Genomic DNA, 118,854 nt, shown 5'->3' with positions numbered 1-118,854 from the left:
GAAGGAGATGTAGAGTATTCAGCTCCTTCTATTGTCCCCTCTGTATGAAAAAGATTACATTTAGTTGCCGTCAGGATTCCTGATTTCAAGCTTTGATAACTTTGGCTGTGTGTGGGAGATTTCTCTCTCCTGACAAACGCTGTGTGTTCACTAAAGTCTGATCGTTATCTGGAATAAATTAAAATACAACTAATTAAGGCTTCAACGAGAGAGGGCGAAATGTATTCCTGGAAATCAAGTTAGGGTTATTAGGATGCGAGCGAGGAGCACAGAGAGGAGTATAGCGGATAGTTCCATTATGGTTCCCTGGCCCAGCAGCTTAGCCCCCAGTTAACAGCTCTCTCATCAAGATGAATAGCCACTGGCTGGCTGAACACTAGACAAAATACTGTATATATCTAATTTAGTGAAAACTGATTCTGTACTGACAATATGGGCTGTTTGGAAATAGACTCATAGCTCCTATATAAAGATTATGTATTAATTTCCTGACTATGTATTTTCTAACGTTAGGTGTCATACTTTGAACACTGAATGCATAATATATGGTATTACTAATGTATTTGTAAAAAGGAAAAACCTCAACGTAACAGAAGTGATTGAACCCCATGGCCTTTGGCACTGTTGTGCTCTGATTGGTCTGGAGAGAGCTTAGTGAGGTTTCTGTAGCACTGAAGCCTGGGACGCCAGTGTGTGACCTAGACCAAGTCTGTCCTGAGCAAACCATCAGGAACCACTCACTATAAAGTCCTCCTCCTGTGGGGGGTACGGGAGCATCACGCCAGGCAGAGATGGAGCGATTTGACTGGAGGTAGAATAGAATAGAGAGACAGAATAAAAGAGAGAAAACAGACTCACTCACAAGGCTATATATGGGAAGTAAGTGAGAGAGAGAGAGAGAGAGAGAGAGAGAGTGGCCCGTAGATCTGAACATCAAAGTGTCTGGGTGTTTAATTTACTGTTAAAGAGGGGGGTAGCTCCTGTCTTTATGAGGCCATAACCACAACATCTCTGTCAGGTTGCTGCTTCTCTCAGACTGCCTCTCTCTCTCTCTGCTGTTGCTGCCTCTCTCAGACTGCCGCTCTCTCTGCTGTTGCTGCCTCTCTCAGACTGCCTCTCTCTCTCTCTGCTGTTGCTGCCTCTCTCAGACTGCCTCTCTCTCTCTCTGCTGCTGCTGCCTCTCTCAGACTGCCTCTCTCTCTCTGCTGCTGCTGCCTCTCTCAGACTGCCTCTCTCTCTCTCTGCTGCTGCTGCCTCTCTCAGACTGCCTCTCTCTCTCTCTGCTGCTGCTGCCTCTCTCAGACTGCCTCTCTCTCTCTCTGCTGCTGCTGCCTCTCTCAGACTGCCTCTCTCTCTCTGCTGCTGCTGCCTCTCTCAGACTGCCTCTCTCTCTCTCTGCTGCTGCTGCCTCTCTCAGACTGCCTCTCTCTCTCTCTGCTGCTGCTGCCTCTCTCAGACTGCCTCTCTCTCTCTCTGCTGCTGCTGCTAGAAGAGCCCTGCAGGGGCCGGCAGGGAACATTAACCACTAACATCACAAAGACTAAATTATCTTTTAAGATATTACTGTTTATCCAGATGCATAAACCCCAATCTACTCTTCAGACCTCTGATGCTTACTGATGTTTTTTTTTTTTCTCTGAGCAAATGTTTTACTTGAAAAGAAAATATGCAGTGGTTTGGCTGTGGTGGTTCTCCCTTGTTGAGATGATGTTTATAAAATAGATCTGTCTGGTTCATGACTAGTGTCACAGTCAATCCTTATAGTCACACCTGCTGTGTTTAAAATAACACTAATTACATTTGTCTGAATAAACACCCGTATTGGACAAGAAGAGTCCAGTAATCCCAATGAGCTAATTTCAAGTGAAACGAGTGTACAGTACTCCTTTCCTAAACAATGTGTTTGATAATTATTAAGTTAGTATTTGGCATGTAAACATTACATTCAAATTACTGTTGTTTGCATGTCAGCTTTCTGTTGAATATTTGCAATTGTTAAGAGGCAGTTTTGGACCTAAATTATACATTTAAGAAAGCGATTGAAAACAGAAAATGATGTAATGCTCTGCATTTGTTGTTAGTGCTTCCTACATTTTGGGAATGCATGCCTCATGCAACCATCAATGGAATAATCAATAGTAGTAAGCATGCAAACAGCCTAGACAGTATTCAGAACATATTAGAGTCCAAATGCAGTTTATTTGTTTGTTGATTGGGATCCCCATTAGCTTTTGAAGAAGCTGCAGCTACTCTTCCTGGGGTCCACAGGAATAGTTCATCTGAATACCCAACAGAATTGTGCATGTAAGCATAGTATGTCCCTGTCTCACAGTAAACTGATGCAACTAGTGCCTGGCAAGACCCTGTCCGTCTCCATCTCAGAGTTGGCATGCAGGGAAGTATTATTAGTAGTTATTAGTATATAGGCCTCATGTCTCAGTTTGTAATGTTGGGGTTTACCAACTAGTGCCATTGGCCCAAACTCATCCCACTCCTCTTCCTACTCCTCTCTGCCCATCTGGGCTCTCTTTCCCCTACCCACAACATGCCCTCCTATCCTCTCTGTGTCTCTCCTCTCACTGTGACCTGGCCAGCTACCCTACCCTCCATGTCCCCATGTCCTTGTGTCCTGGCTACCTCCCCGCTGAACTCCACTGTGGGCAGGTCCTCATCCATCCCTCTATCCCCGCCCGCCAGAGTCCAGCTCGGAGCTCATCTGGCTAATCTCTCTCGGCTTAACAGTGGGGCCAACTGAGCACTCACAGTGAGAACACACTCACACACAGACACATGCAGACGCACAGGTTGGTATGTGTGCTCCTTCTCCTACCCCCCCCCCCTGTTCAAAGTATCTTACTTCAGCCTCCTTCCAATCTGTCAGATTAAAGACATGGAGACTTCCTGGAAAGCAAGCTTAGGCCTAGAGGTGTGCCAACCTGCCTGACCTACTGACGCCCCACTGACCTCTATACCTCCACCCCTCCACCCTGCCCTGCAGTAGGACATCTGGATAAGACATCTGGACACACCTTCCAGAGGAGATAAGGAGTAAAACGCATTGAGTTGGAGCCCCACCCCCCTCCTGCCAACTAGGAAACGAACAGAGACACTGCCTGGACTGTTATGATTGCTGGGTCATATGTACACCCTCCCTCCCTTCCTCAGTCCCTCGCTCCAATCCTCACCCCATCCTCGCAAATTAACAGCAATATATCACTGAGACTCCACCGTGCCCCTCTATGGCTGCTCAAACAGAGGGTGCTGCTGGTTGGAAGAAGAGATAATGTTGCTGTAGGATGGGGCAGTGTTGTTATGGTGACAGTCTTATCGTTGTCCAATGGAGTGCCAACAGACTTGTGGACAGTTGGCCTTCCACAGGCCACAGGACAATGCTTGTCCGCTCAGCACAGAATAGAAACAGAACTGACCATCAGATATCTATATAAATATACAAACTACAAGTCCTCCGACCTAAATAAAGTTGTATTTAATGTGGGTCATGCCGTGGAGTTGTCTGTTTTATCTTTTCTTTTCACATTCTTTTGTTTCAGTGTCATGTTGATGATATGATGGCATTAATTGTGGTTTCCGACATTCTAAAAATAAATAAAGTACACAAAATAACTTATCACTTCAATTGTAGAGAAACAGGCTCCAGTCTTATATCTTGTTTCGCTTGACAAATTCACTGGGAGCCAAAGTGTCAATGTCGATGAAATCTTTATTTTGTCTAATTTGCTCATACTCATATTGTGTGCCAACGGCAAAGAAAGAATGTGACAATGTGTGCTAATGGCCCTTAATGGCCCTTACAGAGACACCAAGAGAGAGGAAAAGAGAAAAGAGAAATACTAAACTAGAGAAAAGGGGGTGAGGGAGAAAGGGGGGTAATGTTTCAACTAGGATGATGCATGCACACAACTCCTTCTTTAATGAGCCTTGTTCTTTCTTTCTTTATTTGTGACTTTTCGCTCTCCTTCATTTTGGGAATGTAATTGACATTAAATCCGTTTGGCTTCTTAATTAAATCCCAGACAACTGTTAACGAGGAGATGAGTTCAAACATTCAGCTCACTACATCCCTTTAAACAAGATCGATTACGGCATGGCTGGCGGCAAAGCCCCTCTCCTCCATCCCCCTCTCCTCTCCTCCATCTCCCTATCCCGCTGCCAACGCCCCCTTGTTTCCATAAAAGCGCCGCCTGCCTCAGGATAACCTTGATGGAGATGATGAAAGGAAAGGGAAGAAGTCAACAAGATAGAAGAACAGAACATCTCCTTTGGAAGCCAGGGTTCTTGTGAATGTGAAATCTATATAACAGCAATGTAGTGGCTGACACACAGGGAGAGAGGAAGCTGCTGGTGGTGAAGGGGAATATAGTGAGGAGGGTTTACATGGAACAATCTAAAGAGAGAGAAACAACGGCCACCAGTGTTGTTGTACTGGCACAGACTGAGGCGTTTGGCTCTCTGGGAAGAGAAAACAATTAGCGAGTGCGAGCATCTGGTTGGGGAAGTGGTGTTTCAGCAGGAGTAATTGGGAACAGGACCATAGTCAACTGAGAAAATAACTAGTGATGGCATGAGGAGGCGGGAGGAGGCGTGCAAAGCTAAAAGTGATAAATAGACATTCACACAAGTAACCTTGAGCTTTGTAAAAGTGTGTCCGAAGAGCCAGACAAGACATGAAGAGCAAATGAGAGAGAGAAATTATTTGCAGGGCATGTGTACTATAAGCCGCCCACCTCCTAATTATACCCAACATGCCCTCTATACGCATAATATTACCAGCTAATCACTGATTGCCCATTATTGTCTGAGTCAACAACAGAATACTGTACCTCACCTGCCTAGGAACATGGCCTCAACTGTAGTACCCCAAATGTAGTATCTCAATTTGCAACATCATCCTTCCATAGAGGTATATGTTACCCAACAATACTAAATCTATCACAGGTTCATTTATTTACAGGTTCTATATCCCATTCACTTTACTAACACCAATATCAAGACTATCCTTTCTATAATCAGCGGATGTATCTGTGAGCTGTGACATTATTTGGCCCTAGGATCTATTTCCACACACCATGCATGGTAGCTTGGCTTCGAAGACCACCAGTCTTATGGAAGTTCATTAGGCTACAGGTACCTGGATAGCAACCCTGTTCAGAAGCCGGTTATTAACATAACCGTGGTCATTGAATTCAAATATATTTTATGTTTGTGTGCGCACTTACACAAGCGCATGCACGCACACACACACAGGGCCGGCCCTGGGCATAAGCGATATAAGCAGTCACTTAGGGCCCCCGGGCTGCTAGGGGCCCCCAATCCGTCGGGGTCTCAACTTGCAATTTGGAAATGTGGTTGTGCATCAGCAGTTTTTCTCTTGTAATGTCAATCACTGACAGTCACTCAATTAGCAAATTGGGTAAATTAGTCTAGCGAGCTATTTATTTAACCTTTATTTTATTTTGAAAAGGAGTCATGATGAGACCACAGTCTCTTTTACAGATGAGCCCTGTAATTACAAAAATATACACATCTATCACGGCTCAGGAAAAGACTCAGAGGCAGACAGTTCAAATAACAGACGTTTATTATATAAACAGGGGGCAGGTAAATAACAGGTCAAGGGCAGAGTCCGTAAGGGACAGAGCGGCAGGCAGACTCAGGGTCGGGGCAGGCAGAGGTCAGTAATCCAGGGCAGTGTCAAACGGTACAGAACGGCAGGCAGGCTCAGGGTCAGGGCAGAAAGATCAAAACCGGGAAAACTAGAAAACAGGGCTCAAGAAAACAAGTGTACAAAAAACACGCTTGTAGGCTTGACAAGACGAACTGGCAACAGACAAACAGAGAACACAGGTATAAATACACAGGGGATAATGGGGAAGATGGGCGACACCTGGAGGGGGGTGGAGACAAGCACAAAGACAGGTGAAACAGATCAGGGTGTGACACACATCAGTGCACTACGAAAAGAAAAACAGAGATACAATCATAGAAAACAAACACATTCTTCTGCTATCTACAAATTGTAGTAATCATGGCTGAATTAATGACCAGGCACGCAGGGCATGTGCCCAGGTGCCTTGACCTCCAGGGCGCCATTGATTTTGTTTGTCACTCTCACTCAGATATCAAATGAACATGACATAAGTCATGGCAAAATGTGTAGAATTCCAGGAAATTGCCTTTAAAACTGTGAAATGTTCTGTCCGCCCCATGGCACAATGAGTAGTATTGCTTGAAATTTGTTTTAAAACTGCAACATTTTCTCTCCACCGCATGGCAAAACACGTAGAATTGCAGGAAATTAACTTTAGGAAATTAACTTTAAAATGTCAATTTTTTCCTCCCCAGTCAAGAGGGGGATCACCATTTTTTAAAACCCAGTAAGTGGGGGGGCCCCCAAACCAAATCTCGCTTAGGGCTCCCAAAAAGCTAGGACCGGCCCTGCACACAAATGCTGTAAGTGGTTTCATGTTCCAGCATTCTAATGGTCTCTCTGGGCTGCCATGCCAATCATGCAGAGCAGTGGGTGTGTGGGGCCTGGAGGTTATTAGCCCAGTGTGTTAGATTAGAGGCCCTCGTAGCTGGTTCATATGAGGGAGGGGAAGGACAAACAGAGGCTAAGATAGCCAGCCTGATTCTGTGCCTGAGTCTGCATGAGCCCCCAGCTCTGTATCCATGCCCCCCTAATGGAACACTAACTGGGCCTTATGCACTATTCATCACTTACACAGGCAGTGACAGAGGCTGTGAGAGAGCACAGGCCAGAAGGACACTGAGGGAGAGAGAGGGATGGAAATACATTGTGTTGAAAAGACGGGTGGAGAAAGGGATACTGAACAATAAGGGCAGGGGGGTTGGTATACACTAAGTGTACAAAACATTAAGAACACCTACTCTTTCCATGACAGACTGACCAGTTGAATCCAGGTGAAAGCTATGATCCCTTTTGACGTCACTTGTTAAATCCACTTCAATCAGTGTAGATGAAGGGGAGGAGACAGGTTAAAGAAGGATTTTTAAGCCTTGAGATAATTGAGACATGGATTGTGTATGTTTGCCATTCAGAGGGTAAATGAGAAAGATAAAATATTTAAGTGCCTTTGAACGGGGTATGGTAGTAGGTGTCAGGTGCACCGGTTTGTGTCAAGAACTGCAACGCTGCTGGATTGTTCACACTCAACAGTTTACCGTGTGTATCAAGAATGGTCCACCACCCAAAGGAAACTGTGGAAAGCATTGGAGTCAACATGGGCCAGCATCCCGGTGGTCTGCTTTCGACATTTTGTAGAGTCCATGTCCCGACGAATCGAGGAAGGTGCTCTTAATGTTTTGTAGACTCAGTGTATTTTATTTATTAACTTCTATTTAATCAGGGGAGCACAATTTAGACCATGGTCTCATTTTCAATGTTGCCCTAAGACCACAAAGCAAATGGAAAGATGCAGATATGGAAAGATACAGAAACACTCAAACTGTGTGTGTGTGTGCATGCGCGTGTGTGTGAGTATGTGACGCAGTGAGAGATTGCTGGAAAGGAACAGGAACATCCTGGGGGATACAGTGGAGTCAAACTGAATCAACTAATTAGATTAGAATCATTTCACAATGGCTTCAGACAATTAAGTGACACCACTGTAAATCATTATTTTATCCTATTATTCTTGTGAAGAGAAAAATAAAGCCATTAGTATAGAAACATGAACTACCATCAACAATATAGTGAAGCTACAATCAGGGGTCACATACTAGGCTAGTCACTAGTTTCATAATCCTGCTACATTTCAACTGACCTTGTAGATGCAGTTTCAAATAATTGTTGTCCATGCTTAACGTTTCCATTGGACATTTCATGTCACTCAGTCATCTGGGATGCAGTTGGCTTTCTGTTCTGGTCATGGACGTGTCACAGCAAACCTAAAGGTCCTCGAACTTATTATCACCATGACCACCATGATTAATAAATACATAATGTTACTGTGCCAACAATATGAGCCCACTCCAGTGTGTCTCAATGGGGTCAACTGTTCATCTGTGCACAACAAAGAGAGATATGTGTCCATCACAGTGGTGACATTAAGGATAATATCTGTCTGCGTTAGCCAATAAGACAGTGTTACCTGTAGGCTATGATGAAGGCATCAGGTCTCTGATCTCTGGATCAGCCAACAATGAGGACATTTCCACTTAACTAAGGGAAGCTGAGGAAATGTGTGATTAAAATTCAGTGACAGGCCTTTAAATACCAGCCAGGGATGACAGTGGTGCCCTTTGGCAAGGTAATTATTCACTCCGCTAAAAGACCGTCAGGTGTGTGTGTGTGTGTGTGTGTGTGTGTGTGTGTGTGTGTGCACCTGTCTGTATGAGTGTGTGAGGGGGGGTCTGAGTTTGAGACTTTAGTTTTTAGGCGGTGTGTTTATGAAATGTGAAATACAAGTAACAGTATCTGTTCTTTCAGTCTAGATGTGAGAAGTGTTTGTGTCAAACTCAGTAATGCCGCGACAGACAGCTTTGCTAAGGGCCTTTAATAGGGTGATAAATGTGAGATAAGGACATTAGAGAGAGAGAGAGAGAAAGAGAGAGAGAAAGAGAAAGTGAGAGAGAGAGAGAAAGAGAGAGAGAAAGAGAAAGTGAGAGAGAGAGAAAGCGAGCGAGGGAGAGAGATTAAGAAAGAAAGAGCTCAAGCGAGAGACAGAGAGGGAGGAGGGAGAGAGGAAGAGAGAGACATGAACTGGTAAAGGTTAGCTTTCTACCGCTCCATCACTGTCTCAGCCTCTCCAGCCCTCCATCTCTCTTTCCATCTTTTTTCCTCTTTTACCTCCAAGCGAACCAGGTTTGATATGATCTACTGAGGAGGTGCTGTCCGAGTTGAGACCTAGACTACAGCCCAAGGCCTGATGGGATGAGACTCTTATTGGGAAGCTGTCCTTCAAAAACTGCAGCTTGACAAAAAAAAATCGAAATGTTTCCTTTCTTTCCCACTTTCCCTCCTTCTTGTCTTTCTGTAACTCCCTCTCCCACCTCTCTGGGTGTGTTTCTGCTGACAATCTGTCCCGCCTACTGTGGGGTTCTTGATAGGAGTCATGTGGGGAGTCAGGTGGTTGGTGGTTGTATCTTTGGGGCTGATCGCCCCCCTCGTACCTCCCCCTCCCTTCCCTCACCGTGTGAGGGTTGGGCTCGGATCACTATCGGCACCCCTGAATGGGTTTCATCAGGCAATGTGCAGAGTCAGCTGCAGTCAACGTGCAACACCCTTCGCCACTCCTCAATCCATCTTCATTTGCCTCTTTTCCTCCTTTTTTGGTAGGGGACACAGATTTCTCAAGTGAGAAACGTTAGTTCCTTTCGTTTTACACTCTTAGTAAACAGAATAGAAAGTGTTACATTTTCGCCCTGGACAGTTTCTAAAATAGAAGATAGGTTTCAAAAGTAGTTTGAGTCATGTGTCCTGCTGGGCTGACTGTTAGTAAAACAGAAAGTAAGCCTTGAGCACTGGAGGAATACTGATATCATCCATAGATATCCCCCTACAGGCACCATTTCAATCATGAATATTACACACTAATGAAACGCCACATCCACAGAACCAGCTACAATTTAGGAAAGAGGAGTTTTTCTTTTTGCAGTGCTAGGACATTATTGGAATTCCATTAGATGTAAAGATGAGAAGTTTGGCCATGTTCCCTGTATAAAATGGCTGAATAGAAAGCTTGCTGACAGACTTGTCTCTTTTATTGCTGTGAATGGATTGCATTTTGTGCCTGGGTCATCTCGTTTACAGCATAGTAAAAGAAGAAAGCCAGAGAGAGGGAGATTGTTGCGGGGAAATCATTGGGAGGCCTATTTTACTGTGACAGGCAATGACTTTTTGAGTCCTTCATAGTTTACTTTTTGACATGAAGTTACTCTATATGTATGATTTGTGAAAGGAAACCTGCAGGTCCCAAGGAGGTTGAAGCCAGACCTGGTAGAACTGAGGCCATAACACTAACACTGGGCCTATGGGTTCATCCGCTAACCCTGTGGTAATTAAACTTTTTCAGAGGGGACCCCATTTTATTGGCCAGGATTTCTGGGGACCCCATTCTTTCCCCAATAATTTATTGCGACCCCACTCCACCCCAAATCTAATGACACAACCTTAAAATCTGTAAATGTTGATGTTTACATCAACAAATAACCTTCAATTCATTGCATTTTCATCTCTTATCAAAATGAAAAGAAAGCAATAAATGCATTTACTCAACCTTTAATTTGTCAAATTATCTTTCTCAAAAACTGTTGTATATTGTCCCATACAATAATCTGTACTCTTAATTAAAGTAAGTACATACTTTTTATTTTTATTTTAACAAAAGTCTATTTGGGCGGGGGCACCCCACTACAGTGGGGTCGTGACCCCGAATTTGAATACCACTGCTCTAACCCTATTGTTGTGTCCTATAACCCTTGTGAGCTACTGTCTGTCATCATAGCTAGTCCTAGAAAAGCTCAGGCCTACCTTTAACCACAGCAGCTAATACCATGCCTCTAGCCATCACCATGTAGCTCTTTGTTTCCCAATAAAAAAACACTCAAACAAAGACCAATGCTTCCATCCTTGTTAGATCTCGGTCCTGGCAGAAAGATGACTTTTGTCAGTGTCTATTTTCAGAGCGTTACAGTGTGCTGACAGCCCGCTCATTTTCATGATAGATATCTCTGTTCAGCAAATGTTTTACTGCTCATTACCCTGAGCATACTTGTCTCCAGTCTCACAGACCTTATCTCTAACAATAACCATGGCGTTAGTCATGATTGCCACTCTCATCCAAACCTTCATACATCATCAGGTCTCTGCAGCTCATATGAATTGCTTATGTCTTCATACAATCTTTGGACACCGGCACACCATGACGGCCTCCTATCCTATAGCCCTAATACCATCTACATACTATCCTATAGCCCCAATACTGTCTATATATTATCCTATAGCCCCAATACTGTCTATATATTATCCTATAGCCCCAATACTGTCTATATATTATCATATAGCCCTCAACTCTCTCCATGACCTTGACTGTACCTTGGTGTCAAAGTCTTGATGCTGGCTATAAAGTGCTATAAAGTGCTTCCATTGTGGATACTGAGAGACTGGGGTCCTGGTGGTATTTGTCCAGATACAGTGTGTGCGTCTGCTCATTACCTTTAGCATTTTAGAATACTAGCATTTTTTATTGGGTTGTAGAGGTCGCATGGACCACAGGATTCCAATTCATCGTTGAACTTCTACAGAATTATTATGATTAATGGCTGAATGTGCAGGGCGGCCCGTTGAGTTGACTTGATTCCTTTTTAGACCTAAAAACCATTGGCTTAAATGTACCCCTCTGATACGCAATGTTAAATTGGGAGATGGTTTGAAGAGAGAGAGATACAGTAAAGAGCAACTAAGGAGAGAAAGTTGCACGATAAAACACACATACAGTATGACTGCTCATATGCGCGCACACACACACACGCACACACATGCACACGCACACACACACACACACACAGACACACACACAGCCAGTTCCAGCCGCTCAAGCAAAGCTAATCCCTTCTCACACTGAGGGGATTTGGGACTGCATCAAACAAGCTAGCCAATTGGAATTATGAGCAGGGTCAATGCTTCACATAAGACACAGAGACTCCTCTGCCACTAAAATCACTCTCCCTGCCTGGCCTTTGTCCTTGACCGCTTTTGACCTCTCCTCCGTGGGGATTAAGTTATTCGGCCCTGTGGACATCACCCAGCAGCCATCACTTTACCACCTTACCTTCCTGCCATGGAGACAATCCTGCAGCTGGAACAGTGCTTATTGATGGACCCTCTTTAATATTGTTAGTTTGTTTCTACAGCCCAGCTAGGGAAATAAATCACCCTGGCCTGCACCCCCCATTCCTCCAGCCCTCTAACATTAGGACCTGATGGTTATAGGGGGTCATCAGAGGTGCTGCCATGGGGTCATGTGTGCAGTGACAGAAAACATATCATCCTTGATACCTCATTTAGGATGTGATGTATGGGACCTACACACCTAATTGGGTTGGTACGTGCTCTTCTGTCCCCTGACTCCATCCACCTCTTGTCGTCACAGCAACAGTTAAGGATTGTGCAAGGAGAGACACAGTCACATTTCATACACAGAAACACAGTGATTCAATCACACGCACACACACAAGCACAGCGTGTACAAACACACTGCCAGTACCAGGGCAACTGATAACGCAGTGTGTGGAAGAGGGTTGGGTAGGGGGTGGTGGTGGGGGTGGAGGGGTTGGTATGGGGGGGCAAGAAGGTGAGGGTGGGGAAGTGGATGTTTTATGAGGCCCTTAACATTTACTTCCCCAGCATTTCAATCCGCATGTCTATTAAAGACATCTGCTCCTCCTACGTGTTCCCCATCCATCACACCGCCAGAGAGCCAACCCACACTGACGGACAGCTCAATATGACAGAGAGAGAGGGGGGGGAGGGAGGGAGTGTACAGCAGTAATGAAGAAACCGAGACAGAGTGAGTAAGACAGATAGAGGTAGCCAACAGAGTGTACAATTACCGATGAAAACAAGCAAAGGGTTTGGCAGAAGAACCAACAATACGGACAAAGAGAAAGATCATCACAAAGAGCTGCATCATCACTTTACTCCCCATATGGCTCCTTTATAGCCAATAGTAGTGGTAAGTTAGGAGCAGTGAAACACACTCCATAGTCGGAGCAGAAACAAGGCTTCTGATGGGAAAATGAAGTCAAACAAGCGGTAAATAAAAACAGACCCTGAGAAATAGATGAGGTCTCAGTTCCCCCAGGCAGTGCGTGTGTGAGGTGTGTGTGGGCCAGACAGGGCTCCCGCTCTGTTCAGGCTCTGGTAATATGCTGGCCCCCTCAGGTCACTGCTATTAATTACAAAACGTACCCAGCTCTCCCTCCATTAATCTAAATTTAGAGGCAGAGTCCTGCGCCCGCCTGCTCCTGCTGATGCCACGATCGCTGGGTACAGAGAGAAGAGCCCTGCTGCCTCCGGACCAATCACAGACAGGATACACTGCCCTTCTGGCTAATTAGAGCCAAGCCCTGGTAACTTCTGATAGGGGCAAGGCAGTCTTTCTCCAAACCAATCACAGTCAGAGGCTTCAACCTTCCAGCCACTGAGAGCCAAGGTCGGCTTACTGCTGACCCACCACAGCCAAGATCCTGCCCCATTCTGACCACTCAGAACAGAACACACACAGACAAACACATCTACTGCAGACCCCCGTGTAATTATCATTACAGTGATGAACAGCTGTTGTGGGTCTGCTCACCTTCCTGAGGCCTTTCATCTTAATTAACAGCAGCACACATATGTGCAGGAACACAATCCCGAACACCACGGGCCCCGCCCCAGCCCAGCTCTCGCTGGCTACAGTACATGTGTAGGTCAGACAGCAGACAGGGGAGTCTGCTCCACAACACGTCAACAACAAGGAGAAGAGAGGGAGTGGAGAGAGAACCAGAGAGGGTAAACGAGACAGAGACAAAGAGAGATAGAGAGCAAGTCACTGAGGGAGACAGAAAGAGGGAGAGAGAGAAAGAGGAGGGTATACCGTGCTGCAACCTTGTGTCCCCGCGCCAGACTGTCCCTGGGCCGCCATGCCCACCTCCAGCAATTAATCATCTGATACTGAGCTTACTCAACCGACAACCAGCTCCCCCACATCCTCATTAACACTGGCATATGAGAGGAGAGGAGAGGAGAGGAGAGGAGAGGAGAGGAGAGGAGAGGAGAGGAGAGGAGAGGAGAGGAGAGGAGAGGAGAGGAGAGGAGAGGAGAGGAGAGGAGAGGAGAGGAGAGGAGAGGAGTAACACAGTGTGAAAAAAGAATGAGGCAAAAAGAGAGGGAAATAGAGGTGATACGAGAACAGAGGAGAGGACAGAAGAGAAGGAGAAAATTGCAAAGGGGAGAAGTGAAAGGAGGAGAGCAGAGAATACACAGACATAAGGAGGAGCTGTGCCAGCTTTTGCAGAGGACCATCTATCTCTCAGACTGGTGAGGCAGGCACCATGCTGGCACCAATGTTATTCTACCCACCATACTGAGAGAGAGAGAGAGAGAGAGAGGCTGTGACTATGTGTGTGTGTGTGTGTGTGTGTGTGTGTGTGTGTGTGTGTGTGTGTGTGCACATCCATGTGTGTGTATGTGTGTGTTTGTTTGCACATGTGCAGTGCCTGCATTCTTGAGCAACACTTACATCTCTGGTCCAGAACACCAGGAAACTTGATGTCCTCCTATTTTTTGTCTCCCAGAGCCACACTAGTGTTGCCACGGCCACCTGCCAGCCAATTAGTAGAGCGGGCAGCAGCAGCAGCTGCCCAGGACAGGAGCAGGTGGACGACCATGCCCAACATACCCACCGCCTGCTAATGCTAATCACTGTGCTCACTACTGGGACCCCGGGACTGGACTGAAGGGCGCAAGGGGCTGGGGGGGCTGGAGGGAGAGGGTGCTGGAGGGGCTAATAGTAGGACACTGCCTGGGCAAACCAGACCCTGGCCAACTTACAGTATTCCACTTCTCCTATACTGCAAACCTCTGCTATGGTGCTGAACCACTGGAACAAGCCCACCTTACTTATCCTGTACCTGCATACCATGACCATCTCTCAACCATCTCTGCTTCTATCTTTCTCCCTCTCTCCCTCCTTCATCTCTCTATCTATCTCTCCACCCTCTCTGCTCTGAATAATTAGCTCTGTCTACAGGGGTTGGGTGATGGCGAGGGGGGGTTGGCAATCAGAGTCGAAATAGGCCCGCTCCTCTCCCACTCGTTAAACCCCTAGACCTTTTTTCACTTATATGGATGGAGTAATATGTTACTTTATTTACGAGGACAGGGCCTGACAGATTTAATATTTTAACTCAGTTTTATGGCCTGAACATGGGGCGCACCATGCTCTTTATGGGTCCTGCTCCGCAGACACAGCCACCGGATCGGTCGGGTCCGCTAGGCCGGGACAGGAGGGCAGGGCCTCACAGACATAACCATCCCTCATGTCACTCTGCCAAAAACACAGAGCATCTGTACCTCCATGTTCCAGAGCCCTCCCCTCCTCCCCTCCTCTCCTCCTCTCCACCTCCTCCTCTCCTCCTCCCTCTCTCCCTATAACTCCTGGGAGGAGACATGGCCATGGAGCAGACAGACATGCAGGTCTAATAGAAGAGAGATTCATGGTTGAAATGTTTCAGGGCTGATATTGAGGGGAGATTCATATTTCAGACAGCTCAGGGATATTGGTATAGAGATTGATAATTCACACCATACAGGTCGCAACTTTGGTCGGTTTCATTGTTTCAACGATTCTCTGCCAATATTTTAGCAATTCATGGTTTAGACCATTAGCAACCAATATTGGAAGGAGATTCATGGATCACAGGACTCAGATCTATTATAGCAGAGGATGATCACTCAAATGCTTCAGGACTAAATATCTTGGAGTAGAGTCGTGGTGTAGGCCACTCCAAAAATACAAATCAAAGAGTTTTTCACAATGAAGAAATAGCCACTCGCATCTAACATCATGAAAAGTTTGATTACACTTTAATGGAAATCAATAGGCTTTCAGCGCACTCTCTCCAAAATAATTTTTCAATCAGGAGAAATGGATTACTTTGGCAACCTACCATTTAAGAGTTTTCTTGCAGAAAGGCAGAAAACAGAGGCCAGACAGCCCGGATAGTCACAAAGCAAAGTTTTCTGTCCAATACTGCCAACTAAGACAGTTCCAGAAGTTCTATTCCCTGACTCGTCTTTACTAGTGGCTTTTAGTGGGGAGTTAAACGCTCCAGAACCAAGGTGTTAAACCAACTCAGAAGAGGGCTCCAGTACCAAGGTGTTAAACCAACACAGAGGAGGGCTCCAGTACCAAGGTGTTAAACCAACACAGAGGAGGGCTCCAGTACCAAGGTGTTAAACCAACACAGAGGAGGGCTCCAGTACCAAGGTGTTAAACCAACACAGAGGAGGGCTCCAGTACCAAGGTGTTAAACCAACACAGAGGAGGGCTCCAGTACCAAGGTGTTAAACCAACACAGAGGAGGGCTCCAGTACCAAGGTGTTAAACCAACACAGAGGAGGGCTCCAGTACCAAGGTGTTAAACCAACACAGAGGAGGGCTCCAGTACCAAGGTGTTAAACCAACACAGAGGAGGGCTCCAGTACCAAGGTGTTAAACCAACACAGAGGAGGGCTCCAGTACCAAGGTGTTAAACCAACACAGAGGAGGGCTCCAGTATCTTTCCCTATGAGGAGTCTGTATCAGGCACCCACATGTTCACAGAGCAGTTCCCATGGGAACGGGCTAATCACTCTCCGTGCTCCCCGAGATCTCCCCTGACTTCCCCCTCCACCCCCACCCTGCTCCCCCTCCCACAGCACTGGGAGAGAGCAAGGCGGTTATCGATCAGTCTGGGGGGTGGGCAGCTCAACCAATCAATGAGTCTCTGAGCCCCCTGGGGTTTGTGGGATAGAAGCGGGGGACTGTTCAAGTGGCGGTGCCCGAGTGATTTCTGTCCAACACAAATCACCAGTCTAATTGATGGGCCTGGAATTGATTTAAGCGCCCTGGTCATCCCAGCCGGTGACATGGCGGTGGGCCGTTTATAGGTATTAGTTTCATTTCCCCCTCAGGGGGGAGCAGAGAGGAGAGAGGCCGGTCAGTGGGTTAGCAGGCCAGGCCTGCAATACTAGAGGCTACAGTTCTTTGCTAACACATTGCTACCCTGCTATCTCTTAGTCATGTAGGCCTATCACTGTTATTCTCTTCTATGTCTCTGAGAAGATACTGTGATGCACCACAGTCACATTGCATACTGACTTCACTAAATGAGATAACTGTGGAAAAGACCAGGTATAAAAGCTATATCCATCAGAGGTTTAACTTTACCAAGGAGACAGACCGACAGACTACACATAACTCTGATAATGTAGGAACAAAAATAAGTAGACAAAGATGACCGCAAAGATGGATCAGATAAAACAAACACCAAAACCATAGAAGAAGTACAACCAAACCAGAACAGAGGAAAGAGCTGAGTAGACAGAGATAATGTTAGTGTGGTCCATGGAGAGAGAGAGAGAGCGAGAGAGAGAGAGAGAGAGAGAGAGAGAGAGAGAGAGAGAGAGAGAGAGAGAGAGAGACAGACAGACAGACAGAGATACAGAGAGAGAGACAGAGAGAGAGATAATTGAATTGAGAGAGAGAGAGAGAGAGAGAGAGAGAGAGAGGGAGAGAGTGAGAGAGAGAGAGAGAGAGAGAGAGAGAGAGAGAGAGAGAGAGAGAGAGAGAGACTCAATTTGGCACGAGGGTCTGCTATACAAATTGATGGAAAGTGGTGTTGGGGGAAAAACCTGTGACATTATAAAATCCATATACACAAACAACAAGTGTGCGGTTAAAATTGGAAAAAAAACGCAGCTTAAGCCCCACACTCTTCAACATATATATCAACGAATTGGCGACGGCACTAGAACCGTCTGCAGCATCAGGCCTCACCCTACTAGAATCTTAAGTCAAATGTCTACTGTTTGCTGATGATCTGGTGCTTCTGCCCCAACCAAGGAGGGCCTACAGCAGATCCTTTTTTTTTTTAGGGGGTAGATCAGCTTTAATATTGCAGATAGATTGCAACTTCCATCAATGTAATTGTCTGCATCACTTCCAATCCCCCATGTTTTTTTCTCGCATATATATATATATATGTACATATACATACACATACACCTACATATGCACATACATACATAAAAATACATATACATACATACACTGCTCAAAAAAATAAAGGGAACACTTAAACAACACAATGTAACTACAAGTCAATCACACTTCTGTGAAATCAAACTGTCCACTTAGGAAGCAACACTGATTGACAATAAATGTCACATGCTGTTGTGCAAATGGAATAGACAACAGGTGGAAATTATAGGCAATTAGCAAGACACCCCCAATAAAGGACTGGTTTTGCAGGTGGTGACCACAGACCACTTCTCAGTTCCTATGCTTCCTGGCTGATGTTTTGGTCACTTTTGAATGGTGGTGGTGCTTTCACTCTAGTGGTAGCATGAGACGGAGTCTACAACCCACACAAGTGGCTCAGGTAGTGCAGCTCATCCAGAATGGCACATCAATGCGAGCTGTGGCAAGAAGGTTTGCTGTGTCTGTCAGCGTAGTGTCCAGAGCATGGAGGCGCTACCAGGAGACAGGCCAGTACATCAGGAGACGTGGAGGAGGCTGTAGGAGGGCAACAACCCAGCAGCAGGACTGCTACCTCCGCCTTTGTGCAAGGAGGAGCAGGAGGAGCACTGCCAGAGCCCTGCAAAATGACCTCCAGCAGGCTACAAATGTGCATGTGTCTGCTCAAACGGTCAGAAACAGACTCCATGAGGGTGGTATGAGGGCCCGACGTCCACAGGTGGGGGGTGTGCTTACAGCCCAACACCGTGCAGGACGTTTGGCATTTGCCAGAGAACACCAAGATTGGCAAATTCGCCACTGGCGCCCTGTGCTCTTCACAGATGAAAGCAGGTTCACACTGAGCACGTGACAGATGTGACAGAGTCTGGAGATGCCGTGGAGAACGTTCTGCTGCCTGCAACATCCTCCAGCATGACCGGTTTGGCGGTGGGTCAGTCATGGTGTGGGGTGGCATTTCTTTGGGGGGCCGCACAGCCCTCCATGTACTCGCCAGAGGTAGCCTGACTGCCATTAGGTACCGAGATGAGATCCTCAGACCCCTTGTGAGACCATATGCTGGTGCGGTTGGCCCTGGGTTCCTCCTAATGCAAGACAATACTAGACCTCATGTGGCTGGAGTGTGTCAGCAGTTCCTGCAAGAGGAAGGCATTGATGCTATGGACTGGCCCGCCTGTTACCCAGACCTGAATCCAATTGAGCACATCTGGGACATCATGTCTCGCTCCATCCATCAACGCCACGTTGCACCACAGACAGTCCAGGAGTTGGCGGATGCTTTAGTCCAGGTCTGGGAGGAGATCCCTCAGGAGACCATCCGCCACCTCATCAGGAGCATGCCCAGGCATTGTAGGGAGGTCATACAGGCACATGGAGGCCACACACACTACTGAGCCTCATTTTGACTTGTTTTAAGGACATTACATCAAAGTTGGATCAGCCTATAGTGTGGTTTACCACTTTCATTTTGAGGGTGACTCCAAATCCAGACCTCCATGGGTTGATAAATTTGATTTCCATTGATAATTTTTGTGTGATTTTGATGTCAGCACATTCAACTATGTAAAGAAAAAAGTATTTAATAAGATTATTTCATTCATTCAGATCTAGGATGTGTTATTTTAGTGTTCCCTTAATTTTTTTGAGCAGTGTATATATACATATCCTTTTTTTACAAATATATTTCCCTTTATTACTTTCCAACCCCACCACCCCTTCCTTAATTGGAGCAAACTAGTGAACAACAATGCTTAGGCCTCTACTTCCAGCTTATACATACTATACACATTTTATGGACACAGTCAATTTGACAATAATTCTATTTTGTTTGTTTTTACTCATGAACTTCCTCTACCCTCAACCTCTCCGATCATTTTCATGATGTCCATCCGGTTTGCTTCTATATGCCATATCTTTCTAACTGTGCTCTTTCACAAAAGCTCTCAGCCAATAACCTATATACTTATTATGGACACAGTATGCTTTACATTAATTATATTGTTGTTATTAGTTGTTATTAGTCCCATCCTTCAACTCCATTCAACACCACCCATCTATCTCTTAACACCATCCATATTGGATTTCTATTTGCCATATATTTTTCAACTGTACTGTGATGTTTTACAAAAGTTCTGAACCCTTCTATTCTCATTGTTTCTACAGATTGTAAATTGAAAATAAACATTCTTGCTAAAAGTAATATTATATTATTGATCGATTGACTATGACTTTTCAGATCACCCAGTAGTGCTAGCTGCAGGGTTAGTTCAAGGTAAATATTGCAATCCTTTAGCCATTCCTGGACCTGTGTCCAAAAACAAGCTACAAATGGACAGTACCAAAACAAATGATTTTACATTTTACATTTAAGTCATTTAGCAGATGCTGTTATCCAGAGCGACTTACAGTTAGTGAGTGCATACATTTTCATACTGGCCCCCCGTGGGAAACTAACCCACAACCCTGGCGTTGCAAGCTCCATGCTCTACCAACTGAGCTACAGGGGACTACAATGATCAATGATCTAATGATTCTGTCTCTTCGCAGCAAAATCTGCAGAGCTGGGAAGATTGTATCCCCCATATAAACAACATTCTATTGGTAGCAATAATTTTATATAATCATTTAAATTGAACAATTCTAAGTTTTGAATCCGGCGTCGTTTTGCGCATCAGTTCATAAACACTATGCCATGGAATCGGTATGTCAAAAATCTCTTCCCAACTATTTTGCAATCTATATGGGACGGCTGTCAATCCTTTGGTCCCTAAATGAAACTGGTATACTTTTTTACTTATCACAATTTTCTTTAACCAATTATGTTCTTTAATGCAGTGCCAACGGACAAGTTCCTTACTTTTTCCCCCTTCCACTTTCCTCTTCCATTTTTGCGGTAATGCTGCAATTATTTGATTGTAATTTTGGGTAGAGCAGACATTTCCATATGTTTTTGTTAGCTGCATGTGCGACATAACTCCACCAGTCCTACCTATGATATCATTTACGAAGATTATACCTTTTTAAAACATTTTTTCAAAAAATCGTTTTTTTATCAATTATTATATTTAAGTTTAACCACAATAGTTGTTGCATTATTTGTTCAGTCGTTTCTGGAGGATTAAATTGAAATTGCAACCAACTTTCTATGGCTTGTTTTAGAAATAGTGATATTTGGGAGATGATTTCCTTTTCAAATAACTGAAATTGAGAGGTTGTAATCTGAATAAAGGGAAAAAGGCCATTCTTGAACATTGGGTGAGTGTCACGATCGTCTAACAGAGTGGACCAAGGCGCAGCGTTGAAAGTGAACATATCCTTTTATTTTACTGATCACACGATCAAAAACAATAAACGATAACGTGACGTCTACGGTTTAACACGAACCGAAATGAACAAGAAACCACAACACAAAGTGAAAAGACCGATAGTTAAATATGGCTCCCAATCAGAGACAACCAGCTGACACTCGTTGCCTCTGATTGGGAGTCACTCAGGCCAACATAGATTTACCAACATAGACTTACACACCCTGGCTCAACATAACATAGTCCCCAGAGCCAGGGCGTTACAGTACCCCCCCCCAAAGGCGCGGACTCCGGCCGCGCCAAACAACCACAACAGGGGAGGGACCGGGTGGGCACTCCGCCTCGGCGGCGGATCCGGCTCCGGACATGACCCAGGCACGGGTTGTGCTGGACTGACGACGCACACCCCTGGCTTGATGCGTGGAGGAGGAACGGGCCGGACCGAGCTGACGAAGCGCACCCCTGACTTGGTGCGGGGAGCAGGAACGGGCCGGACCGGGCTGGCGACGCGCACCACAGACTTGGTGCGGAGAGCAGGAACGGGCCGGACAGGGCTGACGAAACGCACCACAGACCTGGTGCGGAGAGCAGGCACGGGCCGTGCCGGACTGACGACGCACACCACTGGCTTGGTGCGGGGAGCTTGGATGGGCCGGACTGGGCTGGCGACGCGCACCACAGACTTGGTGCGGAGAGCAGGAACGGGCCGTGCCGGACTGACGACGCACACCACTGGCTTGGTGTGGGAAGCAGGAGCGGGCCGAGCCGGGCTGTCGAAGCGCACCCCTGACTTGGTGCGGGGAGCAGGAACGGGCCGATCCGGGCTGACGAAACGCACCACAGACTTGGTGCGGGGAGCAGGAATGGGCCGGACCGGGCTGGCGACGCGCACCACCGACTTGGTACGGAGAGCAGGAACGGGCCGGACAGGGCTGACGACGCGCACCACAGGCTCGGTGCGAGAGGCAGGAACAGGCCGAACCGTACTGGGGACACACGCCACTGGCCCTATGCAGGGATCAGGAACGGGCCGGACCGGACTGGTAATACACCCCAGTACCTCTCGCCGTGCCTCCACACTTTCCCTCTCCTCTGTGACCAGTGGCCCCCTTAACCTGGCGGCCTCCTCTTCACACCCGCTGGACCGCTCCATCGCGGCCTCCTGCTGCCCCGTCGTCCACGTCGTGAGCCCCCCCCTAAAAAATTTCTGGGGTTCTCTCCTCCCCGTGGACCAGGCCTCCCTAGCTCTCGCCAGACTCTCGATCCATTGCTTCATAGACCAGCCTCTCTCCTCTTCACTTAGCGTGGCCCAGCCGAAACTCCTACTCCCCTGATCCCAGGTCCTTCCTCTCTCCTCTTCACGCTGCTTGGTCCATTTTTGGTGGTTTCTTCTGTCACGATCGTCTAACAGAGTGGACCAAGGCGCAGCGTTGAAAGTGAACATATCCTTTTATTTTACTGATCACACGATCAAAAACAATAAACGATAACGTGACGTCTACGGTTTAACACGAACCGAAATGAACAAGAAACCACAACACAAAGTGAAAAGACCGATAGTTAAATATGGCTCCCAATCAGAGACAACCAGCTGACACTCGTTGCCTCTGATTGGGAGTCACTCAGGCCAACATAGATTTACCAACATAGACTTACACACCCTGGCTCAACATAACATAGTCCCCAGAGCCAGGGCGTTACAGTGAGACAATCTTACTAATTTGCTAGAGAACCAGTTCGGATTTAACTATAACTTTTGTATGACTGAAGCTTTTAGTGATAGGTCATAAATTCATTATATAAATAGGCCCATTTAATTTTGTCAGGCTTGCCGTTCCAAATAAAATGGAATATTCTTTTCTCATATCATTTCAAAAACTGTTCGCTAGGCATAGGCAAGACCATAAGCAAATAGGTAAACTGGGATAATACTAAAGAGTTAATCAGGGTGATTTTTCCACAAATTGACAGGTATTTTCCTTTCCATGGTAGTATGATCTTATCTATTTTTGCTAACTTTCTATTAAAATGTATTGGAGTGAGATCATTTATTTCATTTGGGATATGTATTCCTAGTATATCCACATCACCATCAGACCATTTTATTGGTAAACTACATGGTAATGTAAAGATTATATTTTTTTGTGATCCAATACGTAATATAGTACATTTATCATAATTTGGTTGTAATCCAGAGAGGTTAGAAAATGTATCTAGATCTTCTATGAGGCTGTGGAGGGATTCAAGTTGTGGATTTAAAAGAAAACATGAATCATCAGCGTACAATGACACCTTTGTTTTTAAGCCCTGGATTTCTAATCCCTTGATATTATTGTTGGATCTGATTTTAATAGATAACATTTCGATGGCCATAATAAATAGATATGCCGATAGTGGACAACCTTGTTTCACTCCCCTTGACAGTTTAAAACTTTCGGAGAAATAGCCATTATTTACTATTTTACACCTAGGGTTACTATACATGATTTTAACCCATTTTATAAGAGATTCTCCAAAACAAATGAAATAGAAGGTCTAACAGAACAGATAGATAGCAATAAAAACTGTAACATAGAGGCTCAGAATAAATTAGAGGAAAAACAAAAAGAAATGGAGAAACTTATTCAAGAAAGATCAAGTGTAATATATTATAAAAATAAAGCAAACTGTGCACCAAATTATTTTAGATAGATAGATAGATAGATAGAGAGATAGAGAGATAGAGAGAGAGAGAGAGAGAGAGAGAGAGAGAGAGAGAGAGAGAGAGAGAGAGCGATAGAGAGAGAGCGATAGAGAGAGAGCGATAGAGAGAGAGCGATAGAGAGAGAGCGATAGAGCGAGCGAGAGATGTTTAGCTCATGGCCTTCTCTTAAACATGCAGTCAGATACTGATCAAACTGAGGGGGCAGAGATGGACTCTCCCCCGGAGGTGGCTAAATAATTAACAAGGCTTTAATTAAACCTATAAATGAGCAACTGACCCCTGGTCCTCTGAGAGAGCCACAGGGGGTGGTGGGTGGGGTGGGGGCTGGAGGACAAGGGGGCTATTGGCAGAGAGAGCATGGGGTGACAACATTATAGTAACAAACAGGGGCAGATAGAACAACATGCAGAGAGGCACGTTGGCCTGCTCATTTAGCTTGACATTTGAGCGGCGCCATCACCCCAGGGGCTCACTGCAGTGTCATGATGGAGAGCCTCTTCACTGCCAGTTATACTGAAACTCACATGTTCATTGGAAGGAAGGTAGATGAGACAGGAAAGACCAATCAGTGGTCCTATTACTGTACGTCTATTTTACTGTGGAGTGACTGTATTTCGACCTGTTGGTCTTCACCTATAGGCTCATCAGGTACTAGCAGAATAATAATATAATCAGCAAGTGTGTGTGTGTGTGTGTGTGTGTGTGTGTGTGTGTGTGTGTGTGTGTGTGTGTGTGTACGTGTTTAACTATACTTCTGGTCCCCACAAGTATAGTTAAACATATCCACACACACACACACACACACACACACACACAAGAATAGTAAACCAAGAAAAATGTTACCAACTGGGGACATTTTGTTGGTCCCTACAAGGTCAAATGCTATTTCTAGGGGGTTTAGGGTTAAGGTTAGAATTAGTGTTAGTGTTAGGGTTAGAATTAGGTTTAGGGTTAGGGAAAATAGGTTTTGAATGGGACTGATTTGTATGTCCCCACAAGGTTAGCTGCGCAAGACTGTGTGTGTGTGTATGTGTGTGTGTGTGTGTGCACGTGACTTTGAACAGCAGGAAGCTTTCTGACCCCTATTTTGATGATAAAAACTGTAAATGTAAAGTGGATATTATGGTGAAATTAAGACCAGATATGATCATAATGATATTAAATATTCATTATTCATTTGAAAAAAATAGAGAATAAAAAAAACTCTGAAATTCTCTCCAATTCCTTTAAAGCAGTTTCTGATTAGGCCTAGAGCAATGTCCCAGTCTTTTCTACGCTAGTTCCCCCAGATTCAACAAGACAAGGGACATTTGAGAGACCTAAAAATCATAATTTTCTTCTTCAGCCTAATATTGCATAAAAGGGGATAATATCATCGCTCTCATTGGTCACAGTGACAGCACTCTCACTAAATCAAATTAAAGTCCCAAAAGCCACACCACGCAAACAGCCCACAAGTTCTAACTCTCACACACACACACACACACACATTTACTCTCTTGCTTTTTCTCTTTCAAAAGGCACAGGCACTCTGAAATGCAATCAATCACACAGTTCCTCCACACACACACACACACTCTGAGGAATAGTTGAGTACCAACCCTGTGGCATAGCCTGGCACTAATCAGTCTCTCTCTTAGTCGGTTTCTCTCAGTCGGGTCTCTCTTGTCGGTCTCTCTCAGTCGGTCTCTCTCGCTCTCTCATGGCGCATGCGTCTTTTTAAACGGTCGTAAGAGGAAATGAATCTCTCCCTGGGCTGTCATGGCAGGATATAAATCTATCACCTCACTCATCTCCCCAACACCACTCCTCTCCATGCTAATCCCTGTCTCGTCATCACCAACATATGCACACGACAGTTACAAGAAAATCACAGTCATTGAAGTAGACTATGCTAACCCCCTCCCTCCCTCCCTCCCTCATTCACCTTTTCTTTCTTTCATTGTTTTTTGCTCTTTCTTTCTTTCTTTTTCTTGACCTTTCTTTCTTAATTATTTATTTCGCTCTCACAATACAGAAATTCATTACAGAAATATCTGCAGAAACTCGTCAGTCTATCCCCTTTAACCCTTATGTAAGCACAATATTACAGTTATTGGCAATTTATAATGTGACATTTAAGTTGTTCCTCAGTGTCAGAAATAGACTGCCTTTCATTCCTGTACAGTAACTTGTGGCCTTAAAAGAAAGCTATTTTTTCATTTTTCATTTAATCTCTGCTCATGGTGTCTATAGAATGTTCTGTCTTTTCTCCACAGGTATTCAAATCACTTCTACTGTGAGGGAAAGGGGTGTTGTCTGAGGCCAGATAAAGCTGTGTGATTTCTATCAGAGCAGCAGTACTAACCCTGGCCCTGCTGTAAGGCTTTACCCCAGAACCACACAGCATCCTCAGATCCACCGGGGAGTGGAGAGAGAGAGGAGGCTGAGGAAGCACAGTTCACTATCAGTGACTGGCACAGAGGTCAGAGATCGGCTATAATCTGAGCCCAGCAGAGCCCAGTCGCACGGCAGCCCGGCTCTGTTACACACCATAATCCGCACGGAGGTTAACGTGCTGCTACTTCCTGATAAAGAACTTACAGAGGGAAGGAGTGATTCTTAGCTAAACTACCCTGAGAGAGACATAACTCAGCATTCTCCCCATAGAGACCACACAGCTACAGCTAGCCACTACTACAGCATAAAGCCATAGCTCTTAGGGACGAGTACCGGGGGAAATAAACATCATTATTAACCCACAATTGAAACGCTGTTCTCTGTGCTGACACCCTTTAATGTTGTCATATCTCTGGCCAATTAGAACATAGTGCTGTGATTATGTCTGCATTAAAACGTAATGATGTTATACGAACTGGGCTGCTCCACTGACAAAAGGTAGCGGGGCTCATTTACACTATGGCTCGTCTGCTCATCTATTGGTGAAATGTCAAATATAACATTCTGGACCATACTGATTCACTCTCATAGGGAAAGTGCAGTGGTGGCAAAAGTACCCAATTGTCATACTTGAGTAAAAATAAAGACACCTTAATAGAAAATGACTCAATGAAAGTAACCCTGTAACAAACTACTTGATTTTCTAATCAAATCAAATCAAATTTTATTTGCCACATGCGCCAAATACAACAGGTGTAGACATTACCGTGAAATTCTTACCTACAACCCTTAACCAACAATGCATTTATTTCTTAATAAAAAAGTAAAATAAAACAACAGCAAAAAAGTGTTGAGAAAAAAAGAGCAGAAGTAAAATAAAATAACAGTAGGGAGGCTATATACAGGGGGGTACCGGTGCAGAGTCAATGTGCAGGGGCACCGGCTAGTTGAGGTAGTTGAGGTAATATGTACATGTGGGTAGAGTTAAAGTGACTATGCATAAATAATTAACAGAGTAGCAGTAGCGTAAAAAGATGGGTTGGGGGTGCAAATAGTCCGGGTAGCCATGATTAGCTGTTCAGGAGTCTTATGGCTTGGGGGTAGAAGCTGTTGAGAAGCCTTTTGGACCTAGACTTGGCGCTCCGTTACCGCTTGCCGTGCGGTAGCAGAGAGAACAGTCTATGACTAGGGTGGCTGGAGTCTTTGACAATTTTGAGGGCCTTCCTCTGACACCGCCTGGTATAGAGGTCCTGGATGGCAGGAAGCTTGGCCCCAGTGATGTACTGGGCCGTACGCACTACCCTCTGTAGTGCCTTGCGGTCGGAGGCCGAGCAGTTGCCATACCAGGCAGTGATGCAACCAGTCAGGATGCTCTCGATGGTGCAGCTGTAGAACTTTTTGAGGATCTGAGGACCCATGCCAAATCTTTTCAGTCTCCTGAGGGGGAATAGGCTTTGTCGTGCCCTCTTCACGACTGTCTTGGTGTGTTTGGACCATGATAGTTAATTGGTGATGTGGACACCAAGGAACTTGAAGCTCTCAACCTGTTCCACTACAGCCCCGTCGATGAGAATGGGGGCGTGCTCAGTCCTCTTTTTTTTCCTGTAGTCCACAATCATCTCCTTTGTCTTGGTCACGTTGAGGGAGAGGTTGTTAAATTTGGTTTTAAATATACTTAAGTATCAAAACTAAAAGTTAAAGTATAAATAATTTCAAATTCCTTATATTAAGCAAACCAGACCATTTTCTTGTGTTTTTTTATTTACGGATAGCCAGGGGCACACTCCAACACTAGACATAATTTACAAACAAAGCATTTGTGGTTAGTGAGTCTACAAGATCTAAGGCAGTAGGGATTACCACGTGTTCTATTTTTCCTGTCCTGCTAAGCATTCGAAATGTAAGGAGTACTTTTGGGTGTCAGGAAAAATATATGGGAGTAAAAAGTTGTCAAAGTTGTCAAAAATATAAATAGTAAAGTAAAGTACAGATAGCCCCAAAAACATCTTAAGTAGTACTTCAACGTATTTTTACTTGGTTACTTTACACCAGGAGTCTCCAACAGGTAGATCCCGAGCTACCAGTAGCTCGCCAAGCAATTCTGAAAGTACATGCTAATTTTCATTTGTTCCATCGCAAACTGTCAAAAACATAAAGCTCCCAGCTACTATCAAATCAAAGCCACATTGGATTATCCCACCCCTGATTAGCCACTATAGGCTTAAAAAGCCAAACTTAACACAACATCTGCAAATACATTTCCAGAAATATCTGTCTATTTGGGGCGTGTTTGCTTATCACTCCGTATGTAGCCAGTGAGCGATGCTAATGATAACCGTCTTGTGGGTAGACAGAAAGTCTTTCCCCAAAAATCTTCTCAATTAAATGGTAACTGCAAAATAGGCTTCCCTGACAGAACTACACTGAACAAAAATATAAACACAACATGCAACAATTTCTAAGATTTTACTGAGTTACAGTTCATATAAGGAAATCAGTCAATTGATTTCACATGACTGGGAATACAGATACGCAGCTGTTGGTTAGAAATCTTTTTAAAAAGGTAGGGGCGTGGATCAGAAAACCAGTCAGTATCTGTTGTGACCACCATTTGCCACATGCATGTCTCCTCGCATAAAGTTGATCAGGCTGTTGATTGTGGCCTGTGGAATGTTGTCCCACTCCTCTTCAGTGGCTGTGCGAAGTTGCTGGATATTGGCGGGAACTGGAACAGGGATGTAAACACATTTGTGCACACAATTTGAGAGAAATAAGCTTTTTGTCCGTATGGAACATTTCTGGAATGTTTTATTTCAGCTCATGAAACATGGGACCAACACTTTACATTTGCGTTTATATTTTTGTTCAGTATATATTATTTGATTATTGATTATTTGTATAAATTGAGTGGCCATTGTTTTACAAACTGTGCCATGACATGATGCAGCTGTTGTCCTAACAGCAGAAACATCGCTAGACAGACAGATTCCTCTCTCGCAAGATGCGCAGTTAAAGGGGAATAAATGTTTTTTATTTTTTAATTTTTGCAGAAAAGGGAACATATCATGTCAAATGTGTATGGTACGAGTGTGTGTGTGTTTAATACACTTGTGGGTGTGAGTGAGTGAGTGTGTGCGTGCACTCATGTGTGTGTGCGATCTAGCTTGGTACTTGTGCCTGCGTGTGTCAAGGAAAAGGCGAGGGATTGCTTGAGTGAGGCTGTTTAGAGAAGGTCAGAAATGAGAGCAAGGCAATTTGAGGTTGGAAATGAGCGATGTCCTTTCTCATTTGAGCACCACAGTGACCCCAGCCTCACAGATGCCACCTCCTCTTATACATCAACAACCCCATTGTGTTTGGTTTCCTCCATTGTGTTTGTCTCTTACCACAATGAAGAGAGAAAGAGAGGGATGGAGAGAGAAGAGTGAGAGGAGGGGGTGGTTAGCTACAGGGATTTGGAAATTAAATATCTGGAATGGCCCGTGGAGTAGGGGTAATCTCCCCCACGGGGAAAGACAGGATAGGAGAGAGGGGAGGACAAGAGAGGAGATAGAGAGGTGGAGCGAGAGAGAGGGAAAGGGATAAAGAGAGAGGGAGAAAGAGAGGGTAGGGGGTTGGGGATGAGGAGGCAAATATTGAGCCAGTGTCTCTGAGCGGCTGCACACATCAGTGGAGATCCGACACAGACAGACAGAGAGCCCAGCAGCAGTGTGGTCCTGTTGGCCTTATAGCACTGCTGTCTGCTGCTGAGAGCACAGAACACAATACAGCTCCTGCTCTTCTAGGGAAATAACACATCAACCAGGCATTTCTCACACCACAATGGATGGATGGATGGAAATATGCATATAAAGAGATCAATAGACATCAATATGACAGATGGAGAGATGGAGAGGTGCACATAAGTCCACTCAAACATCTTAAGTCACAATGCCACAGCAGTAAACATACAGTAGATGGCTGACAATTACTAAAGAGGCAGTATGGGACTTGAAGGACAATTACAACATGACAGAGGACAACAATGTCCTCCTTGATAAGCATCCATCACTAAGCTGGAGGTGCTTGATAAAAGGTCTGTCTGCTGAGAGGCAGGGGAGGCAGGTTGGAGAGTGGGGCTGGTGTGTGATGCACGGCGGCGGGGGGGCATATTGAATCAGGGGCATAGTGAGTCACAGGAGACCAGCCCCAGCTGGGTGATTGAGGAGCGGCAGGTTGGGTTCACAGGGGAAATGGGGGAGGGGGGAGGGTGTTAGTTAGGCCTCTCTGAGCCCCCCCCAGTCCCCCCGTAAGTCCCCCGCAGGAGAGCCGGCCGACACTCAGACAGCCGCGCCTCCATGATGGACGCTCTCCCCCTTTAATGAGTCTCAGTCACAGCTGAACACACCATGGTGCTTTACAGCTCCCACAGACAGACAGACAGAGACAGACAGACAGAAGGGCCCGGCCGGGATGAATGGCTGCCTGCCTTGGTGAATCGCAAACACACCAACAAGAAGAAAACAGAGTCCGATAAATATCCCAATGTCCCAATATAGTATGTCATGTTTGTTGTGTGAAAGTTGTGCCGGCGCTTTGTCATCACAGGCGAACCGGACACCTGTGGTTTGTTCTCAGCGTCACCTCTTAACCACCTGTTCCAACAGACCGCCAAATGGTCACGGTAGAAAACAGCATCTTCTAGTAGACCCACTAACAGACCCCTTTGGCTCAGTAAGAGAAAACACTATTATATTCTAGTATTGTCACGCAGTCTCCCCATTCAGTCATCTTCTTATGCACCTGTCATGGCGATATCATGGTGAGGTTGTCTGTCACAGAGCGTGATGCCAGTTCCCCTGTTACAGTCACTTTACCTCCTCCCTGTCACTCAGTGTGGCGTGTTCTGAATGCTCAATGACAGAGGCACAGCACAGGCGGCTGGAGCTGGATCCAGATGAAGGTGATTAAATGTCCTTGAGGGATCTCTAGTTGCTGCTTGAGAAATGTACGATATGCAAGAATTTCTATGTCAACTCACTTGTTGAGAGACTGACACACACTGTCTTACACATTCTGTACATTTTGTATAGTGGAAACAGACTCTGATCAAATAAGTGCCATTGATTTTGTGGGACAGAGTCTTTGTCATGGTGTATGTGTATTGATCTTGTCCGTCTTGGTCGTGTCAGGCAGGGGGGGTGTGAGCAGTAATGTGAAAGATGACCCCCTATCTGTCTGAGGCCCAGAGAGGCAGAGCCAAACACACAGCCGGAGAACCCCCCCCACATCAAAAACCAACCTCTACCCAGCCTTATTACATGCTATCACTTTCAGAGGGGCTGACACCTTCACGCAGCAGAACCCGCTCCATAATGGAAACTGCCATTACAACCCCTATCTTCCATCACCACGCTAAGGTACACACACACACAGAGCATCTAAATGTAATGCAGTCTTCGAGGGTGTGTGTGGTTTGCTGTGCCAGTGAAATTAAAGGAGGCCTCTCTAATAACAGCAAATGTAATACCAGCACTAGTCCCTTAATGAGAGCTGCCTGTGTTTGCTCTGGGCTCATATCCACAGACCAGCAGGAGGGAGAAAGAGAATGAGGGAGGTGAAAAAGAAAAAGAGAGGAAGGGGGAGAGACTAAAATCTCCCATTAGCGTCACCTCCTGGGCGAGCAAGCCCCCTCCCTGGAGGGTGGTTGGTCTGAGGCGGGTGGCGTGGTTGCATGGTGGTGCGGGGGCAGGGACGGGCGGGGTGTCAGATGCACGCCCTTGCCTCAGCCTAGCCAGGGCTCCCAGGGTGCAGTGCGCTCCAGCGTTAATAACACACAGAATTACAATAGCGCTTATTAGAAAACAGCAAGAAACGGGAAATGAGATGAGAGTCAACCTGCCAGGACCCAGAAATGGAGCCTCCTCGAAACGGACAGAAATTATAAACAAAGCAACAGTAAACATATCATCCCCCATGAATGATGCAGCACCTCCCTAGGGCTAATCAGTGTGATTTTGTAACTGACGGATCTCTATGGCAAGACCAATCACTCACCCAAGTTTTGTAAAAATCACTGAGCATGTGTGCCAAATTTCAGTCAAACAGATCAAGAGATACAGTGCCTTCAGAAAGTATTCACACCCCTTGACTTTTCTAAATTTTGTTGTGTTACAGCCTGAATTTAAAATGGCTTAAATTGAGAGAAAAAAATGGCAAGTGTATTCACTGGCATTTTCAACCTGTCCCTGACTGAGTCTGTAATATCAACATGTTTAAAGCAGACCACCATAGTATCTGTGCCGAAGAACCCTAAGGTAACCTGCCTAAATGACTACCGCCCCGTAGCACTCACGTCTGTAGCCATGAAGTGCTTTGAAAGGCTGATCATGGCTCACATCAACACCATTATCCCAGAAACCCTAGACCCACTCCAATTTGCATACCGCACCAACAGATCTACAGATGATGCAATCTCTATTGCACTCCACACTGCCATTTATCACCAAGCTAAGGACCCTGGGACTAAACACCTCCCTCTGCAACTGGATCCTGGACTTCCTGGCGGGTCGCCCCCAGGTGGTAAGGGTAAGCAACAACACATCTTCCACGCTGATCCTCAACACGGGGGGCCCCTCACGGGTTCGTGCTTAGTCCCCATGACTGCATGGGGACCCATGACTGCATGGCCAGGCACGACTCCAACACCATCATTAAGTTTGCCGGCGACACAACAGTAGTAGGCCTGATCACCGACAATGATGAGAGGTTGTTATCCTGGCACCACATGGCCAGGTTTCTGACCTCCTCCGCCTATAGGGAGGAGGTCAGAAACCTGGCCATGTGGTGCCAGGATAACAACCTCTCCCTCAACGTGATCAAGACAAAGGAGATTACTGTGGACTACAGGAAAAGAAGAGGACCGAGCACACCCCCATTCTCATCGATGGGGCTGTAGTGGAGCATGTTGAGAGCTTCAAGTTCCTTGGTATCCACATCACCAACAAACTATGATGGTCCAAACACACCAAGACAGTCGCGAAGAGGGCAAAACAAAGCCTATTCCCCCTCAGGAGACTGAAAAGATTTGGCATGGGTCCTTAGATCCTCAAAATGTTCTACAGCTGCACCATCGAGAGCATCCGGACTGGTTGAAAAAAGTATGAAAATGTATGCACTCACTAACTGTAAGTTGCTCTGGATAAGACCGTCTGCTAAATGACTAAAATGTAAATATAAAATGTTGCATCACTGCCTGGTATGGCAACTGCTCGGCCTCCGACCGCAAGGCACTACAGAGGGTAATGCGTACGGCCCAGTACATCACTGAGGCCAAGCATCCTGCCCTCCAGGACCTCTATACCAGGCGGTGTCAGAGGAAGGTCCTAAGAATTGTCAAAGACTCCAGCCACCTAAGTCATAGACTATTCTCTCTGCTACCGCACGGCAAGCGGTACCGGAGAGCCAAGTCTAGGTCCAAAAGGCTCCTTAACAGCTTCTACCCCCAAGCCATAAGACTGCTGAACAATTAATAAAATAGCCTTTTTATTATCTATGCATAGTCACTTTACTTCTACCTACATGTACATAAATTATTACCTCAATTACCTCGACTAACCTGTACCCCCACACAAAAATTGTCAAAGACTCCAGCCACCCTAGTCATAGACTGTTCTCTCTGCTACCGCACGGCAAGCAGTACCGGAGCGCCAAGTCTAACTCCAAAAGGCTTCTACCCCCAAGCCATAAGACTCCTGAACAGGTAATCAATTGGCTACCCGGACTATTTGCATTGTTCCCCCCCACCCCCTCTTTTACGCTGCTGCTACTCTCTATTTATTATCTATGCATAGTCACTTTAACTCTACCTACATGTACAGTGGGGGAAAAAAGTATTTAGTCAGCCACCAATTGTGCAAGTTCTCCCACTTAAAAAGATGAGAGAGGCCTGTAATTTTCATCATAGGTACACGTCAACTATGACAGACAAATTGAGAAAAAAATATCCAGAAAATCACATTGTAGGATTTTTAATGAATTTATTTGCAAATTATGGTGGAAAATAAGTATTTGGTCACCTACAAACAAGCAAGATTTCTGGCTATCACAGACCTGTAACTTCTTCTTTAAGAGGCTCCTCTGTCCTCCACTCGTTACCTGTATTAATGGCACCTGTTTGAACTTGTTATCAGTATAAAAGACACCTGTCCACAACCTCAAACAGTCACACTCCAAACTCCACTATGGCCAAGACCAAAGAGCTGTCAAAGGACACCAGAAACAAAATTGTAGACCTGCACCAGGCTGGGAAGACTGAATCTGCAATAGGTAAGCAGCTTGGTTTGAAGAAATCAACTGTGGGAGCAATTATTAGGAAATGGAAGACATACAAGACCACTGATAATCTCCCTCGATCTGGGGCTCCACGCAAGATCTCACCCCGTGGGGTCAAAATGATCACAGGAACGGTGAGCAAAAATCCCAGAACCACACGGGGGGACCTAGTGAATGACCTGCAGAGAGCTGGGACCAAAGTAACAAAGCCTACCATCAGTAACACACTACGCCGCCAGGGACTCAAATCCTGCAGTGCCAGACGTGTTCCCTTGCTTAAGCCAGTACATGTCCAGGCCCGTCTGAAGTTTGCTAGAGTGCATTTGGATGATCCAGAAGAGGATTGGGAGAATGTCATATGGTCAGATGAAACCAAAATATAACTTTTTGGTAAAAACTCAACTCGTCGTGTTTGGAGGACAAAGAATGCTGAGTTGCATCCAAAGAACACCATACCTACTGTGAAGCATGGGGATGGAAACATCATGCTTTGGGGCTGTTTTTCTGCAAAGGGACCAGGACGACTGATCCGTGTAAAGGAAAGAATGAATGGGTCCATGTATCGTGAGATTTTGAGTGAAAACCTCCTTCCATCAGCAAGGGCATTGAAGATGAAATGTGGCTGGGTCTTTCAGCATGACAATGATCCCAAACACACCGCCCGGGCAACGAAAGAGTGGCTTCATAAGAAGCATTTCAAGGTCCTGGAGTGGCCTAGCCAGTCTCCAGATCTCAACCCCATAGAAAATCTTTGGAGGGATTTGAAAGTCCGTGTTGCCCAGCGACAGCCCCAAAACATCACTGCTCTAGAGGAGATCTGCATGGAGGAATGGGCCAAAATACCAGCAACAGTGTGTGAAAACCTTGTGAAGACTTACAGAAAACGTTTGACCTGTGTCATTGCCAACAAAGGGTATATAACAAAGTATTGAGAAACGTTTGTTATTGACCAAATACTTATTTTCCACCATAATTTGCAAATAAATTCATAAAAAATCCTTCAATGTGATTTTCTGGATTTTTTTATTCTCATTTTGTCTGTCATAGTTGACGTGTACCTATGATGAACATTACAGGCCTCTCTCATCTTTTTAAGTGGGAGAACTTGCACAATTGGTGGCTGACTAAATACTTTTTTTCCCCACTGTACATATTATCTCAATTACCTCGACTAACGTTTGATTTGATTTGAATTATGTTCTTTGAAATGTTTACAAACGTTTTAAAAATGGAAAACTGACATTTCTTCTTGAGACAATAAGTACTCAACCCCTTTGTTATGGAAATCCTAAATAAGTTCAGGAGTAAAAATGTGCTTAACAACATACAATAAGTTGCATGGACTCACTGTGTGCAATAATCTTTTTTAAAGGGATACTTTAAGAGTTTGGCAATGAGGCCCTTTATCTACTTCCTCGGAGTCAGATGAACTCGTTGCCAAAATCCCAAAGTATCCCTTTAACATGATTTTTGAATGACTACCTCATCTCTGTACCCCACATATACAATTATTTGTAAGGTCCCTCAGTCGAGCAGTACATTTCAAACACAGATTCAACCACAAAGACCAGGGAGGTTTTCTAATGCCTCGCAAAGAAGGGCACCGATTGGTTGATGGGTGAAAATAAAAAAAAGCAGACATTGAATATCCCTTTGAGCATGTTGAAGTTATTAATTACACTTTGGATGGTGTATCAATACACTGAGCCACTACAAAGATATAGGTGTTCTTCCTAACTCAGTTGCTGGAGAGGAAGGAAACCACTCTGGGATTTCACCATGAGGCCAATGGTGACTATAAAACAGTTAGAGTTTAATGGCTGTGATAAGAGAAAACTGAGGATGGATCAACAACATTGTAGTTACTCCACAATACTAACCTAAATGACAGAGTGGAAAGAAGGAAGCCTATACAGAATAAAAATATTCCAAAACATGCATCCTGTTTGCAACAAGGCACTAAAGTAATACTGCAAAACATGTGGTAAAGCAATTAACTTTTTGTCCTGAATACAAAGTGTTATGTTTGGGGCAAATCCAACACAACACATTACTGAGTACCACTCTCCATATTTTAAAGCATAGTGGTGGCTGCATCATGTTATTGATATGCATGTAATCGTTAAGGACTGGGTCGTTTTTCAGGATAAAAAAAAATTAATGGAATGCAGCTAAGCACAGGCAAAATCCTAGAGAAAACCCGGTTCAGTCTGCTTTCCACCAGACACTAGGAGATGAATTCACCTTTCAGGAGGACAATAACTTAAAACACAAGACCAAACCTACACTGGAGTTACTTATCAAGAAGACAGTGAATGTTCCTGAGTGGCCGAGTTACAGTTTTGACTTAAATCTACTTGAAAATCTATCGCAAAACCTGAAAATGGTTGTCTAGCAATGATCAACAATTAATTTGACAGAGCTTGAAGAATTTTGAAAAGAATAATGGGCAAATGTTGCACAATCCAGGTGTGGAAAGCTCTTAGAGACTTACCCAGAAAGACTCACAGCTGTAATCGCTGCCAAAGGTGCTTCTACAAAGTTTTGACTCAGTACTTACGTAAATTAGATATTTCTGTATTTAATTTTCAATAAATGTGCAAACATTTCTAAAAAAATGTTTATTCAATTTTGAATTCAGGCTGTAACACAACAAAATGTGGAATAAGTCAAGGGATATGAATACTTTCTAAAGGCACTGTATAAACATGTGCTCATTATAGCGCCACTGTGTGGTCAATATGAATGTTCTTGCATATGTTGAGTCTTGACAGTGTTTGCAACATGTATACCAAATGTTGTTACAATACGAACATCCTTGACTGATTTATATGCATTTATGTGCCAGACCACGCCCACGTGAATGTTTATTGGTCAATAGCAGCCATGTTGTTTTAGGTACTAGTCTGGTAAATATTGCGTTGAGAGAGATATCAAGTTTCGTGCAGATCGGTCATTCGGTGCCAGAAGAGTAGCGTTGTAAGTGTTTTTCACAAAATTCTAAAAAGCGGAAAATCCATCATGGTAGACCTTATGGGTCCCGAGGCAAATTTGTTCCTTGTGAGGAGAGGGACTTATGCACCGAATTTCATGACTTTAGGACAAATGGGGGGAGTTGAGTGACCTTTTCAAAATGTGCATGTTCAATCTCGTTATAGCGCCACCATCTGACCAATCAGTGTAATTTTGTAAATGCCGGATCTCTAATACAAGACGCATCATTCACCCATGCAACATGTTCCTCTGACTCATTTGTTTGTGAGAGCCAGGTGCAGACCTGAGAAGAAAAGATCAGAAGAGGACAAGTGTCGGAGTGTGAAGTCTTTTAGAATCTGCATGCCTGTATGTGTGCGTGTGTGTGCATGCGTGCATGAAAGTATGTGTGTGTATGTGTGTATATGCCTGCATGTATACATGTGCATATCTGTTGGTAATCATGTTAATGAACATGTAACATCTAACCAGCATGATATGGATACCGATGGTCAACATTTAGGCTCCGTTCCATTAGCGATTAGCATGTCAACTGTGTTAAAAAAATTAAACTAAACAAAAACAAAGCATTGCAATCATCAGTGCTGTAATTGTGTTGGCTGCCTGGTCTGCTGAGTGTTTGCTAAACAGAGTGATTGCAGTGATTTTAATATTTAATAACAGGAAGGGATTGGAGAGGAACTGTGTCAGGGGAGAACATCAATCCGTTTGGACTCGCTAGGCAAATGAGGGAAACTAGGCTGAGCTCATTGAGTTGCTCTCTCTGCTATTAATGCATTTTAAATGAATTTTGGGGAATAGCCATGAATACACTTCAGCAACGGAGAGTGGAAAATGTTTCTCTGCTCATACAGAATGTCTCCCTCTACAGTGCAGGTGAACACACACACAAAGATAGCGGCTAATCTAATCAGACACCTCTGTTATCAGCCCCTCTCTGATGTACATCTAATAGAGACATTAATTATCTGTCACATACAAATGCTCTTCTTCTGAACACTATAGCTTGCTCAATATTCATACAGTATATGTCACATGGACTGAACACACACACACCCCTAGTAAAGGGTTCTAATCCTCAGCCTCTGGAGAGCTTGCTGTGAGTGTGTGCTGCTTGGACAGATCCAAGCCCATGCCTCTGTGAGTCTAAGCTACGCTTATTTAACAGTGAGCCTGGACTACTCTAAGCCTGTGATAAGCCTGTTCATTTAAGGTTTCAGTGTTGAGCCTGAATATGAACTGCTGACCCTTACAAACCTCACATTCACACATCAGCAGCATCCCTGTGACCATTTGAACTTGGTCCACAGTCCGCTGATCCCTAACCTTTGACCCAGCAATTAGTGATGTTTTCAGCTGAATTTACACCATTAGAAATAGAAAGAATCAGTCACACACACCAAACACACACAATACTTATATTATACAACAATATTGAAGGTTGAAGCTGCAGAGAAAGACAGAGACATAAAGAACCAAGCAACACAACCGAAAATTACAAATAGACACGTAAATACACACGTAAACACACACTTAAACACACACACATCCGCACACACCCACACCAAGCCCTGTCCAGGTCCATTAGGCTGGCATCAGGCGTTCGCCGTGGGCCCGGGCTGGCCAGACCCCCAGGTTAGAGGACGTCTCCTCCCGGTCCGCTCTCACCATCTGCTCTGTCCAGAAGGCCCGCGCCACTGGGGGGGAAGAGACGGCCCGCCAGATACCAACCCAGAGGAGAGGGAGGGGAGAGGAGGAGACTGAGGAAGAGCTGGAGGATGGGGCTGGAGGTGGAAAGAAGGAGATGAGGGGAACGAGGTGGGTTGCAAGGGGTTGGAGGTGGGAGGAAGGGGCTGGTGGTGGGTTACAGTGGGTTGGAGGAAGGGGCTGGTGGTGGGTTGCAGGGGGTTGGAGGAAGGGGCTGGTTGTGGGTTACAGGGGGTTGGAGGTGGGAGGAAGGGGCTGGTGGTGGGTTGCAGGAAGGGGCTGGTGGTGGGTTGCAGGGGGTTGGAGGAAGGGGCTGGTTGTGGGTTACAGGGGGTTGGAGGTGGGAGGAAGGGGCTGGTGGTGGGTTGCAAGGGTTTGGAGGTGGGAGAAGAAAGTTGGAAGGGGGTGGTGGGCAGGTTGGAGGGGACTGGCCAGGGCAGGGCCTGTGTGCCTGGGAGGGATACTGGGTCGTCTGTTACCTGTCCACCTCTGACAACCACCATCTGCTACAGGGACGGAGAGATGGAGCAGTGGGGGGCGAAGGCCATAAAGAGAGAGAGTGGAGAAAGAGGGAGGGATGGATGGAGGGACGAAAGAAAGGAGGAATGGGAAGTGGGAGGGAGAGGGGGAAGAAGTAACGAAAGACAGGGAGGGGGAGTTTGAGAGAGGGAGGAGTTTGAGATTGAGAGGGAAAGGTAATGAATAAGTAAGAGGAAACAAGGTGTAAATCCAGGCTCTTTATTTCTGTTATGCATATAAACCTTTAATTGGACTGGTGTGGTTGTCTTTAACAAGGTAGAGTGAGTGATAGACAGAGACAGAGAGAAGTAAGGAGGCAGGGAAGGAGTGAGAGAGTGAAAGATGGAGGGTGAGAGAGAGTTTAATTGGCACAAAGTGTGTTAGGCTGGGCGGAGAGAGGCAGACACTGCCTGCTGCTACCTGCTGACGTCGGGAGTTTTAGGAAAATTGGGTTTGAAACAAGAGGGACATTTCCTTGCTGAAATGAGAGATGGAGCGATACGGGCGAGTTATCTCAGGACAAAGAAACAGGTCAGGCACTTCAGTTGAACATTACTTTCTCTCCTCTGACAAATCCCATTCCAAATGAAATACGGAGCGGAGCCCAGGCCAAGGAAACTTATTACAGGGAAGAACTGTGGCGTTGCAATGCATGCATTAGTTTAGACTCCTGTTCTCTCATTCTGTGGCTTAACCGTTCACAGCTCGGATCCATACAATGAGCAGCTACAGGATATTGAGGATATATCCCTGCTTGTCTATCATGGCTAAGCTCTCCTCAGTCTAGTTCAACTGGCCAGACAACATTCTCCTACTAGGCTAACAAGGAGAGAGGGGGAGGAAGAAGAGGTGAGGAAGAGATTGAAAGGGAGAGAAAGCTGAAGGCAAGCTTCGGCTACTGAGGGGCAGAGGGATGGAAAGAGATTAGGAGTAGATTTACAAATGGAGAAACTCATCTGTCAAAGGATAAATGAGAGTGAATTCGGTAAGTGCCAGACACTAGGAATAGATAGGAGAACACAGGCCTCCCTTTGGAACAGGCCTTCCCTGCACTGTTAAGTTCAGCCTTCCACCGTGAAACATTTCCTAATTTCAGCTGAATTGAGAGGAGCATCTCCCAGGGATACTTCTTTAACACCATCTTTCAACTCCAAAAAACAAGGGTGCAATTCAGCAGTCTGGATACAGAGAGGAGGGAGTGGTTAGTGGGATAATCGAGTGACTATAAACCAAAATGGATAGAGAAGGAGTTAATACTCTTATTGATTAATGGATTTACTGATCGATCGACTTGATTGATTTAATGGAATTTGGTTCCTCCAGTGTCCCCAGCAGCACCAGACCAGGCAGTGAGGGTGCAATATTCAGCTCATAGCATCTCTCCCCCTGCCGTGCCACAATTAGCAGTCATTAGCAGCACGGGGGGGGGGGGAGTGGGAGGGAGGGCGTGAGTCGGGGGAGGGGGGGTCTCGCCTCAGACAGCATGGTGAGAGATCAGACAGTGCTAATCAGGTCCGCCTTTCATTCCGTCCCCCGTCTCCGCTCATCCCACAGCACACATCTCTGCACACACTCTTCAGATCCCAGACCACAAAAGCAACCACAGACCGAGAGACCGACTGTGTCATGTAAAGACAGAAGCATTCGAGGGTACAGTAGTTAAGAGAGCATGAACGTCTCAGAAGATCAATAGTTAGGCACTGTCTGTCTGTTAGTCCTCTGTGCATCACATTTAGATTTGGACCTTAGCTCAGAGATACAGCTCCAGAGCATCTACTGTATACGTCAAGAAATACAGAGAGAAGATGTTGAAGCTAGACGCCGTAAGTGGCTGTTACAGAAGTGTTTTAGTGTCTGAGCAACAAGAACATACCAGAGTTATTGATAAACAGCAGCAAAGTGACTAGGTGGAAAAGCGAGCCAGTAGAACATTACGATGATGCAGAAAAGACAGTTACAGGAAATGCTTCGCTTCTTTTTTTTTTTTTTACTCCTTGGCGGGAGATTGACAGCGTGTCCTCTGCCGTGCCCCTTCCTGGCGCTGGTGTTGGGGACGGCGGTACACGGTCATCTCATCTCCCCTGCCGTGATTTGTGGACCCGTTCACGCAGGCAGCCACATTTACGGCCGCTATATCGTCAGGGCTAAGCGGGACATGGTGTGTGGAGCGAGGTGTGTGTGTGTCTGTGTGTCTGTGAAAGGAAGACATTAATTTGCTGTATCATTTCAGGCTTGTGTTGGGGAATTGAATTTAAACCAGGGCCATCCAGCATATTTCTGTACATGAGAGGAGGGGGGAGAGAGAAACATCAATAAAGACGACACCATTTAAGAGCCAGACAACCTTTACAAAAGAGCGGCGATTTTAATGGGCTAGCTGCGAGGCTCATAAACCACAGCCGCACCCGGCAGCAGCCTAAACCGTGAGCTATACACTACTACCACAACCACACCTGACTAAAGAGACCGTGAGCTATACACTACTACCACAACCATGAAAACAAGTTTGCATATCAAATGGCTGATTGAACCGTTGAGACCCAGCAGGGATCATTTGGCATGGGATATCATAACCTGGTTGAAATCAAGATTTCTGTTCAGACAATATCAAGAAGTCTGTGAAATACATATTTTGGTTGTTCTTTGGGTAGGGGATTTTCCCACAATGAATGCAGTTTGCTAAAAGGACATTTCCATGACACTTTTAGTCTTCAAGCAGACAAAAAATGTCTCTCAAAATGATGCTTACAAGTGGTTGGTCAACGCCTCTGTTACATTTAAAAAACTTACCACACAAAAGAGAGAGAAGGCCACTGGAATCTTCTCATGTCCTTCCTACATTTGGTATGCTAATATATGCAAATCCATGCACAACCAGACACTAACCTCAACTTGCCAGACGAAAGCAGTAAATATCAAATTTTCCCAGCTTTTAATAATTCTTATGCCTTGCCACCTGCCAAAAAACACTCCAAAAATTCTCATTAATATGCAAATACAGGCAATCAGATTTGCTTGTTGGATTGAATTAATCTCTGCCACCCCTTCTGTAATCACAAATTACAGACAGGCATCTGACGGACGGCTAATGCCCCGAATCTTGACAGAGGGCCCTTTACCTCAGGGGGGAAATCCCAATCAACACAAATGGTCAGACAGACATAGCAGCAGCATGGTAATTTTGTACAGTGGGGAAAAAAAGTATTTAGTCAGCCACCAATTGTGCAAGTTCTCCCACTTAAAAAGATGAGAGAGGCCTGTAATTTTCATCATAGGTACACGTCAACTATGACAGACAAATTGAGAAAAAATAATCCTGAAAATCAAATTGTAGGATTTTTAATGAATTTATTTGCAAATTATGGTGGAAAATAAGTATTTGGTCAATAACAAAAGTTTCTCAATACTTTGTTATATACCCTTTGTTGGCAATGACACAGGTCAAACGTTTTCTGTAAGTCTTCACAAGGTTTTCACACACTGTTGCTGGTATTTTGGCCCATTCCTCCATGCAGATCTCCTCTAGAGCAGTGATGTTTTGGGGCTGTCGCTGGGCAACACGGACTTTCAACTCCCTCCAAAGATTTTCTATGGGGTTGAGATCTGGAGACTGGCTAGGCCACTCCAGGAAATGCTTCTTATGAAGCCACTCCTTCGTTGCCCGGGCGGTGTGTTTGGGATCATTGTCATGCTGAAAGACCCAGCCACGTTTCATCTTCAATGCCCTTGCTGATGGAAGGAGGTTTTCACTCAAAATCTCACGATACATGGCCCCATTCATTCTTTCCTTTACACGGATCAGTCGTCCTGGTCCCTTTGCAGAAAAACAGCCCCAAAGCATGATGTTTCCACCCCCATGCTTCACAGTAGGTATGGTGTTCTTTGGATGCAACTCAGCATTCTTTGTCCTCCAAACACGACGAGTTGAGTTTTTACCAAAAAGTTATATTTTGGTTTCATCTGACCATATGACATTCTCCCAATCCTCTTCTGGATCATCCAAATGCACTCTAGCAAATTTCAGACGGGTCTGGACATGTACTGGCTTAAGCAGGGGGACACGTCTGCCACTGCAGGATTTGAGTCCCTGGCGGCGTAGTGTGTTACTGATGGTAGGCTTTGTTACTTTGGTCCCAGCTCTCTGCAGGTCATTCACTAGGTCCCCCCGTGTGGTTCTGGGATTTTTGCTCACCGTTCTTGTGATCATTTTGACCCCACGGGATGAGATCTTGCGTGGAGACCCAGATCGAGGGAGATTATCAGTGGTCTTGTATGTCTTCCATTTCCTAATAATTGCTCCAACAGTTGATTTCTTCAAACCAAGCTGCTTACCTATTGCAGATTCAGTCTTCCCAGCCTGGTGCAGGTCTACAATTTTGTTTCTGGTGTCCTTTGACAGCTCTTTGGTCTTGGCCATAGTGGAGTTTGGAGTGTGACTGTTTGACGTTGTGGACAGGTGTCTTTTATACTGATAACAAGTTCAAACAGGTGCCATTAATACAGGTAATGAGTGGAGGACAGAGGAGCCTCTTAAAGAAGAAGTTACAGGTCTGTGAGAGCCAGAATTCTTGCTTGTTTGTAGGTGACCAAATACTTATTTTCCACCATAATTTGCAAATAAATTCATTAAAAATCCTACAATGTGATTTTCTGGATTTTTTTTTCTCAATTTGTCTGTCATAGTTGACGTGTACCTATGATGAAAATTACAGGCCTCTCTCATCTTTTTAAGTGGGAGAACTTGCACAATTGGTGGCTGACTAAATACTTTTTTTCCACACTGTATGTACGCTTCCAACTCCAAAGGGATATGTTCCTTTTCTCACTTCCATAGCTCTTTCAAATCCCTCGGTCCTCATAGCATCTTCTACACCATGACCAGATTCATGCTATGATAGACAGTGGATACATATCTGGTCTCTAGATCTGTTTGTGCTCTAGCCATCTCATGTGAAGTTTGTTGTCATGCTATACATGTACATGTTGTCCTGTCATACACATATGGCATGACAACGAACCTTGGAGGAGTTGTCCAAAGCACAAAAGGGATATATCTGGTAACCAGACCAGAATACACATTAGACAGACAGACAGTGAATGTAACAACTACAAACACAGTAACCATAGCAAGCATTTATATTTGCATTACATTTCCAATTTAGTCCTTTAGCAGATGCTCTTATCCAGAGCGACTTACAGTAAGTGAATTAATCTTAAGATCGCTAGGTGAGACTTAGGGTTATAATAAGTAAAGTCTTAGCAAAGGGAGCATGTGGTGAAATGAACTATTTTTCAGAAATATTTATCTCTTTTATTCCTATATTCAGAACTCCCAGTTCCACACAACAGCACCAGTATTCCCTTTTGTTGTCAAGTTTATTGTAGTCATGCTTCATAACACCTCTACACATGGAGAGATGACACGAGAAAATAATCTAACAGAGGCCTCGTTGAGGTGACAAAGAGGGCTAGACGATGGGTGTAACAGCATTACTTCAATTCCCCTCTGACAGTGCTTTAATTTAATGAGGCACACTCTGCGTGCTCTGTCGAGTCGCCGTCTCACTTTGTCTGGAGCAAGGTTAATCTGTGAAAACAATGTAGGGAAAACATCAACAAGACAGAGCCAGGGCGACCTGGGAGAGTCAAGTAGCCAGATTAAAACCCAGCATAAACAGGGACGGCTTCACTGAAATGAGCTGAACCACAGATTTCATATTGAGGTCATGGTCTTGCATTACAACAAATGCAGCAAAAGACACAATGGCCAGAGAAAATTGTTCAAATTGAAGTAGAGATAACAAAAATGCTATTTTCCTGGATACATATCCAGTTTATAGTGGGCTATTTTCAAAAGAAAAACCCCTGAGAGAGTAAGAGAGAGTGAACAGGGGAAGTGTTGGCCTTCCTGCTCCCTGTTAGAGTGTGACATTGTAAACAGACCTATCATAGTCACGGTGATGACAGCCGAGCAGCAAAAATCTCCCTTAGACACTGTGTACAAAGCCTCAGCTCTGCCACCAGCCTGGACCCCAGAGCCCAGGCAACAGTCGCCTGGCAACATCGTTAAGGCTCTAAACATATTTCCTGGCTCTACTTGGGGTAAGATATATTCTTTCGGTATGGAAATGTTATTTTATTAGCTGGTAGTGTGGAGGTTTCTGTCTCTGTGTGTCTACGTGCTGCTGCAGCCGCCCCCGGTGTGTTTGCTCGGGGAATATTAAAAAGACGTCGGACCGCCGCAGAACGGGATATTATATCATAATTAGCAGGGGTTCTGGGCTGGCACGCCGCGAGAAAACAGATGGTGCACTAATTCTATTAGCAGGGAAGAAATGGTCGAGCAGCTTTTAGCGTTGGCCGAGCCTCGTGACCTTCAAGCCACAGGAGCTGGCCCGCTGCTCAGACCCCTAAAACTATCACCACCATACTTTCACTGACCTCCCACTTTTCCACTTCCACTTCCGATTTGACGAGGCCTGCAGCACTAGCTTCAATTCAGGGGTTTCTCAGTCCAAAAACCCTGTCACGTCAAGCCACTGGACACAGTGCATTCACACCGTCCTCTCACATGGAGCTCAATGTGAAAGTCTGTGAAATTGTCGTAAATCAGATTCACCCATTCGGAAATTCAGATGTAGTATAAGAGAAGCACCATCTTCAGAACTTGAATTACATTTTAGGCCACTGGGAGGCTGGAGACTCAAATTATATTCCCTCCATCAACACATCTCATCCAAACTGTCCATGATATTGCACCTCGATCCCAATCTAGACTGTCAGCATCAGCATAACTGTTATGATCACAGCGTTAATACTACTATTATGGTGTTATTACATAGTTGTTACCACAGACGACCCATTTTGTTAATGTTTACAGATTTTTCTTTGCCTCCCACACATAAACTTACAGTACCTTGGGGATTATGATTATACAAATGATGTTAAAGCAGCTTGGTACACAGCAGAGCAGTTCAGCTTTAGTGCCAGCCTCAAAGGGAAAAACGCAATGTAGCCACCTCAGGTTTGAAATAGCAACACCCCAGTGACAGCAAACAAACCAACAAACTCTCCCTCCATCCCTCGCTCTCCCTCCCTCTCGCTTCCTCCCTCTCTCCATCTTCCAATCATTTACCATCTTTCCCGCTCCTCCGTCTGTCCTTCACTCTCCCTCCTTCTGTCTGTCCATCTTCCAATCGTTGACAAAATGGTTGAGCTTTAATATCATCCTCTCTTGCTTTTCATCACAACCTGAGCTCTCCATAGCAGAACAAACAAGGCTCACATAATCACGTTGTCCTTCTGTAAATATCATGGGCCCCGTCTCATCTTTATTTTATCACATCCATATCACTAAAGAACCCAGAGTGGGCTAATATCGCTTTGGCTTCAGGGTCACTGGGCCCCAGTCATATATTACATATCAACACATGACGCACTATCATAAAGAGAGAGAGAGGGGGGGAGACACAGAGAGAGAGAGAGAGAGAGAGAGAGAGAGAGAGAGAGAGAGAGAGAGAGAGAGAGAGAGAGAGAGAGAGAGAGAGAGAGAGAGACCAACAAAGAACACCTACTGCACAGCATGAAGAATACAGAGACAAGTAACAAAGCAGCAGGAGACACACACAAACATGCAGCGTACAAGAAGAGCAACATAACATCAGGATGCTAAATACGTAAATCATATATAAGTGTAAACATATGCATACAAATGTTGGTGAGAAGAAACACCCTTCAACAAAATGCAACACACAGCAATGAAGCTTCACGGTAAAGTCTATGCTTGTATTCGGGGCATGTGACAAATAACATTTGATTTGATAGTATGCCTTTAATTAGGCTACAGATGAAATAAGTTACGATGAACTTCACAGGGTGGTGAAAGTGCACGGTGATGAGCTTGATGCTACTTTCAATAAATATCAAGGGTCTTATTCTGGTGACATGATGATCGATGCTTTGCTGCTATTTGACAAATGAAAATAATATTGTTCTTTTGTCCATAATAATCTCATCATGTAGGCTATACCCACACTGTATCTGTGATCTGCTGGCTAGAGCACAGGTGCCAATACCAGAGTGGCCACATTCGCTATACCTACTCAACACTTTTTGTGACAAAACCATCGAAGTAGGCCTAGAGTTGAAAATGCTATGGAAATCCATTTAACTTTGATTTTTTTATTTGCTACATAGAAATGTAATCGCAAATGTTATTTTTAGGTGGACTACCTATTTACGCACAGACTTTTTCCGCAACAAGTCAATTTGATGGAAACACAACTCTGATGGGAAAATGTGCATATTGTTTTTATGCAGATTTTGGAATATTTGCATGACAATCTGTCGCCAATTGGATGGAAACCTAGCTATAGACCCCCTAAAGACTGGCAAGTGCGCTAGTCCAGTGTCACTTTGATGATATCTGCACATTATGGTTCACCAGCAGCCCCAAACATCTAAAGAATAAGCTACTGTACAGACCAGCCAAAACAAGTAATTGTACATAAACACCCCCCTCATACTCATCTGGAGATAGAACATTTTAAACAGCTAGGCTGGCTATCTGTGGAAAAGTAGTATCAATTAGTGGTACTCCCGAGTGGCGCAGTGGTCTAAGGCACTGCATTGCAGTGCTAGCTGTGCCACTAGAGATCCTGGTTCGAATCCAGGCTCTGTCGTAGCCGGCCGCGACCGGGAGACCCATGGGGCGGCGCGCAATTGGCCCAGCGTCGTCCAGGGTAGAGGAGGGAATGGCCGGCAGGGATGTAGCTCAGTTGGTAGAGCATGGCGTTTGCAACGCCAGGGTTGTGGGTTCGATTCCCACAGGGGGTATGAAAAAAATAAAAAAAATAATGTATGCACTAACTGTAAGTCGCTCTGGATAAGAGCGTCTGCTAAATGACTAAAATGTAAATGTAAATTAAACTTGGTCTGGTCCACAGAATTATCATGGACTCAGCCCCCAGGTACCAACTATTTTTCATTTGTTACAGATGTCCACCAGCATAATACCAGAGCCAGATACTCACTGTTTAAAATATAAGAGTCTTATTTGGTAAGACCACGTTTATATACCAGTGCTGTTGAGTGGAAAAAACAACCACAGCAAATCAAAGCCTTACCAACCAAAACCACTTTTAAAAGAATGTCAAAAGCTGGCTAATGTGTGAACAGCAGAACCTTTTGTTTGTCTCTGTAATGTGTCTGTACCTACAGTATGTCATTGTATATGTATTTAGTAAAAAATAGGAACCACAATGGAAATAAGCCCCCGACTGTATTGTGCAATCTCATTCACTTTTAAACATCTTTGTACTGTGTGTATATGCAGTACAGTGAGCTCCAAAAGTACTGGGACAGTGATACATTTGTTGTTGTTTTGGCTCTGTACAGCACCTTGGATTTTAAATCATACAATGACTATGAGGTTAAAGTGCAGACTGTCAGCTTTAATTTGAGGGTATTTTCATCCATATCGGGTGAACCGTTTAGAAATTACAGCACTTTTGGTACTTAGTCCCCCCATTTTAGGGGGACCAAAAGTATTGCGACAAATTCACTTATATGTGTATTAAAGTAGTCAAAAGTGTAGTATTTGGTCCCATATTCCTAACACGCAATGATTACATCAAGCTTTGTTGGATGCATTTGCTGTTAGTTTTGGTTGTGTTTCGGATTATTTTGTGCTCAATAGAAATTAAAGTTGACATGACATGAAAGTTCATGTTCAAGAAGGCATTATTTCTGACAAAAAAATGTTTTAGTTTCAAATGCCTCTCCTGTAAAGTAGTAACATCCGCCATCTGCCCGTGTGCTGCGTCATATCTTAAAAACAATAAAAAAACTGCTTCAAAATCAAGTATTGACTCAGGTATGGAACTTACTCCCAGACTGCTGGAATTAGGTTATTTTCACAAAGGCAAAGTTGCAGTGAAACAAAAGTCCCATCATATGTCATCAGTTTATCTGTTTTGGTCTCATTTCCCCTCTGGCCTTCCCTCTGTCATATGGATTACTGTTCTCCCTATCTTTCCACAGCCAATTTACCTGCTTGGCTATATGCCCCCACCATAATCTGATAAACAAGTCAGCCTAATACTTTGCAGTAGGTGAGTGTTGCACAAAACGTATGTGTTTGTTGAGACTTCATGTGCACACACTACAGTACAAAACGTGATTGGTCACACAGACAGACATGCACGCGCACACACACTTACACAACAGACAGACAGACAGAGTAAGAGGTGCTATTACTTGTCACACCATCCAACTTTTTTCAAGGCTGGGAACAGATGTTTGTCGATCAGATATCCAAGCTCCTCAGCTAGATGGAGGAGAGGAGAGTAGAGTAATTTAACAAAGGACAGGGAACTTCACGAGCATACATATCTGCTGTCTAAGAGAAGAATGATGTCAGCCCCAAGCACCAAGGACACACCAGTCGGTTTGAAAACCCATCCAGACTCAACACAGCTCTACAGTACATTTAAATTGAGAGAACTTCATGTGATTGTATGAGTAGTAAAAGTGATAGCCCTCACTTGCTTTATGTTGAAAAAATATTGCTTTAGTGAGCTGGCATCAAATTAGTATCTATTTTCAGTGTAATTATTCCATGCATCAAACCTAATATACCTATAAATCTGGGTAGAGGTACAGTAGAGGATATGCAATGTTTATCTTTAGGCACCAGCTAAATCTGATTTCTGTAAGATAATCAAATAGTGTGTGTAGTGTACTAGGCAGCCATCACGGTAATACTCATTAGCCAGAGCGACAGCGTAATGATGATTATTTTTCACGTCATTGCACTCGCACCTTTATGAGGCTAATTCATTCATTCATTTTAAATGTAGTGATGACGCAGATCGTTGAAGCACCAACACATGCCCTCTGTGTTTTACAGGCTGCGCAGGTACACACACACCTACAAACTTACTGTGCAAGCTGTACCGCACACACAAAAACACACATCCCTATCGGTACACCTTGCTGGAATAGTTTCAGGGGACATTGGATTCCAGCTCAATTTGGCACAGTAACCAAGCCCAACCAAACAAGAGAGGAGAGGAGAATACAGTAAATCATGTTAACACAAATGGAAAAGAGCCGAACAGTCCTACCAGAAGTGAAGTGATCTGAGAGAGATGAGAAGAACATTAGAATAAAGAACGTGAAAAGGGGAGTGCAAACAATCTGCAATGTAATAGCATTGTTTTTAAGTTTATATGACTTTCTATCCTGCTACACTTCCCCATCATTAATACATTATTTCGGCACTAATTCAAATGAGTACCTTGTAAGTCGTCAGAAAACGGTTATATTGTTTGAGTTTAATAGATTAAATGATTTAAATTACATTTCTCGAAGAAAACACAATTATCAGATGTAAACAAGCGGCTGGTTATTATAGTGTTGATGGCAGGTGTTCTGTCCATCAGACCTGGTTAACACACTGTGTTACAGTGGGTTACAAAGCAACTCCACTCTCTAATCCTCTGTTGTAAACTCTAAAGTTCACAGAAACAGTCAAAGTGTGAGCAATCACCCCAGTACAGCAAAGAGAGTCTCTACCCCTCTACACAGAACCCCCCAAACACTAGGGAGTCCTCAGACAGACAGACACAGAGAGAGACAGAGAGAGAGAGAGAGAGAGAGAGAGAGAGAGAGACCGAGAGAGACAGAGAGAGAGAGAGAGAGAGACCGAGAGAGACAGAGAGAGAGAGAGAGAGAGAGAGAGAGAGAGAGACCGAGAGAGACCGAGAGAGACAGAGAGAGACAGAGAGAGAGAGAGAGAGAGAGAGAGAGAGAGAGAGAGAGAGAGAGAGAGAGCGAAAGCAGAGGAGAGGAGAGGAGAGGAGAGGAGAACAAAGCCTTACAAGTCAAGATAATTCTCAAGTGCTGAGGGATTCGGGAGATTAAAGAAAAAAAAAGTGAGGGGGGGAGAAAATCCTTTGCATTTTAATGAAAATTTTGAATGGAATGTAAATAAAGGAAATAATACAACCATATGTAAACAAAAAAGCAGCACAACAAGATCAGCGTTGGGTTTTGATGGAATTTTTAACGAGGCTGACTGAGTGATTGTCACACACTCGTGGTGTGGAGCAGTCACACACTCACCTTAGCCAGAGTGATGAGAATGCATTATGACTTGGGCTTAAGCCCATCAACACATGAATCATCAGAAGAAGAAGTGGGACTAGAGTCTCCAGTCCAGGAGAAAGGCAATGGGTCCCTTGAAGAATTGATGATGTTTTCATAAGCCACTCTAGGACTATATGATTGGTTGAACACTTAGATGTGTCTGGAGCAATTCTAATTGGCTGTTCAAGGACCCTCTGATGATGCTATTGGCCACTTTACTGAGTGCTAGCTTAGGCTGGTAAACATGTGTTATTCATATTTCTTAAAAGGTGCATAGATAATGAGTACGGATGCTTAGATGAAAGCATCTATCGACACAGACAAGTGGACAGAGAAACACAGAGGGAGATGGGAAGAATGTGAGATGGGAAGATTGTGACATGGGGAAGTAGTGAGATGGGGAGGTAGTGAGGTAGTGAGATAGAAGGTAGTGAGATAGGGAGGTAGTGAGTTAGTTAGGTAGTGAGAGAAGGTAGGGAGGTAGTGAGATAGGGAGGTAGTGAGATAGGGAGGTAGTGAGATAGAAGGGAGTGAGATAGGAAGGTAGTGAGATAGGGAGGTAGAAGGAAGTGAGATAGGAAGGTAGTGCGATAGGAAGGTAGTGAGATAAGAAGGTAGTGAGATAGGAAGGTAGTGAGATAGGAAGGTAGTGAGATAGGGAGGTAGTGAGATAGGGAGGTAGTGCGATAGGGAGGTAGTGAGATAGGAAGGTAGTGCGATAGGGAGGTAGTGAGATAGGAAGGTAGTGCGATAGGGAGGTAGTGAGATAGGAAGGTAGTGCGATAGGGAGGTAGTGAGATAGGAAGGTAGTGCGATAGGGAGGTAGTGAGATAGGAAGGTAGTGAGATAGAAGGTGACAGAGACATATCCAGTAAGGGTAATAATGGGGTAATAGCTCAAGGCGACACGACAAACACTCTCCAGTGTGACCTTTCAGGTGTGTGTGTGTGTGTGTGTGTGTGTTGGAAGGACATGGGACTAGATAACTCTGGAGAAGGCTGAGCCTCTGACGGTTGAGTGACCTCATACATCACCCTGGGACTCTGCTGGCCTCAGTGAAATGAGGGATTTTCTCCCCCCTGCTCGCACAAACACATGCACACACTCGCGTGCGGAAATACACACATGCATACATGTGCATACACACACACGATACGCACCCATACACACATGATATGAACACACACACACCTCAGCTTGAGATGGACATGCTACCGTGGGTTACTGTCCATTACCATGACACTGCCTGTCTGGAGTCCATCCAGCCTCTCCTACACAACCAGACTATCAATCAGGGAGCCTTCCCTACACACTTCCACTAGAGCCATGAATATACACACACACACCTACAGTGGGGAGAACAAGTATTTGATACACTGCTGATTTTGCAGGTTTTCCTACTTACAAAGCATGTAGAGGTCTGTAATATTTATCATAGGTACACTTCAACTGTGAGAGACGGAATCCAGAAAATCACATTGTATGATTTTTAAGTAATTCATTTGCATTTTATTGCATGACATAAGTATTTGATACATCAGAAAAGCAGAACTTAATATTTGGTACAGAAACCTTTGTTTGCAATTACAGAGATCATACGTTTCCTGTAGGTCTTGACCAGGTTTGCACACACTGCAGCAGGGATTTTGGCCCACTCCTCCATACAGACCTTCTCCAGATCCTTCAGGTTTCGGGGCTGTCGCTGGGCAATACGGACTTTCAGCTCCCTCCAAAGATTTTCTATTGGGTTCAGGTCTGGAGACTGGCTAGGCCACTCCAGGACCTTGAGATGCTTCTTACGGAGCCACTCCTTAGTTGCCCTGGCTGTGTGTTTCGGGTCGTTGTCATGCTAGAAGACCCAGCCACGACCCAATGCTCTTACTGAGGGAAGGAGGTTGTTGGCCAAGATCTCGCGATACATGGCCCCATCCATCCTCCCCTCAATACGGTGCAGTCGTCCTGTCCCCTTTGCAGAAAAGCATCCCCAAAGAATGATGTTTCCACCTCCATGCTTCACGGTTGGGATGGTGTTCTTGGGGTTGTACTCATCCTTCTTCTTCCTCCAAACACAGCAAGTGGAGTTTAGACCAAAAAGCTCTATTTTTGTCTCATCAGACCACATGACCTTCTCCCATTCCTCCTCTGGATCATCCAGATGGTCATTGGCAAACTTCAGACGGGCCTGGACATGCGCTGGCTTGAGCAGGGGGACCTTGCGTGCGCTGCAGGATTTTAATCCATGACGGCGTAGTGTGTTAGTAATGGTTTTCTTTGAGACTGTGGTCCCAGCTCTCTTCAGGTCATTGACCAGGTCCTGCCGTGTAGTTCTGGGCTGATCCCTCACCTTCCTCATGATCATTGATGCCCCACGAGGTGAGATCTTGCATGGAGCCCCAGACCGAGGGTGATTGACCGTCACCTTGAACTTCTTCCATTTTCTAATAATTGCGCCAACAGTTGTTGCCTTCTCACCAAGCTGCTTGCCTATTGTCCTGTAGCCCATCCCAGCCTTGTGCAGGTCTACAATTTTATCCCTGATGTCCTTACACAGCTCTCTGGTCTTGGCCATTGTGGAGAGGTTGGAGTCTGTTTGATTGAGTGTGTGGACAGGTGTCTTTTATACGGGTAACGAGTTCAAACAGGTGCAGTTAATACAGGTAATGAGTGGAGAACAGGAGGGCTTCTTAAAGAAAAACTAACAGGTCTGTGAGAGCCGGAATTCTTACTGGTTGGTAGGTGATCAAATACTTATGTCATGCAATAAAATGCAAATTAATTACTTAAAAATCATTCAATGTGATTTTCTTGATTTTTGTTTTAGATTCCGTCTCTCACAGTTGAAGTGTACCTATGATAAAAATTACAGACCTCTACATGCTTTGTAAGTAGGAAAACCTGCAAAATCGGCAGTGTATCAAATACTTGTTCTCCCCACTGTGTATACGGACAATAAATTATATTTCACCCCTTTTTATTCTGTACCATACAGCATGTACTGTACTGTCCTGTTCTGTCCTGTCCTGTACTGTACGTGCACTAGCTATCTGTCACGAGAATTTCTATCTCTAATTAATCAAACTTAATGCTTTGAATAATTCCCAGAGGATGTAAGACTCTGGTTTAATCATGAATTAAACGAAGGTCCACAACCTGCAAGAATGACCTGTATGTTTAATCATGGAGAGCTCTGCCGCCAAAAAACATACATACAGCTTTTATACCCCTTGACACACAAAGGCACTTTGCTCCGCCCACCTTTAGGAGGCTTTTTTAAACAGTTTCTCAGTCCCCTTCACCCTGGAATGTTTTCTCAGCAGTTTCTAACTCCCCCCCCTCTGTTAGTGGGTTGACACTACATTATAACTCTAACACCGTTCACACATTTATAATGTATTTGGGGTGAAATCCTTTAGTCATTATTCTTAAAATACAAATTAATCTATCAATCCACCCCTTTGACTAAATGTTTTCACACTCAGGATAAATGTATTTACAAGCATGATTAATCTCAGAGATTACGTCAGAACTAATAAACATTTCATCCAATTGCAGTCTTTCAGGGTCAAAATCCTCATCATCCACCAAGCCTGGAGGATCGTTTTTCCCACTCCCCTGGTCAGAGTCAGGAGTCGGTCCATCTCTCATCATTTGTTGAGATACTGCATTCACCAACGCCTTACTCACCAATCCTCGGACACAGGGAACAAGACAACAACCACATAATACAAGAATACCCATACAAACGCTGACCACCCCTAAGATGGTGGCTCCTATGGTTTTCCATTTACCAAACATTTCATCAAACCACCCTATCCACGATGTACAAACTTCTGAGTTCTCAGCTCATTCTTCACTTAGTGCAGTTCATTCTGCAAGAGCTCTGGTGACTGTCCCATCCGGTGTGGTGTTGTTAGGGATAAATGTGCAACAATGGCTTATCATTCTATAGACACCGCCCCTTTCTGTCTGATCTAGAGCCAACCTCTTTTCCTAAGTCATGAGTGAGATGGCGGATAATTGTTCAGAGATCCCTTTTACTGCATCCCTAGTCTGGCCAATAAATCGTTGTTGGTAGTAATAGATATAATTAATCCAATCCACAATTTTGTTTATTGTCACCCACCAAAAGAACGTGGTAGTAAATCCTTCCCCTAATTCTTTCATAGCTTGGTATCCATCCGATACCCCCCTTGGTATCCCAATCGCATCCATTTAAATAGGGCTATTCTCCTTCTTGTTAAAACTCCTCCTACGTCTGTTTAACCCTTTCCTTGGTTCCTGGTGACTAATTCTAACTAGCTGAATCAGTAGAACCAGGGCGCACGTATCTAGCCACCCTTTTGGTATTCTCTGCATTATACTGCCTTTACTGGCACACGCCCACCACCCATCGGTTACAGGGGCTGTAAGGTTCAGAATTCTCTCCTGTGCTTCTGAACTTAAGTCAATCACATTACTACTATCTCCAATTGATAATTGGTGATGTCTTTGTTTCTCTTTACCCCCCATCTGGATGTTCAGTCCCGCCCGGTCTCATATCCCCGTCCCCAAGTGTGTTTAAACACTTGAGTCTAGGAACAATCCGCCGTGGGGGCCGAACACGAATATAATGGGATTTTATAATCCCAAGTTGTTTATTGACATGTACCCCACCCGCTGGCTACGTCCCTAACATTCATTTTGAATCCTACAGTCTGCCCTTCTCTGACTCCCATTTTGTAGGCCACTCATCCTTGACGGTCAGTATGTCGGGTCGCTTCTCTTCTCTTTTACTTCTTAACAATGGTAAGGGCATAGCGTAATTGGTGGTGGATCTTGACATATCAAGACCATTGCCGAGACTATGATGCAGCTCAAGTCACCCCTATTCCCAAAAACCGCCAACCCTCTCCTGTCCTCAGTCTTTCTGCTTGGTATTATCCCATACTCACACCCTGAGAACACACTACAGTGATTATAGGTCGGGGTAGGAGATCTTCGTTAACAGAGGTGATCCCCAGACCCTATTGGTCTAGTTCTTCTCTCTAACTCTGCGTGTGTTCAGTGGTGCTTGTATGTGTTCTTACCTTTTTGCAGTGGGTAACGTGGACCCAGGTTGCTCTTTCTGCTATTCTAATGGCAAAGTCAGTGACCAATATAACCTGATAGGGCCCTTCCCAACAGGCCTGCTTCCAGTCTTTCTTCTTTAGGGACTGGATGCTCACCAGTCACCTGGTTAGATAGAGTGGGTCACCTTCTCCTTTAGTTCACCTGTGGGGCACAAAACCTCTGACATACCGGTGTGGTTAATAAACTACCTTCTCACGTTTTCTGCTAGGGTGCTCTTAATTTCTATTTCTGCCTGCTCCGGTCCGCCTAACTCGGGCATTCTATATGGTCTACCAAATCCCTTCTCCAATGGCAATAACCCTTCTTCATCTGGAGTTCTCCTGATCGTCATTAATACTATCGGTAGACCTTGTACCACATTTCTTCCTGCTCTCCTGTGTGTTTTCCTTAACCCCTCTCTAATCATACCGTTCACATCAGTATTCTCTTTCTAGACTGTACCTAAAAAAAATGTTTTTTAAATGTATTTTGTCCTCTCCTTCGTATATTTATTATTTAATCCTACCACTACCATCTTCCCCCCTTTTGACACATGGTTCTGCTCATGTGTCAATATTACCACCTACCTAAACAATCACTTAGGTAATATTGGCAATTTATCATTCAATTGCCATCCCTTATTTATTTTTGAGACTGTCCCATGCTTCTTTATTGCTCCTCCCACTTCCTTTGTCTCTTATGGCGGCTAAATTCGACTTTCATTCAGTTCAGAATCAATAGTAATCCAATCAATCAATCCCTTATCTTGTAAAAACACTCATGTTTAGTTCAAACTCTGTTCTACCCCGGCTCTCCCGGGCTTGACCTGAAGACTGATGGTTGGACATGACAGGTCCGTACATAAATCTTTCAAACCTAACACAAACCCCCCTTCATGCTGTAATCAATCAAGAAGATAGCAAAGGAGAGACAAAGGTTTTAGCCTGAACTCTGCTCAACCCTGGCAGCTTTTTCCTCTCTGTTTGAGGAGAGAAGCAAAAGGCTCCCTTCTGCTTTCATTCACTGATAACGTAAAACAGCCGTAGGACTTAAGTAAGAGAGCAATTCGACCCTAGGTCACCTTTCACTTAACCCACACACTGAAATAACCCAACTAAGCCTTCCGCCTAGCAACAAAGAATAAAAAAACTCTATGTTCGTGATTAACCCAGTTATATCTAATAGTCCACTAAAAAAACTCCCTCATCACCATGTTTCTTCTAAATATTTCTGGACAGCTAGTCCCTATCCTAAATTATCCTATCCAGCTTCCTATTATTACTATCTTCCTGATCTCATTACTAAATCAATGATCTAAGAAATTGCTGTTTCGCATTAGATTGTGCCTTCCTCTGATTACTGCAGCTCATTGCATTAATTTAGTTTCAAATACCAACTTGTTGTTTATTAAAACATAATAAAAATGAAATTTAAATGACAACATTTGATAATATCTCAACTTACTTCTATCCCGTAAAGTAATCCAAGATTAGTACAATTGACTAGCAACAGGTATCCCTCATTCAGGGAAAGCTCTCTCTCTCTCTTCTGTTATTTTATGGTTCAACATAAATGTTACTTATCCCAAGTGTTCATTAAGTCCTCATGACATTTATTCTCATAAGAAATCATGTATACCCCAAACTCAGTCAAAAACCGAAAAACTCACAGTGTGTGCTCCTTTAAGACGTATCACCTATGAACTGTTGAAAACCCCCTAAATTCAACATAACAACCCTTTATAACCATCATACTAGGTGTGTTGTTTTTTATTTGAAAAACCCAATTGAAAAACAACAACCAAAAATAGCCAGGCCTCACTTAATTTGGTAGCTCCCTTTTACGACCTAAATACTGCCTAACTTCACTACTGCTCCCCCTAGCCCTGGGCAACATTCCAATGAGATAAGCTAATCTCTTTCTCCTGGTTATACATTTTGTTAACCTTCAGTTACCATCAGTAATCTAAAGATGGTAAGTACACACAAAACATGATACAGATATCCCCAGTCCTAACTCATCAATAATCGTTTGTATCAATCTAATTCCTCATAACTAATCTCACAATGATTATTGAACCCCTAAATCTGCTCCATGTGATCTCATCTCAAATGATCCATTATCAATTATTTTACCCACACCATAGGAAAATCTGTCTCCCCTTCTATTGTTCCTTTCGCCCCTGTAAATGTCATATTTCATTCATTAGCCAATACAATCACACTCCGTGTAAGTAAGACATTATATTTTATTCCAGGCATCCCCTTAACATAATGCTATAGGAGACTTCCATCAATCCTGGAAGACACTATATAATACCACGTTTCATTAAGTTCACTACACCTTCTAATATAACCCTATAACCCCTTTCTATTCATTTGATCATCGCAACCTGTTGCATTGATGTTTTTAAAATATAAACCTATTGTTTAATAACTTCATACTTATAACCAATGTTTATTCAATCCATCATCCTAATAGTCACAACTATATCCCATTGTTCAGCGTACCATAAAAAGATTATCGTTTTAGAAATTACCAATTATTTTCATACACCACTGGTGTTACCCAACCTATACAATAAAGTAATAACCATTAGACTTTGTCAAAGAAATGCTTTTCATTCAACTATTAAAACTTCTGCTCGATCTTAGTCAAGCAAGTACAACTCTTTTACCCGGGAACTAGAACCATAAATTATTTTCCTTTGTCCTCAACTGAAATAATTTTCACAGTTCTATCGCAATTTCAGTTCGCTATTCAATTTCTTTAACTGTTCTCTCTGATTAGGCCCTAATTAATAAAACAAATACTTGCTATCGTTGATAAGCATACATTTAATTATATTCCTATCATTTGAACTATGTACTGTCTCTCACCCCTTCCCCCCCTCCCTGCTCCTTCCTACACAACGGGGGAGGCGCGGGGACCTGCCCTAATCATCTTCATTCTTAGGAAATAATGTCATTCGTACTTGTAACATATTTTCATAGACCTTTCTAGAATACTTCTAAAGCTATCTAATTCAACTTTTCACATTTCTCAATCCACGTAGTAATCTAGGACCATAGCCCCAATGCGAAAGCTTTACCCACTGTCCCTACCTGGGTTCGATCCAGGGACCCTCTACATACATTGCCAGTCACTCTACAAAATCCGCGATTCTTTCAAAGCAACTACTTCCAGTTCATAGAGCAAGTGACGTCACCAAATGAAAACCGCACTAGCTCTCACCTCATTCAGCAACACAAAAACTCTCTCTCCCTCCACCTATTCCCGTTGAATAAGTGAGTCTTTCCATTTAACCCAAACCACGCTACAAATCTTCCATTCAACATCACCAAACCAAATACTCAGTAGTATCCGGTTACCACCCATACCAGCCGTTGAATTCACTCATACACACAGATTTCACCTTATGCCATTGAAATGCCCAATAAACCATAATAGTTCAATGGAACCCTCTATTGGCTCTCTACTATTTATACATTACTTCTATAACCACATTAGTTATGGTCCGATTACCCATTAAACCTTATCACATGATCAAACAACGGCACAACCTTAAACTCATATGGAGCGGCAGGTAGCTTAGTGACCAAGAGCGCCGTGCCAGCAACTGAGAGGTCGATGGCCGGTTCCAATCCCCGAGCCGACCAGGCGAAAAATCTGTCGATGTGCCCCCGAGCAAGGCACCCAACCCCAATTGCTCCTGCAAGTCGCTCTGGAAAAGAGCGTCTACTAAATGACCAAAAATGCAAATGTAAATATTCTCTACTTTCTCACCCATGACGTACGTCTACGTTTGGGTGAGAAAGTTCATACGTATATATTGTTAGAAATGTATAGGTACCTCTCAAATAATCGCTTCGTGGTGTTTTTAGCCAATTCTTAAATCGACACAAATCACTTCTTCAAACATTTTACCCGTGGAACCAAAAAATAGACTGTCATTTTCCGGACACTGCCCTTTCCTTTATCTCTGCAGTCGCGATGGTTATGACCTGTTTTGTTACAGTATTTACACGGGGCCTCACACTCTCTGGCAAAATGACCCTCCTTGTTACAGTTAAAGCACTTCCTCTTATCTCCTCCCCTATTCTGCCTCCCTAATTTATTATAGCTCTCTAATCTCTTCAACTCTCTGTGTTTAGCCCTTCTCAACTCTTTCTCCCTATCCAGTTCTACTCTTAGCCTGCCTATTTCCTCTCTACTCTCCCTGAGTTCTGTAAATTCTTTCTGTAATACTTCCCCCTCTTTCTTCTGTTTACTGGCCTCCCTCCTCTGCCTCCCTTCTTCCCCCTCTTCCAACATTCCGGCTTGGCCGTCATATGGTGGGGGAGGGGCGGGGACCAGTCCTAATTTTCTCCTACACATGACAACGTTATCATCTGGGCTTTCTTTCCAAGCCTGCTCTGCTAAAACTCGATATAACCTTTCTGCCCTCTGCTCTGGGGGAGGCACTGAAACCTCAATTTTTACTTCATTTTTTCTCTGCCTAACTATTTATTTTATTTTATGTCCTTCCTCTCTCTTCCGAGCCTCCGAAAGCCATACTCCCACTGTCTCTAGCCCCTCCCCTTGCTGTTTCTTCAAATCCGTTCCACAGTTTATATGCGTCTGCCTAATCATAGCCTCTAATTTCTCCACATCGAGATGCCCAATAAATCCATACCTCTTCTCCCAAATGGATCCATAAAACATATTTATTAGATCCCTTCCTAACATATATCTTTCATCCCCCGTTAATTCTCGGACCTCTTTAGAATATTTATTTCCCATGGTAGAAATCCCCCTGTTTAGTAATAATTCAATCAAGAATCATTTTCTTTGGGACTTATTATTTGGTGTGACTTTTGAGCAAATGTTTATGATCTGCTTTTGTAATCAACCATTTAAATGATCCAACCTGTAACCCAGAGTTTTTTAAGACACCAGTTTCATGAAACGGATGGGATCACCATTTTTTCTCACGCTACCTATTTTAGTCCCTTCCTTGAAACAATTATCACGTATTTCGATGGATCATTAGGTCTCACACGTATACAACCTTATACGATTTTTTACTAACACTATCCGTAACCAAGAGGTCGTTTTATGAAATAGACAGAGTTAGAGCAAATCCCCAGTTGTTTATGACTCTTGACTTGTTTAATGTGTCTATCTCACACGATGATAATTATCTCCCTTCCTGTTTATATTGTAAAGAGTGTATCTCGTACAATCTCAAAATTAACTAGTTTATTTTGGTAACCATTTACCTAGAGTCATTTTCAGACCCCCCTTCCTTCCTTTATACCCTTATGAGATTTTGGTAACTATTCTCTGCCCTTCACAAGAATTACTATTCTTAAAGTCCAAATCATTTCACCAAACGCCATGAATAAAAATTACTGACCTCATCCTTGCAGTTGGGATTTAAATGCTTTTTCAGATCTCGTCAACGTCTTTATCGTTCTGAGGACACCGAAAACCGTGCACGGGCGGATGATAGCATCCATATAGAATAGACCTGGCCTTCGACGTTAAGGTTATAAACAGGCCGGTGATGAATCTTATGAACGATAAAGACGTATTTTGAGATCCGGCTCGAAGGACCATTTGTCACGAGAATTTCTATTTCTAATTAATCAAACTTAATGCTTTGAATAATTCCCAGAGGGTGTAAGACTCTGGTTTAATCATGAATTAAATGAAGGTCCACAACCTGCAAGAATGATCTGCATGTTTAATCATGGAGAGCTCTGCCGCCAAAAAACATACATACAGCTTTTATACCCCTTGACACACAAAGGCCCACCTTTAGGAGGCTTTTTTAAACAGTTTCTCAGTCCCCTTCACCCTGGAATGTTTTCTCAGCAGTTTCTAACTCCCCCCCTCTGTTAGTGGGTTGACACTACATTATAACTCTAACACCGTTCACACATTTATACTGTATTTGGGGTGAAATCCTTTAGTCATTATTCTTAAAATACAAATTAATCTATCACTATCTGACAAGAATCTGGAGATGTGGCAGAACATCCTTATACTTTTAGTATCTCAAGGAAACATGCTGATTAGCAGAATAATTATCCTATTAGCAAAGTGACTTAACAAGTGACTTAACAAGTGATAAAATACATTTCCATCTGATACTATGGCCAAAAAGCAATGAAGAAATCATTTTAGCGTTCAAACTAGAATAATTAGACGAATCAGCACTAATCCAAAATGACAACGGCAGAACCTGAGACCTAACGAACAGTGAAGAGCGAGAGAGAGAGAGAGAGAGAGAGAGAGAGAGAGGGAGAGGGAGAGGGAGAGGGAGAGAGGGAGAGGGAGAGAGGGAGAAAAGACAGTGAGAAATAGAGGGTGAGAAAGGGAGCAAGGAATGAAGAGAGAGAGGAAAGGATGACAGAAAACTGAGTAGAAAAGAAGGATGGAATGATGGGTAAAATGGAGGACGCAAAAAAGGAGAAGATAGTGAATGAGCATAGGAAAAAGAATACAGACTGTTCTGTGTCCTCGCCTGTTGAAAGGAAGACAGAAGGTCTCCAGTGCTGGTACACGTTGTGAGAGGGATGAATATAGCTAGTCTGCTCACCAGAGCAAACACACATGCTCAGAATAACATCAACAACAGGTGATATTGTTGGCTCTACTGGGCTGTGATATATCAATGAAAGAAAACTACTAATTACAGCCTCCAATCAATTACCTCCACACACATTACCCAGTCAACACAACACCAAGACGTCTCTATATCCTCCATAGCATTACCCAGTCAACACAACACCAAGACGTCTCTATATCCTCCATAGCATTACCCAGTCAACACAACACCAAGACGTCTCTATATCCTCCATAGCATTACCCAGTCAACACAACACCAAGACGTCTCTATATCCTCCATAGCATTACCCAGTCAACACAACACCAAGACATCTCTATATCCTCCATAGCATTACCCAGTCAACACAACACCAAGACGTCTCTATATCCTCCATAGTATTACCCAGTCAACACAACACCAAGACGTCTCTATATCCTCCATAGTATTACCCAGTCAACACAACACCAAGACATCTCTATATCCTCCATAGCATTACCCAGTCAACACAACACCAAGACGTCTCTATATCCTCCATAGCATTACCCAGTCAACACAACACCAAGACATCTCTATATCCTCCATAGCCCCACTGTGGTTTACTGGTTGTTGTTATGGTTGAGGATAAGGTACAGCTAAGGTCTGAGTGTGGACATGAGATCTGAGTCTGATTTTGGCTTTATTTAAAATGAGACATGGCTTCTTTGACATGTTCTGTACAAACACCTAATCAATATTCATAGCTCCCAACAACATATGGAAAACGGACAGCTGGACAGACATACAGCAGTGTCTGCGTGTGTGTGTGTGCGTACGTGCGTGCATGTACATTTGAGCATGTGTGTTCGTGTATGTGCATTTATATGTAAATAAAATAAAATTGTATGTGTCACATGCTTCGTAAACAACAGGTGTAGACTAATAGTGAAATGCTTAATATGTGTGTGTATGTGTGCGCACGTGTGTGTCTGTATATATTTGTGTGTGTGTGTGTGTGTGTGTGTGTGTGTGTGTGTGTGTGTGTGCGTGCGTAAAGTAGAGTAAAATCCCGGCCGTGGTGTAGCAAGTAGCCTCCAGCCTTCACTTTGCATTTTGAGCGAGACTAAAGATTAAAGCTCCTCTCCCAGCAGCTCTCTAACAGAGCACAGCCCAATTATACCTCTCTGGACCTGCACCACAGACCACAGAGATAGTGGAGAGGTAGAGAGGGGGGAGAGCGAGAGAGCGTGAGGAAGAAAGGAAGGAAGGAAGGAAGGAAGGAAGGAAGGAAGGAAGGAAGGAAGGAAGGAAGGAAGGAAGGAAGATGGGGAAATAGACCAGTGTTTGCAAGAATGGGTAGAGAAGCTGGAGAGGTAGGAGAGAGAGGGAGCAAACAAACAAAGTGGGGGTTCAAGAGAAAGCAGGAGAGGGGAAGGTGGTGGAGAGGAAAAACAAGAAGGGTGCAATAGAGGGAGAAAAGGAGGGGGGTAGAGAAGGGAGAGCGGAACGAGACAAATATGGAGGAATTCAAATGAACGAAAGCTTGTCACACCACCCAACGTGTGCAGCCAGGTGAATCCACAGATCAAACAGCCAAGTCTTTAAAAACCTCTATAACGAGACAATATATCAGCATGGCTGGACTGACAGTACAGTAACTTCCTGTCGCTACCCAATGCCTTGCCCTTCAACAGTATGGTTGTGTCCCAAATGGCACCCTATTCCCTACATAGTGCACTACTATGGGCACTGATCAAAAGTAGTGCCCTATAAAGGGAAAAGGGTGACAATTGGGAAGTGCCCACTGTCTCCAGACCAATCCTGTCACTATCCATGCCTTGTCCTTCAACTGAATAAGGAACTGTGCCAGATCTATAGATCTGTCTTCTATCCTAGTCCCAGCTATTGTTGGTTTACTAGCAGTATAGTGGTTTAAGGTTCTAACCTAATTCCTTCCTTTTAGCCTCCGTCATCAGCTCACAGAGAACAGCACAGCAGGCAGCCACAGATCACATGGAGAGTGAAGGTTGGGCTGAGGTGGTGGGCAGACAGAAGCAGGTTAAATCTTCTCAAATCTTTTTCCTCATTTTCCTTTTTCCCCCCAAGCCGCCAAAACTGTTCAGAGATTATACACTTGGTGTTTGTAACTATCAAAGAGTTTGATGCAACAAACATGAGCAAGCAGGAGAGACGAGAGAGAGAGGGAGAGAGAGAGATGAAACGAGGAGGAGATTAAACGAGTGCACTTCCTCTGTCTTTCAAGCTCATTCTCAGGTACGGGCTCAATACACTGAGTGAATGGAAGAGGGGGAGAGGGCAGGTGTGTGTGTGTGTGTGTGTGTGTGTGTGTGTGTGTGTGTATGTGTGTGTGAAGACATAATTCTGAGAAGCCTGCATCAATGGTATGAGTGTGAGCCTTAGTGCTAGCCAGTGTGAGTGTGTGGCTGAACTGATTATTCCAAGAAGATGGATTTCAACTATACCAATAACTCACAAGGAGTCGCAAGTTCAAGCTTCTGTATAACCTGTAAATCACTTGTCCTCACAATGGACAAATGAGCCAAAGGACCTCCCTCTCCCCTCATCCCTTCCCCCACCCCTCTGGCTGAGGCGTGACCTTTTGGCCCATTTGCTGTGGCACCGCAGCAGGAGGACAGGTGTGCAGCCTCAGCCCTGCTCTGCTGCCCACTCCTCTAGCTCCTCCAGCCCTGCCGCTGCAGACCATGAATTTTAATCAGCGCTGCGCTAGGATGGCTGGGGCAGTGCATCAAGCTTAACGAGGCTGAGAGAAGCCTTTAATTTACCCATACGCTGGTAACAAATGGACCGGGCCCCTCGCAAGACAACCCCCCTCCCTTGCTGTGCTTCAATCTCTCACTCTATCATGACACACTGTCTGTCTCCTTCCCTCCAGCTCATGCCAACTCTGTCTCTTCCCCTCTGTGTTAGCGTGCTCCCTCACTCCTCTCCTCCCTCCCCACTCTCACGTCCTCCCTCTGTCTTCCTCCCGTCTCTGCCTGTCTTTCATCCCACCTGTCTTCTGGTCTCATCCTCTTCCGCCTCCCTCAGTCTCTCGTCATCTACTCCTCTAGCCTTTCAGCCTCTTCCCTGTCCTACCTCTTCTCCTTGTCTTAACCAACAGTGCATCTTCCTTCCTTCCACCAGCTCCCTTTCCTCGCTCCTGCTCTCCCCCTACCTGCCTTTCCCTCTCCTCTCCTCGAGGTGTGAGTTGTCCTCCCAGGCAGAGTTCAGCTCCATCACTCCTCTGCTCCACAGGTCTCATTAGGGACGGGCCAGGGGAGGAGGGAACATTTTAATAAATAGATGAATGTGACACTGCCTCAACAGTGGGTACACACAAACACACACATACACACACAAATGCATACACAAATTAACACACACTCGCACACGTCTTTGGGGATCTTGAGAAAGATTAAGCCAGGGATGAGCCCGGCACTCATGGAAAATAAAACCCTTTCACTTGATTATTTCAAGTCAAATGAATCACCGCGCTCAGACACACACTCCAACCTCACTTGAATAATAGCAACACAAAGTCTCTGTGGCAACACAAACACACTGATAACAGCGCACCTAGTCTGAAAATGGGATACACACATACACACACTCACATACACTCTCTCGCTCACACACCCCACCTACCTACCTCTGCTGCACTGTGCATAATAAGTCTTGCTTCATTAAAGCCAAATCTCATCCACTATCAATTCACAACCACAGAAGTCGTTTGAACCACCAGGGAAATACAATTCCATTTCAGGGTTATCTTAATACATGAGCTTGTCTCCCCCTCACTGGTCTGTTGTTATGAGCCAGGCAAACACCCACAATAGCACAATATTGCTCCTGCTCCTTCGCACCATGGATTGGAGCTCACAAAGTAATTAGCAGTTTATATATGTGTGTGTGTGTGCGTGTTTCAGTCTGTACGTGTGTGTATGTGTCTACGTGTTAGTGTGTTTGTGTATTGGTGTGTAGGTGTGCGCTCAACTCTCTGGTCTAATTCATTCCCTTTTCTAATTTCTCCATCCGTTGTTAGCAGCCGGTTCATTTCACATATCTGGGGGAGAACGTGACTGTATGCTGCAGACTATCCTCTCAGAGCACTATGGTGGAATCAGCCTAACACCTGCTTTTTACTCCGAAACTAAACAGACACAATGGGAAAAAGTTTGTTGTCAAAACAAAGTTTTATGTGATTTATTTTGTCAAGATCCGTCAATAAACCAGACAGATCTGTACAAGAGGATCAATGCCTTTTCTGTCTAGTTCTCCTTCTCGCACTCCATCTGACTTGTCCCATCTCTCTGTCACCTGATCATCCCTCTCTTCATCTAGCTATTATCCCATCTGTCTCCTCTTCCATCTCTCCCATGAGGCCTCAGTTTTTTTTCACTTGTCACAGGAGAGGCAGGGTTCATGGAGTAGAGGACTTATCATACGCGTTGTAATGTGTATGTATGTGTAACAGAGTCAGATCGTACCGGATAGTCACCCACAGCTTGAAATGGCGCCATTTAATCATATTTTTCAGTGGCACAACTGGTTAGTATGTTGTCAAGCATGGCGGCGAGGTAGATGTGTTGGTGTGGCAGGGAGCACGAGATCAAGCATGTTGTGGGAGAGGAAACAATACCGCTCAGCAGTACAGTGAAGCCTGTTACATACTGTACAGAAATAGACCAAAGGGATATGATATGACCTTGTATACATTGATTGGTGAGTGTACAGACAGTGTTGTACAATAGTATAATGTTGTATCAATAGTATGCTATTGAAAATATCAGCCATGTGGATGCGACATTAGTAGTGTTTACAGTATATTAGTAGATATGCTGAGTGTACGTATGTGAACACATTGGGGGCAGACGAGCGTGTGCATGTTTATAATCCATCTCCAGGCTTTGCCATTGGAGTTGTCAGGGTTTACACTGCTGTCTGGAAAACCAAAGCCTTCCCTTTCACAACCACTCCCCTCCTAAACTCCCCCCTCCTCTCGCTCTCCCTCTCCTCCCCCCTCCTTTTTCCTCCCCTCCTCCTCCCTCCTTTTTCCTCCCCTCCTCCTCCCTCCCCTCCTCCTCCTCCCTCCTTTTTCCTCCCCTCCTCCTCCTCCCTCCTTTTTCCTCTCCTCCCCTCCCCTCCTCCTCTCCTCCTTTTCCTCCCATCCCCTCCCTCCTTTTTCCTCCCCTCCTCCTCCTCCCTCCTTTTTCCTCCCCTCCTCCCTCCCCTCCTCCTCCTCCTCCTCCCTCCTTTTTCCTCTCCTCCCCTCCCCTCCTCCTCTCCCTCCTCCCCTCCCTCTCCCTCTTCTTCCTGCTGCAGGGCAGAGCGGAGCAGAGCAGCGGACATCAATCGTAAGGCCGGCTCCTCCTCATCTTTAGCTGTGGCGGGTTGACACAGAGCTTGTCACCCAGTTTACAGCACTGACCTGCCGGCTCATCTCACACTCCCATAAAGAGAGAGTGAGTGATGGGGTGGCATGGGAAAGAGGGAGGAGGGGAAGGAGGGAGAGAGCGACAGACTTACACAGCATGCATGACAATAGCACACGCCTCTCCACATCTATCCCTCTATCTCTCCCCGACGTTCTCATCCGCGTACAGCGCCTACACACACACACACACACACGTTACATAGACTCAAGGGAAGCTAGGACATGAGTATGTAATGTAAAGAAGCCAGCTCAGATGAATTCCAGACTTTTCTCTCCTCAAAGACAGTCTTGTTGGTATTATAAAGGAGAACTAACAACAATTCCAAGGACAAAGCTTAGTAAGAGGAAGTGTGACTAAACCATATGTATAGAAATACTCATTAATGTGGTTCGTGATGACACCCACATGTACACACACACACACACACACCTTGATCTTGACGGCAGTCTCTGCCATCGTTGTAGTGTCTGGAAGGCATACTCAGAGCCTGTTGTGCAAACAGTACTATATCAGAATGTTATGCAAACAGTACTATATCAGAATGTCATATTGTCTTCTCTCTGGCCTCTAAACCCCATACCCCCAAGTTAGCTGACCCTCTGCACTCTCTCCCCCCCCTTTCCCTCCCACTAGGCTAGCCCTGCCTGTGACCACTCAGATGTCCATCTCCTACATGCTCCTCTCTACACCCCTAATACCAGGGATCACTCCATCCTATCCTGAAAGAGATGTAGGCTGCGTCCCAAATGGCCCCCTATTCCCCATATAGGAATGAGCCATAGTCACGAGTAGTGTACTAAACATGGAATAGGGTACCATTTGGGGCACAATCGTAGCTACTGTAGTCTGGACGGTGTGTAAGCTAATGGACAGAGGTAGCTGGGACACCTGGCAGATGATGACTGATAGACTGTGGTGTGGAAACAGCTTCTCTACAGACTTCAGGGTGATGGGAGTGCTGATAGGAGTCCTGATAGGAGTCCTTCTGGGCTACAACCTCAGTCAACAGAGACAAATCCTTTTAAAATACATACCATTAGCCCAGAGGACCGAGGAGATTACATCTGTACTCACAGAGAGGAAGCACACTAAGACCAAGTCAAACACAACTAGAACTGACAGTGCCAATAGGAAGGTTATACACCAGAGGTATCCTGGCAGTTACAGCACAGTAGGAAGATGTGTGTGTAGGGGATTTAACATCAAGTAGAGACTTTGATCATGTGTGGATGAGATGTAAATAGGGCTGAGTGCAGCAGTTTCAAACAGGTGTTTAACCAGTCAATCGTTGGCAGACATGGTCACCACACACACACACACTAATGAGAACTCAGTAGATATTGAAAGACAACAAGGCTTTTACAATGCAAAATAGCTGTATTTTATGTTGAGTTGAGAGACTAAACATTTGTTTGTGTTGTGACAGTCATGTAGGAGTGAATTCTAATTCCACCAATGAGGAAAGTAGTCCTGAAAGGGTTGGAGTAAAAACAGTGTTGTTTTTTTTGGTGTGTCATTTTTCTTAGAGAAAAAGGTTGGACATTTTGAACATTAAAACGTGTTCATCTCCATCTTGTTTCTTGCAAAAATCACTTTTCTTTTTGCCCTTCGGCGAGAAAAATGCTTCAATGTTCTTCTTTTGTACAAGATGGATGTCAAACATGAACTACAGGGGTGTTTTTCTGCTCAGGGAAGATGGAGGGGACATGGTGGCACTTCCTCATTACCCAAAACTGTCTCTTCAACCATTGTCTTTTTTGTTTGTTTTTCTGATTTCATACATAAAGCTTGGCTTTTAACACAATGCTACAAGAAAGGAGGTCTTTAAAAAAATTAAATGTAAAAAAACAAAAACAATTTACAACTTCTACCTCCCTCCCTCCCTCTCTACCCAAACACTCTGTTCTCTACAGGTGTACAGGGTAAGACAAGGCAGTCACTGGTCAATGTCCATATTCAGTTGATAACAGTTATAAGGGTGGATCATCCCTTTGTCATCGTCTTTGTACCAAATCCATACCATCCCCCCTGTCTTTTCAGCTGAGGGAGGAGGGAGGGAGGAGCTCTGGTATCAATCTGGGCGTCTCTAGGTTCTGGAGAAGGCCTGGAGGAGGAGGAGATCAGAGTAGGGCCCTCTGTGGTCCCAGGGCAGAGCAGAGCTGGGCAAGGGATCCAGGGACACTAGGACTGTTTGAGGCGTTTGCGTGGGGGGCCCAGGAAGGGGCACTGGGCCGAGGCCAGGGAGCGATAGGCCTCAGCCACCAGGTGGGGGTGGGATGCCACCATGGACTTCCAGCCAGACGTCTCCATCACCTCAGCAGCATGGCTAGAGAGAGCGAGAGAGAGAGGGGGGAGGGAGGGAGATGGAGAGAGAGAGGTGGGAGGGGGAGAGAGAGAGGGAGGGAGAGACAAAGAGAAAAAAGTCAGAAGGCGAGGAGGAAAGAGTGAGGCAGAGCGCGAGAAGGAGAGATATTAGCACTGTCCCTCTCCTGGCCCCTCCATCCTCCACAGGCCTGACAGACTGCACACCACTAGGCCCTGTGGGAATCCCCAGCCTCCTCACACCCTCAGGGTGCTGTACTGCACTATCACGCACACACATACATGGCCTTTCATGACATTTGTTATGTGTATTAGTGTGTGTTAATGAAAGTGTGTGTCTGTGTGTCTAGGAGCATACCTCCCAGACATCCAGCCCACCTCTGACCCAGTTCCCTGGTAGGGACATGAACCCCCTGCTCCCTCTAACGGCCAATGAGCTGTGAGCTATGAGCTGTGCCTGGGGTAGCAGACCAGCAAAGGGCACTGAGAGAGCAGCCACAGCTGGAGAGCAGGCCATGCCCAGGGGACTGGGGGAGAGGAGAGGAGGGAGAGAGAAGGGAGGGGGAGATGAAGGAGAAGGTGAGAGGAGGGAGGGAGGGAGGAGAAGATAGGTGGGGGCTAACTGTGGTGTTGATGGCAGGGCGGCGGGGGGGTCTAGAGGTTGGCCGAGGGGAGGGTGGTCTGGGGTTTATTGGTTACACTTTGTAGTTTATTTTCTATATTCGTCCTCTTTTATTGATTTTAGTTGTTATCGATGTTGTCCGAGGGAGGATGGTTGATAGCGCTTTGCAAGCCAGAGTCCCCCGTGGTCAATTTCCACAACAACAATACTGTCACAAATTAAAATGTCATAAAACCCATAACCATAATTAATGACCAGGATTAGGAGAGAGAGAGAGAGAGAGAGAGAGAGAGAGAGAGAGAGAGAGAGAGAGAGAGAGAGAGAGAGAGAGAGAGAGAGAGAGAGAGAGAGAGAGGAGAGAGGAGAAGAGGACAGAGGAGTAGGAGACATTGAGGTTGGAGCGTGAGGTAACGGGGGAGAGAGTGACTGAGAAAGGAAAAACCGACTCAAAGATAGAGAAAGAAAAGAGAGTGGATGTGTGCAGGGGTAGGGACTGAAGGGAGTAAATAATATAGATCTTAGTCATCAAAAAGAAAGGAGGACCAAGTCCCTCTTCATATAATTAATTAAAATGCCTTTATTTGTATGGCAAGTTCAATGGATGGCCTTCGTCAGTGTTGACTAAAGGGAACAGTAATGTAATGTTCACATTAATGTTGACGAATCATAAACAACCAGCACATTGAGGAGCAACCTAATGCCGTTTATGGCCTCTGTCAGAGAATCGCTCTAGTTAAAGGGATACTTCGGGACTTTGGCAATGAGGTCCTTTATCTACTTCCCCAAAGTCAGATGAAATCGTGGACACCATTTTTACGTCTCTGTGTCCAGTATGAAGGAAGCTAGAGGTGGTTTTGCGAGCCAATGCTAACTAGCATTAGCGCAATGCCTGGAAGTCTATAGGTATCTGCTAGCATGCTACCTCTAACTTCCTTCATACTGGACACAGCGATCTAACAATGGTATCCACAAATTCATCTGACTCTGGGGAAGTAGATAAAGGGCCTCATTGCCAAAATCCCAAAGTATCCCTTTAATCCCTGACAAACAAGTTCAGATTTGTCAAAACATGTTTTCTGCTAAATTGCCCCTGTTCATATGGCATAAAATTGGTCTGAGAAGTAAAATGCTATTTCCAAAAAGAGTAATCGAGCTCCCAGTGAAAATTAATGACAATATTTCTGTTCAAATGCCAAAGACTGTCTGACAGAGTTACTGTGTGCGTGTGTGTTAGGTATATAGTGAGTGTTTTGAGTGAGGGGTACAGTAACGGTGAGTGTGTTTGAGTGAGGAGTATAGAATGAGAGAGGGGTGCAGTGTGTGTGTATGTGTGTGTGTGCCACTCACTAGTTGATGAAGTCCACAGCCTGTGTTTTGAGCTGGTCGGCACTGTGCAGGTCTGCCAGGATGAGGATCTCTGCAGTGTTCTCCACAGACAGACTGGTGCACAGAGCATCCTCACACATCACCTTGAGCCTCTCCAGAGCATACTGACATAGAGAGATGGGGGGGAGAGAGAACTCATTTATTTGTACTTGCTATCTATCACCATTTACAATAGGAAATGTTGGACTGTGTAATGCTTTCGTAACATCAAATTGCTCCTGTCACGTCAATGAAGCTAGTTTGACTTTGAGAGAGAGGGAGAGAGGGTTTGAAAAGGAGTGATGACAGTGAGTGGTGGAGGTGGAGGAGAGGAGCGGAGCGCAGGAACCAGGGAGAGAGATAGAGCAGAGATCATGGTAGTGTGTAAACACTGAAAGGTGATTTATCTGACATCCTGTTAAGCCCTGGGTGTCCAACTCAATACACCATGGTACAGAACACCCACAGTGTAGACAAATGCACACAACTCTGAGGCAGAAAGTCACTCACAAAAGGCCTGGCCACCGTCTACACACTAACAGATAGGTGAGTGTGTCCTTGCGTGCAAATGGGCACACCACATATACAGTGGGGGAAAAAAGTATTTAGTCAGCCACCAATTGTGCAAGTTCTCCCACTTAAAAAGATGAGAGAGGCCTGTAATTTTCATCATAGGTACACGTCAACTATGACAGACAAATTGAGGGGAAAAAATCACATTGTAGGATTTTTAATGAATTTATTTGCAAATTATGGTGGAAAATAAGTATTTGGTCACCTACAAACAAGCAAGATTTCTGGCTCTCACAGACCTGTAACTTCTTCTTTAAGAGGCTCCTCTGTCCTCCACTCGTTACCTGTATTAATGGCACCTGTTTGAACTTGTTATCAGTATAAAAGACACCTGTCCACAACCTCAAACAGTCACACTCCAAACTCCACTATGGCCAAGACCAAAGAGCTGTCAAAGGACACCAGAAACAAAATTGTAGACCTGCACCAGGCTTGGAAGACTGAATCTGCAATAAGTAAGCAGCTTGGTTTGAAGAAATCAACTGTGGGAGCAATTATTAGGAAATGGAAGACATACAAGACCACTGATAATCTCCCTCGATCTGGGGCTCCACGCAAGATCTCACCCCGTGGGGTCAAAATGATCACAAGAACGGTGAGCAAAAATCCTAGACCCACACGGGGGGACCTAGTGAATGACCTGCAGAGAGCTGGGACCAAAGTAACAAAGCCTTCCATCAGTAACACACTACGCCGCCAGGGACTCAAATCCTGCAGTGCCAGACGTGTCCCCCTGCTTAAGCCAGTACATGTCCAGGCCCGTCTGAAATTTGCTAGAGTGCATTTGGATGATCCAGAAGAGGATTGGGAGAATGTCATATGGTCAGATGAAACCAAAATATAACTTTTTTTGGTAAAAACTCAACTCGTCGTGTTTGGAGGACAAAGAATGCTGAGTTGCATCCAAAGAACACCATACCTACTGTGAAGCATGGGGGTGGAAACATCATGCTTTGGGGCTGTTTTTCTGCAAAGGGACCAGGACGACTGATCCGTGTAAAGGAAAGAATGAATGGGGCCATGTATCGTGAGATTTTGAGTGAAAACCTCCTTCCATCAGCAAGGGCATTGAAGATGAAACGTGGCTGGGTCTTTCAGCATGACAATGATCCCAAACACACCGCCCGGGCAACGGAGGAGTGGCTTCGTAAGAAGCATTTCAAGGTCCTGGAGTGGCCTAGCCAGTCTCCAGATCTCAACCCCATAGAAAATCTTTGGGAGGGAGTTGAAAGTCTGTGTTGCCCAGCGACAGCCCCAAAACATCACTGCTCTAGAGGAGATCTGCATGGAGGAATGGGCCAAAATACCAGCAACAGTGTGTGAAAACCTTGTGAAGACTTACAGAAAACGTTTGACCTGTGTCATTGCCAACAAAGGGTATATAACAAAGTATTGAGAAACTTTTGTTATTGACCAAATACTTATTTTCCACCATAATTTGCAAATAAATTCATTAAAAATCCTACAATGTGATTTTCTGGATTTTTTTTTCTCATTTTGTCTGTCATAGTTGACGTGTACCTATGATGAAAATTACAGGCCTCTCTGAAATTGTACATTACATTACCAAAAGTATGTAGACACTTGCACGTCACACATATCATTCCAAAACCATGGGCATTAATATGGAGTTGGTCCCCCCTTTGCTGCTATAACAGCCTCCACTCTTCTGGGAAAGCTTTCCACTAGATGTTGGAACATTGCTGCGGGGACTTGCTTCCATTCAGCCACAAGAGCATTAGTGAGGTCGGGCACCGATGTTGGGCGATTAGGCCTGGCTCGCAGTCAGCGTTCCAATTCATCCCAAAGGTGTTCAATGGGGTTGAGGTCAGGGCTCTGTGCAGGCCAGTCAAGTTCTTCCACACTGATCTCGACAAAACATTTTTGTATGAACCTCGCTTTGTGCATTGTCATGCTGAAACAGGAAAGTGCCTTCCACAAACTGTTGCCACAAAGTTGGAAGCACAGAATCGTTTAGAATGTCTTTGCATGCTGTAGCGTTAAGATTTCCCTTCACTGGAACTAAGGGGCCTATCCCGAACCATGAAAAACAGCCCCAGACCATTATTCCACCTCCACCAAACTTTACAGCTGGCACTATGCATTGGGGCAGATCGCGTTCTCCTGGCATCCGCCAAACCCAGGACAACCATCTCTGCAGCACTCGACCAATCAGACCTTTATGGTAGAGTGGCCAGACGGAAGCCACTCCTCAGTAAAAGGCACATGACAGCCAGTTTGGAGTTTGCCAAAAGGCACCTAAAGGATTCTCAGACCAAGAGAAACAAGATTCTCTCGTCTGATGAAACCAAGATTGAACTCGTTGGCCTGAATGCCAATTGTCACGTCTGGAGGAAACCTGGCACCATCCCTACGGTGAAGCATGGTGGTGGCACCATCATGCTGTGGGGATGTATTTCAGCGGCAGGGACTGGGAGACTAGTCAGGATCGAGGGAAAGATGAACGGAGCAAAGTACAGAGAGATCCTTGATTAAAACCTGCTCCAGAGCGCTAAGGACCTCAGACTGGGGCGAAGGTTCACCTTCCAACAGGACAACGACCCTAAGCACACAGCCAAGACAACACAGGAGTGGCTTCAGGACAAGTCTCTGAATGTCCTTGAGTGGCCCAGCCAGAGCACAGACTTGAACCTGATCGAACATCTCTGGAGAGACCTGAAAATAGCTGTGCAGCGGCGCACCCCATCCAACCTGACAGAGCTTGAGAGGATCTGCAGAGAAGACTGGGAGAAACTCCCCAAATACAGGTGTGACAAGCTGGTAGCGTCATACCAAAGAAGACTCGAGGCTGTAATCATTGCCAAAGATGCTTCAACAAAGTACTGAGTAAAGGGTCTGAATAATGTAAATGTCATATTTCATTATTAATCTTTTGAATAAATATGGAAACATTTCTAAAAACCTGCTTTTGCTTTGTCATTATGGGGTATTGTGTGTATATTGATGAGGGGGAAAAAACAATTTAACCCATTTTAGAATAAGGCTGTAACGTAACAGAATGTGGAATAAGTCAAGGGTCTGAATACTTTTGGAAAGTCTGAATACTTTCCAAAAGCACTGTATAGTGTACGTACCCACACACACACAAAGCTCCACAACATTGCTAATCTTCAGATTGCGGCCAGGAGGACTGAGGCTGGCGATTCAGGTGTGTGTGTGTGTGGATTACATAAGAGCTGTACTATTGCCAGAGAGGCTGCTGGGATAGCATCAGAGGGGTAAGGACCTTAGTGAGACTTGGCCTTGGCCTCCTCTTATTCCAGCAGCTGCCTACAGAGTTACACACATGCACCTTTATTAAATAAATCACACACACACACTGCATGAGAAAAGAGAGGGAAGGAAATTAATGGAAGGAGAGAGGAGGAGTGGATGAATGCAGAGTGAAGACGAGGGAGTGTCACAATAGGAATCCTTGAGGAGCGAAGGGCAGCACTTAACACAAACAATGTGTGTGTGTGTGTGTGTGTGTGTGTGTGTGTGTGTGTGTGTGTGTGTGCGCGCGCCCGCTTCAACAGATCTGAGGTCCTAGCAATTATTCAAAAATGTTGACAGAAAACCGAGGAATTTATGGAGGTTGAATTCTGCCACATTCAGTTAATTTATTTTTGGTAGAAATTGAACTCCATAAAAAGTCAGTTAGATTTCACAACACACACTGAGTCACATACACCTCACACAGACATAGCATCCTTCTGCACACAGAACCACCACATATGGTACATACAGTGGGGAGAACAAGTATTTGATACACTGCCGATTTTGCAGGTTTTCCTACTTACAAAGCATGTAGAGGTCTGTAATTTTTATCCTAGGTACACTTCAACTGTGAGAGACGGAATCTAAAAAATCCAGAAAATCACATTGTATGATTTTTAAGTAATTAATTTGCATTTTATTGCATGACATAAGTATTTGATCACCTACCAACCAGTAAGAATTCCGGCTCTCACAGACCTGTTAGTTTTTCTTTAAGAAGCCCTCCTGTTCTCCACTCATTACCTGTATTAACTGCACCTGTTTGAACTCGTTACCTGTATAAAAGACACATGTCCACACACTCAATCAAACAGACTCCAACCTCTCCACAATGGCCAAGACCAGAGAGCTGTGTAAGGACATCAGGGATAAAATTGTAGACCTGCACAAGGCTGGGATGGGCTACAGGACAATAGGCAAGCAGCTTGGTGAGAAGGCAACAACTGTTGACGCAATTATTAGAAAATGGAAGAAGTTCAAGATGACGGTCAATCACCCTCGGTCTGGGGCTCCATGCAAGATCTCACCTCGTGGGGCATCAATGATCATGAGGAAGGTGAGGGATCAGCCCAGAACTACACGGCAGGACCCGGTCAATGACCTGAAGAGAGCTGGGACCACAGTCTCAAAGAAAACCATTAGTAACACACTACGCCGTCATGGATTAAAATCCCGCAGCGCACGCAAGGTCCCTCTGCTCAAGCCAGCGCATGTCCAGGCCCGTCTGAAGTTTGCCAATGACCATCTGGATGATCCAGAGGAGGAATGGGAGAAGGTCATGTGGTCTGATGAGACAAGAATAGAGCTTTTTGGTCTAAACTCCACTCGCCGTGTTTGGAGGAAGAAGAAGGATGAGTACAACCCCAAGAACACCATCCCAACCGTGAAGCATGGAGGTGGAAACATCATTCTTTGGGGATGCTTTTCTGCAAAGGGGACAGGACGACTGCACCGTATTGAGGGGAGGATGGATGGGGCCATGTATCGCGAGATCTTGGCCAACAACCTCCTTCCCTCAGTAAGAGCATTGAAGATGGGTCGTGGCTGGGTCTTCCAGCATGACAACGACCCGAAACACACAAACAGGGCAACTAAGGAGTGGCTCCGTAAGAAGCATCTCAAGGTCCTGGAGTGGCCTAGCCAGTCTCCAGACCTGAACCCAATAGAACATCTTTGGAGGGAGCTGAAAGTCCGTATTGTGGGCCAAAATCCCTGCTGCAGTGTGTGCAAACCTGGTCAAGACCTACAGGAAACGTATGATCTCTGTAATTGCAAACAAAGGTTTCTGTACCAAATATTAAGTTCTGCTTTTCTGATGTATCAAATAGTTATGTCATGCAATAAAATGCAAATTAATTACTTAAAAATCATACAATGTGATTTTCTGGATTTTTGTTTTAGATTCCATCTCTCACAGTTGAAGTGTACCTATGATAAAAATTACAGACCTCTACATGCTTTGTAAGTAGGAAAACCTGCAAAATCGGCAGTGTATTAAATACTTGTTCTCCCCACTGTAGCATAATTCTGCACCACATACAGGACCACTACATATGGTACATAGCATCATTCTGCACCACACACAGGACCACTACATATGGTACATAGCATCATTCTGCATACAGGACCACTACATATGGTACCATCATTCTGCACACAGGACCACTACATATGGTACCATCATTCTGCACACAGGACTACTACACGGTATATAGCATCATTCTGCACACATGACCACTACATATGGTACCATCATTCTGCACCACACACAGGACCACTACATATGGTACCATCATTCTGCACCACACACAGGACCACTACATATGGTACCATCATTCTGCACCACACACATGACCACTACATATGGTACCATCATTCTGCACCACACACAGGACCACTACATATGGTACCATCATTCTGCACCACACACAGGACCACTACATATGGTACCATCATTCTGCACCACACACAGGACCACTACATATGGTACACATAGCATCACATACACCTCACACACATGAACATAACAAACGTAAGGGAACGTTATAACATATGATATACTCAATCACTCATCCATAAAATATGATATCAGATACGGTATACACACACCTCCTCATTCCTCCACCACCCACACTAACCTTGTCAGCTGCAGCCAGCAGGTCGTCAGCCATCTTGTCCAGGTTGGGGGCTTTGCCCGTGTAGATGAAGCACATCATCTCTTTGAACACCTCGGGCTCCACATCGTTGATCTCCACACGGTTCTGGAGGAGGAGAAGAGAAGGAGGGAGAGCAGAAGAGAGGGAGGAAGAAGAGAGGAGAGAAGAAGAGAACAGACCCAGGTCAGTGCTCAGAGCCTATATGCTGAGGAGTATTTGTCTGCAATAAAGCCCTTTTGTGGGGAAAAACTCATCATGTTTGTCTGGGCCTGGGAGGGCATAGGCCCACCCACTTGAGAGCCAGGCCCACCCATGGCTGCGCCCCTGCCCAGTCATGTGAAATCCATAGATTAGGGCCTAATGAATTTATTTAAATTGACCGATTTCCTTTTATGAACTGTAACTCTGTAAAAATTGTTGAAATTATTGTGTTTATATTTTTGTTCAGTATAGCTAATTTTACCATCTACTGTATCATTCATGTCACAAACCCACCATGTCTAACCCCATAAAACACACACACACCAAATAGTTGTGAGCAGACGAGCACACCAAAACACCTCTGAAACAGTCTGAACACGTTCAACCCCAAAATTGAAAACAACATTTGAGATATATATTTTTTCCCCCAGTCGATTCCTGGAATTAATCCGGAGCATTCGTTTCCAACGCACGGTGCCTGCAGCCAACGGCAGACGCTCTTTATCGCTCGTCGGCACGGTAACGGTAACCTGAACCCTTTTCGCCACGGCGACCTGAGGTATTTCAGCGGGGTCAGGCCGGGTATACAGACAGCTCATAGCACATTAATGTTCCACTCTGGACACTAACAACAAAACAGCACACTACAAATCACCCGATTACACATTAGCACAGACAAACACATACGTGTTTGTTTATCACCAACAAACACAAACACTCATGCTGTACAGAGAGTTCACACGTGATCTTTTATGGTCTATAGGCACACACTCACCTCATCACAGACACACACAGAGTCTACCAACACACACAAACAGGCACACAGCTTGGCTATTAGTGTGTTTCTTTACAAACTCATTCATCCTCCCTCTATAGACTGTTGAATCTATCTGTTTTCTCTATCATATGGAGACATATCCCTCTCCCTGATGAAGACGCCAACTTAAATAGCAATTAAGATGCATTTCCTAGCTGTGTGCTTTATAATTTCCCCATTTGAGCGGGGCATGCATTCAATATTCCGCTGACACGGCCTCTAAATCACTGAGGTTCAATCTCACCACTTCCCTATCAGATGAGCAGGACCCACCATGACACGGGGCTCTCACTCATGCACACACACACAATAATAAGCAACACTCAAACATATACCTAGCAAGGATCTATTTTGGTCAAACTCCCACAAATCCTACAGTTACAGCTCTTATAGTGAGCCTGCCAACTCCATGCAGACAGATGCAACATTCTGGAAGGGTACAGTAACCGTGTAGACACATCCCTGTCTGAACTAGTGATGATGCAACAGAGAGAAAGATATGTGAAAATCCTCCCCACCGAGACACATGAGTGTTCAGGTCACAACACTGTCTCCAACACTCACTCACCTTCTTGCTCTCCTCCATCTCATGCTCAAACATGGCACTGAACACTGGTGATCGGGCTGGGGGATGAGAGAGACATTAGATTTGATTTGTCACATGCGCCGAATACAACAGGTGTAGACCTTACAGTGAAATGCTTACTTACAAGCCCTTAACCAACAATGCAGTTGAAGAAATAGAGTAAAGAAAATATTTACTAAATAAAATAATGTTAAAAAAATAAAGAGTAACACAAAATAACAATAGAGGCTATATGCATGGGGTACCGGTACTGAGTCAATGTGCGGGGGTACAGGTTAATCGAGGCAATTTGTACATGGATGGGAGGGAGAGCGAGAGAGAGAGGGAGAGAGGGAGAATGGGAGGAGGAGAGAGCAAGAGATAGAATAGTTTAGTTGGCTGATGTGCTAAACACCCCCAAAGTCTCCCATCTGTCTGTCTGCCACAGAGGCAGTGGAAAGAAATAAAATCCTCCTGTACACACCGTCCTGCTGCTGCTATTGCCTAGGCCTAATGAAGCCCTCTTCAGTGAGTTTGACAAGCAGCACCAGTTCTCACTGAAGACTAGCAGGGCCATGATCCAGGAGAAACAGGATGTGCCCCAAATGGAACCCTATTCCCTATATAGTGCACTATTTTTGACCAGGGTAGTGCACTAGGGAATAGGGTGCCATTTGGGACACACAGTATCTGCAATAATACCCCACTAAACCACAATGTTGTTCAATTCATCAGAGAGGAGTCCCAGAGAGAGAGAGAGAGAGGAGAGAGGGAAATAGGGAAAAAGAGGAGGGAAAGAGAGGAGAGAGAGCACAATTAAAATGGCCCGATCCTATTTAGAAATATTGTTGTTAGTTTAAAAAACAGATTGATAGTTTTTCGCATTTTTAAAAAACGCATTAGAAAGATTCACCATCTATGGGTTTATGGCAGGGATGGGTAACTTTTATGGGGATGGGGGGGCCACAAAAAATCTAAACTCATCATGATGGGCCGTAGTTGCCCCCACACACACACACACACACATTGCGAGTAGAACATTTTGGTGGCCCCCCTGTTGACAGTGGAAAGAAATGCTTTATGTTTTAGAGTTCATTTCGTGCAATTCTACACATTTTGCTATGGGGTGTAGAGAAAATGTTGCAGTTTAAAGGTGGTTGCTAAAATTCTAATAGTTCGCCTAATTTCAGTTTGTGACAAAACAAGCAGTGTGAAATATCTTTCAATAACCAAAAATATTGTATTTTCAGCTGGTGTACAAAACCAAAAGTAAAAGACGCAAAAACGAAACTTATGAACAGGAAGCATAGAAATAGCGCACATAACTCAGATTTCTATGTGAATTTGGTCAGGTCACCCAAAACTTTACATATTGCAGATTTAAAGCAAGTTTGCTGGAATTCTACTCATTTTGCCATGGGGCGGAGAGAAATGTTTGTCGTGCTTAACATGATATCTGAGTGAGATTGACTAACAAAATCAATGGGGGCCCCCGGGCCAGAAAATCGACCATGATAACAAGTTTAGATAGCTGGCCGCTAAACTAATTTAGCAATCTAAAAAAAACTTTGCTGACATGAGCTAATTGACTGACTATCAGTGACTGACAAAAGACAAAAACTGCTGATAAACACATTTCACCTTGCGTATTCTACTATAAGTTGAGACTCCAACTGCTATTTCTGCAGAAGTGCAAATATGATCTGTGAGATGGTTCCATTATGTTTATAAAACATTACATTTGTGAGCAGTATAGGGGTGAGTGGACATTCGCCCTTTCTCTTTATATTGGATCTTTATGCAGCTCCTTTAAAAAGTTTGGATGTGCGTAAAACCCTACATAGTCCAAGTTTCCTTGTCTGTATTATATGCCCACGAGGAGCAATTATGGTGCCTGGAACTATTTAGACATAGCTTATTTAAAACATGTTGCTGTTTAGTTAATTATTAGAATTTGATTCGAATTATACACTTTCTTTTTAGGCCTTATCAATAGCCTAGTGAATTTAATCTTGCTTATTGACTATGTTTGGCATGTCCAGGCTGCAATTTACAGTAGGCCTAGCCCCTATATCAGTGTGAATGCTATAGCCTATGTTTAATCATGTATTTCCATATTGAAGCAATGCAATTAAAACAATGTTCAAAATATTTAGCAAATATGGGGCAGGCTATTTATCAAATCAAATCAAATTTTATTGGTCACATGCGCCGAATACAACAGGTGCAGACATTACAGTGAAATGCTTACTTACAGCCCTTAACCAACAGTGCATTTATTTTAAACAGAAAAAGTAAGAATAAAACAACAACAAAAAAAGTGTTGAGAAAAAAAAGAGCAGAAGTAAAATAAAGTGACAGTAGGGAGGCTATATATACAGTAAAATAAAGTGACAGTAGGGAGGCTATATATACAGGGGGGTACCGTTGCAGAGTCAATGTGCGGGGGCACCGGCTAGTTGAGGTAGTTGAGGTAATATGTACATGTGGGTAGAGTTAAAGTGACTATGCATAAATACTTAACAGAGTAGCAGCAGCGTAAAAAGGATGGGGTGGGGGGGCAGTGCAAACAGTCCGGGTAGCCATGATTAGCTGTTCAGGAGTCTTATGGCTTGGGGGTAGAAGCTGTTGAGAAGTCTTTTGGACCTAGACTTGGCACTCCGGTACCGCTTGCCGTGCGGTAGCAGAGAGAACAGTCTATGACTAGGGTGGCTGGAGTCTTTGACAATTTTGAGGGCCTTCCTCTGACACCGCCTGGTATAGAGGTCCTGGATGGCAGGGAGCTTTGCCCCAGTGATGTACTGGGCCGTACGCACTACCCTCTGTAGTGCCTTGCGGTCAGAGGCCAAGCAGTTGCCATACCAGGCGGTGATGCAACCAGTCAGGATGCTCTCGATGGTGCAGCTGTAGAATTTTTTGAGGATCTGAGGACCCATGCCAAATCTTTTTAGTCTCCTGAGGGGGAATAGGCTTTGTCGTGCCCTCTTCACGACTGTCTTGGTGTGTTTGGACCATGATAGTTCGTTGGTGATGTGGACACCAAGGAACTTGAAGCTCTCAACCTGTTCCACTACAGCCCCGTCGATGAGAATGGGGGCGTGCTCAGTCCTCTTTTTTTTCCTGTAGTCCACAATCATCTCCTTTGTCTTGGTCACGTTGAGGGAGAGGTTGTTGTCCTGGCACCACACGGCCAGATCTCTGACCTCCTCCCTATAGGCTGTCTCATCGTTGTCGGTGATCAGGCCTACCACTGTTGTGTCGTCGGCAAACTTAATGATGGTGTTGGAGTCGTGTCTGGCCATGCAGTCATGGGTGAACAGAGAGTACAGGAGGGGACTGAGCACGCACCCCTGAGGGGCCCCCGTGTTGAGGATCAGTGTGGCAGATGTGTTGTTACCTACCCTTACCACCTGGGGTCGGCCCGTCAGGAAGTCCAGGATCCAGTTGCAGAGGGAGGTGTTTAGTCCCAGGATCCTTAGCTTAGTGATGAGCTTAGAGGGCACTATGGTGTTGAATGCTGAGCTGTAGTCAATGAATAGCATTCTCACGTAGGTGTTCCTCTTGTCCAGGTGGGAAAGGGCAGTGTGGAGTGCGATAGAGATTGCATCATCTGTGGATCTGTTGGGGCGGTATGCAAATTGGAGTGGGTCTAGGGTTTCTGGGATTATGCTGTTGATGTGAGCCATGACCAGTCTTTCAAAGCACTTCATGGCTACAGACGTCAGTGCTACGGGTCGGTAGTCATTTAGGCAGGTTATCTTAGAGTCCTTGGGCACGGGGACTATGGTGGTCTGCTTGAAACATGTTGGTATTACAGACTCAGTCAGGGACATGTTGAAAATGTCAGTGAAGACACTTGCCAGTTGGTCAGCACATGCTCGGAGTACACGTCCTGGTAATCCGTCTGGCCCTGCGGCCTTGTGAATGTTGACCTGCTTAAAAGTCTTACTCACATCGGCTACGGAGAGCGTGATCACATAGTCATCCGGAACAGCTGGTGCTCTCATGCATGCTTCAGTGTTGCTTGCCTCGAAGCGAGCATAGAAGTGGTTTAGCTCGTCTGGTAGGCTTGTGTCACTGGGCAGCTCGCAGCTGTGCTTCCCTTTGTAGTCTGTAATAGTTTTCAAGCCCTGCCACATCCGACGAGCGTCAGAGCCAGTGTAGTATGATTCAATCTTAGACCTGTATTGACTCTTTGCCTGTTTGATGGTTTGTCGGAGGTCATAGCGGGATTTCTTATAAGCGTCCGGGTTAGAGTCCCGTTCCTTGAAAGCGGCAGCTCTACCCTTTAGCTCAGTGCGGATGTTTCCTGTAATCCATGGCTTCTGGTTGGGGTATGTACGTACGGTCACTGTGGGGACGACATCATCGATGCACTTATTGATGAAGCCAGTGACTGATGTGGTGTACTCCTCAATGCTGTCTGAAGAATCCCGGAACATGTTCCAGTCTGTGCTAGCAAAACAGTCCTGTAGCTTAGCATCTGCGTCATCTGACCACTTTTTTATTAACCGAATCACTGGTGCTTCCTGCTTCAGTTTTTGCTTATAAGCAGGAATCAGGAGGATAGAGTTATGGTCAGATTTGCCAAATGGAGGGCGAGGGAGAGCTTTGTATGCGTCTCTGTGTGTGGAGTAAAGGTGGTCTAGAGTTTTTTTCCCTCTGGTTGCACATTTAACATGCTGGTAGAAATTAGGTAGAACGGATTTAAGTTTCCCTGCATTAAAGTCCCCGGCCACTAGGAGCGCTGCATCTGGATGAGCGTTTTCCTGTTGATTAATGGCCTTGTACAACTCATTCAGTGCAATCTTAATGCCAGCATTGGTTTGTGGTGGTAAATAGACAGCTATGAAAAATATAGATGAAAACTCTCTTGGTAAATAGTGTGGTCTACAGCTTATCATAAGATACTCTACCTCAGGCGAGCAAAACCTCGAGACTTCCTTAGTATTTGATTTTGTGCACCAGCTGTTGTTTACAAATATACAAAGACCGCCACCCCTTGTCTTACCAGAGTCAGACGTTCTGTCCTGCCGATGTAGCGTATAGCCTGCTAGCTGAATGTTATCATTGTTGTCGTTCAGCCACGACTCCGTGAAACATAAGATATTACAGTTTTTAATGTCCCGTTGGTAGGATAACCGTAATCTTAAATCGTCCATTTTATTCTCAAAAGCTTGAACGTTGGCTAATAGGATTGATGGAAGAGGCAGTTTACTCGCTCGCCGTCGGATCCTTACAAGGCACCCGGATCTGCGTCCGCGATATCTCCGTCTCTTCCTCACGCGAATGACGGGGATCTGGGCCTTGTCGGGTGTCTGTAGGATATCCTTCGCGGCCGCCTCGTTGAAGAAAAAATCTTCGTCCAATGCGAGGTGAGTAATCGCTGTCCTGATATCCAGAAGCTCTTTTTGGTTATAAGAGACGATGGCAGAAACATTATGTACAAAATAAATTACAAATAACGCGGAAAAACACACATAATAGTACAATTGGTTAGAGGGCTGTAAAACGGCAGCCATCTTCTCCGGCGCTGTTCTATCGAGCTAGGCTACAACGGACTAATATTCAAATTGGAGTTGATGACAATGCAATACATAAAAGACCGTAATTAAACAACTACATATTTTGCCATGGAGCACGTTCTGATTGGTAATTGAGGGGTCAAGCCTCAACACACCCATAACTTGTTTATTCATCAAAGTCCAGACCTTTTGCTCCACCGCCAGCTACTGCGCCCATAATTCTGGTTGTGAAAATTGCAAAAATATTTCTGACACCCCCCGAACCTGCAGCACTAATGTTTAACATTGCGTTAGGTTTGTTAAAATAGAACCCATAGTCTGTGTTTCTGTCATTGATCTGTCAATACCTGTAAGAAGTCGGTTGGTCGGGTGTTCAGTGTGGTGTGTGTGCGTGACAATAGTAGTCTTACCTGCCAGGATGGCTTTGTGTGCCTGGAACTCCTGCCCCGCCACACACAGGGAGCAGTCAGTGAAGCGGGAGTGTTCCCACAGCCCTCCCAGCTCATCAGCCAGCCTGCAGTCCGGCACCTTCACCATGTTCATAGTGTTCTGACCTGAGATGTTCACAGAGTCCTGCACCACACTCACCTACAGGGAGGGAGAGATAGATGGAGAGATTGAGAGAGAGAGAGACAGAGACAGACAGAGAGCGAGACAGAGGGACAGAGACAGGGAAGATCAGTCAGTCAGTCTACTCACACTGTATACATCACAGTAACCAACAGACAGAAACATCAGTGAATTAGACCGTCTATCACCTTACACTTATGCAAACAATGGACAGAGACCTTCTAACTGACAAAACAGACAACACACACAATCAAATCATATACAGGAAGACCAGCCATGAACAGATTATCTCTGCCACACTAATCAATACATCAACTGTTAAATAAAGCTACCATGCAAAGACACACCTCCAATAATTAACTGTGTGCTCTACTCATTTACCACATCCACTCACAAACAAGACAACACAGGGACTTGACTCAGTCTATTACTTATTAGTGTGTGTATATATATATAACTACATATATACACACATATACAGTATCTCACAAAAGTGAGTACACCCCTCACATTTTTGTAAATATTTGAGTATATATTTTAATGTGACAACACTGAAGAAATGACACTTTGCTACAATGTAAAGTAGTGAGTGTACAGCTTGTATAACAGTGTAAATTTGCTGTCCCCTCAAAATAACTCAACACAGCCATTAATGTCTAAACCACTGGCAACAAAAGTGAGTACACCCCTAAGTGAAAATGTCCAAATTGGACCCAATTAGCCATTTTCCCTCCCCGGTGTCATGTGACTCGTTAGTGTTACAAGGTCTCAGGTGTGAATGGGGAGCAGGTGTGTTAAATTTGGTGTCATCGCTCTCACACTCCCTCATACTGGTCACTGGAAGTTCATGGCACCTCATGGCAAAGAACTCTCTGAGGATCTGAAAAAAATAATTGTTGCTCTACATAAAGATGGCCTGGGCTATAAGAAGATTGCCAAGACCCTGAAACTGAGCTGCAGCACGGTGGCCAAGACCATACAGCGGTTTAACAGGACAGGTTCCACTCAGAACAGGCCTCGCCATGGTCGACCAAAGAAGTTGAGTGCACGTGCTCAGTGTCATATCCAGAGGTTGTCTTTGGGAAATAGACTTATGAGTGCTGCCAGCATTGCTGCAGAGGTTGAAGGGGTGGGGGGGGTCAGCCTGTCAGTGCTCAGACCATACGCCGCACACTGCATCAAATTGGTCTGCATAGCTGTCGTCCCAGAAGGAAGCCTCTTCTAAAGATGATGCACAAGAAAGCCAGCAAACAGTTTGCTGAAGACAAGCAGACTAAGGACATGGATTACTGGAACCATGTCCTGTGGTCTGATGAGACCAAGATAAACGTATTTGGTTCAGATGGTGTCAAGCGTGTGTGGCGGCAACCAGGTGAGGAGTACAAAGACAAGTGTGTCTTGCCTACAGTCAAGCATGGTGGTGGGAGTGTCATGGTCTGGGGCTGCATGAGTGCTGCCGGCACTGGGGAGCTACAGTTCATTGAGGGAACCATGAATGCCAACATGTACTGTGACATACTGAAGCAGACCATGATCCCCTCCCTTCGGAGACTGGGCCGCAGAGCAGTATTCCAACATGATAACGACCCCAAACACACCTCCAAGACTACCACTGCCTTGCTAAAGAAGCTGAGGGTAAAGGGGATGGACTGGCCAAGCATGTCTCCAGACCTAAACCCTATTGAGCATCTGTGGGGCATCCTCAAACGGAAGGTGGAGGAGTGCAAGGTCTCTAACATCCACCAGCTCTGTGATGTCGTCATGGAGGAGTGGAAGAGGACTCCAGTGGCAACCTGTGAAGCTCTGGTGAACTCCATGCCCAAGAGGGTTAAGGCAGTGCTGGAAAATGATGGTGGCCACACAAAATATTGACACTTTGGGCCCAATTTGGACATAATGGCTGTGTGTTGTGTTATTTTGAGGGGACAGCAAATTTACACTGTTATACAAGCTGTACACTCACTACTTTACATTGTAGCAAAGTGTCATTTCTTCAGTGTTGTCACATGAAAAGATATACTCAAATATTTACAAAAATGTGAGGGGTGTACTCACTTTTGTGAGATACTGTATATATACACTCCATGTTGACTTAGCCACCTGTTCAAGACAACATCGACAATACTAATTTCTCTCACTACAGGACAGCGAGCGCCCCACACACACAGTCTTGTACAACTAACACCAAATTCCGTCCCATTCAAAATCCTATTTTCCCTCCTAACCCTAACACTAATTCTAACCTTAACCCTAAACCCCCTAGAAATAGCATTTGACCTTGAAGGGACTAACAAAATGTCCCCACTTTTTGTTTGTTTACTATTCTTGTGGGGAGTTCTGGTCCCCACAAGAATAGTTAAACACGTCCACACACACGTCCACAGATGTCCACACACACTCCTCTGAGGTTATCAGCAACCTTTGAAACCACAGAAGTAAAGAACCAAACATCACCCAACAATTTCCAAGAAGAATTCAAACATTTTCAAACACCATTCCTTTGAAAAAGGTTTAAGACACAAACTGTTCCCAGAAAAATATGTTTCAATGCCACTGAAACTATTCCCAGAAAAAGCTGTGTCATGGCCACTGAAACTCCCAAATGCATCCCAGTAAGGTGACCTTGCTACTGGGCTGTTCAGACAGGGAGGGATGGAGGCTGCCCCCCATGAAAAATACCATCCCAGTTCCACCCACTGTCCCCCTCTCTATCTGTCCCCCTGTCCCTCTGTCTGCCCGTCCCTCTGTCTGCCCGTCCCTCTGTCTGCCCGTCCCTCTGTGTGCCCGTCCCTCTGTCTGCCCGTCCCTCTGTCTGCCCGTCCCTCTGTGTGCCCGTCCCTCTGTGTGCCCGTCCCTCTGTCTGCCCGTCCCTCTGTCTGCCCGTCCCTCTGTGTGCCCGTCCCTCTGTCTGCCCGTCCCTCTGTGTGCCCGTCCCTCTGTGTGCCCGTCCCTCTGTGTGCCCGTCCCTCTGTCTGCCCGTCCCTCTGTCTGCCCGTCCCTCTGTGTGCCCGTCCCTCTGTCTGCCCGTCCCTCTGTGTGCCCGTCCCTCTGTCTGCCCGTCCCTCTGTCTGCCCGTCCCTCTGTCTGCCCGTCCCTCTGTCTGCCCGTCCCTCTGTCTGCCCGTCCCTCTGTCTGCCCGTCTAACTCAGGCAGAGACGAAAGGGGAGAAAAACACACAATGAAAAAGTGTGTGGCAAGCAGGAAATTGAATGTCAAGGACCCTTGTTTGCTCCTGATGGAGGTGTAAGTGTTAGCCTGGAGGGAGAGAAATACAGGGGAGGGAGGGTTAGACAGAGGGATGGAGAGAGATAGAGAATAAAAGACCGGGAGATAAAAGGCAGGACAGGGTGACAGACAGATAGAGAGAAATAATAGGACGGTATAGGATCCTAAGGAGGAAATAGACATTACAGGGGCACAGTACAAAGAAAATGGTGCTGTTGAGAGGAGGAGGGCATTGTGACCATGTGTATTGTGTATCACCGTGTGTGTGGGTGTGTGGCACAGGCTGGTCCCCACAGCTGGCTCCATAAATCACACTCCAGGGGGACTTCAGTATGAATGACGTACATCCATCTCCCCACACACACACACACACACACATTCACTCAAGAGTACACTCGCAAGGCACTCATAAGACACTGATTAGCAACAAGGACTGGGAGAGAGGGACATGTGTGGAGGGGAGATGAAGATTGAGATGGAGAGAGAGAGGAGAAAGAAGAGAGGCAGATTAAAGGAGGTAAACTGGAGACTGAGTAAGAGGGAGGGAACAGGTAAGTCAACACAGGCAGCACTGTGTCTGTTGAGATGCACTCTGTATGGCTGCGTCTCAAATAGCGCCCTATTCCTTATATAGTGCTCAACTTTTGACTGCAGGGAATAGGGTGCCAATTGGGCCGCACCCATTATCTACAGTAGTAAATGCAGATGGCCGTTTCAGTTTCAGGTGTGTCTGTAGGTATATATAGACCAATAAGCATGGCCATGCACTCAGCCGCTGTATGGCACGGCTAGCCACGCTAGGCTAATCACACTGGCTAACCTGGCCCATTATTCCACCAACTAACCACTATGCTGTAGCTCTGCAGCTAGCTCCTGACTATTTACACACACTGACTGAACTACTCTGTCTTCACCTCACTGTCGTGTTCTCCTGTCATCTTCATCATCAGCATGTTCAACAATCATCATCACCACCATCATCCTCCTCGTCAGCTAGGCCGTATATTACTGTATCATTATGGTGGCGATGTTCATTAATGGCCTTAACCCCTGACCTGCTGGTTTCATTATTAATGACTCACAGCAGCCCTCTTGATCTCTGCAGACAAGCCAGTTGCTATGGAATCTCAGAGCCCAGAAGATTAATTAATTTATGCATCAGTCTCTTTTACCCGTCTATGTGTCAGTTTATAGATTTACAGTACCTCATGCGTGAAATAGTCCTGAAAAAATCATCAAATCAAATAAAGTTAATTAAGTTATGGAACATTTGTTTTTTCCCTCCAGTGTCTCCACTTTTCTCTAATCAATCCAGAGCATACTGGGTCACATACACACCCACGCACACGCACACACACACACAAACCCAAGCGCATACACTCGCACGCACACCTTTCCTCAGTTCTGCCTTAATAGGTGTGTGATCTTTTAAACTTGTCGTCTGAACCCCCGAGCGCAGAACTCATCAGCAGCTTTTTATACTGCATGACTGGCCCTCCCTCCGCTCTCTCTCCAGCCGCTCTCCACTCAACCAGAGTAAACAGCGCTGCTCAAGACACACATCAACTATATTGAATACACAGACACATGCACACACTATCTATATAAACACACTTTCCTCAGAGGTATCAGCAAACCCCAAAATAAGGCCACACACATCTAAAAGCCCACACTCACACATTAAACCAAATGACTTCAATCTAGGTGCTTAACTGGGGAAAAACATACCAGTCAACCCTGTTGGCAACCCATTAAAGCTTCATAGTGGATGAGCCAAATTATTCCCCTACTTTATTAGATAGTGAGTGACAGTTACCACTACTGATGAGTATTCCATTGAGTCCGTGGAGACACCATTCACACCAGGGTACTGGACTAGATCTACAGCTGGTATTTCAGCAGACCAGCCTGCACCTGCACCCGTCTGCCACAGAGGTTTTTGAGTGGATCGACAGAGACAGGGGCAGAGGCATATTTCATGCATGATTTGAAGTCAAGCTGGTGAACGACGCGCACGAGAGAGAGAGAGCGGACCCAAGCCACAGCAGCCAGTTTCCCATTGTTTCGGAGCCAAGAGTTGCTGTTGTCTCGCCGGCCTTGTTCTTCCACAGAGACAAACAACTGTCTGGCTGGCAGAGAGCAGTGCAGACAGACAGACGCAGACACAGACAGACGGATGTAGGCAAACAGGCAGGCCAACCATTCAGGTCCCTTTAAACTAGTTGTGTTTTCTCTGCTGGAAGATCACAGAGACACTAAACTGATAGCTTTGAGACTCAGAGGCCCGATTTAACGGCGCTTGAAGGAAACAATCTGGAGGAGCGAGGGAGAAAATTACTTGCTGCTTCATTTTTTATGAGAAGAACTAAAAGGGCTTTTTGATTGGGTTTAAAGAACTGTTGATGTTGTTGTGTCAAGGTGTAACTTGTTCTCAACCGAATGAGGTGGCCTAGAAACTAGGGTTGGGCGGTATACCATATACATTTTGAAATACCCTCATATGATTTGCTAATACCGTTTTAAGCTAATTTAAATAAATACCTGCAGTCAACTTGTGCACTAGGTAATAGATAAAGCAGATTGCATTCATCATTTCGACTGTTACATTATTTTTCATTATGAAGCTTACCAGTACTAGTTTCCCAAAACAGCTGTTTGAGCCAGTCACGTTTGTTTGTTTACAAAGCGAACAAAGCAAAACGAGCAAAACGGGAGCTTCTTGATGCGAGTCACTCCTGCAGCGCAACTGAAGTGAGGTGATCAAGTTACACTTGTCTGAAATTCACTACTAATGTTTGCCAGCTATACATCTTGTAACTATTAAGTAAATTATCTAAGATGTGCCAAATACATTCTCTCCAGCTAAGTTTTGCTAACTTGCTAAGTGGCTAACGTTAGCTTGAAAGATCAAGCTTCTTGGTAACAACAGAAGAGACAATCCCCTCCTGGATTAAGATCCCTGCTGTCTGATATTTGTTTTGTGCGTTTTGAGATACTTGCAGACCTGTATGAGCTGGGTTGTCTGTCTTAGCGCTCGTTAGCATTTACTTAACATCCGCTATTCTGGTAAGTTAGGTTTTTTGCAGGTTTTTTACGTTTTGAAACCAAAACTGTGCCCCTTATCTGCACTACCGGTAAGACTGTCTATCCTGGGAAGGCACAAGCACGGTATGAAGTTATGCAAATCTGGATACTGCCAAACCCTACTAGAAACAGATACACGTGAAGTCAAAAGGTGAGAGGCTGGGGGCACAGCGCCATGGTGAAAACCCAGTAGAGGAAGATCAACATGAAACGAAGGCACTTTTCTCCTTTCTCACCTTCTCTCCATCTATCACTAATCATCTATCCATCTCAGTTACTGTGTCTCTAACCCTCTTTCTTTCTCTCAACGGTCATCCTACTTTTCTTCTCACTTATTCTTTCTGTCACCAACTCCTTTCTACGCCATTTTCCCCTCGCTCTCTACCTACTCCAAACTAGGCTTGGGCTGTATATCGTATATATAGTATACCGGGGTATTTGGAAAAAGCCACGGGATGGTTTTTTAATACCGGCAAAAAGTGTTTCAATAAATTGGAATATTTGTAGCTACTATTTAAGTTGTTACCTGCAGACAACTTGTGCAATACCTTAGGAGATAAAGCAGATTGCTTTCTTCATTTCACCTGTCACATTTTAAATTATGAGGCTTACCATAGTTCCCAAAAACAGTTGCGCCAGTCATGGGTTTGTTTATAAATTGCACAACGGGAGAAAGCGTTCTATATCTATCTGCGAGTCTCTGTTGTGCAGTGCACATGAGGTGATGAAGTTAGATATCTTAGTATGGCTTTCTGCCAGAAGTCAAAGAGTTCTGGATGAGTTCTGTACAGCTGCCATTTTCCCCTGTGCTTCCTACTAGTGTTTTTTTCTCCTCCGTTCTTCTCCCATCTGGTCCATGTACACATGCTGCTCTTCCTTCAGAAAAGCATGCATCAAAACTTTGTTCATTTGCACAATTTATCTTGTCCACTTTCGCTTGTAAATGTCCACACTGACCGAAAATGACATTCGGTAGCTACTAGCTATGCTTGTATAACTTTATGAGCTTGGGTTGCAAGTCTTTGCAATTAGTTTGTGCTAATTTTGTTAGCATTCTGGTAATGCGTTTTTAGCACCCCCTTGTGTGCTATGCCGTAAATACCGTAAATCCCAGTATGAGAGAAGGACGATATGACAATATGAAAATCTGGATACCACCCAAGCCTACTCCAAACCCTGTTACTTACATCTTCTCTCAAACCATTTCCACCCTTTTCTTATACTCATCTTCCATCCATCCCATTCTTTCTCTGTCTATCCTTCCTAACGAAGTCTCTCACTTTGTGTCTCAGTCTCACTGAGCCTCTACACATCTCCCCCCTCTCTCCGTCTCAGTTTTGGGGAGGTGTGTGAGGCGAGAGAGGGAGGTGTGTAGGTAGGTGGGGGGCAGCTGGAGCATCTGCAGCAGTCTACTCTGACAGCAGCGCGGCATATGGCAGGGCCCTGTGAAGGATGGGCGCTGTCACCCGGCAAAGTGCTTACCCACAGACAGCCAGGAGAAAGAAGGGGGAGAGCAAGAGCGAGCGAGAGAGAGGAGCTCAGCTCAAACACCAGGAGTAAGAGGAGGAAACAGCTGAACATCAGCACCCACCTCATTTATTCACACACACACTCATCCCTCCATCCCTGGGAGGAGACGGTGGAGAGGAAGGGAGGGGAGAGGATACGGAGGAGTGAGAGAAAGATAGATAGAAAGCTCTTTGGATGCAAAGAAGCTGTAGGGTGGTTAGGATGAGACTAGAAGCACTATTGTATCATCACTGTTATGAAGTGAGTTATGCTGGGGTAGAATGAGAAAACCCTTCAGTGGTTCATTCACTCTCCCTGAGGTAACAGAGTGGGTGAAAAAGACGGAGGCTCCCTGAAACAAGCCAATCATGTCCACCAGCCGATGCTCTCTGACACTACCTCTGGCTGCCTAAAAGGTGAACCACTGACTTACCAATTTAGGATGACTGACAGATAGATGGGTATCCAAAAAACACCTCTGTTGGACTGTCTGAATAGACCTAGACACACTTAACAGTAAACAAAACCCCTTAGGCAGAGACACAAAGTAAGTTTTATGAGTAAGTTCTCCAACTGTAACGTATGTAAGGGGTGGTAAACTACGGTCCTTGAGAGCTACTGGTGTGCAGGTTTTGCTCCATCCCAGCTTGTTTTGGAAAAAAAGCCTGCATACACAGTTCTCCAGGACTGGAGCTAGAGATCCATACAGTACACTGCTTTAAAACTAGAACCATACAGTGTATTTAAACTGTGACCTTAGTGAGGTTACTATGAGCCCTGTCAAAGATAGGAGAGAAGAGAGAGAGAGAGAGAGAGAGAGAGAGAGATCAGTCATTTACCAGGGTGTCTCATTAGAGAAGAGGTGAGGAAAGTAAAGAAACACTTCTCCTCCAGATACCAACCCATTAATCTGTCTGCCTCCACATTTCTCCTAAACTTATATCCATCCAATTCTGCCCATCATCTCCCCTTTTCCTGTCATCCACATTTCCTTTTCTCTCGCTCTGTCTCTCCTCCTCTGCCCCCTCCCCTCCTGCCACCTCCTGTTCTCTCTCCTCCTCTGAAGGGACCTCTCCTTTCCTTCACTCCTCCTCTCAGAGCGCCTCTTATGACAGCCAGCACAGAACCTTTAATGGGAACTATCTTCTCATTAAATACCTGCAGGTGTCTGGAGCTTTGGCAGAGACGGAGAGAGGGGGAGGGAGATCTTTTTATATATATACATATAGAGAGAGAGAAGAAAAAGAAGAAAGATGGCTAGAAAGGATGGCAAGGTTTGTTCTGGCCCTTTCCTACATGACACACAGCCAGACCCCTGGTGCGGTGTTTAAATAACTAATGCCTAAGGAGCAGACAGATAGACAGAGGGGTTAGAGTAGGGCCTTCAGCTGGCACCTATTCACACTGGTACATGTCTCCTCTCCACCACACACCCTGTTCTACATCCATACATCTCTGCCTGAGGGGAGAAGATGAGAGGGGCCAGGGGAGGGAGAGAGGATAGGAGAGGGAAGGGGGCCACAGGAGAGGATAAGAGATGGAGAACAAATGCCAGGAGAGAGGGACGACATGAGGGATGGCATGGAGAAGAGAGGGAAGAGATGTGTGCTGGGCTCTGGGGCGATTCCACTCTCTCAGAGGCAGGACGGGACCATCTGGCCATGAGCGAGAGACAGAGAGATAACGAGAGAGAGAGATAAAGAAAGAGAGAGAGAGAGAAAGAGAGAGACAGAGAGCGAGGTCGAGAGCGCAGCCATTTAGTCATTTACCAGGGTGTCTCATTAGAGAAGTGTGGAAAATAAAGAAACACCACTTCTCCAGATACCAACCCATTAATCGGTCTGCCTGAATCCACATTTCTCCTAAACTTATATCCATCCAATTCTGCCCATCAGCTCCCCTTTTTCCTGTCATCCACATTTCCTTTTCTCTCGCTCCGTCTCTCCTCCTCCGCCCCCTCCCCTCCTGCCACCTCCTGTTCTCTATCCTCCTCTGAAGGGACCTCTCCTTTCCTTCACTCCTCCTCTCAGAGCACCTCTTATGAGAGCCAGCACAGAACCTTTAATGGGAACTATCTTCTCATTAAATACCTACAGGTAGAGGAGAGGGAGAGACGTAAAAGAGGGGAGGCGTAGAGCAGAGGAAGGGAGAGGAGGGAGCAGAGGAGGAAAATAGAGAGAAGGGAGAGGAGCAAAGCAAGGAGAGAGGGAAGAGATGAGGGGTGGCATTGAGAAGAGAGCCAAGAGAAGATAGAAGAGCACTGGGCTCTGGGGAGTTCCCTCTCTCTCAGAAGCAGGACAGGACCATGTGGCCAAGAGAGCGAGAGAAAGCAGAGAGAGAGGGAGAGAGCGAAGAGAGCGAGAGAGAGGGAAGGAGAGAGAGCGGGAAGGAGAAAGAGAGAGAGAGGGAGAGAGTGAGGGAAAGAGAGAGAGAGAGAGACCGAGAGAAAGAAAGAAAGAAAGGAGAGGTTTTAAGTTTTAATGTCACGTGCACAAGTACAGTGAAATCCCTTTCTTGCTAGCTCCAAACCCAACAATGCAGTAATCAATATCAATGTAGCACTAAAAATAACATAAGGTAGAACAAAAACACAAGAAATAAAAATAAAGAAGAACACAAGAAAGTAAGAAGCTACAGTGAGGGAAAAAACGATTTGATCCCCTGCTGATTTTGTACGTTTGCCCACTGACAAAGAAATGATCAGTCTATAATTTTAATGGTAGGTTTATTTGAACAGTGAGAGACAGAATAACAACAACAAAATCCAGAAAAACACATGTCAGAAATGTTAGAAATTGATTTGCATTTTAATGAGGGAAATAAGTATTTGACCCCCTCTCAATCAGAAAGATTTCTGGCTCCCAGGTGTCTTTTATACAGGTAATGAGCTGAGATTAGGAGCACACTCTTAAAGGGAGTGCTCCTAATCTCAGCTTGTTACCTGTATAAAAGACACCTGTCCACAGAAGCAATCAATCAATCAGATTCCAAACTCTCCACCATGGCCAAGACCAAAGAGCTCTCCAAGGATGTCAGGGACAAGATTGTAGACCTACACAAGGCTGGAATGGGCTACAAGACCATCGCCAAGCAGCTTGGTGAGAAGGTGACAACAGTTGGTGCGATTATTCGCAAATGGAAGAAACACAAAAGACCTGTCAATCTCCCTCGGCCTGGGGCTCCATGCAAGATCTCACCTCGTGGAGTTGCAATGATCATGAGAACGGTGAGGAATCAGCCCAGAACTACACGGGAGGATCTTGTCAATGATCTCAAGGCAGCTGGGACCATTGTCACTAAGAAAACAATTGGTAACACACTACGCCGTGAAGGACTGAAATCCTGCAGCGCCCGCAAGGTCCCCCTAATCAAGAAAGCACATATACAGGCCCGTCTGAAGTTTGCCAATGAACATCTGAATGATTCAGAGGAGAACTGGGTGAAAGTGTTGTGGTCAGATGAGACCAAAATGGAGTTCTTTGACATCAACTCAACTCGCTGTGTTTGGAGGAGGAGGAATGCTGCCTATGACCCCAAGAACACCATCCCCACCGTCAAACATGGAGGTGGAAACATTATGCTTTGGGGGTGTTTTTCTGCTAAGGGGACAGGACAACTTCACTGCATCAAAGGGACGATGGACGGGGCCATGTACCGTCAAATGTTGGGTGAGAACCTCCTTCCCTCAGCCAGGGCATTGAAAATGGGTCGTAAATGGGTATTCCAGCATGACAATGACCCAAAACACACGGCCAAGGCAACAAAGGAGTGGCTCAAGAAGAAGCACATTAAGGTCCTGGAGTGGCCTAGCCAGTCTCCAGACTTTAATCCCATAGAAAATCTGTGGAGGGAGCTGAAGGTTCGAGTTGCCAAACGTCAGGCTCGAAACCTTAATGACTTGGAGAAGATCTGCAAAGAGGAGTGGGACAAAATCCCTGATTGCCAACAAGGGTTTTGCCACCAAGTACTAAGTCATGTTTTGCAGAGGGGTCAAATACTTATTTCCCTCATTAAAATGCAAATCAATTTAGAACATTTGTGACATTCGTCTTTCTGGATTTTTTTGTTGTTATTTTGTCTCTCACTGTTCAAATAAACCTACCATTACAATTATAAACGGATCATGTCTTTGTTAGTGGGCAAACGTACAAAATCAGCAGGGGATCAAATACCTTTTTCCCTCACTGTATATACAAGGTCAGTTCCAACACCATATATACAATGTGCAGGTATACTGGAGTGATAGAGACATGTACAGTGCATTCGGAAAGTGTTCAGACCCTTTGACTTTTTCCACATTGTTACATTACAGCCTTATTCTAAAATTGATTAAATTGTTTTTTCCCCTACTCAATCTACACACAATACCCCATAATGACAAAGCAAAAATAGGTTTTCATTAAAAATAAAAAAACGGAAATATCACATTTACATACAGTGGGGAGAACAAGTATTTGATACACTGGCGATTTTGCAGGTTTTCCTACTTACAAAGCATGCAGAGGTCTGTAATTTTTATCATAGGTACACTTCAACTGTGAGAGACGGAATCTAAAACAAAAATCCAGAAAATCACATTGTATGATTTTTAAGTAATTAATTTGCATTTTATGGCATGACATAAGTATTTGATACATCAGAAAAGCAGAACTTAATATTTGGTACAGAAACCTTTGTTTGCAATTACAGAGATCATACGTTTCCTGTAGGTCTTGACCAGGGTTGCACACACTGCAGCAGGGATTTTGGCCCACTCCTCCATACAGACCTTCTGTCGCTGGGCAATATGGATTTTCAGCTCCCTCCAAAGATGTTCTATTGGGTTCAGGTCTGGAGACTGGCTAGGCCACTCCAGGACCTTGAGATGCTTCTTACGGAGCCACTCCTTAGTTGCCCTGGCTGTGTGTTTCGGGTCGTTGTCATGCTGGAAGGCCCAGCCACGACCCATCTTCAATGCTCTTACTGAGGGAAGGAGGTTGTTGGCCAAGATCTCGCGATACATGGCCCCATCCATCCTCCCCTCAATGCGGTGCAGTCGTCCTGTCCCCTTTGCAGAAAAGCATCCCCAAAGAATGATGTTTCCACCTCCATGTTTCACGGTTGGGATGATGTTCTTGGGGTTGTACTCATCCTTCTTCTTCCTCCAAACACGGCGAGTGGAGTTTAGACCAAAAAGCTCTATTTTTGTCTCCAACACCATCATTAAGTTTGCCGACGACACAACAGTGGTAGGCCTGATCACCGACAACGATGAGACAGCCTATAGGGAGGAGGTCAGAGATCTGGCCGTGTGGTGCCAGGACAACAACCTCTCCCTCAACGTGACCAAGACAAAGGAGATGATTGTGGACTACAGGAAAAAAAAGAGGACTGAGCACGCCCCCATTCTCATCGACGGGGCTGTAGTGGAACAGGTTGAGAGCTTCAAGTTCCTTGGTGTCCACATCACCAACGAACTATCATGGTCCAAACACACCAAGACAGTCGTGAAGAGGGCACGACAAAGCCTATTCCCCCTCAGGAGACTAAAAAGATTTGGCATGGGTCCTCAGATCCTCAAAAAATTCTACAGCTGCACCATCGAGAGCATCCTGACTGGTTGCATCACCGCCTGGTATGGCAACTGCTTGGCCTCTGACCGCAAGGCACTACAGAGGGTAGTGCGTACGGCCCAGTACATCACTGGGGCAAAGCTCCCTGCCATCCAGGACCTCTATACCAGGCGGTGTCAGAGGAAGGCCCTCAAAATTGTCAAAGACTCCAGTCACCCTAGTCATAGACTGTTCTCTCTGCTACCGCACGGCAAGCGGTACCGGAGTGCCAAGTCTAGGTCCAAAAGACTTCTCAACAGCTTCTACCCCCAAGCCATAAGACTCCTGAACAGCTAATCATGGCTACCCGGACTATTTGCACTGCCCCCCCACCCCATCCTTTTTACGCTGCTGCTACTCTGTTAAGTATTTATGCATAGTCACTTTAACTCTACCCACATGTACATATTACCTCAACTACCTCAACTAGCCGGTGCCCCCGCACATTGACTATGCAACGGTACCCCCCTGTATATATAGCCTCCCTACTGTCACTTTATTCTATTGTATATATAGCCTCCCTACTGTCACTTTATTTTTTACTTCTGCTCTTTTTTTCTCAACACTTTTTTGTTGTTGTTTTATTCTTACTTTTTTGTTTAAAATAAATGCACTGTTGGTTAAGGGCTGTAAGTAAGCATTTCACTGTAATGTCTGCACCTGTTGTATTCGGCGCATGTGACCAATAAAATTTGATTTGATTTGATTTGATTCATCAGACCACATGACCTTCTCCCATTCCTCCTCTGGATCATCCAGATGGTCATTGGCAAACTTCAGACGGGCCTGGACATGCGCTGGCTTGAGCAGGGGGACCTTGCGTGCGCTGCAGGATTTTAATCCATGACGGCGTAGTGTGTTACTAATGGTTCTTTGAGACTGTGGTCCCAGCTCTCTTCAGGTCATTGACCAGGTCCTGCCGTGTAGTTATGGGCTGATCCCTCACCTTCCTCATGATCATTGATGCCCCACGAGGTGAGATCTTGCATGGAGCCCCAGACCGAGGGTGATTGACCGTCATCTTGAACTTCTTCCATTTTCTAATAATTGCGGCAACAGTTGTTGCCTTCTCACCAAGCTGCTTGCCTATTGTCCTGTAGCCCATCCCAGCCTTGTGCAGGTCTACAATTTTATCCCTGATGTCCTTACACAGCTCTCTGGTCTTAGCCATTGAGGAGAGGTTGGAGTCTGTTTGATTGAGTGTGTGGACAGGTGTGTTTTAAACAGGTAACGAGTTCAAACAGATGCAGTTAATACAGGTAATGAGTGGAGAACAGGAGGGCTTCTTAAAGAAAAACTAACAGGTCTGTGAGAGCCGGAATTCTTACTGGTTGGTAGGTGATCAAATACTTATGTCATGCAATAAAATGCAAATTAATTACTTAAAAATCATACAATGTGATGTTCTAGATTTTTGTTTTAGATTCCGTCTCTCACAGTTGAAGTGTACCTATGATAAAAATGATAGACCTCTACATGCTTTGTAAGTAGGAAAACCTGCAAAATCGGCAGTGTATCAAATACTTGTTCTCCCCACTGTAAGTATTCAGATCCTTTACTCAGTACTTTGTTGAAGCACCTTTGGCAGCGATTACGGCCTCAAGTCTTCTTGGGTATGATGCTACAAGCTTGGCACACCTGTATTTGGGGAATGTCTCCATTCTTCTCTGCAGATCCACTCAAGTTCTGTCAGGTTGGATGGGGAGCGTCGCTGCACAGCTATTTTCAGGTCTCTCCAGAGATGTTCGATCAGGTTCAAGTCCGGGCTCTGGCTGGGCCACTCAAGGATATTCAGAGACTTGTCCCAAAGCCACTCCTGCGTTGTCTTGGTATGCTTAGGGTCGTTGTCCTATTGGAAGGTGAACCTTTGCCCCAGTCTGAGGTCCTGAGCACTCTGTAACTGAGTGTGGAGTGAGATCGCTTGTAGGCAGGGAGCCTAGGGCGACAGAGGATGACACAGTGTGTATATAAATGTTGAGTCAAAGTTTTTTTCAGATTATTTTATTTTTGAGAGCTGTGTTTTGTGGTAACCCAAGCCCGCCAGCATACATCCTTGTTGTACTATTTTAATATTGATTGTAATAAAATAAAAAATAAATGGTGGAAAAACTACCCAATTGTCATACTTGAGTAACAGTAAAAGATACCTTAATAGAAAATGTGCGTGAATTGGACAATTTTTCTGTCCTGCTAAGCATTGAAAATGTAATGAGTACTTTTGGGTGTCAGGGAAAATGTATGGAGTAAAAAGTACATTATTTTCTTTAGGAATGTAGTGAAGTAAAATATGAAAGTTGTCAAAAATATAAGTAGTAAAGTACAGATACCCCATAAAATGACTTAAGTAGTACTTTAAAGTATTTTTACTTAAGAACTTTACACCACTGCCTTCATGTGGTGCATTTCCATATCCAGTACCCAGTTCAGGTCTTCTGTCTGATTCCCTCAGCATTCTCTCTCCTCAACATATCTTTCCATGTAACTTACTGTGGTATCTCACAATCAAAATCTACAACATAAAATAAAAACCTGTGTTTACAGTTAAAGATGAATGTGTTTCTGACTTAGTTTTGTATTACAGTACTAATTGGTGGATTACTGTTGCTACCAATATCCCTGTGAGCCTCCCAGGCCCATGTTGCCCAGGGTTAAGAATATAAATTGTTGATTCATAATATTACATTGTATTATATTACACTCTCTAAACTTGTTCTACAGATCTCTTGGCCAAAATCTGTTAACTGTTTTTTTATATACATTTTGAGATCTGGCCGTGTAACCCCTGCAATACCTCTGCGGAACCCACTTGGAGAACCGCTGATATATACGTTCATTGTGTGGTCTTGTTGGTTTCCACTCCAATATCATGAGATCTCAAAATTGCAGAAATGGAGAATGCAGTGATAAGGCTATTACATTTTAGGACAAGTAGTTTTGGTCTGTGATATAGTCTTGAGTGGTTTTGATATGAAAGTGAAACCCTCGTATACTTTCACGTTATCATCTTGTTTAGTTGATTAGGCCACGTAGCTGATTCACCTGGGAATACACTGCCCTTGCAATAACCTGTTTTTAAGGCTCCCTTGTCATTCTACTATTGCATACAGTTGCATAACTGTTTACACAACTGTTTGTATATGGATTTTGGTAGGGAAACAAGGTCTTTAACACATTCTAAAAGTTATCTGATTACTTTACAGGATGTGCTGCATTTCAAATTGTTTCTTTTATTATGAAAAAAATTTATGCACTCACTAACTGTAAGTCGCTCTGGATAAGAGTGTCTGCTAAATGACTAAAATATAAATGTAAATGTTTTCATTAAGGATCTCTCTGTACTTTGCTCCGTTCATCTTTCCCTCGATCCTGACTAGTCTCCCAGTCCCTGCCGCTGAAAACATACCGACAGCTGCCACCACCATGCTTCACCGTAGGGATAGTGCCAGATTTCCTCCAGACGTGACGCTTGGCATTCAGGCCAACGAGTTCAATCTTGGTTTCATCATACCAGAGAATCTTGTTTCTCATTGTCTGAGAATCCTTTAGGTGCCTTTTGGCAAACTCCAAGCGGGCTGTCATGTGCCTTTTACTGAGGAGTGGCTTCCGTCTGGCCACTCTACCATAAAGGCCTGATTGGTGGAGTGCTGCAGAGATGGTTGTCCTTCTGGAAGGTTCTCCCATCTCCACAGAGGAACTCTGGAGCTCTGTCAGAGTGACCATTGGGTTATTGGTCACCTCCCTGACCAAGGCCCTTCTCCCGCGATTGCTCAGTTTGGCCGGGCGGCCAGCTTTAGGAAGAGTCTTGGTGGTTCCAAACTTCCTCCATTTAAGAAAGATGGAGGCCACTGTGTTCTTGGGGACCTTCAATGCTTCAGAAATTTTTTGGTACCCTTCCCCAGATCTGTGCCTCAACACAATCCTGTCTCAGAGCTCAACAAACATATCCTTCAACCTCATGACTTGGTTTTTGCTCCGTCAACTGTGGGACATTACATAGACAGGTTTGTGCCTTTCCAAATCATGTCCAATCATTTGAATTTACCACAGGTGAACTCCAATCAAGTTGTAGAAACATCTCAAGGATGATCAATGGAAACAGGAAGCACCTGAGCTCAATTTCGAGTCTCATAGCAAAGGGTCTGAATACTTATTTCCATTTTTTTATTCTTAATACATTTGCAAAACATTCTAAGAACCTGTTTTCGCTTTGTCATTATGGGGTAATGTGTGTAGATTGATGAGGCAAAAAAATTATTTAATTCATTTTAGAATAAGGCTGTAACGTAACAAAATGTGGAAAAAGTCAAGGGGCCTGAATACTTTCCAAATGCACTGTATGTATAGGGGTAAGGTGACTAGGCATCAGGATATACACAGAGTATACCAAACATTAGGAACACCATCCTAATTATTGAGTTGCATCCCTTATTGATATCAATAAGGGATCATAGCTCGTTTGTTAAGTCTAATGACACTGCTGGTCCTGCTCACACTGCCCTACCCTATGCTTTGACTTCTTTCTCCCCTCTCTCTCCAGATAAAATCTTGCGACTTGTGACTGCAGGCCGCCCAACAACCTGCCCGCTTGACCCCATCCCCTCCTCTCTTCTCCAGACCATCTCCGGTGACCTTCTCCCCTACCTCACCTCGCTGATCAACTCATCCTTGACCACTGGCTATGTCCCTTCAGTCTTCAAGAGAGCGAGAGTTGCACCCCTTCTCAAAAAACCAACACTCGATCCCACTGATGTCAACAACTACAGACCAGTATCCCTTCTTTCTTTTCTTTCCAAAACTATTGAGCGTGCCGTCTTTAGCCAACTCTCTTGCTATCTCTCTCAGAATGACCTTCTTGATCCAAACCAGTCAGGTTTCAGGACTGGTCATTCAACTGAGACTGCTCTTCTCTGTGTCACGGAGGCTCTCCGCACTGCTAAAGCTAACTCTCTCTCCTCTGCTCTTGTCCTTCTAGACCTGTCTGCTGCCTTTGATACTGTGAACCATCAGATCCTCCTCTCCACCCTCTCCGAGCTGGGCATCTCCGGCGCGGCTCACTCCTGGATTGCGTCCTACCTGACCGGTCGCTCCTACCAAGTGGCGTGGCGAGAATCTGTCTCCGCACCACGTGCTCTCACCACTGGTGTCCCCCAGGGCTCAGTTCTAGGCCCTCTCCTTTTCTCCCTATACACCAAGTCACTTGGCTCTGTCATATCCTCACATGGCCTCTCCTATCATTGCTACGCTGACGATACACAACTAATCTTCTCCTTTCCCCCTTCTGACAACCAGGTGGCGAATCGCATCTCTGCATGTCTGGCAGACATATCAGTATGGATGATGGATCACCACCTCAAGCTGAACCCTGGCAAGACGGAGCTGCTCTTCCTCCCGGGGAAGGACTGCCCGTTCCATGATCTCGCCATCACGGTTGACAACTCCGTTGTGTCCTCCTCCCAGAGTGCGAAGAGCCTTGGCGTGACCCTGGACAACACCCTGTCGTTCTCCGCTAACATCAAGGCGGTGACCCGATCCTGCAGGTTCATGCTCTACAACATTCGGAGAGTACGACCCTGCCTTACACAGGAAGCGGCACAGGTCCTAATCCAGGCACTTGTCATCTCCCGTCTGGATTACTGCAACTCGCTGTTGGCTGGGCTCCCTGCCTGTGCCATTAAACCCCTACAACTCATCCAGAATGCCGCAGCCCGTCTGGTGTTCAACCTTCCCAAGTTCTCTCACGTCACCCCCCTCCTCCGCACACTCCACTGGCTTCCAGTTGAAGCTCGCATCTGTTACAAGACCATGGTGCTTGCCTATGGAGCTGTGAGGGGAACGGCACCTCCGTACCTTCAGGCTCTGATCAGTCCCTACACCCAAACGAGGGCATTGCGTTCATCCACCTCTGGCCTGCTGGCTCCCCTTCCTCTGCGGAAGCATAGTTCCCGCTCAGCCCAGTCAAAACTGTTCGCTGCTCTGGCACCCCAATGGTGGAACAAGCTCCCTCACGACGCCAGGACAGCGGAGTCACTCACCACCTTCCGGAGACATTTGAAACCCCACCTCTTTAAGGAATACCTGGGATAGGATAAAGTAATCCTTCTACCCCCCCAAAAAAACAAAAAAATAATAAAAAAATAAAATAAAATAAAATCATTTGTAAAGTGGTTATCCCACTGGCTATAGGGTGAATGCACCAATTTGTAAGTCGCTCTGGATAAGAGCGTCTGCTAAATGACGTAAATGTAAATGTAATAGCTTTCACCTGGATTCACCTGTCAGTCTGTCATGGAAAGAGCAGGTGTCCTTAATTTTGCTCAGTGTACGATAAACAGAGTAGCAGCAGCGTAAATGATGATAGTATGTGAGTGTTTGTGCGTTTCTGTAGAGTCCGTATACATTTGTGTGCATGTTATGTGTGTGTTGGAGTGTCAGTGTGTGTGTAGAGTCCCGTGAGTGTGCAAAGAGATAAAAAATAAATACAAGGGCCAACTCAGATATTCCGTATAACAATTCTGTTAGCTATTTAGAAGTGTTATGGCTTGGGGATAGAAGCTGTTCAGGACCCTGTTGGTGTCATACTTGATGCAACGGTACCACTTGCCGTGCGGAAGCAGAGAGAACAGTCTATGGCTTGGGTCGCTGGAGTCTTTAATGATTTTCTGGGTCTTCCTTTCACACCGCCTGATATAGAGGTCCTGGATGGCAGGGAGCTCGGCCCCAATGATGTACTGGCCTGTCCGCACCACCTTCTGTAGCGCCATGTGATCGAGGGCGGTGTTGTTGCCATACCAAGCAGTAATGCAGCCAGTTAAGATGCTCTCAATGGTGCAACTGTAGACCTTTTTGAGGATTTGAGGGCCCATTGCCAAACCTTTTCAACTTCCTGAGGGGGAAGAGGCACTGTTGTGCCTTCTTCACGACTGTGCACGTGGACCATTCTAAGTGCTTAGTGATTTGGACACAGAGGAACATGAAGCTCTCAACCCGCTCCACTGCAGCCCGTCGATGTGGATGGGGGAGTGCCCCCCCCCCCCCCCTTTCCTGCAGTCCATGATCAGCTCCTTGATCTTACTGACGTTGAGGGAGAGGTTGTTGTCCCGCCACCACACTGCCAGGTCACCGATCTCCTCCTTGTAGGCTGTCTCATCGTCGCCGGTGATCAGACCTACCACCGTCGTATCGTCAGCAAACTTAATAATGGTGTTGGAGTCGTGTGTGGCCATGCAGTCGTGTGTGAACAGGAAGTACAGGAGGGGACTAAGCACACACCCCTTTGGGGCCCCCGTGTTGAGGGTCAGTGTGGCGGACGTGATGTTGCCTACCCTTCACCACCTGGGGTCGGCCCACCAGGAAGTCCAGGATCCAGATACAGAGGGAGATGTTCAGTCCCAGGGTCCTAAGCTTGGTGACGAGCTTGGAAGGGACAATGGTGTTGAACACTGAGCTGTGGTCAATGAACAGCATTCTCACAAAAGGAGAGAGAAAGAGTGGAGAGAGAGAGAAAGGAGAGAGAGAGAAAAAGAGAAGGAAACAGAATGAGAGGAGGCGAAAACAAGGAGCCAGGTCTCTGATGGTAATAAAGACTGCATCACAGGGAGAACAAGGACCAGGAATATTGAAGTACTTTACACTACTAGACCTTGTGGTAGCACCCTCATCATTTATTCCAGGGTCACTAACTCACTACAGTAACCCACACTAGGGCTGGGCGATATCTCATTCCAAAATCATGGGCATTAATATGGAGATGGTCCCCCCTTTGCTGCTATAACAGCCTCCACTCTTCTGGGAACACTTTCCACTAGATGTTGGAACATTGCTTCGGGGACTTCCATTCAGCCACAAGAGCATTAGTGAGATCGGGCACCGATGTTGGGCGATTAGGCCTGGCTCACAGTTGTCGTTCCAATTCATCCCAAAGGTGTTCGATGTGGTTGAGGTCAGGACAGTCAAGTTCTTCCACACCGATCTCGACAAACCATTTCTGTATGGACCTCGCTTTGTGCACGGGGGCATTGTCATGCTGAAACAGGAAAGGGCCTTCCCCAAACTGTTGCCATAAAGTTGGAAGCACAGAATCATCTAGAATGTCATTGTATGCTGTAGAGTTAAGATTTCCCTTCACTGGAACAAAGGGGCCTAGCCCGAACCATGAAAAACAGCCCCAGACCATTATTCCTCCTCCACCAAACTTTATAGTTGGCACTATGCATTTGGGCAGGTAGCCTTCTCCTGGCATCCGCCAAACCCAGATTTGTCCGTCGGACTGCCAGATTGTGAAGTATGATTCATCACTCCAGAGAACGCGTTTCCACTGCTCCAGAGTCCAATGGCGGCTATCTTTACAACACCCCAGCCGACGCTTGACATTGTGCAGGGTGATCTTATGTTTGTGTGCGGCTGCTCGGCCATGGAAACCCATTTCATGAAGCTCCCGATTAACAGTTCTTGTGCCGACGTTGCTTCCATGGCCGAACTTGGTAGTGAGTGTTGCAACTGACAGACAATATTTACGCTCTACGCGCTTCAGCACCTGGAGGTCCCGTTCTGTGAGCTTGTGTGGCCTACAATTTCACGGCTAAGCCGTTGTTGCTCCTAGAAGTTTCCACTTCACAATAACAGCACTTCGAGTTGACCAGGGCAGCTCTAACTGGGCAGAAATTTGAGGAACTGACTTGTTGGAAAGGTGGCATTCTATGACGGTGCCACGTTGAAAGTCACTTAGCTCTTCAGTAAGACCATTCTACTGCCAATGTTTGTCTACGGAGATTGCATGGCTGTGTGCTCGATTTTATACACCTGTCAGCAAGGGGTGTGGCTGAAATAGCCGAATCCACTAATTTGAAGAGGTGTCAACATACTTTTGCATATATAGCGTATCATATCACAGTTAATTTTTTTCTATGTTGAAGGTATGATGGCATTTTATGTTTTTGAATAATACAAATTCTATATTGTCTTTATGAGTAGTGCGTGACCCTAGATGATTTCAATGGGTCTTTCTCCATTCTGATTGTTTTATACGGTTTATTAAACAAAAAATAATTTCCTGCATATCCATGTAGGGCTGCACGATATGGGCAAAAAACACTAGGCCTTATTTTTAACCAAATGTTGCAATTGTCATTTGACTTGCGAATTAGATCAAAACACTTGGAATCATGGAAATATATTGTTTATTCTAATTCTATAATTAGAATATAAATATTATTGGCCACTTTGAATACAGTGTTGTTTGACATGACAACGAATGAAAACACCAGGGAGGAGTTATTGTGACTGGGTAGGAACCAAAGTGATGGTCAGTGTTTCCTAGGGGACCCCATCATCTTTGGCAACATTCAATGTTTCTTCATGTAGCTAACATATTCATGCTTTGCCTATTCCTCTTTGATTTAGAAGATACTGTTGCACAAACAATATGCATATTTAGGCCTACACCAAAACTCATATCAGGTTGTACTAGCCAGCTAAATTTGCTCTGACTCAGTACATTTATTAACTAGCTAGCTAGCTAGCCAGCTAACTAGCGATTAGCATTAGCGGCTAACACGATTTAGCTAAAACTTGCTAAGAAAAGACAAACTAGCTGTTTGCAGATGTAAGAAACACAAACTAATAGTGTAATTAATTATAGAACGCTTGTGGATGTATTATTAAGAAGCAAAGTGGAAACATCGTTGTCATTAATATTGTTGCATGTGCTGCATTTACCATGCAGACTTAACACAAGTGTCTCATGGCCAAGCAACAACAAATGTGCTCCTTGAGTGACAGGTGGTGGGGCTAGGTCTGAGGAAAACGGAATTGAGAGAGAAAGGGTGGAGTGGGATGACTCAAGTAGCGGTGTAAACAATAGAAATTGACGTTACACACGGCATATCACAAACCAAACATTCAAATACCATTATAGAAGGTAAAGTAAAAACTCAAACCGGTCTATGCAGCAATGCTGGTATATAGTAAAATACGGTATACCGCCCAGCCCTAAACCACACTGTAACCAACATTGGTTTCCTCATTAATGGAGCTGGTGTAATTACCAGAGATTTACAGACGATGCGCAGCCACCCATTACTACAACCACCCAGCAGCCTCACACCACAGGAGAGGGCTGTGTTGAAGTACTCTCTCTATGTCAAGCCTCTCTCACATACACAGGCACAGTACACGCAGTCACACACACCTCCACCCCCACCCCCAAACACAGCTCTGTAGTAGCTGCTTTGCCCCTCCTACTCATAAGTCAATAGGCCCAGTTTGGAAACACTTTAAACATACTTGCACATCGCTCTTCTCTCTCGTAACAAACAGGGGGAAACTTCAAGACATGGTTTCCAGCACCATACCCCCGCAGGGTTAATTAGGATTGTTTTAAACAGCCACCGCCATGCTTTTTAAACATTTATGGGCACATGCATTACAACAAGGACATTAACATATCCAGAAAGTTTTACCTCTACTCTGTTCCCCCATCCAACATAAGGGGGGGGGGGGGGGAGAGAGAGAGAGAGAGAGAGAGAGAGAGAGAGAGAGAGAGAGAGAGAGAGAGAGAGAGAGAGAGAGAGAGAGAGAGAGAGAGAGAGAGAGAGAGAGAGAGATACAGGCAGAGAGAGAGAGAGAGAGAGATACAGGCAGAGAGAGAGAGAGAGAGAGACACAGAGAGAGACACAGAGAGAGACACAGAGAGAGAGAGAGAGAGAGAGACACAGAGAGAGAGAGAGAGAGAGAGAGAGAGACACAGAGAGAGAGAGAGACACACAAACACAGAGAGAGAGAGAGAGCGAGAGCGGAGAGAGAGCGAAGGAGAGAGAGAGAGAGAGAGAGACAGAGAGAGGGAGGGAAGGTTGACCTCTGCTGCCCCCTCTGTTACAGCCTAGTAATGACAGGGGATATCATTTGACATTTTGACATTTTAGTCATTTAGCAGACGCTCTTATCCAGAGCGACTTACAGTTAATCATATCATCTAGCCCAACAGCACCCAACACAACAGCATCTGATCTGAGCCCTACTGACAAACTGACAGAATAAGAATCAGCATGGAGCTGGATAGAGGGAGTCACACAGACACACAGGTGCTTTTGTCACAGAACATGCACACATCACACATACATGTACAGTGGGGGAAAAAAGTATTTAGTCAGCCACCAATTGTGCAAGTTCTCCCACTTAAAAAGATGAGAGAGGCCTGTAATTTTCATCATAGGTACACGTCAACTATGACAGACAAAATGAGAATAAAAAAAATCCAGAAAATCACATTGTAGGATTTTTAATGAATTTATTTGCAAATTATGGTGGAAAATAAGTATTTGGTCAATAGCAAAAGTTTCTCAATACTTTGTTATATACCCTTTGTTCGCAATGACACAGGTCAAACGTTTTCTGTAAGTCTTCACAAGGTTTTCACACACTGTTGCTGGTATTTTGGCCCATTCCTCCATGCAGATCTCCTCTAGAGCAGTGATGTTTTGGGGCTGTCGCTGGGCAACACAGACTTTCAACTCCCTCCAAAGATTTTCTATGGGGTTGAGATCTGGAGACTGGCTAGGCCACTCCAGGACCTTGAAATGCTTCTTACGAAGCCACTCCTTCGTTGCCCGGGCGGTGTGTTTGGGATCATTGTCATGCTGAAAGACCCAGCCACGTTTCATCTTCAATGCCCTTGCTGATGGAAGGAGGTTTTCACTCAAAATCTCACGATACATGGCCCCATTCATTCTTTCCTTTACACGGATCAGTCGTCCTGGTCCCTTTGCAGAAAAACAGCCCCAAAGCATGATGTTTCCACCCCCATGCTTCACAGTAGGTATGGTGTTCTTTGGATGCAACTCAGCATTCTTTGTCCTCCAAACACGACGAGTTGAGTTTTTACCAAAAAGTTATATTTTGGTTTCATCTGACCATATGACATTCTCCCAATCCTCTTCTGGATCATCCAAATGCACTCTAGCAAACGTCAGACGGGCCTGGACATGTACTGGCTTAAGCAGGGGGACACGTCTTGCACTGCAGGATTTGAGTCCCTGGCGGCGTAGTGTGTTACTGATGGTAGGCTTTGTTACTTTGGTCCCAGCTCTCTGCAGGTCATTCACTAGGTCCCCCCGTGTGGTTCTGGGATTTTTGCTCACCGTTCTTGTGATCATTTTGACCCCACGGGGTGAGATCTTGCGTGGAGCCCCAGATCGAGGGAGATTATCAGTGGTCTTGTATGTCTTCCATTTCCTAATAATTGCTCCCACAGTTGGTTTCTTCAAACCAAGCTGCTTACTTATTGCAGATTCAGTCTTCCAAGCCTGGTGCAGGTCTACAATTTTGTTTCTGGTGTCCTTTGACAGCTCTTTGGTCTTGGCCATAGTGGAGTTTGAAGTGTGACTGTTTGAGGTTGTGGACAGGTGTCTTTTATACTGATAAGTTCAAACAGGTGCCATTAATACAGGTAACGAGTGGAGGACAGAGGAGCCTCTTAAAGAAGAGGTTACAGGTCTGTGAGAGCCAGAAATCTTGCTTGTTTGTAGGTGACCAAATACTTATTTTCCACCATAATTTGCAAATAAATTCATTAAAAATCCTACAATGTGATTTTCTGGATTTTTTTTCTCAATTTGTCTGTCATAGTTGACGTGTACCTATGATGAAAATTACAGGCCTCTCATCTTTTTAAGTGGGAGAACTTGCACAATTGGTGGCTGACTAAATACTTTTTTCCCCCACTGTATCAGTTAGAGCCAGGCGTTTTTCCTAATAATTTGACCTGACCAGGAAAAACTCTGAGCCCTAGTTATAGCCCATTAATATGGTTTCCACTAGTTTCCACAGCCACAAAGTTAAAATAGGCTAAATCGTAACTCCTTTTGGTCTCAATTTAAGGTTAGGATTAGGAATAAGGTTAGCAGTGTGGTTAGGGTTAGCGAAGAGAAATTGTAGCAATAGACAGGGTTTATGACTTTGTGACTGTGGTAACTAGTGATGACCGATCACTAGGACTCAGAGGTTTTCCTGGTCAGGTCACATTGTTTCAGCTCATTTGATCTTGTTCTTGATACCATTTCTTGTTTTGAGGTGTTTTGACTGATGTCACATCTATGCTAATATGGCTAAAATTTGCTAGCTAGATAGCTAACCAACAACCATAACAATGTATTTGAGAGACAAGTTCTCATTGTGCAACTTTATTTATGTTTTCAATAAACATTGGAGACAAAATATAGTTTACATGTTATCAACAATCTAAGCCAACCCGTCTGTTTTGCCCCATAGTTGCGCACAAGTCGGTTTTGTTGCTAAACAACCAACCAGTCTATAGAGATACAGGTAACTGCCAAAATAAAGGAAACAGTAACAGTGTCTTAATAGGGCGTTGGGCCAACATGAGCTGCCAGAACAGCTTCAATGCGCCTTGACACCATTCTACACGGAGAAATTCCATCATTTGGTATTTTGTTGATGGTGTTGGAAAACGCTGTCTCAGGCGCCACTCCAGAATCTCCTATAAATTGTTCAGTTGGGTTGAGATCTGGTGACAGACACACACCCTTTAAACCCCTATGCTCCTTTGAGACCCCTCTTTCAAAGTCACTGAGATCTCTTCTTCTAGCCATGGTACTCAAAATAATGGGCAACTGGGCATTTTTATACATGACCCTAAGCATGATGGGATGTTAATTGCATAATTAACTCAGAAACCGCACCTGTTTTCAATATACCTTGAATCCCTCATTCACCTTATTTCCTTTATTTTGGCAGTTACCTGTATCTCTATGTTATGTTAACTTGTGTCCTACCTCACAGAAGAGAGTGAGCTTGTCGTCAGGCAGCAGCCCATTGGCCTCGTCCAGCAGGAAGTCTCTCCTGATGAACTTCTTAAAGCCCCAGTCCTTCCCCTGGACAAACCGGTACGCCCTCTGGCTCTCTGTAAAGGGGAACAACACACAGACAGTTAGTGCATGTGTGTGTGTGTGTGTCATGACCATGAGAAAGGAGAGAGAGAAAGTGAGCACAGCCCGACAAGACAGGAGGTTGAATGAAGGAAGTGTCACCTGCAGGGGACTTTTAACACCTCATAAGAAAACGATGCCACACATTTTTTACACACTCTCTCATCTCTGGCACGCACTCACGCACACAAGCACGATAAGCAGGTGGGATAAGCAGGGATCAAAGCCTCCCATTATAATGTGCTTATGGACTGCAAGTATGTCTGACTGAGGAAAGGCAGGGAGGGTTCTGGGCACTACAAACACACAGGAGAAATGCCTTCATCCGGTCCTTCACCAGGAATACTTACACACACTGGCTGCGTCCAGAATGGCACCCCTTTCCCCATATAGTGTACTACAAATGTAGTGCACTATGTAGGGAATAGGGTGCCATTTGGGACACAAACACTGAGGACATACTCACCGTACATATCACAATGACTAGAGTCAAAGACGTTGCTGTACCATGGTGGTTCTGGTGGCCCAGTTGGTAAGAGTGTAATGCTAACAATGCCAAGGTCATGGGTTCAAGTCCCTCAGGGATCACTTACTACAAATATAATGGCCTCACTTTACTGTAAGTGGCTTTGGATCAAAGCGTCTGCCAAGTCAGATCACAATGAATTCCCTGCTCAGAGATTTTACTCCTCCAAGACCCTCTCAAAGACCTCCAATGAAACTTCACATAAATATCTCGTCATGTATAGTATGACAGGATCCTAAGAAGCTCCTGTAGGGCATGTATCTCCTGCAGTATAGGATGAGGGTCCCTGGGGCCTAAAGAACCACACTCACACCAGGCCGATTGTCGATCTGCCGTTCGTCTGCCGCTCGTTTGGGGTGGTGTGTTTTAGGGACCACCCACTGATGGACGTCTGGCTGCAGACTTATTCGCGCGATTCTACATGAATAATCGGTTTGCCGGCACTCTGTTCAGAGGTGCAAAGTACCATCGGCCAGCAAACGCTGCTGGTGTGTCCAAGCCTTAAGAGATCTCCTGCCAGATTCCAGTGGGAGTCATTCAGATGGGGTAACAGCTCTGCTGTAAGCTCTATGTCAAATCCACCAGCAGCGGTATGATGCAGTGGTGGGTACAGCAGCCAACCAGGCAGGCAAGCAGGGGCTGTATCCCAAATGGCACCCTATTCCGTTTATAGTGCACTATATTGACCAGAGCCCTATGGGTTATATGGAATAGGGAATATGCTGCCATTTTGGACGCATGCAGGCAGTGATGGTGTTGAGTGGATATGCAGTTCTCCAGTTCTCCACCCCAGTGCTCAATCAGGGAGTCCTCCCCCTCTAATCCCCCCTCTGGAGACGGGCTCCAAACAGGCCCTGACAGCCACCCCCTCTCAGACTGACAGAAATCCAAACACTCCAAAGGCTCTTTTCTCTCCTCTTCTTTATTCATCGTCACTCTCCTCTTTTCCTCTCTGCATAACAGGAACTGATGTCAGAAGTGTTTCATTTAAAGGCTTTGTGTCAGTCTCTCACTCTCTCTCATCTGAAACCTGTGTTGTTGAAAGCCACGTCAAACTTCGGTGGTCATGACATGCCAAGTAGTGTATGGTTGGATACACACAAACACACAGCGCAAAAGCACTGCATCTTTGCCTCATCCTCGTCTGCCTGTTTGTCTCAAACCTTTCTGTCTGCCTTTTTTCTATTTCCTTTCTTTTCCGCCTTTCTGAAATGCGAGAGAGACTCAGGCATGGTCCCCTGGCCAGCAGCTCCTCTCCCTGTGTGGTGGTGGGATTGTTCTCAGTGTTATCAGGGTATATGGAAGAAGACCAGCAACCTGTGACAACTTCCTACTGGGTTGGGTCTCAGCCTAAACTGAGGTGTGAGGACAGTGGGAGGAGAGAGAGAAGGCTAGCTGGGAAGAGGAAGGGAGAGAACGGGAGCACAGAGAACGGAGGAGAAAGGGTGAGAGGAGTCCTACAGCAGGAAGAGGGAGAGAGGTGAGATTTCCCCTCCACTGCTCACTGCTAAGTCCCTGCTCACTCTCCACACTAAGGTGTATGTCTGTGTGCAGGTGTGTGTGTGCCTGTGCGTGTGTGTGTGTGTGTGTGTGTGTATTAAGCTGAGCTCAGCTGACCCTGCAGCCTCCACTGGGTCTCCTGAGCAGGACCAGAACCTCACCCTGGCAGGGGATCAACCGCAGGTCAGACCGCATGTGGTCACGGTCGGGTCACAGCAGGCTGGGGCCACCGAGTCAGGAGGGGAGGAACACACCAGGAATAACAAATAGGAGAAGAGGGGGAGGGGGGGGGGGGGGGGGGGGTGAGAAGAGTAGAGATGGAAGCCTGTCACTCAAACAGTGCAGGCAGAGGGGTAGCATGTGAGTTGAAATATGTAGATGGATGGAAAGAAATGCTGATTTAAAAATGGGAAGGGAGAGAGACACCGGGACAGAGTTTCAGAGAGGAGAACGGAAAGATGGAGTCAGAGCGAGCGAGAGAGGAGTGCCAGGGTGTTTTAGAGAGCATGGCATACATATTCAGGCTGTGGCTCAGGGGCCTGGTTGGCACACACAGTGAGAAGGTCGCCCAGAACACTGGCTGGCAAACATCACACACACTCTGGGCCAACAGCGGAGCACTCCTCAATAGTGGGGGTCACACCAAGAGATTGTGTGTGTGTGGGCATGACAGAGAAAGTGTGGGTAATGTACAGTATGTACATTAGTTCAAAACACAATTCTAATCCCTCCCTCCGTGGGCGATCATCTGTTCTCCGTAAGGAGGTTTAGAGAATCCCAAAGGAGCCTGGAGATTTTCCCCCATTACACAAACACATTCAAACATTCACACACACTGACCTTGACACACACAACTCCAACCCCATCCTCCCAACCATTACTGCCTACATCCCCATCCCACTTCTTCCCTCCACTTCAATTGCTGTTTTTTAGTCTAAAACCCATTGATTAAATACATTTACGTCATTTAGCAGACGCTCTTATCCAGAGCGACTTACAAATTGCTGCATTCAACTTATGATAGCCAGTGGGACAACCACTTTAAAAAAAAATATATATATATATTATTGGGGGGTTGGTGAGGGGGGGGGGGGGGGGGTAGAATGATTACTTTTCTATACTATACACAACACATAGAGTCCAATGTCTAACAGCATGATAGACAATGCTTCAATATATGTAATGGAGTACCTGCATTTGCATCAACCCCCACACTCCTTATACACACACACACACACACACACACACACACACACACACACACACACACACACACACACACCTACATAGGCTGACATATAACCAGGAAGGCAGGCACACATGCTTGCTCGCTCACACACACCACAAATACACAGGCAAACATAAACGCACACGAGCACATACACACACACACGCCATTCCCGAAGAAAATCTCATCTCTATTGAAGAATGAGCTCTATAAGCAAGTGTCAGCACAAACATCTGTAACGATGTTCCTTCTAGCCGTGTCGATACTATGTGATTATGTAAAGACTGTCCAATGACTCTTCCATTCTTCCCACAATACAACCACACTGAATGCCTGATCGCCCCCATCAGTTACCGCGAGCAACCAGCTCTGACAACCACAGACAAGCATTCAGACAGAGGTTTCAATCAGCCAGGACACCATCTAGAACTAAAGACAAACCCACTACTCTCTAACCACAACACCACAAACACTGTACTGCCAAATGAGATAGTTATTTTAAAATATACAATGTATGAAGACCTGTGTACACACAGCAAATTAAATTGAACCTGTGACCAAACACACTGGAGACATAACCTCTCCTTAGACCTAAGCACTTAAAAAGCACTACAAAGCCCACTGTCTGAGAGGAACACTAAGCTCTGGGTCATTTGAATAAACCCTAGCCACCACCGCCATATAGCAGGAGACTTCCTCTCCCTCTCTGTTCTCAGAGCAGCAGTGTGTCTGCCAGCAGGCTGTTTTATCTGGCACAGGAGAGAGAGGGGGGGGTACAAAGAGACATGTTACAAACCGTTGAAC

At 45.1% G+C, this 118,854-nt stretch overlaps 1 protein-coding gene across 1 annotated transcript; it reads right to left on the bottom strand.

The window, feature by feature from the left end:
• Positions 1-70,312: 70,312 nt before the first annotated feature.
• On the bottom strand, positions 70,313-114,771 carry LOC311115918 (speckle-type POZ protein-like; the record flags this gene model as incomplete). Its single annotated transcript, XM_084191042.1, has 6 exons — positions 70,313-71,277; positions 73,243-73,385; positions 79,752-79,874; positions 81,356-81,411; positions 87,288-87,465; positions 114,644-114,771. Coding segments are annotated over 6 exons (773 nt in total), but the record flags the coding sequence as incomplete, so codon positions are not given.
• Between the last annotated feature and the right edge of the window lie 4,083 nt (positions 114,772-118,854).

Source organism: Coregonus lavaretus, assembly GCF_964263955.1.
Source record: "Coregonus lavaretus genome assembly, contig: HAP1_SCAFFOLD_1048, whole genome shotgun sequence".
NCBI lineage: Eukaryota > Metazoa > Chordata > Actinopteri > Salmoniformes > Salmonidae > Coregonus > Coregonus lavaretus.
This window is presented reverse-complemented; position numbering and strand designations above follow the sequence as displayed.